This window comes from Leuciscus leuciscus (genome assembly GCF_965113295.1).
Source record: "Leuciscus leuciscus genome assembly, chromosome: 21".
Taxonomy (NCBI): Eukaryota; Metazoa; Chordata; class Actinopteri; order Cypriniformes; family Leuciscidae; genus Leuciscus; species Leuciscus leuciscus.
The window spans coordinates 32,600,734-32,744,912 of record NC_138745.1 but is presented as its reverse complement, the minus strand read 5'-3'; the positions used below and the strand labels follow the sequence as shown (position 1 = coordinate 32,744,912).

Below are 144,179 nucleotides of genomic sequence, written 5' to 3'. Positions count from 1 at the left end.
AATCTTCCAATGTGTGAAAATAAGGAATAAAAATGTCCATGGAACATTGGGAAAACCTTTGTTGTAACCAACTGCAAAAAATATTCCATGTGAAATGTCATGTCAGTGTTTAATAGTGTCAGTGTCATAAGAGACGTATGAAAGTATTGACAGGGAGGAAATGTAATATGCACCGTTCAGTGCAGTGATAAAGCCATGATAAATCTACATCATCTACATAATTCTCATAATTCTACATCAGCTAATATTGAATCAGTGATATAAGACTAGGTAATTATTTCTAGTTAAGCCAATATATAGTAATTTACCTTTTCATTGAGTTTTTATTGTCTTTAACAGAAACCCATTTGTCACTCTTGATACTCTGATTTATTCAAATAACCTGATTTATATCAGCATAAAGCATTTTTTTTATTTTTTTATTCAAGCAATAAAAATGTGGTTTATTGTTAAAAAAGTGATTTTAATCAAATGTACCTGCTAATGTTAATACACTGTTGCAACCTGTGAGTCTCATTGTTTCATTGTTCTGAATGAATCATGTTTTTGAACAAATCGTTTGAGTGAATAATTCAATGACTTTTGGACATGTGGTTTGGAAAACCAGGTTTGGTGAACCAGGTTAAAAATTTATTATGTTAGATTTCTATCTGGTATCTGCAGGGGCCTGACATATCACCTGGCCTTTTGTCCCCTACCGACCAAACTCCCAGTTTGTGACATAACACACTACAGCTGGAGAGTGTGAGCAGCATATTAATCAAGAAACTCAAACTAGCAGCCCATCCATCACAGCATGACAAAATAACACAGGAGTGAGAGAACACAGGATCACAGTGAGACACAATCAGATGCTCTGCAGCACACATATATATATATATATATATATATATATATATATATATATATATATATATATAACAGCTTTCCATTTATTCTTCTTAATCATTTTAACTAACAATGTCTGTTAACAATAATCAATTTTACATTGACATGTTTTTAGGTGGTTGTCCAATTAAAAAGAACTGTAGTGCTTAACCATAGCTATTTATAAACAAATTATTAAAATGTGATATTTAAGGAAATAAAGCTTATTATCACAGTCAGGGTTTTAGGGACGCGTTAAAATCTACTTGCCTTTCGAATTGGCCTGTAAATAACGATTATTTTAATCCACAGTCACAAACATACAGCAGGGTAGGCGTTTGCTTATTATTTGTTATACAATTACTGTCCAAAACAACGAACAAGTCGAGCATAACCTGCAGATCATGCTGGTGATCTAGATGCCCACTAGATGCATGTCAGATTTAAAAAGCACTTTACTGGAGACAGCAGAAACGGAGCTGACTGTTGCTAAAGAAATGGAAATAGCATCTAGAAGAAATCTGTTATTAATTCATGGCTACATATCCGTTTTCCTCCATTGTTTATCCTCTTATTTTTCATGTGTTTTGCTTTTGTGTAATCCAGAGAAAAGTTATTGCATTGATGACAGGCTGATGCGATAACATGGCTTTGGATAGTCATCATGCTGGACCAGGGCCAGCAAATTGTAATACAATTGATATTCAACCAACACAGCTGGGATATGCAGTCGAAGCTCTGCTGATGTGATACTTCTCCCTGACAAATAATAATAATAAAATTACTAAATAATCAGCTTACAAGATATTTATTTATTTACTTACTTACGTACTTACTTACATGCATGCAGAGGCAAATCAGTCTTTTTTTTTGTATGCCGTATAGGCAAAAATGAGTGTTTTGTGTAATGTTTGTAATATACTAGTGCTTTAGAGGCATTTTATTTTATTAAAAATAAAGTTCTGCTGACCATTTGGCATCCCTGATAAGCTGCATATGCTCCTTTTAATATCCAGGACTGTGGTATGTGGCAGAGAATTTCCCTAAAAATAAATGTCCTCTACAGTGGACAAAAAATTAATTGCTGTTCCCAAGTGAATCAATAAAAGTTCAGTCGAGATTGAATCGATATGTATTTATGATTTTAATATAAGGAGCTTCAGTGGAAAGCAGTGACTCAGACTGTTTACCAACAGCTCATGAACAGTCTACTTTTCTCCACCTTAGAGAGATCTGACTGAGGATGTTGGTAATAAACAGTGCCAGCTTGTGCGATGTAAATTCATATTCAAGTGATTCTGTTCATTTGGATATACGAAAGTTTCTGTAGGAGCGCATGCGTCTGAGATGGTATTCGAATAACCAGTCCACTGGTTTTATGAACCTCATTACACAACGCTGCATAGGTCCCATTGCATAGAAATATGTCAATTTGAAAATGTGCAAATCTGTGCCAGTGTAAATGCTTTCAATGGGATTTCATCCTTTGCTATCAGTTTCATCTTCTACACTCTGAGCTAATAATAGCGTCTTCACTTCAAGGTAATAATAGTGTTTTCCGAGGTGCTGTCCATGGATTTATTGACAAAGGGACACAAGCTGGTTCAATATTTCTGCTCTTGTGTGCTGAGCATCATGGGAAATAAGCTGCACAAACCAATGACTTCAATACTGCAGATCTTTTTCTGTGGAGCATTGTTTTGAGCATCGGCTCTGCCATTTGTTGCATGTAACTGTTTGAAGTTTATTTATATATTGTATATGTGGGAGCAACAAAGTGCTGAGTTGTGGGTTTACATAAATCAAATTGTAGGCAATATTTAGAATCTTCCCATAAATCATTTCCCACTATAATAACTGCCCAGAGATAGAGATAAAAGTAATTAGTAGTCTAAAACAGTGAGCCTCAAGTTTTTTAAACCTAATGTCCACTTGTTAGCCACAAGGGGAGAGAGCAACAGCTGAGACAAGCACTGAAAAAAATGTTCAAGGCCAAACAGATTGCCCGCAGATCGATAATTACATCTTGTACAAACAATGAGCCCAGTAATCTGAGAAGCCGAGCTGCATCAATAACAAAGAGGAGAAATTAAAAAGCAGAGAGACTGTTGAGTCACTGCCGCCCCGGTAGATAGGGAACATTCAAAACCAGTAAACAAAACACACTGTGTGACATTTCAGAACATTGCGTGTAAACCGCTTTGGAAAGTTCACTTTGGATGCCCAAAGAGTGCAGGAGCAAAATACCTCTGAGTAAAAACATGTAACTGCAGGACAACAGTTCACATGCTGGACATTGGCAGCTCAAATACGATAAATATAAACATCATGTTGCTGCTTTTGAATGAAGCTACCACTTTAACAAACATTTACATCACAGTAAATTCTTTATTTTGTTAGAACTTATATGAAATAATCAACGTCAGTGTAGTTTTGCTCTACAGTAGTTTAGCAAAGTTGGCATAATGTCCATTACTACAGGAAATCATTTTAAAATTAATTTAAAAATACATTAGTTTAGTAGAGAATTAGTTTAAAGCCACACTAAGTAGAAATTGTGTTTTTGTCAAACAGCGCTGTGGAATACTTGCACTGTCGTAAATATATTATATTATAACGTTTTTACATGATTGCAGCTAAATCACAAGTAAATAGTCTATAGTCTAGGCCTACTGTATAATTTAATTTGTGTTGTTTTTATTGGAATGTAAACATTACAAAATGCCAGATAACATCAATTAAGTTAAATGTACGTCGCATTATTTCATAACATTGGCCGTTATGTCATTAGACATGATTATTGCAATTTATCATAATAGTTTGCAAATTGTGCTCGTTTACACTATTTACAACCTCTACGTTAGGCTTATTTATGATAATTATGTGAGATATTGAAAGCTGTTCTCATGATAATCGCAGGAATCAACGTCAACAGCGTCGTCTGATATCCCTCAGGACTACGTGATAAATACACCTCACAGTCACAACACCTGAGTTCAGCTGGCAAAGTAATTCGTGAGGCATAGCTATCTGATTTATCAAAACGATTCCATTTACACCTGGTCACATAAATGTATTTTCGCGAAACGGATTTAAATTCGATCTTCAATTCTCGCGCTATATGCAGATTTAATGGAGTGCACGTCACCGAAAGCAACAGATATGAGCTGCATTTTATAGATCATCAGCTAAAATTTCTAAATCAAAGGCCGCAATAAGAGAGAGCAGTAACAGCCCTGGTAAGATCATTTCGTTTCTTTACTTTCAATTATGAAGATTGTGTGTTAAGCTTCTGCGACTTACTTTCACTTTGATTTGCGATAGTTTGCACATTGGCTTGATGCAGTTGCTCATCTGCGGTGATGCGTGTTCCAGCGCGTCGTCATATCTGGATATAACATATAGCCTGTACAACGCTCTCACACGTTTTTTTTGTTGTTTTTTTTAGCATTTTTGGGAGGAGTACAATTTACATATGTGGTTTCAAAAACCATATGCATTTACACTTGTCCAGTTTCGTCTGGAATGCGTCTCAGATCTCCTCCTGAAGTGGTTTGAGGGATCGGATTCAAATCCGTCTCAAATGCGTTTCGGAGGGCATTTAAACCTGGACTTCACGATCGGATAGCTATCCGATCTGAGAAAATGCATGAAGTGGCCAGGTGTAAACAACCCCCATGACAAAAACATACGCACGAAAGCCGAAAACAAACGCTGGTTGGCCTCTCACGTCCAAATTTGACGAAGTGGTGGGGGAAGTGACGTATGCCATAAAGCAGTCGAATTTTGTAGTTCTTTTTGTGCTCTGGTTACTACCCGAACCCCGAAGTTACATAGTGCCAGTAAAAGCGATACAAACCCTGTCAGGCTATGGCAGACGTGTCATTCAACCTATTGTAAGTTGATGTACCATCACAAGGATCTTGGAAATATATTATGAAGGTTGAAAAGTTACATAGTGTTGCTTTAACATTAGATTAAAAGTATATAAAATGCACACTATTAAAATTTAGCCACAAGACTCAGGAACTCTGAGCAATGCACACTGGTGGCATTACTGAATTAATTTGTTTTTGAATGAAACATTTGAGTGAATGATTCAATGACTTGTTTTGTTTCCTGAATAAATCATCGTTTTTGAACAAATCAGTTTAATAAATTATTTAATGAAACACTCTCTTGTTGCTACCTGTTGGTGTAACTATTTAAATTGCAAAAAGAGTCACTAAAACTACACCACTGAATTATAGAGAGCTGCAGTGACGATGCATTTTTATTGGACAATCGGAAACTTAGCATCACCCTGGTTCCTTCGACAAAAACCCAATTGGATTTTTCCATTGGCTTTTGGATTATTGGTGAAAATACGCTCTGTGACTAATAAAAATCTATGATTCTAACACATTTTATTCATCCTGATAATCTTCACAAATAACTTGTGAATTTTTGAAGTATAAATACAGCCATGACAACCTCTTTTGTCTCATATATAGCTACTTCTTAGCAACCGCCTTTTCAAGGCAAGTAAAAGCTTTAAACAATCACAAGTAGGGTTTACTGATGTCTTTTATGTCATAGAATAAAACGTGAAAATATCTTGAGCTTGTGTTCACCACAGACCTTATTTCAGCCATTTAACCAAAACCCATTCAAAAAATGGGTCGATGGAACCAGAAGTGCTAAAATGCTGACTCGTTTCTGGGTTTTGGCCTACATAATCTCTGCAGTATTGGGAGTGTTTCAAATACTGTTTTCTTTCAGACTTTTCATAGCTTTTTAAGTCAATTGCATAAAAACTTAGATCAGTCTAATTTCAGAATGAAAAGTAAGATAATTATCCCTTGGATAACTGATAGACACATGATGCATCCAAAATCGCATACTGTATGGACTTGTATATAGTCATAACAGCATGGGCCCTATTTTAACGATCTGAAATGCAAGTAACTTTGTGGGCGGATCTCGGAACTCTTGCGCCCGACGCAAATCTAAAATGGGTTGTTCTGAAGTAGCTACATTACTCATAGGTGTGGTTTGGGCATAACGTGAAATAAACCAATCAGAGCATCATCTCACATTCCCTTTAAGAGCAGGCGTGCTTGTTCCATGGCGGATTGCTATTATAACGGCAGATTTGCCAGGAGTATCTGGAGCGGTTCACAGCCGAGGAGACCGATGTTCTCATCAGGGCCGTAAAAGACAGAGAAGTGACATTGTATGAGGATGGGAGAAACCCACCCAAATAAGCTTCGGTTAAACAGGCGTATAATAATTTTGGTAAATGTGTAAGCTAGATTTATGCCTATTTTTTTTACATCTTCATGGACACCACAATGATTTCCCTCATGTGGAATATTTTTCCTTGTAATAATGTATGGTTAGCAAAAATGTCAACTGCTGCGTCTGTGTGTAGATGAGAGAAGCAAAGTGTATGTGCACACGCTACATTATGGCAGAGCATTGCGCCCTTAAAATAGCATCTGAACGCGCCACTGAAAACTTTAGACTAGGTTTTTCCTGGTCTGTGGCGGAATTGTTTTCTGGGACTGCAAAATAGCACCAGGGAACATTTTGCGCCAGAACATGCCTCCTCTTTTCGCTGAACCGCCCCCGGGAGCGCAAGTTCATTCCCTAATATACCAACGTGCGTTAGTCGAGGGAAAAGTCCGCTGTGCGTCGGGTGCAAAATAGGAATGATACATGCGTCGGTGTACAAAGTAATTTGCGCTGGGTGCAAGATAGGTCCCAATGTCTGTTTTGATGCAACGGCATTTTTTCTATGTAGTAATCCATACTTCAAATAAGCATGGTCAGCTGCAGCATTCCCTTCTAAATATATGTTAGACTTCTTCACTGTGGTGCAAGAAATGTTATCATGTTTTTTGCACAGTAACAGTTACATCTTTGGCTGATGTTCCCTGGTTTGTCTTGCAGCCAATGTCACCACAACAACCTGAAAAACAGTACGATCTGTTAAAGTGAGATGAGTTTATTACAACCTGAATGAAGATATTCTGCTGGAGGGCTTGTGTCTTTTGGCTTATTTATCTGGGCATCTGCACAGATCAGATTAGTTTAAATAACATTTGCCACAGGCGGTATGAGAGTGCAAATATGCTAATGCAACAGCAAGAGCAAATTGTCCTTCTAAGCAAACCAGAGATGGAATTACAATTCGACTTGACAGATTGGATTGGAGGACCATAACATGCACTATGGTTTCATCGGTTATTGAACCTTTAGCGATGAGATGTAATCCACACTGAAATTTCAATTAAATATTTGATTCAGACCAATTGTCTACAGCGTGACTGCCACAGAGAAAACATTAACTAACTGTTCATAACATTTTCAAAGACATGCAAGTAAACAGAGCAATTCCCTTCATCGCTAATATGCACAGGACAAAAATCTAAAGTGTTGGCTCTCTCTTCACCACACACACACACACACACACACACACACACACACACACACACACACACACACACACACACACACACATATATACAGTATACAGTCTGTATCTGTTTTTAAAAATACATTTTTGCTGCTTGATCAAATTTCTTTGTTAAAATGTGCTGAAGCAACTTAATTATTTAACTTTTGTCAAAAATGAATATGATTATGTTAAATCAACTTAAATTTGTAAAATGAAAGTTAACAATCATTTTGTGTTGGGACTGCATTAATCAGTTTTATTTTCCAGCTAATTTGTCAGTGGATCTGTAGTTCAAGTGAATTGACGTGAAAGCTAACTATGGTAACCCACACTCAGAATTTGTCCTCTACGTTTAAAGGGATAGTTCACTTTGAAATTAGTTTTTGGTATGTTTTAGCTTACCTCAAGGGCATCCAAGATGTAAGTGTCTTTTTTTCCACAGTAGTTTAAATTTTGATATTTTTAGGTCAAACCGTTCTTGTCTGTCAGTCATATAATGCAGGTCTATGGTCACTGTCTCAAAACACAAGCACAGAGTCCAAATTAAAACAATTCCCCGTCGTCCAAATTAAACAAATCCCCATCGTAAGTACACATTGATGGCCTAAGACACGAAACGAGCGGTTTGTGTGAGAAAACGAACAGTATTTATATCGTTTTTACCTCTTATACACAGCCATGTCCAAGTGATCTGATCTGACGTGTACGCAGACTGGTGCATAGATATATACACTAGATGTCGCCTTAAAGACATTCGTTCCAATGAACTGCTGTAGACAAGGCGACATCTAGTGTGTATATATCTATGCACCAGTCTGCGTACACGTCAGATCAGATCACTTGGACATGGCTGTGTATAAGAGGTAAAAACGATATAAATACTGTTCGTTTTCTCACACAAACCGCTCGTTTCGTGTCTTAGGCCATCAATGTGTACTTACGATGGGGAATTGTTTAATTTGGACGACGGGGAATTGTTTTAATTTGAACTCTGTGCATGCTCTTTGAAGTGGTGAACATAGACCTGCATTATATGATTGACAGACAAGAACGGTTTGACCTAAAAATATCAAAATTGAAACTACTGCGGAAAAAAAGACACCTATATCTTGGATGCCCTTGAGGTAAACATACCAAAAATTTATTTCAAAGTGAACTATCCCTTTAACCAATCCAAGGTAGTGCATACACATTAGGAGCAGTGAGTAGTGAACACAAACACACTGCAAACCGTGGACATGCACACACGGAGCAGTGGGCAACCATTCACTGTTGCACTCGGTTCCCAGCATGCTTTGCATGGGACTGCATTGGAGAGTACATTTTGAAATTAACTGTGTTTTTCAGTCAATAAGCAAAAACTGTTCTAATTTCCAATACTGAGACCAGTCTCTTCTTACTTGCTCATCCTAAACGTTGTATATATTAATAAACAAAATTGTCTGTAGCATACTAACATGCATCGCATACTAACATCTGCCTGTGCTCAAGGACAATGAAAGACGTTTCCATTAGCACAGATCCGAGGGAAGGGTCAGTACGCAGATGGCTAAGAGCTCGATTAGAGATTCCCAGCTGGATCACATGCTTAAATTTCTCTTGAATCTAGAGAAACGAAGAAAATATATGATTCATTGAATCCATCAGCCCAGTAGTGATAAATTAATATCCATATTGAATAGGTTGATATAACAATGCACTTTATGTTATTGTTATCATGTAATCTCAACAATTACTTTAATAATGACTAAATTAAAATGAAGACACAAGTCCTACAAGATCTGCCCGCATGACAAAAAAGATTGATCATGTTGTTACCTAGATATTATTTCTAAAATCATAAGAAAGGTTACTGTAAAGTTTATTTTATTAAAAACCTGCTTCTTTTAGTGCTTTTTATGGAACACACAACTGCTGAGTTTTACAGAGTTGACCTTTTATTAAGCGAACACCTGAGGGTTTGTATAGTGTGTGTTAAAGGTTTATTATCAGTGTGTGTGTGTGTTCCGTCTCATTTTCTTACTGTGCACTTTAGTGCTAAACTTTTAAAATATAAATGTGGTACACCAAGAAAATGCATGATGTCTTTTCATCACACAGAACTATCACTTAAAATAGTGCACACGTTTTTTTTTTTTTTTTTTTTTTTTTTTTTTAATGGCGCTTTTAGAGCTCGAAAGTTATATTGACTTTCTTTTTTGTGTTCTGCAGAAGAAAGCAAGACATACACAGAGTTGGACCATCACAAGGGTGAGTCAATTTTCCTGTAGCTCAAACAGTAGAGCGTTGGCGCTTGCAATGCCAAGGTCTGGCTGTGTATATTCCCAGAGAAAGCAAAAACTGATAAGAATGTAAATGTATACCTTGAAATGCAATTTAAGTGGCTTTGGATAAAAGCGTCTGCCAAATACATAAATGTAAATGTAAATTATGACACATTTTGTGGGTGAACTATTCTTTAAAAAGCTCTTGCCAAAGCAATAAAACCACTGTGAGTATTTAGCCAAGACGTCATGTTCAACTGGGTGTATAGTGGTGAAGTAAACATCATGAAAATGTACAGTATGATGTTTGTTAAAAATGAATTATTTATATAGTGCAACATATATACAAATTGCTGAGAAACATATTTCTTCAAAGTCCCCAAAGCAAGTCAGCATTCTGCTCTGTTTCTTTATCTCTTTTTATCCCTTTTCCTTTGGCTGAAGGTCATCTCGCATTGCACCTGCATTGCTTGTTTGGTTCTTTACTGTGACAGGGAACATCTGTGAGGCTCAGACCGTCCCTTTAGAAGCTTGTGGGTTGTCTTTGCTAACTGCATGCCTGTGGCAATCAAGTAGCAAATAGTTGATTTTGTTGCTGCTGAAGGTTTGTGCTGCAGGCAATTTGTAATTAAAGTGAAAAGCTCAGAATGAATCATCCTGATCTGAAGCCGAGACTGACACGAAGCAGGAAAAACACGCCACGTCGTCTCCAAACATCTTATCAGCATGCTCCGTCTCTCTGTTCACACACTGAACGCATCAAAGGGAATGTGTGTATTATCATATTGGCTTGTGTGGGTGAGAGTAATTATGTTCTACTGGACAGAATGGTGCTTTGTACATCTAGCAGCTGTGGTCGTACAAAACCTGATTTGAAAGATGCCCGCATTGTTTGTTCTCAAAATCTGGAGTCAGAAATGTTTGCCTCCCAGAGTTGCTTAGAGCTAAAGTGTGTCTGCGGCACTAGTAAAAGAGTTACAAAATAATGAGTGTTTTCAAAAAGTTTTCCCAAACTCTTTGCCATTGTTTAGCCAAACAGATCTCACCCCAATGCCAATGTAGTCATGATTTTGACTCAACTAATAGCTTATTTATAGTTCACAATAGGACTTTTCATCCGTGAAATAGTTAACACTGGGTCATTCTTAACCCCGGGTAAACGGAATCCTGGGTTATCTTGCTTCATGTTTCACACTGCTCATAATTTACATGGGGTTAACAATTAATATTAAGTATTCATGCACTGACGTTTCACAGTGTACATTCCTAAACCCCGGGTTAATGTGCTTATTTGCATATTTGCGGTGTCACTGATTGGACGAATACAGCATGCGACCTGTTTACATGAAGGCTCTAGCATTGTGTCCTCATATTATGGCAACTGTAATATCATTTTTTTACAGAATGTAGTTTTCAGACTATAAATGTAAGAATGAAACGGTCTCTTCTTCACTAATTTTTCCCCTCAAACACTGAAACATAGCATTTACACTGCACATTGTGTCTAACACCGCATTGTTTCAGTCTGTATGCATTTTGCAAATCAACGCGGGGTTAACGGCGCAAAATTAGTGCCAACCCTGCTAACCCCGGGTAAAATGCGGTGCCGACCCCGCTTCTAAATTACAACATTCCTTTATCCGGGTTTAAAAGCGTTTAGCACGACGATAACCCAGTGTACGCTCATTGTGAAAAGCCATTTTGCATATTAAACCGGTATAAAAGAAAGTTTTTAACATAAAAAACACACTTCAGCTTTAAAACATGTAGAATGAAACCACTTAAAGCTTCAAACATCAAAGTGCTAATAGCTGGACAAACGAACTTCACAGAATATTGTGAGAAGGAAGCGAATTGCTTCATCTCTGATTACATTTCCAATTGTTCCCAATGTAAGCGGTCTCCTCACAAACAAGCCGTCCACACTACAAACGAACAAACTTCACAAGTGTCTCTTTTTGATCTTCTCTGATTAAAAATGAGTGCCAAATTAAAACTCTTTTGTCCCGAACACTATAGTAAACATTGCCACTCATGCAGCAAAAAACAATAAAGGTTGAGTATGTTGGTAATGTTCTCTTTTATTTTTATTGTTTCAATGTGGAATTGCATTCTGCACAGATTTTTGATATGTTTGCACCTTTACCTCATTTACATAAATCCTTTGGATGCTAAAATAAATGGGCACAATTAAATATTGTTGAATTCCCCTCTTTGTAAAAAGTAGAGCACATTTAGCAGGAATTCAACATCAGTAACCTCAGGAAATATCATTCAGTGAGTCTCTCTGTGCAGGTCTCACCATTTCGGTTATCTGTCATCCCGCCCTGTTTATCATGAAAAGAGTGATTTGGGCAAGCCAGTGTAACACCGGTGCCAACGATCTGCTTTTTCTTGAGCAGGTAATTAGGAAGTGCTATTTAGTTCTCTTCTCCTAGTAATCAGTCTAGCTGGGCTGACTGCCATTAGTCCAAACCTGGTCCTGCTCTACAGTTAAAGATGAGAAAACAGCAACATTAATCGCCTAGACTGAAGCATCATGCATCGTCCAGGGGACATACCTGGAGACTGAGGAGAAAAATGAACCTTGTTTGGGAGTTTTACACTCAAAACTTTGCATTGTGAACTTTCTGAAACATCTTACTAGCAGTATTTTAGTGTTCAGGTATTTAACAATATTTGTTCTGTTTTGGAAAAAAGCTTTTTTAGAACCACAGGATGGATGCATTACATTGTATTAAGATTTATAACGCGTAAATAAGTGTATCAGATCTTCCACAAGAATATTAAGCAGCACAACTTTTTTTCAACATTGATAATAATAAGAAATCAGCATATTATAATGGTTTTTGAAGGATCATGTGCCACTGAAGAGTAATGATGCTGAAAATTCAGCTTTGCATCACAGGAATAAATTACTTTTTACAGTATATTAAAATAGAAAACAGGTATTTTAGATTGCAATAATATCTAACAATATTACTGTTTTTAGTATATTTTTAGAAAAGAGACCTCTTTCAAAAACATTTAAAATCTATATATAAAAACGTAAAGAATTCAGCGTGTTTGCAATCTCAATTCAAATTTAGGAATTCAAAAGGCATTCTGAATTCAACCCTGCTTCATTTCAGTGGTGTAAATATCACTGTCTTTTTATTGTCATTTTAGAATCACACTTTAAAGTCCTTCAAACTTTACAGCTTTGTCATAATAACCTCCTGTCCCCAAAGTGCAAGCTCTATTCTTGCAGTGACCTTTTTGCTTTAAGACACGGAGCAAGTGATGGAACATTTCCCATAATGCCCCCACAGCTGCTGAACTGGACTTGGCAAGATCTGTTACAATTGAAAGTGGCCGGTGAACCCAAGAGCACAGAGCTGAACAAGGTTACGACACTGAGAAGACAGGCAAAGATTTTATTATCTTTTGTCAACCTCAGAGGTGTTATTTAAGCAATATCACATGAGCAAGAGTGCTGTTTGTTTACTGCAGTGATTCAGCCATAAGCACAACATCGCTGGTAAACAGTTCAGTCAACAATACGTTAACATTGAGTAAATTACGTTTCAGACAAAATTTGTCCAGTTCACGTTTTTTTCCCCCGCCAACTAAATGGTTCTAAAGAAGCCAAAGCCTAGCGCTTTGTGTGTCCATAAGCAACATAAAAAAGAAAAAAATATATTAAAAAAAATGTTCCCTTCCTACTCAAAGCATCCCTGAATGAATCAGTGTTTTTGAACGAATTGGATGAGCGAATGATTCAATGACTCAAGACAGCAATTTGTATTGTTCCTGAATGCATCAGTATGTTTTTGAACAAATCGGTTGAATGAATGGCTCACTCATTAAGACAGTCACTTGTCTCCATCTACTGGTGTAACTATGTAACTTGCAGTCAATGGAAAAATCCCTACCACCAATGCACAGTAGTGATGAGAAGTCTGCGAACCGGTTCTTTCAGATGGTTTGTTTCAATGAACCGGTTCAAAAAGCCAATTCGTCGGTTCCTTTATGCCATCAAGTAGACCGACATTTTGTCCGAAACTAGCAAAAACACAATACAACTACAAATTTAGTAAAATGTTCTTGTACTGTTGGACTGTATATCAAGACTCAGTCAATCAAACTGAATCAACTGGCTTCAAGTTACAGTATGTGCAAATTTGATGTTTATTTAATGTTTAATGTAACACACTTATACTGAGATGCCTGGTCAGCGTGGCCTGTGCTTTAGGGGGCCCTCACGGAAACACGGACCGTGGAAAATATTCCCCTCTGCTGGTGTTTTATGATAATTTTTGTTCTTTTTGGGAGGTTGACAGATGTGGTCGTTGAATTGAAAAGAGCTGTATATGGGTTTGGAACATCATAAGGGTGATAATTAATAATGACAGAAATATTCCTCTAAACACCATTTGAGTTTCTTGATCTGGTGGATGAGGTATTTTTTTCTGCCATGTTTGAAATGACAGGACAAAAGCAGTGATGACAGAAGGCCCTCAAGGCATCAGGTTGATATCTTATTATATATTTTGAATGTTTCTGTCAAGTTTCTGTCTGATAAATAGCTGTTATTCTGATTCAATGCCATACTGCTTAGTATAATACCTTATCTGAGGTCATTTTATCAACATTATGATGTGTTTCTAGTTACTATACCCTGCAATCAACGTCATATATTTAAAAATGAAGCTCTGATGAGGATCTTTTTCTAATTTTACCCCTGAACAAATACAGTTTTGCATGCATGCATGACCTTCTGGTATCTTGTGTAGTTGGACAAAATAACATTTTATCTTCCAGGCTGTCTACAGTAGCTGTAGATTTGAATGAATCAATACTAATGATGAAATCCCTTGGTGGTGCCAATATAATTTTTTTTCCAATGGTGAATAATCACGTGTCATCTATAAGTGATTTGAAAGATGAGATGAGAACATAATGACACCGAGCATAAGCGGTTATAAGGTTATTTTTCTTTCATGCATGTAAATCAAGTAGTCATGTTGGTTGTTAGACATTGATTCGGCCATTAGTAGATTCAAAACATCAATTCACCCGGATAGAACATGCGGCAGTGTGAGAAAACAAGGCAAGAAAGCAATAAGGAGGCATTGCATATGCAGAATGTGAGGAAATTTTATTCACTGTGTTCAGGGTTGGTCATAAATATTTGGCTGAAGGACTGTGCTGTTACTGCGGATGTAAACATGCTCTCTTTTTAGAGCTATATTATGGTAAACATGATTTTTCTTGCCCTTTTAAAATGTGCTTTATAAATAAGAAATGTAAATAAGCTTGGGCTGTCAATCGAATACATTTTTTAATTAATTTAAATATCTTACCAATGGAAGCTTGTTTCTGCCATGGGATAAAAACGTATGTGAGAAATAAACTCAGAATTGCAAGATATAAACTCACAATTCTGACTTTTTTTCTTGTTATTGCAAGTTTATATCTCGATCTAGATACAAACTCACAATTGTGAGTTATAAAGTTAAAATTGTGAGATAAAATGTCACAATTACCCTTTTTTTTTATTTTTATTTTTTTTATTCCGTGATGGAAACAAACTTCCATAGTTACTTACCTTGACAAGTACTAAATGTTGACTTTAGGTAAGAAAATTCTACAAAAGTGCAGTTCATGTTCTGATAATTGCATATAACTGAAAGTTACTAAATTTATGGTTAGCTGCAGCATTTATGTATTCAGTGTTGTGTCTAAATATGTAGCAATCCCATGATTCTCTTTGGTCAGCTAATCTCTTTAGTGTGTATTAGTCAGAGCCTTTTAATAATTAGTAATGCTCCCTTATAAGACGTGTCCTCTCTGCTCGAGGCTGAGATGTTGGTGCTGTGAGTTTGATGCCAGGAAACTATCTGTCTGTCAGAAGTGCCTCAGCATGGAGAAATGACACAAACTCATTGAAGAATGAAATGAGGAGACCTGTCAAGTGTCAAACCTGTTTGATGTTGTACATTTCCCATCCAGAGTAGGAGAATCACAACATGGGGTGCAAGAAACATCAAGGGTAAAAGAAGAGAAACATGGAGTAGACCAAGGATCGTGGCGGTCAGATCTCATGAAAGCATTGAATAAATATTTCACCCAAAAGTGAACATTTTCTCACCCCCATGTCAATCCAAAGCCATATGAAATTATTATTATTTTATTTTTATTTATTTTTTTAAACAAAAGGATTTTTTTAATGCACTGATAATTTCATTAAGCTGCAATTACAATTAATAGTGACCAGAGCTTTTAAACTCCAAAAAGCACAAATAAGCAAAAACTAAGTCTTCTGAAGTCATTTGATTGCTTTGTGTCAGGAGAAAGATGAGTGAAGTCGTTATTCATTAAAAATTCAACCTAGCTCTTCTTGGTGCAATCATTAAATAGCAATGCCCAATATGTGAAATGAATCATTCTTATCAGTTAGTTCGTTTTAAATGAACCAGTTCATTCACAAAAAAATTGACTCATGTGGATATTGTGATCTCGTCATATTGTTAACAGCTCACTGGAAGAGAAGACTTTTGTTCCTCATATATATCTATCATATGGTTTTAGAAGAGATAATATAGCACACAAGTCTTGTGGATGACCTTTTTTTTTTTTTTTATGATGCTTTCACATCCTTTCTAAAGCTTGGAAGTTTCCGACACCATTCATTGTAATTATATATATAGAGAGAGAGAGAGAGAGAAAACTGTCTTTTAAAATCTGATCTTTTCTGTTTGGAAAGACATGCAGGTGAGTGAACAATGACAGTATTTTCATTTTTCTCTGAACTATTCCTTTTAATGTTGTATATTTTCACCTAAAAAAAAAAAAAAAAAGATTTCCATCTCACTAAGGTTTGACAGTCTGGGTTGTGTGACAAAAAAAAGCTCTTGGCACGTATTGTGTGAGACATCATTTCTTGGTCGTAGCATGTTTTCTTCCCTCAATGATGTATGTATCCTAGATCATTGCAGGCTGATTTAAATTCCCAGCTTCCTTCCTCTTTGGATTCATTTCCATATTTCTCCTGCAGGGCCCCATATTGAAATCTGCCAAGCATTCTCTGAAGCAGTCTAGCTGAAAAAGGCTTAATTATTTTCTGCACCATTCTGTCCAGAACCTTGCAGCCAGCATCCAGCAGTCATATTTTCAACCATCTCCTAGTTTTTCATCAGCTGTTTCATATGTGTTCAAAAAATTGCACCTGATTAGAAATGTATAAAGCATGGATGAAACATCCTCAGCTTCATAGTATGAAAGCTCATATTTAATAGCAGAATTTGCTTTTGGTATACTGTAGCTTGTGAAATGAAAGAGAGAACAGTAAATGGAAGTTATTGTATATGCTGCATTCACAGGTTTTAGTAAAAATGTTTGCTTAGTAGAGACCCTTTCCAAAAAATATGAATATCATGGAAAAGTTTTTTTATTTCCATAATTCCATTCAAAACGTTAAACTTCCATAGATTATAGATTCAGGGCCCACAACTTAAACGATTTCAAGTATTTAGTTGTTTATTTGTACATAATTTGGGCTTCCAGCTCATAAAACCCACGAAAACAGGATTTCAAAAAATTAGAATATTGCATGAAATCACACAGCAATTACACAGTGATACCATGGTCATTGAACCAGGTTTTGGTTCTTTTGGCAGTGTGGGCAGGTGCAAATCCTGCTGGAAAATGAAGTCAGCATCTCCATAAAGCTTGTCTGCTGAAGGAAGCATGAAGTGCTCTGGAAATGTCCTGGTAGACGGCTGCGTTGAGTGGACAGCACAGTGGACCAACACCAGCCGATGACATGGCTCCCCAAACCAACACAGACTGTGGAAACTTCACACTGGACTTCAAGCATCTTGGATTGTGTGCCTCTCCATTCTTCCTCCAGACTCTGGGACCTTGGTTTCCAAATGAGATGCAAAATTTACTCTCATCAGAAAAGAGGACTTTGGTCCACTTCAGAGCACTTCATGCTTCCTTCATTTTCCAGCAGGATTTGCACCTGCCCACACTGCCAAAATAACCAAAACCTGGTTCAATGACCATGGTATTACTGTGAAATTACTGTGTGATTTCAAGTAATATTCAAATTTTTTTGAAATCCTGTTTTCGTGGGTTTTAAGAGCTGGAAGCCCAAATTATGTACAAATAAACAACTAAATACTTGAAATCGTTTAAGTTGTGGGCCCTGAATCTATAATCTATGGAAGTTTAACGTTTTGAATGGAATTATGGAAATAAATGAACTTTTCCATGATATTCTAATTTTTTGGAAAGGGTCTGTATATTGTTTAGTATGATTTCCAACACAATTTTTGGTTTTAGTCTTTACAAATAATAATTAAAAACACTTATTGGTGTCATTTCTATCACTATTGGATGGCTTTCATTCTGTCACACTGGTTTTATGAAAAGGTTATGTATCTGCTGATGACTGCTATATGAATATGTGTTGGCCTTTGGCTGTGAGCTTCCAAAAGCTCTACAATAAATGCAACTGAATTTGTCTCTTCTGACTGACCATGCTTTCCCTTAACTTCAAACAATAAGCAATGCATTTGACCCCCTTTGTTTCTGCGCTGGTAATTATTATTGAATCTCTCTGCCACAAAGGAAATGCATTTTATGCTTCTGACATGAATTGCTACAACATGGCAATTTTGCTGAGATGAAAAACATTCCGCTGGTTCCTCAAACTATCAATCTTAGAATGTCAAATCTAAACAAGATGAATGCAGGTCTGTTTAGTTCTCTAAACTTTGTGAGTGAGTTAAATGAAGTCAGCAAGATTGCTTGCCAATGAGATGTGTGAATGTTATTCACTTTGAATGCTTTCAGTTTTCATTTTAAAACAATAGTCGTTAGCAACAGCAATGTATTTCAGCCAGCAATGAAATTATGCCACTATTATTTTTCCTTGTATGGAAAAGAGCTTCATGAAGATTTCCACACAAATAATGACAGGAACTTCATTTTTGGGTGAACTGCTCCTTAAATGCTGAGTTGGTGATTACAGAACTATAGCTGCTAGTGCCAGTCGTTTAGTCAGCAGCGGGCAGCATTAGCAACATAAACAGGGCATACTAGTGCTCATTATACTCTTAATTGACTTTTTTCTAATGCTTTTTCTCAGTAATAAATCTGACTCACTGCTTTCACTAATGTGGCAGTGAAGGGAAAGAGGTGCAGACAGACACGCGGCTAAATTAAACCGAGTTACCCGATTATAAAGTTGCTTTACATTTTAAATGGGCATTCAATAGATCTGTTTATTTTACTGCTTGTTATTTTGTTTTAAAGTCCTACGGTTGCAAATATCACTTTATATTTCATGAATACTGGTTGGATTCAACTTATAAAGTTCTTACAATTTAACATTAGAAAAATTACAAATATCTTTAAAGCATCTGCTTGTGAAGTTGAAGGACTTCAGGTGCCATGTTGCTTAAGAAGAGTGGCCACTTATAAGTATGAATTTTGATGCAATAGTTATGTGTCATCTGATTGAGTCCCAGGTGCCTCGTTCAATATTCACAATCCCAGCCCCTTGCCATGATCAAAGAGCACTATAAATAATAACCTGCAGCAATTGGATATATATATGCTTTTCCAATTTTCTCAGTTTACCTTCTGGTGGAACTCGCACAAGTCAATGTTGGACAAGTCATGGTTGAAGTGAATATTTGATAGAGTGTCACAGAGGAAGCTTCCACACAAATGCAGAATGCTTGTGAAGTTCTGTTTGAAGAACCTGTTTGCATAAGGAGATGCTGTACCCCTGTAAGTGTTAATGAATAGTACTGATGCATGGAAAATGTTCTGACTGTATGAATGGCTTAGTTGAATATTAAGCAGCACAACTGTTTTCGACATTGAAAATAATCAGAAATGTTTCTTGAGCAGCAAATCAGCATATTAGAATGATTTCTGAAGGATCGTGTGAGACTGAAGACTATAATGGTTATAATGCTAAAAATTCAGCTTTGATCGCAGGAATAGATTACATTTTAAAATATATTAAAATATTTTATTATATTTTAAATTGGAATAATTTTTCACAATAATACTGTTTTTAATGTGTTTTCGATCAAATAAATGCATCCTTGGTGTGCATAACATATAAAAAAATCGTACCGACCCCAAACTTTAGAATGCGTATATGTTCTGATAATACAAATTGCAATGAAATAAAAAATGCAATGGAAAATTTTATTAAAAAAGAAAGTATTTTCAATAGTTGTTTCAGATTTTATGGACTAATTCAATTCAAGTGTGTACTACAAATGTGCTTTTTTGGAACATAGACATTTAGCATATTCTAGTAAATATTGCTGATAAATATAAAATAAATATATGAAGCAAGCTCTTTGTTGGTCCGTAATGAGCCCCTTGAGAAAGCAGCGTATGGTCAGCCTCGTCCTTGTGTGAATCACCTGTAAATGATAGATTAAAATAGCGTATGGAATAAACATTTTACACGCATTCCCTATAGACGGAAGATTACTTTTCCTCTCCGCCTGAAAAAGTGCCAAGACTTGATTAATTAGTCATTGAAAGTGGCACATCTTCTGCTAGAGAGCGCGAAACCCCAGCCAAATGAGGCACTGACAAATGGGAGAGGTGACACCAAGCTCTAATTGAGGATTTGGTGAATATTTCAGGAGTCAGGGAGCCATTTGCCACCCTGCCAGATTGGCCATTACGGACCAGAGCTAAGAGACCAAGAGAAGCCAGAGACATGTTTACCTCACACAGGCTTTCAGAAAGGGAAGAGCAAGGATTACCTTTTACAGGCAGCAACAAGGTTCTGTTTTTGAATCAAACTCGTGTTCTTCGGTTAGTTACCAGACGGCATGCGTTCAGACGGCTTAAAGGAGTGGAACCTTTATTTAACCCCACTCATTTCTCAAAACTCAGCATGTGATTTGCTGTTGCATCAACACAAATTGCTGCAGACAAATATTTGAGTGCCTTGCAGGGAAATAACAGTACAATTTTCTCCACAGAAAGCACATGTGGGATTTTAGATGAGAAATGAATTTAGTCATGATTCATAAACCTCACACAAAACAATTGATCAAAAGAAATGCTGTCTGTATGAAAGTGTAAGTCTGGAATGCTTTCAAGTATTCACTTATTCTGTATTTAAAATGTGCATCCGTTTGAGAAACGAACAGTTTTGGCATAAAAATCTGATTGGATGAGCTTTTCACTCTATTTAGATTTTAACTCAGGCTCAAGTGGCTTGTTGATTTAATAACATATGATTATGATTCTTTTATTTCTAAATTCTGATTGAATGAGCTACACTCAATGCCACTGTGAAATGTTGGTAATTATGTGTTAAAGAGGACCTATTATTTTTACATTTTCAGCTTTCTTTAATGTGATGTGTTGGTGTTTGAGCATGAAAAACGTCTGCAAAGTTACAAAGTAAGCACTGTTTCTGAACTCCCTGAAATACCTCAGTTGAGTTTTTTTCCGGGAACAAACATGTCACAATATTCCTCATTTAAATAATTCCACCCAAAGAAGCATATGCAAAATGAAGGGCATAAAGCCTGGTTGAGTTGCGGTTATGGTAAGGGGCGTGACATTTCTGAAACACGCTTGAAGTGGTTGACCAATCACAACACACTGGCTCAGCCGACCAATCAGAGCACATTGCACTTTTCAGAAGGAGGGGCTTCATAGAGACAGAAACTAAACAGAGCGTTACCAGAGAATGTCTAATATGGCGAGAAGTTTCACTCTCACTACACTTCCGGCTTCTGAACTGGTTGCAGTTCCACTCTGATTCCATATGAGGGCGCTCACAGGACAAGTGCAGAATGAATGGAGGTCAATGGCGGTATACCCCTCAAAATCCACTTTTCTCAGGATATAATTTTTTGTCTAGTAATTTGAATGTTGTATTCGAAAGGAGATGCAAATAAATTACACATTGCTGGGTGTTAGATTTTTTAGAGTCACTTATTTGATTTAAAAAAGTCTTTCAAAATGTCAATGACGTCAGAATGCTGACGTCATTAGCAGAATGCTAGCGTGTTATGGGCAACAACAACTCAACCTGTAAGAAATCAAAACGACATAAGTACTCGTTCATTCAACTTTCGACCTAAAACCCATGTTGAACTTGCAAAATCTACAATCACATCTGAGATTTCTCAACGGCAATCGGGTGAAAGAGACAAATTTAGCCGTCTAGCCCCATTGACTCCCATTCATTTTGCACTCATGGCGAGCGCCCCCAGTGGAACTCTGGTGGTACTACAACCAAAATTCGGTACAATAGGGCTTAATAGGGAGTGGACAGGCTCTCCGTAGACGGGCTCTGGCGTTACTGACAGACTGGGAAGAGAGGTGCTGCAACAATGTCAAATATGTGAAAAATAATGTGATTTTTGAACATTCAAGCATAAAACCATGCATAAAAAAACCCCAAAACAAAATCAAGACTTTGTAAAAGGGCATAGTATGGCCTCTTTAATGTGCCAATGAAATATTTTATTGGTGGAAGAATAGTTTATTCAGAATATTACATACTTTTTTGTATCATATTGCTGTTGCCACATTTCTTATAAAAGCGATAAGCTGTGTAGAAAAACACAATAAAACGGTGGTGAAAAGTTTGATTTAATTTGTTTTTTAAAACATAACTTAGTTTCAAAAACATAAAGTATTTTTTATGATTTCCAGGTATACAGTCAATTAAAACATTCCAGAATGTGGTCTTAGACATTTGGATCACACTGTATATGTTGTTTTGTTCTGACCACCACATACTGTATGTAACCAGGCATTTATGTTTAAGTGGCACATTGCTTGTCCAGGATTCGTTCTCACTCAATTTCCAGTGATTTTCCTGCTGTCTAACAGCTTCCTGAATGTCCATTTGTCGACAAAGAGGGGTTGCTGTCCATTGATCCATTGTGTATCTCTCTGTCCATTGTGTATCATTTATGTATCCAGGGTGATTGCTGCTTGGAAATGTTTTTCAGTGAATTGGGATGCTTGATGGACCATTACAGAGTGTAGATAAACGTCACAGACAGTAGACAGCAAAAATGATGCTTGATTCGCCCATGGACTGGAATACGGGTCCATTAAGGTGAGCAGCAATAGAAAAAAAAAGAAGAAAAAAAAGAGAAAAACAAATGGTTATATCAATGGTCTGTCAGCTTACATTCTATGTGTGCTTTACAAAGAAAACGGCACAATGCATTCACTTGAGCTCAAATACACACACACACACACACACACACACACACACACACACACACACACACACACACACACACACACACACACACACACACACACACACACACACACACACACACACACACACACACAAACACAAACACACACACACACACACACACACACTGGGCCAGAACATAAACGGTTATAAATGCCTAAGTTTGCTGAACTCTGAGTAAAAAATAATGCTTCTAAACTGAAAGGTTCAATCAATGTGCCAAATTTCAGACAGTACTATTCACTCTGTATGATATATGTTCTACCATAGACACAGACTGGGTTTCCCAAGCAGAAAAAAAATAAAAAATCAGTTTAAAACAACTGGGGCTATGCAACTTCAGTGTTCAGCTCTAATGACAGAAATGTATCAGACATAAGAGGAGTATGAGATCAGAAGCATATTCGCTGATCACTCCACTTCTTTGTTAAACTATTAAAAATAGATTAAATGGCGTTTCATTAGTGGGTGTATTTCACCATTTATGTTACAACTATAAAATGGTCTGGGACAGATTGTCTTCCTTGCTTGCTCTGCATATGCAAATAGACGGCAACTGGCAAAAGCTGCACACAGACGCGAAACGGCAAAAGCGCAGTCTGTTAAATGACCAATGCACTGTCAGCTAGAATAATACCAGCAGTCAGCCCCACAAAGCGTCTTCATTTTAAGGGACATTAAGTTGCAGGTCTTTAATTTATCACTGTGTAACGAGGCTCATGAAGGCCGTGGGGTTTGGCTCCTCTTCTAGACTCTTGTAAATATTCAGATATATACTGTATGAATTCAACATATTAATCAGTGATGGAAATTATTTAAACTGAAAATGTCAAAATGATTAGAATAGTTAGACAACGTCCAGTTAAACTCGCCAACAAAACTGAGTGAAATGCATTTGCCCATATGAATGCACAGCATGAATGCATATGAACATCATTAATGAATGAGGGATGCACAGCCTCAAGTTATTTTAACACCAATTATATATTTTTGTTATACTAAAACCGAAATGGTTAAAATACATATGTATTTTATGATGCTTGATTTTTTTTCTGGATACGAACACCTCATACATTTTGCCTGTATCATCACATTTTGTGTTTCATGGAAAAGACCAAATAAAATGGAGTTGGAACGATATGGGAGTGAGTAAATGATAACAAATTCATCATCACACTGGTGATGTCAACCACTCCTAAACCATTATTATCTGTGAAAACTGGGTCATTTTTTCACTGTTAACATTAAAAGTGTAGTGCATATTCCTCTGTGCCCTATTTGTAAGATATAGTCAGAGTCATCTTTAGTAGCCAATCGACATTGCAGTTTGTTCAATACTGGCTGTATTCACTCTGATATTGATTAAACTACTGAATGTCCTCTAATTAGCATTGAGCAAACTGGAATCAGCCCTTGTATGAAGCAGCAGCTTGCTAAAGATTTATCAGAGTTTGGAAACACAGAATGAGCAGTTTGGATAGTTTGATTTGATGTTGAAATATTTATAGAACATGATGAATTGACTTCTTTGAGATCAAGAAATTCATTTGTGTTTGCACAAATCTGATTTGGTTTGCAGATCTGTATGGAAGCTTGTTTTTGCAACTGAATAAATGAAGTCAGAATTGCATGATATACACTCGCATTTCTGAGAAGTAAAGTCAGAATTGCGTGATATAAACTCCCATTTTTGAGAAATAAAGACAAAATTGTGTGATATAAACTCAGAAGTTGTTCTGAGCTTTAAGAATGTCTGTTTATTTTTTGATTATAGATAGATAGATAGATGGCATGGCAGAACATCTAGAGACTACAAGGCTGTATTTGCACTTTAGAATTCATGGATTCATGTTGCCACAGGGCTAAAGTTTTTGTGTCAGGGATTGGTATAAATGCGAGAGATATCAGACTTCAGATGCTTCATAAAAATGGCCACAGGTGCAGATGTATTTGCCCACAATCAAGCAGACACTTCTAGATGTAGAAGCAAATGTTTGACTTGGGAGGAATAACACTCTGAAATCCACTGTTTTTGCCCAGCAGCTTTTCATATATCACTCTGGTAGTTTTTACTTCTATAACTCTACTAACTATAAGTAACTTTGCAACTACATGTCAGTTGAATGTCTGTTGGGGAGCATCAAAATAAAGTGTTAACACATATTAGGCAGACAGTCTACTAATACTCTAATGAGAGTTGGTTGACATGTAGTTGCAAAGTTACTTATGTCGAATAGTAGAATGTCGAAAGTGGACCATCAAAATAAAGTGTTTTTATTTGGGATGTCACATAAAAAATGGTGGTTGGAAATGTGCAGAAATACGAAAATTTGCATTAAAAACGTATGCACTCAACTGAAGCAAGTAATTTTTTTATCTGATAGGAAGACATGCGCATAAAATACATTAACCGAATACAAATCCCTCAATGTGCAACAAAAACGTGACTTTGCCTCAACAGTAGATGTGATTTGCAGCTTTATTCGCAAATGTTTTATGTGATATTTCAAATTTTGCGCATACTTGTAGCAAGTTCCATTAGCAACTTTGGATGGAACTTTTGTGGCACCAAAGCTGGGTTAGTTTTAATTTAGGAGTTGTTCTTTTTTTAATCTCATTCTTATATTCATAATTATATCCAGCAACAATCTTATGATTTGAAGATGTTTATTTGTAGTGCTCATTGCTGAAAGCATCATTATTATTGATCTAAAAGCTTTTCACCACCACTCTTCCCTATTACTAACATAGTTGCACATGTGCAAAAGAAAATTTATGATATCTCAAATCGGCTTTTTGAAGAGGAAGTGTTCTGTTTTCTTTCTAAGCAATTAGGATTTACTTTAAACCAGGTGAAAAATATAAATGGCATAGATTTTTCTGCTATTGTGTCTTTTCCAATAAAATATAATAGTGGCAAATTGTAAAATAACGTCTGCATTTCCAGAATGCTTGCCTTTTGTTAGTCTTGATGTCTGCATTTTGATCAATATTGATTGTGATGCATTACCACAACAGTGCTGCACCTGCGCTCGCTCAAGCCGGCATGCTCTCATTTTAACCTCTTTTTCTCTGTCCTTTCCTCCCTTTCTGTACCTCTTGAGACAGGTTTGATTCTAAAGATCTCATTTTTCTCAATTATCAAGAGATATATACTTGCGTCAGCACTCCAGACCGGTCACAGATGATGCCATGTAAAAAAAACTCACCACTGACTCTGTTTCCTCCACTGAGCCAGATGTTTGATTTTTTCAAAACTGTGCGAGTTAGACCTCTGTAGGTGCTGGATGTTACAATTGCATATAGAATTGTTTAGTTACTGTTAGTTTGACCTCAATTTTTTTTTTTTTATAATAATTGTGTATATATATATATATATTCACAGTTAGTAAGACATTTTGTGCCACAAATTTCACCTTTCCCACCTTCTTTCTGATCCTTAGAATTAAATCTGCAATTTGTCTTCTGCTATACTCTCTTTGCATGTGAAATTAGATAGCCTATTTGCAAGCTCTAGGTTTGCTGTTTAATGTTATATAAAGTATTTTTCTGTTCCATCCTACATCGACGGCCTCTTTGTTCATATGTTGAAATGTATTGATTGAGTGAGCCATTTTTACTTTAAGTCTGTTTCACTGGGGAAAAGGTTATAGTTTTGAATGTTACAGTAGGCCTATATCTTCATGATACAATGATCTCTTTTAACTCAAAAGATCAAGGGAGCTTTGATTCCTCATGATATGAGTTTTAAGCTGTTTAATGATTTGTGTTGAACATTTAGTGACTTCAAGGGTCCGTAATATTCACTTTTTGAAAATTAAATTATATTTCTCCCTCTTTCTGAACTTTTTTGCTTTACCTGTAAGACTTCAATACACAAATGACCTCTGTTGTTATTTGCTAACCTCTTTGCATTTAGCTTTTGCAGCGAATAGCCTACTGAACTGATCTGTAAATGTTAAAGTGCTTATGATTGTGATATAAAAATGTCACTTTCAGAAAAATCTGATTTTTCAGCAGTTGTTTCCATCAATGTTTTAAATTTTTGAAAGTAATTTGTAGTAAACCAAATGCTTTTGATTCAAAAGAGCATTCAAAAAAGGGAAATTATGTTTTGCATGATGTCCTCATTAGGGTTAGATCATAAATGAGATACTCAATATTAAGTCTAAATAAAATATTATGCAGAATCAGCTTCCGTTTAAAGTCTTTAGCTCTTCCAAATTAATGAAAATTGTCATGATTTACTCACACACGTTGTTCCAAATTCTGTATGGTGATGCTCCCAACCCATAGAGTACAAACTTAATGCAAGTCTTTTCAGTACAACTATCAAGATCTAAAAAAAACGTACTATCAACGTCTATATGTGTGATGAATAGACTGAAATGTCGTTAACACTTGCCTTTTTTTTTTTTTGAAGTTATAAATAAAACAGATTATTGGAGTACATTTTACAAGAAAATACTATTTCAATCTCTTGTACTACTGTTACTTCACTGCCAACAAATGGGGAAAAAAAGTATGACAATTTTTATCAGTAGGCCTAATTGTGAAATTTACTTGCAATTTCTGAGAAGAGTAGTTAAGAGTAGTTGATGTTGTAAGTTGTTATTCACTGGTAATCGTGCCCTTCATCAGAACTGTTAACCAATTAACTGGATCACTGAGTCACTCAAAAAGTGAATCAGTCTGATTTGTGAATTAATCATTCCTTTCTATTGATTAATTTCAGTTGAACCATTTGTTCATTGGCTTGGTGATTTTTCAAATATTACCTTTCATGCAGTGTGTAATATAGCTGTTTGTGAATCTAAAAGGTCTGCAAAGTTTTAAAGATTAAAGTGCACAACAAATAGTAACATTTCTTACACAGAACAACCTCCTAGACAACAACCAGTCTGGTTTCAAAAGTGGCCACTCAACTGAAGCTGCCCTGCTCTCGGTTATTGAAGCTCTGAGACTGGCAAGAGCAGCTTCCAAATCCTCAGTTCTCATCTTGCTGGATCTGTCTGCTGTGTTTGGCACAGTTAACCACCAGATCCTCCTTTCAATCTCCAATGGTTCAAGTCTTACCTCTCAGGTAGGTCCTTCAGGTTGTCGTGGAGTGGTGAAGTGCAAGACGCAAAATCTAGTTACTGGGGTGTCTCAGGGCTCAGTGCTTGGACCACTTCTCTTTTCCATCTAAATGTCATCGGATCTGTCATTCTGAAACATGGGTTTTCCTATCACTGCTATGCTGATGACACACAACTCTACCTCTCATTCCAACCAGAGGATCCGACAGTAGCTACTTGCATCTCGGCAGACCTGACATACATTTCTTGCTGGATGAAGAACAACCACCACCTTCAACTAAACCTTGCGAAGACAGAACTGCTTGTGGTCTTGGACAACCCAACACTTCACCACAACTTCTCCATTCAGCTAGGTTCTTCAACCATGACTCCATCCAGGACAGCCAGGAACCGTGGAGTTGTGATTGATGATCAGTTAAACTTCACAGACCACATTGCTAGTACTGCCCTGTCCTGCTAGCCTGGTTGACACCAGACCCTTGTGAGGGGAAGGTTCATTCACAGCCCATTTCCAATGGGGCGTCACCAACGGACGTCGCTCAAATGCGTCTGGGCGCATTTGAATAGACCTAAAACAAATCGGAGCGATTGTCATTGTGTAAAGCCCGCCTCAACGTTTGTGATCGGTGCCTCAATTTGGAAAAATTGGAAATGGGCTTGAATGGACTCTTGGCCAGACGGACTTACAGAGCAAATCTCAAATTTGCCAGGAGTTCGTCAGGGGTTTCCCAGGCTACGGTCCTACAGATTTGCCTTAAACAACATTAAGAGAATCAGGCCTCTCGTTCAAGCTCTTGTTCTATCCAGACTGGACTATTGTAATGCTCTCTTGGCAGGCCTTCCAGCATGCATTGTCAGACCTCTGCAACTGATCCAGAATGCTGCAGCAAGAGCTGTCTTTAAAAAGCTGAAGAGAGCGCATGTCACACCCCTCCTAAAAAAAATCCATAAAATTGCACTGGTTGTCAATCAGTCGCTGCTCGCATCAAATTCAAGGCACTGATGTTTGCCTACAGAACAACCACTGGCTCTGCACTCCTATACCTAAACTCTCTACTTCAGATCTACAGTATGTGCCCTCCAGAAGCTTGCGTTCTGCAAGTGAACAGTGTCTTTTGGTGCCATCCCAAAGAGGCACAAAATCACTTTCACAGACCTTTACCTTGACTGTTCCAAGCTGGTGGAATGACCTGCCCATCTCAACCAGAATCTTTAGGCATTTTCAATAAACTGCTAGAGACGCATTAATATTAACACTTACTATTATATATATATCTTAAAAAAAAAAAAAAAAACTTGCTACATGTACTGTGCTGGACTAACTGGGACAGGTCACGGCACTTGCATATTGTTGCCCTACTGTTGGTTTGATTTGCTTCTATTGCTCTACTCATTTGTTAGTCTCTTTGGGTAAAAGTGTCTGCTAACGCTGCTGATTAAATGTAAAATGTTAAATAAAGTTATTGTTTCCTAAAATAAAGAATCGATTCCAGTCTCGCTGCCCGTCTTCCAGTCTTCATTTACTGCCCGCTAACAACGTCTACTTTTTCCCGCCCTCAAACACTGTAGTTTTAGCCGAGACTGGAAGAGTTTGGTTTTGTGCTGTTTTCAGCATTCCAAATCCACTTTGCATGCAATTCAAAAGTATGAGGACTCGCTCTGGAATTGATACGGTAAAACCGATGTCATCGTAACTGTTCGTATCACTGTGAATCAAGAGCTGCTGAAGCTTCCGGAGCTGAAATTCATATTTGGTAATGGGCGTTTCGTTTCCCGACTCTCGCTGTAAGCGGTAAACCAATCACATCAGACTGTGCCATCTGACCAATCAGAGCTGAGTAAGCTCTCGGAAAGGAGGCGTTAAGAGAGACTGAATCTTAGAAAGAACCGTTTCAGACTCTGTCAATTAAGTAATGTACAGTGTATATTATGAGAAAATTAAAGTGATATTTGACCTTTGATGCATGTAAATATTTTGTAGGAGACCTACAAAACAAAATTATGAACCTTTAAAATAGCATAGGGGCACTTTAAGTTAACAGCACACTGAAGGTGAACCATGATTGAAATAATTTTTCAGTCTTTTCTTGGAACATAGAGTGAAAAACTTGTCTCAACCATCTGCAACCATTCCCTTCCAGTCAGGTCAGGTACTATATAGTGATCTCTCCCCCTCACCCTGAGCTTTCCTCCCTGATCCTGCACCACAGTCACCTGCGGTTTCAATAATGGATAGGAGTAGACGCACGCTTGGAATGAAGCCAGAGACTATGGATGTCCCGTGGAGCCATAATGGAGTTTACTCCCCCATAAAACAGTTTGCCAGCGCACTGTCTGCCGTCCCTGTGCTTATTTATAGTTGTGTTTCATTGAGTTGACATTGATGGAGAAGGGCTGTTGACTTTTCCTCACCAGTGAGTCGGTTCAATCAGCCTGTGTGAGGCACAGAGGGAATGCAGCACTACTGACGGCCTGAACACACTCCGGCTCCGTCACCCAGTAAACGAGCGCTGGGCCTCAATGCCAGTTGCCAAATTCTCCATCATTCCCGATGTGTGGACGGCTCCACTGCTGTACGTGCTGTGAGAGGAGATAAGTCAGAGGGCAAATACATTTATATGGTGGAAGAATATGCAAGGGGAATTTTCTCATGGAGTTGGCACTTTTTAATTTAACACAATTTAAGAGAGGATATAATTTTCTGATGTATCAAGTATTGATGATTGGTAATATTTTAACAGGACTAAATATTTTTGAAAGAAATGAAGCCTACATTAAAGGCCCTTTTTAGTTTTGACACTGTGACATTTATTCCTGTGATGCAAAGCTATAAATGTTCAGCATCATCACTCCAGTCTTCAGTGTCACATGATCCTTCAGAAACCATTCTTATATGCTAGTGTTAATTAGACTAATTTAGGAGAGACAACTCTGCTAAAGGTGTTAAAATAGCTGTGGCTTATTGTTATTTCTGCAGGGAGTGAAAATTGTGTTTTTCTGCTGTAGAAGTGCTATACTAAGTGTTGTGCTTTAATAGGTATCGTGATATTTGCTGTTGTATTATAGGACAACTGGAAAAGATAATTGAATCTATTTGTTTCAATTCCCACTGTCAGTGTTTTCGAAAATGATATCGCTTCTACAAAGTGTAAATCATTGTGGTTTTCTTCCAGGTTATTAATCCCAATCCCAAAATGTAATTTCTTAAGAATCAACAAAAAGCTCTTTTTCATAGTGACCACAGCTGTGAAGCTGCATTATATATCACACAAGTAGTCTTCTGAAGTCACGCAGGTTTGACAGAATTTTCATTTGTGAGTGAAATATCCCTATCACTGTTTTTCAAACATACATAGGTGCCCACTCTATTTCATTGTTAAAAAGTCATGACTTGTCCCATGCTGGCGATTGTTGTATTATCTTGAGAGCTGCAGACGTCATTGGTCCCTTCACTATAGAACGTGGTTCCCTTGACCCCATTGATCCAAGATCCAGGCTGAATAAGGACTGAGTACATCTGAAAGATACTTCTCCAGCATCAGTGCATGGCTGTGTGAAAAGGGTTTCAAATAATCATTGGGCTATGGGTAAAAAAACAAAACAGATTTATTTCCAGCCTTAGTATCACATTCATTAAATATTCAGGGTTTTCTTGTCTCAATTGTCTCTGGTGTTGAAATAATGAGGGTGCTTGTGATGAAATACAGTTTAGGTTGTGTTTGTAGGCAATGCAGCTGAAAACAGGCCACAACATTAAACCAAAGAGCTTCAGTGATGCCCAAAGAACATGTCGAAAATGTCAATCCAAACAACATGATCTAATCATCACCCAAAGTTTATATACAAAAGATTTATTATCTAAAGCTGGGTGCACACTGTACAATTTACAACTGTTGCTTGTCAGACTGTAAGAACATGATCCTGGTAAGTAACTCTTCCAGAGTTTTACATCATCAATCCGTGACACATTCATTGACTATGAGCTGCATTTATGTGTGGGTTAGAAATGGTGGCTAGCAAACACAAAGCATTCATTTAATCATTGTTTCTCTTGAAAAGAAAACTGGAAAAAATGAAGATGTGTGTGTGTGTGGAGCGAGTGGTGCTTTGTTGTTGTCTCACAAATTGTGTCATCAGATTCTGCGCTCCTATTGGTTCTTTATTTGACAGTTGTCGTAAAAGTCACACTGCAAGACTGCACCTCAAAACTTCTGACATTGCCAGAATTCATTTGGAGGTAAAATTAGATTGCAACGGTCATTGATCGACTGTCGGCGTTTAACTTTAAGGTTTTACAACATTTGTCCGACAACCAAATCATGGCCAAAATCTCAGTATGCACCCCCGGATTTATTTTTAAACATGATGCATGAGAAATATTAATTGTTTGGACAATTGTGTCTTGCTGACAAATGTACACAGTAACAAGTGAAAATTTTCCATCAACATTTAATTAGTCACACTGAATTCTAACATCTAGGAATACAAAATGAAACTGGACATTTATTCAGTTGACATTTCTTCTGGCATGTCGAAGTTAATTAGGAAAGTGGACATTTCTGTGGCCAAGAAGATTGGATGTGACCTTTTTCTAGAGGTCATGTGTATTGTATTCAGAAATGTTTAATTGGAATTTGCCTTTTATTTAACTTTCCACAATATGTCATTTATTTCAATATCAACAAAAACAATTATCAATAAAATCAAATGTTTGGAGACTGAAAGCTCTAACTGAAGTATTACAGTAAAAAAAAAAGTAGAAAATTTAAATTTATAATGAAATGTCATCATAATATCATACTGTACATATTCATGTCCCAGCAATAAGGATGACATTGGAAAGTTTTGCAAAGGTTTCCCTTTTTTTTTTATTTATTCATTTTATTTTTCATTTTATTTTTGTCATCATTTCTTAAATCCAAAGATTATGTACATACTGTATGTTTTAATGTCTTGAAAACCAGCATTTGAATTCCTGGGATGTTTTGAACATTGTTGTTCATCCTGCTGATTTCAATGTCAACAAGGTAATGCTAGCTGGCTAAAAGAAATTATTTGTTGAAATTGCAAGAATGACGTTGCAAAAGTCTAAATGTGCTGAAAATTATATCCAAATATGTAGTATTTGTAAGAATTAATGGCATGTATATTGAGTATTTATACATTATAATCTTAATCTTATTTTGCAAGTAAAACGATGTTTTTTGTTTTGTTTTTTGTTTTTCTGAAACAAAGATCAATGCATTAAAATAGCTGGTAACATTGGCGTTGTCAACAGAAAATAAAATTAAAAAAATCCATATTGTTAAGCCCTGAATATGGTTTTTAGTGTGTATAAAAGCTGACAGAAAATGTAAAATTGCATTTCAACCAGAATAAATAAAATAATTTATTTAATCATACTTGCAAATAGCTACATGAATTGAATGCAGCCTAAACATCTACAGTCCTTTCAATGAAATCTCTCTCTGTAATCAGAATCCACTTGCTCTGACTTGAGATTTACAACGCTTCACAGAGCTGTACATTAATTTTCTGTAAAAAGCATCACTTTTCATTTTACGATACCAACGCAAATTTAATTACAACAAACTCTTAGACAACATTTGAAAAATTCTATCGACACACAACACCACTTACTGTTTCTCACAGATGCTGTCTGAATCTGGTCTTACGGTACGTTTACACGACAACGATGTACTAAAAACGGAAACGTTTTTTCCAAAGTCGTCAAAACGATCCCCGTTCAAACGGATCTGCGAAACCGACTAAAAACACTGTATTATTCATCCCAGGCCAGTAGTTGGCGATGTCACTTTGTAAAGAAACACTACACACCTAGACTGAACACATAATACGCATGCGGATGACGTCACCGGTTTCACAAATGTACGTTTTTGTAGTTTACACAGAGACGACAACCGTATTGTTTTCAAAATCTTGCACTTTGACCAAAACACCATTGTCGTATAAACGAACAGCCAAAATGTATAAACATTTTTCCGTTTTTAGCTGAAAACGGTGTCGTGTAAACGTTCCCTTACTCTAATAACACTTCTACGGTCACTTTCCAGACAGTGCCAAAGTAAATCAACATCTATTTACAATTTTTATAAAAATCATTTTCCACCTGTGCACACAGGTCAATGGCTTTATGCTTCTATTGAGTCAGACTCTGTATTCATGTTCAGTGTTGTGATTTAGGAACCTTGTTTTACTCAAACCGGAGATTAAGAGCTTCAATATGAAACACATTCACATATACAGAGTTAATCCCCTAACCGCTGCCCAGACCCAGCTGGTTTTGTATTTGTTCCTTTGTTTGAAAGTCAGTCATTGAAAAGCAAACAGCAACACTGCCCTTGGCATTTGGTCAGACATATGGGCAGATGGTATCACCGTCTACGCTGTGATAAACAGTCACAGGAAATCAGTTCACAGTAGTGTGGAGACTTCACGTCCCTGTCCGCAAGCACTCATCTCATCTTCCTCAGACGCATTCGGTTCTCCTTGTCCCGCTTCTTCAATGTGCTGATGAACTGGGTGAAAAACAGTTCCTGGTCTTTCCTCTTCAGAACCTGTTTGAATCGAGGATCCTTTCCGTACTTGTCCAAAAACTCTTTAAACGTTGACCTACAAAAGAGAACATCAAAATGAGATCCTTGACAGTCATCAAATGTTTTATGTCATCAGTTTGATTGTCCTCAATTGAGATTGTGGTGGTTTTCATGGCTAGACTTTGAAAGACGTCTCATAGAGGAGATTGTAGAGTCGTGAGTCTGGAAAAGAGCTGAAAACACATGAACCTGCACAGAGCAAATACAGCAATAATGCACAATTTTACAAGGAAATCACTCATTTTGGTGCATTTGCTGTCTGAAATCTTTCATTAAATAATTTGCTAAGGATACAGTGGTTGCCAGTGAATTCTGGGTGGTTATTAGAGAATTTTTCGAAGCACATGTTCTGGATAATAACTAGATGTTTTGTTGCCTTGTGAGAACTTGCAATGAAAGCATGCTGAGGTAATGTTTAACACAAACATAGATCTATATCATATTTATACACAGCAGTTGATTATTTAAGATGATCTTTTCTTTTAAAAAAACTCATTGTTTTGCTTCAAGGACAGGAACTGTGAATGTGTTAATATTAGTGTATGGATTCACATCTGTTCCATTCCATTCATTATAAATGAATCAGGTGAAGAATAGAGTAAATGCGGAAACCAGTCTCCATTTAATCTGCAAAAAGGGAAACTTCAAGCCGAGAGCTAATCCCTGCGGCATGTTTGAATTCAGTTCTGTAAGAGACCTTTAACAAGAAACAAGGTTATAATCAAATACACGACCATCAGTAATTTAACACTTTTGCTGAATGAATAATCGGCTCTAGAGATATTTTTTTCTTAGTGCAAAAGCAGTCACACTTATTTCATCTTATATACTGTATAAGTTCACCTGGTTGTGATTTTTGACTCCTCCAGCAGTTTTCTGTATTCTTCTTTTGCTTGCTGGAGTTTGCATTTTTTCTCTTTGTGCTCCTCTTTCATTCTTGCTTTGACAAACTGATCATAAATCTGTGGGCAAAAAAAAAAAAAAAAAAATTTTTTTTTTAAATGTGAAGATAAATGTAATGTTTATTTATACTACAGGGCTGCTGAATGCATGATTCTGATTGGTTGACGAACGTTCTAAGGCGTGCAATTATTTTCAGGGAAACGCACGGCTAAAGTAGTTCCAGGCAGGTTTTGACCACATTACAGGTTCATATCACTTCGCCACCTGATTTCAGTTATTTCAAAGTTTCTTACAGCCTACAACAGCAAAAGAACCAAAACCCACAACGACACTGACCAAGCAAATAAATATAGTAAACAATAGGATAAAAATGACTAATTATTTCCATGTTTTTTTGCCACAAAATTACATTTTATTATGTATGGAAAGCACATACTCTTTTTCTCCCACTTAAATGCACACACATATAGTATGGACACACACTCGCACAGAAATGTGTCATTAGTGCTGTTTTGATGATTTTATCAGCAAAATAGTCTAGCAACTTAAAAGCTACATGACATTTCTCACTAGCGAGCTAATAACGGCGCTGTTTTTGAAGCAGATAAACTTACAGTCACAGACTCAGGTAATTCACACACACTTAATCTCTCTCTCTCTCTCTCTCTCTCTCTCTCTCTCTCTCTCTCTAATAACTGCAATAATAACAGCATTAGTCTGCTATCAATTGCTCAAGCCTCTGTTACTAGCTCTAAAATGACGTTTTGGAATTAGCAACGGAGGCATTGGATGAGATGAGTAAGAAATTAGTCCCACACACAAAAGCGTTTTTAAGGAGAAAAATACCTGACAAATGTCTTGACATCTGACCAATGTCTTGAGGTGTGGTAACCATAGTTTAAGCATAATAATTGACTCTGGCTCATTGAATTACTAGAAAATATTGCACACATCCGCTTCATGTTGTGGCCGCATTACAACCTTGGGTGTGCATTATTTTCTAATTATTCCTTACATAATATATAGTGCAAATAATTTTCAATATTATCCTCAATGATGTGATACAGTTTATACAGTTAATGCAAAACTTACCACCAACTACTAGTACTTTTAAAACTACCATGGTGGTACTGTACGCCTGTGGAAGTGTAGAGGTAATGAAGTTGTATTAATGTTTGAAGTTGATTGAGGCTGATGTGAAAGCTTCATGTCAAACCTGTTTACGTTCCTCTGGACTCAGCAACAGGTACCGTGGATCAAATACAATTTTGTGCAGTTCTTTCTCCCAGGTGGAGAATGCAGACACCTGTTCAAGACACACAGGATGATTGACGCTCACACAGAACAAACGCATGTCAATCACCCACTTCATTACACACTGCTCCATCTGTAAGATTATAATGGCCCACTGAATTTTCACTTTTGGGTGAACTATTGTATTAACCTTTATGTCCTTTATTCCCTATGTCTGAAGTTTCATTATTGTCCCAGAATCACTGAATTTCTCACCCCTCTTTCCAGAAGCATGTCTCTGAAATGGCCGATCCGGAGCTCCAGCGGTAATGATCCATTTTTTCCTTCATCGCACTCATCAGGATGGTCCAGTCTTTAAAGCGATGGAGACAAAATACAACAGCTTTAATGTTGTTAATATCTCAGGAGGTAATGTCCAATAGACTGCATTGATTCTGCCCAAACTATTATGATATGCACACTATGTCGATTAAAATAAAAGTGTTTACCAAAGACTAACAAATATCAGAGTAAATATTGTGTAAATTAAATATCCATGTCATTTCAGCAGTTCTCACTCTGCCTTTTTTGCTATCACTAAATTGAATCATACGCTGAAAAAACAACACTTTGTTGCCGTAAATGAAATATTCAACGTAAACAAAATCTCTCAGAATCTCTCAGTTCTTCTTGAAATGTAAAGTGTAGGCTTGTGTTCTTGTCTCTACGCAGACATTTGGACATACATCAAACACCCAACTGTTCGATTTAAATCATCACCAAGAGAGACAGATTGTGAAATTTGCATCAAGCTGTGAGTGCAGATGTTGCCCACCACAAATCAAAGACTTCCTGTTGAGCTGCGATTATTAAGGTGAGTGACATACAGCACATCTGACACTATATCCTCCCGATCAGTTAAAGCAGACTCAGGATACATCTGTTGTCATATTTTACATGGCTCGACCCGACTTACTTGTAGCGCTTGTTCTTTGAACTACGTTCCTCTTCATCCTCGTCATCATCTTCATCAGCAGAATTTGAGCCGTCGTCTATTGATGGAACAAATCAAGCTTTAGATTAATATATCCTGCAAAGTATATAGTTTTATTTATATAGTAAAATATATAGTTGTATTTATGCACACAACACCATTTGTTTGAGGTTCTGTATTGATATACCTGGATCATGCCAGGTTGTTCATCTGAAAAGTACAATGATAACTAATTTACTCGAAAAGATTAAGGTCATCAATAAATAAACTCCATGAAACAGCAATAAAACTAAATCAATAAAGATGAAACGCCTTCCGTGAAATGAAGCCAACCATATAATAACTTTCAGACAAGATCCAGACTAATTCAATATTTGCAGAGCCGCTTCATTGGATTACTGCTTTTAGGTAATCCGCGAGAACATCACTTCTGCAGTTTGGTGTGTGTATTAAACTTTAGCTTGAGCATCATTATCACACTGTTAGGATTAAACTTCATCCCTTGTCAAGTTCATCCCTTTTACAGTGCTCCTGTATCAGTCATGAGTTACACTTCACTGATTCAGCAACTTAATCTGAACTCAAGTGACTCTTACCTTGAAGCTACAAGGACTTGCCAACATGATCTCATTAGTATTTGCGAGTACTGTACGCTACCATTCAAACATTTTTAAGATTAAAGATTAAAACCACTTCAGCAAGTATGTATAACATTGTAAAGATAATGTTACAAAATTAATATTTCAAATAATGCTGTTCTTTTGAACTTTCTATTCATCCTGAAATTGAACCTGAAATCACACCTTCAAAATATTAAGCAGCGCAACTTTTTTCAACTTTGATGATAAATGAATTTTGTCTTGAGCAGCAAATCAGCATATTAGAATGATTTCTGAAGGATCACGTGACTGGAGTAATGATGCTGAAATTCACAGGAATAAATTAAATTGTATCATAATAGAAAACAGTTATTTTAAATTGTAATAATATTTCACATTTATATGTTTTCAAGCCTTGGTAAGCATAAAAATCTTATTTCAAGAACATTACAAAAAAATATGACTAACCCCAAACTTCTGAACACTTGCATTTACTTAAATTTGGATACACACTGAAACACAATATCAACATACTGAAAGCATCTAAAATGTCAACACTTTTACCTTATTACAGGTTCATGGAAATACAGGTTGAGATGAGATGGATTTACTGAATCTTCCATAACTAAAGATGATGATGTTCTCATCATATATTTCATACTTGCTACCATTTTGATAATTCAATTCAGTTATATAAAGAGTTCCAATGATTTATCTTTGTTTGTGCCATTTGGATTTCAATTACAAATAAATTTGCCATTAAATAGGTCAGAAAACACATTGCCTGCATACTAATTCGTACACTATCTATCCTGAATTGTATCTAAAATTGGATATAATGTGTCCCAAATCATGGTATGTTTAAAAGAGAATGTTAAATATGTCTGAATAGTCTACTATTTCTGGCCAGAATCATTTAGTCTCACCTTTCTTGCGTTTATGTGGTGGGTCCTCGATGATTCGATTGAGGTCTCCACGGTCTTTCAGATCCACTGGTTTCTCCCATACTGACAAATGCATGGTGGGATTGAAGAAGAACACCCTGTCATCGCCTGTCCACACCACACACCTAGAGAAAAGAGAGATGCTGTTATGCTTTTTTTTATTCACACACACACACACACACACACACACACACACACACACACACACACACACACACACACACACACACACACACACACACACACACACACACACACACACACACACACACACACAGAAACACAACCCAACAGCCTGTTAGTGGTATTCTCACAAAGTGACTAAGAAATCCTGATGGAGAAAAAACACCCCCATCAAGACCAAAGTGACCCAGAGAGAGAGAGAGGATTCAGGGTCACACATGACAGCTAAGAACCACTAAAACCAGATGGCCTGAATTATTATAACTTTTTTTCACAATCATCCTTAAGCTGTTTCACAAGATATTTTTAAATGGATAAAATCCACAATATGTCCAGAATCAAATATCTACAAGCCTATTATAGGTTTTAGATTCCGGTCATAAATCCAAAAGTGACCAATTTTTCAGGCGTTCCGCACTAGATATTCATACCTTACAGTGATAATTTTAGACCCATTTCAGGCCTCATTCAGGGTAAGTCGGATAAAGAATTCATGGATTCTGCAGTAGTCTGTGAGGTAATTTGATACAACCTCATGCCAACCATGACAAACCAATCCTGACATTTCATTTTGCTACCCAATCGCATCAGGGAGATCGGCAGTGCCTTCCTGTACCGTAAAACTGACCAAATGATATAAAAAAAAATCTTTGAAACAGCGAATCCGCTCTGCTCATATGCAGTTAATCATAGTGCAAACATATGGTTGGTGCTAGTCGCATGCTTCATTTGTTGCTGGGATTCTTGAATTTTTAAATCATGTCCATGCAGCCTCCATATAAAACAATAACTACAAAATTTAGAGCCCTATTTTATTCTACACAAAGGACCATTTTATTGCTCAGAAGTTGTTGTGTGTAATATTTTCCACATTCTTTTCTGTCTCAGCTCACTATGCAGAACTACTATAATCTATTTCTAACTCAGTTCTTCCAAACACTGTGACTGTGCCACTATCCAACTTTATTGGAGCAATTTACCATCTCAAAGTTTATCCTAAAATGAAAGAGACAATTGACATACATTGATTAATCTTCATTTGATTCTTAAGGCCTGTTAACACCAAGGACGATAACTATAATGATTACAATAAAGATATAGTTAAAATCAATCTAAATAAAAAATAATTGCAGACACCAAAACTATAACGATAACGCCACAAAGAAACATTATCGTTGGAATCACTTTCAGAAATTTTTTTTTTTCCTCAGCCAATAAACGATAAAAACACTGACATCCAATCAGAATCTTAAAGAGCATTTAAACTCCAGCCCCCCTTTTAATAAACAGCATGTTATCATGCATTGGTCTGGACGCTAGTATAGTTATGGTTATGGTTATAGTTATTGTTCTTGGTGTGAACAGGCCTTTAAAATCCCAATATTGATCATTTAGTCATACCAGGGTTTCCTGCATCAGTTATCAGTGGTGACGGACCCTGCTGCTGAATTTACAGTCCCAAGGCAAAAGACCTCATATAAAAAGGCAATGTACCTCGAAATAATGGGAAATAATGTTTTTATTTGTCCTCATGTGCTGCGCAGAACAACAACAAACAGCAAGAACAGTCTGATTCACGAACAAATGATTCTTATGAACTGGTACCTCTGAGTTCAAAACAGGCTGCGTCCGAAATCGCATACTCTCTTGAGTAGGTACTTACTATGCGACCCCTAAAAAATTATTTTCAACATAGTATGAATGTCTGTAGTAGTAATGTAATCCGGACACACATTCGCCATGTTGTCATTATCATGTGATCTCACTTGATCTTTCCTTTTTGTCTAGACTCTAAAATGGGTTTTTATGCACCAACGGAATCTAATCCCGCATCTATATCTGGATAATCACACAACAGCTCCAATTCTGCAAAGCTGGTGTCATCAACCACATGGTAAAAGCAAAGATTTACCAGTTCAAGCCAGTTTGTGTGTGTCAACAAAAGCTGAATGCCATAAGCCATGATGCCTGCCGGGTTTCAAAAATGTCTGTGAGTGTGTGTGTGTGTATGTTTGTGTGTTTGTTTGCAGGGAAGGAAAGCCCACACTGCTTTGGCAGAGAGAAATGGATGCCTTGCATAACACATTGTCCTCATGCAGGTTTTCGATTGGATGTCACAGCATCTGTTGGAAGTTTGCCATGTGCACTGCTGTATTTTATCCAAGCATGTATTACTGTCATCAAACAGTTATACAGCAGCATGCATCATTTAAATGGTGCTAAAGCTGCTGACATTTATGACAGAATGAGAGGAGATAAAACAAACATCTTTATATCACTATATAAGAACAAAGTGGCTATTAAAGCATTTCAAAACACAGGAGAAAAACACTGCAATTTCAATTGTGGCATTTTAAAGTGTAGGTTGACACTGAGACATTTGTGTGAGAACAATCGATTGGTCATTATCTTGCATGCGGATAGTCATTTGTTATCAATAAAGATGCATCAGATTAATGGTGAGCTGTACAATCATATCTGTGCAGACAAAACGGGTAGTTACCATGGTGATCCAGGTATAGGCGTGGTTGCAACTGGCCGCTTGTCTTTGGGCAAGATATCCTCGTCCATACTGACTTTAAAAGGCTCATCCTGGACACAAACACACACACACACACACACACACACACACACACACACACACACACACACACACACACACACACACATACACCGAAAGGAAAGGTACACCATAAAAGACATTAAAGAGCATGTGATGTTGTCTGAGTGACCGAAATGGCCATGTGAGTCTTGTTATGAGGAATGCTTAAATGTATGTGTGTGTGTGTGTGTGTGTGTGTGTGTGTGTGTGTGTGTGTGTGTGTGTGTGTGTGTGTGTGTGTGTGTGTGTGTGTGTGTGTGTGTGTGTGTGTGTGTGTGTGTGTGTGTGTGTGTGTGTGTGTGTGTGTGTGTGTGTGTGTGTGTGTGTGTGTGTGTGTGTTTTGTCTGACATTAGCTAAAAATGAATTCTGTTTTATTCATATAATTAATATATTTTAATACAAGTTTTTAGCTGTGATTTATGGCATCATGGAGGAATGCAAGAGTAATCAAATTCATCTCAAATTAAAAAGTAACTACATTTATTTAAGAAATCAATGCTTATTGTACAATAAAGTAACCACCATTTTGCAAGCATATGTGCAATCCCAGAATGCATCGTGTAGAGCTCAATGAAAATATGATTTGAACAAAGCGTGAGTAATGTCAATGAATATACTTTATTCAATACCGAAAATTATCCATACAAATATACTGAAGAGCTGAACCGCAACGAAAAAAAAAAAAAAAATATATATATATATCTTTTTTTTTTTTTTTTTTTTATCTAGCATTTCGAGATTAAAGTCGAAATATTTATATTCGACTTTAATATCGAAATATTTCGACTTTAATATCGAAATATTTCGACTTTAATCTCGAAATGCTAGAATTATCCTTTTTATGTTGCGGTTCAGGGCTTCTGTACAAATAGTTCCAATAATAATAAAAATATATATATATTACTCATTATTTATGTGACTAATGTATTGTTATGCTTATTAGAGTATAAAAACATCGCTGTATATTTTCAAAGTCACTTATGAAATCAAGCATCTAATTTTAGTTCATTTGCAACAACATTTTGGAACAGAGCAGGTGTTTTTTTTTGTTTTGTTTTTTTTCTACTCTGTAATCAAGCAGGCGAAGTGAACCTCAATTATCTCATCCCAAACATGGGTTACAAGGCTAATAATAAAATATAGTGTTGATTATCAACCTGATAAATGGTCTAGATGTGTTCAGCCTTGAACACACACTCGGAAAGCAACCAATTACCCAGTCCCTGCATGACCGAATGCTGCAGATTACCGATTCTCCACATACTGTCAGACTGGCGGTCTTGCACACTCTTTACGGTCAAATGAATTACCGTTCTGGGGGAATTTCACTAATTAATCTGGCTGAGAAGATTTCAAAAGCCGTCACCTATGGGGACACTGTGTTACGGCGCACTTCAACAAAAGCGATTATTAACTCAATCTTAATTGGACTCCAAATCTGATTCTGCCCGCAGTGTGACCTTTTCCACAAATCAGTTCGATATTCTTTCTCCCTCTAAGACAATTCAAAACTATTTTCATGAGGATCATGGTCTGGCAACAAATGAACTGAATGACAATGGCAATTATGTGGATGTTGCCTTTAATATCATTTTAAGACTAGCTAATGAGAGAAAGACAGATTACGAACCTCAGCTTTAGCCTCTGGGTTTGGACCGCGGCGGAGAACTAAGGCGTCTGTGCAGGATGGCTTCTTTAATTCCAGTATCTTATCTGAAGACAGAGATAAATGCTCAGTATCCCCCTGTGGCCCATTTTCAATCCGCATTGTTTCTTCAAACAATCTGCACCCCATCAACAGTAAATATAGTTCAAATAAAAAGAGTAAAAGACAGGTCCCTCTAAATGGATGTCAGATATTCTAATTAAACACTCAAATACTCACTTCATCTACTAATCAAATAAATTCATCAATGAAATCCCATTATGAAACACTGCAAATCAGTTTGTATGAGAGCTATGTTTCATTGTGCCTTTAAGATTAGCAATCATCAAAAGGAGTGCCTTCATTTGCACATATGAATATATCTGTTTAATTATAGCTATGTTCATATGTGTGAATGACAGGATTTTTCTCTGCTTGATTGCTATTCCTCATGCAATTCCACCACAGTTAAAAGGTTGTGTTTTGTATTTTTATAATTCAATATTAATCATTCAATTATGAAAATTAAAGATTATTGATTAGTGAGATTTGGCTATACTTGTGAGGGTCAAATGTCCTCACTTGTAGTCAAATATTATGACAACAGACTAAAAAAGATTATAAATCAGCCAAAACATTTTTATATTTAAATCTAGTGTTTTGCACATGTTTCTCTGATGGGTAGGTTTAGAAGTAGGGGTTGGGCCTTAGAAAATATAATTAAAATCAATGGAAGTCTATGTAATTGCCTCACCAATATAGTAAAACAAACATACATGTGTGTGTTACAGTGGTACAGTAATATTTTTTATTATTACTACAGTTTTTACTGTATTTTTGATCAAATGCAACCTATAAGCATAAAACACAAATTTACTGACCCCAAACTTTTGAATGGTAGTGTATATACAGTATACAGAAAGTGTAATACATTGAGTCCAAACAATTAAATGCTGTTTGCTCAAAATGAATATTGACAGAACATTCAGAAAATCAATAATGTATAAAAAAAAAATCACAAGCAACATCAAAAAGCAAAAGACATTGCAACATTCTGAAGAGCAATTGACAAGCATAAATCTTGTTACAAAAATCAAATAACAGCTGGCAGACAAATCAATAAGAAAACTACACACTGAGACTGTCAGTAATGGTAGAAACCATTATACAATACAAAGCCAGTCACTTTAGATAGTTTGAACACACTTAAACTCAATCTGCCCCAAAAATAATTTGCACTTTATCTCCATGGAAAAGTATGAAATTAGATGTGGCAAGCATAAGGTGGAGTGGAAATCAAATGCGCTGCTTGATCTTTTGTCCTGCATGAAATTCAACTCAAGCGGGCTGCATACTGAAGCAGCTCAGGATAAAACAACAAAGAAACATCAGGGAGAAATAGATCCCGCTCAGAGGTGTGAATGGGGATTGCTAAAGGTTGTCTCGATTTTAAAGTTACTTAAAAGGCATGCAAACAATTCATTCTGATGGTATATCAGCAGATAATACAACTGGTTGTACAATTAAAAATATATATTTTTGTTCAATGTTCATAATTTTGGGTCGGTAAGAAGTTTTAAATATTTTTGTAATGTTAATATTTTAAAGAATGCTCATCAAGGTTGCACTTATTTAATCACAGTGATATTGTGAAATATTTTTTTCAATTTAAAATAATGTTTTCCATTTTAATATATTGTAAACTGTAATTTATTCCTGTGATCAAATCTGAATTTTCAGCATCATTACTCCAGTCTTCAGTGTGTCACATGATCATTCAGAAATCATTATAATATGCTGATTTTCTGCTCAAGAAACATTTCTGATTATTATCTATGTTGAAAACAGTTGTGCTGCTCAATATTTTTTGATCAATTGAATGTATCCTTGCTTTTCTTTCAAAAAACACTCTTTTACTTTTGAGCAATGAGCAGTAGTGTATGTATACAGTTAAATGAGGCATAAGGGGGGCAGATAGTAATGGATTTCTTACAAAACATCTAGCACTGACAAATTCAGATTAAACTTGGATGAAACGGTTCTGGCCCCATAGCAACTCTTTGTATTTCAACAAGCAACTGCTTTGCAATAAAGCTGAATAAAGATTCAGTTTGATTTATATCAGTCATCATCGTTACGCTGGAAGCGTTGACGAGAAACCTCTCATCCACGCCTACACAAACCATTCATCTGTTTCTGTTAGCGCAGACACTTCCGTGGCAAGCTTCCACTCTGAGGTCTTACGACAGACAGAAGACAGTATAGAAGAATAACTGTGTGGCGACTAGTTGAATCACAAGCTGTTTATGCTGTTGTCTAAAACATGCAACGCATAAAGCAGAACTGCACAGACTCACAGTGTAGAAGGAAAGAAGTTGATGGTTGAACATTGCTGGATATATCAAATATGATCTGTTTTGTTCACAGAGTTCAGAGTCAGATCTGTCTTGTTTCAAATACAACAGCCTTTTTTCCACCGCTGGGCCGAACGGTTCTAAGAACAGTAAGGTACGGTTCCAGTTATATTTCCACTTGAGCTTGATTCGGCACAGAAGGATTAGACAAACTTGATTCGGCCTGGAATTCTCAGCACGGTTAGCCAACACTTAATTTGAATTTGTTTCATTTTAATATTGCATAAATTATATTTGACTTAAATGCTTGTATTTAAATATTTTATATTCTACCAATGATAAAACTGTGCCATATGTTGAGTTTTGTGAAGGAAGGCCATTGGTTGGGAGCCTTTGAGCTGTGTTTATGATCACTATAATATAGTGGTACATATACATAACAGTGACTGTAAAATATATGTTACTGTAGGAATGGGAATGGCATATTTTTGGTTTGGTTTCACTTTATTTTGATGGTCAACACATTCTGTTGACAATGAGTAATGTTGCACCTAAATGTCTACTAACTCTCATTAGAGTGTTAGTCAAGTATTAGTAGACTGTTAGGTTAGGGTTTGAATAAGTTGACATGTAGTTGCAAAGTTATTTATAGTCAGTAGAATGTCTGTTGAAGGAGGATCACAATAAAGAGTTAGCAGATACTGTATTAAGCAGACAGTCTACTAAAACTCTAATGAGAGTTAGTTGACATGTAGTTTCAAAGTTACTTATAGGCCACATCCACACGAAGCCAGAGCTTTCCCTATCCGATATTTTTTTTCCCCGTTCAAAAACAAAATTCCGTAAACACGGCGTCATCTCAAGAAATATCTGCGTACACACGAAACCACTGAAACCGACTCAAAACGATGTAGTATACATGCCAGACCAGTATGTGGCGCTGTAATTCTGCCACAGACATACACTAAAAACGGAGAAGAAGACTTAAAGCATGCGCATAAACCTTGCGCTCTGTATACTATGGCTGTATACAACAATAATATTTGGCACAGTAGCTTCTTTTTTTCTTTTTTTCTTTTCTTTTTTCTTTTTTAATCAAGAACTTTGTTGAACAATATGAAAAACCATAAATGTAGTTGCTGTGACTTAACGGTGTCTGACTAGTTGACACTTGGTGTGATGACATCATCGTTTCACAAAATGTACGGATTGGCCGTACACACGAAAACGCAAGGGTGGCGTTTTCAGATTTATCCACCTTGGGACCCGGTTTAAAAAAATAGCGGTTTCAGTGTCCGAAAACGCCGGATCCGTGTGGACGAAACGCCAATACGATAAAAAATTTATACGTATACAGCGAAACGCGTCTCCGTGTGGACGGGCCCATAGTCAACAGAATGTTCAAAAGGGACCATCGAAATGAAGTGTTATTTGTTATTGATATTTGGGATATGGTCATTGGGCTATTTTTGATTGGCCATTGAGCTAGTTTTGTTATGCAGACTTGGCAACCCTGGTTGGTATACACAATGGAAATGCAATTGTGAGAATGCTACTTAAGATTGTATTATATATCATGTGTGTAATCTCACTTGTCGCTCTTTGCCCCTTCCAGTTTCCAGTGAGTAGGGTCACTCCAGGAGCAGAGAGTGATGTTAATGCGGTGATCTGAGAGGGAAGGACGGGTCCCAGCAAGCTCTCCCAGCTTCTACGTGTTCCTGTATGCCACAAAGAAAACATGGAAGTAGATTTTACTATGCATGAACCACAGAGACATACCGAGAGAGAGAAAGACAGATAATTACAGATAAAACAGATTGGTCAGCCATAAATTCAATCCAACTAAAAACCAACTTAAAGTCACGTTTTTCAAAATAATAACAAAGGCGTAGCATGATGACTGCGAGAGTGAGTGTGGAATCATGGGAGTTGCCACTTGACAAAATAGTGTTGTCTCTGAGGCATGTTACAAACATGTTACTCGCAGTAAATCAAGAAAATTTGAGATTCAAACAATAAGACTATAATAATGATTACGTTTTCTGTCAATAAAGTTATCCGAACAGGTATTCAGCTGTCTAATAAAACACATTATGGGCCCTATCTTGCACCCAGCGCAAGTGACTTTGTACACCGACGCATGTATCATTCCTATTTTGCACCCGCGCAAAGCAGACTTTTCCCTCCACAGAAGCACGTCGGTAAGTTAGGAAATACACTTGCGCTCCCGGGGCGGTTCAGCGCAAAAAGGAGGCGTGTTCCAGCACAAACGTTCCTTCATTCTATTTTGCAGGTTTAGAAAACAATTGCGCCACTAACCAGGAAAATTTTTTTTAAGTCAGTGGCTCGTTGCGCATGTTAATCAAATGCTATTTTAAGGGCGCATGCTTGGCCATAATCAATGTAGCGTGTGCACAACGCGCACTTTGATTCTCTCATCTACACAGAAGCAGCAGTTTTCATTTTTGCAAATCATACATTATTACGATAGATAGATAGATAGATAGATAGATAGATAGATAGATAGATAGATAGATAGATAGATAGATAGATAGATAGATAATAGATAATAGATAGATAGATAGATAGATAGATAGATAGATAATTTATTATAAAAGCATACATCTAACTTACACATTTACCCAAATTATCATACGCCTGTTTAACCGAAGTTAATTTGGGTGGGTTTCTCCATTTCAATGTAACTTCTCTCTTTTACGGCCGTGACGAGAGCGTAGCTCTCCTTGGCTGTGAACCGCTCCTGGCGTGCGTCTGGCAAATCCGCCGTTACAATAGCAATCCGCTATGGAAAAAGCGCGTCTGCTCTTAAAGGGAATGTGAGATGACGCTCTGATTGGTTTATTTCACGTTACGCCCAAACCACACCTATGAATAATGAAGCTACTTCAGACCAACCCATTTTAGATTTGCGCCCGCCGGGAAAATAGCAACAGCGCCCAAGACCCGCCCACAAAGTTACTTGCGCTTTGCGCTTGACACTTGCGTTTCAGATCGTTAAAATAGGGCCCAATATATTAAAGTGTCTTTGGTGTTTCCATGGTTTCTACGGAAGTAAAGGGTAGCGTGGATATGACGTCACTGACAGGCGACGCAATGACACGTTACACTGTTTAAAATAGCTGATTTCTCTGGATTTAAATATTGTTAAAACATTTGGGATTATGTAAGTACACAAGTTAACAAAATATATAACATCGTTCCAGTGGGTTTGTTGTATATTGTAATCCAAATATCTTACATATTGTGCCTTTAAGGTGGTTCTAATTGGTTTTCAACTGGTCCAGCTAAAAGAGTGTCGATTACCAGTTGGTGGCGCTGGTTTCTGTCATCTTGGTAAAAAAAAAAAAAAAATGAATGGTGTAAAAACCAACTTGACCAGCTTAAGCTGAAATAAGCTGTTTATACAGAAGGGATTGCATTAAACCATGTTATTTCCTATTAAATATGGCCAACTGTGAAAAGTAATACTATTAGAGAGATGATGCCAAGGACACTGCAAAATACACAAACATTATGCAGTACAATTCAGTCTGGCTATCCGGTTTCCACCAGCCAATAAGGCTATGGAATCAATTCCCAAATCTCAAACCTGTCATAAACAAACCTACAGGAGGAACAATCAACATTGCCTTCATCATTGGGAATCAAAGGAGTGTTTAATTTTACACGCTAACTTATTACATTCATCAAAGCTTCAATCAAAAGTTCCGCTGACTGGTTAAACACTGAAAATGTTGGAAAAGCCTCGAGGCTCTTTCTCATCAACCGGGCCATATTTAACCTTTAATTTTCTAGCGTCTGTCCGAATTGTGCTCAACAGACTCTGCTTCTTCATAAAGGTTAATTACATTTGGCTTCAGCTCTGGGCTGGGCATTGCTGAAATCCAGAGGGGTTGACAGATTGTCAGGTTGAATATGTGCCATTTCCAAGAGCACAAAAAGCAGATGCATTTTTAAAGCATTTGTGATGTTCTGCTTCACAAAAAAAGGTTGAAGTTATCAAGCTTTCGGGATTGTAAATGATGTTGCCCTTTCTCTTTCCGTAGTTGCCCTTTTACGCCACAACTTAAAAACGAACCCGTTAAATAATGTCAATTGAAAGAAATTATACTAAAAATAAATAAAAATGGATGTGAATATCAAAATGTGCATGGATTCGAATTCGAACCGGAAATAGTAGACATCCGTGTATCTTTGGAATATTAATTTCAACATACTACGATTTGAGACACACTTATTCTAATTTCAAATACTGTTTGGGACGGATGTGGACGCAGCATTCATAGTTGGGTCCTGTCAGTTACTTTTTTGAAAAGATAGTGGGAGTTATGGGAGTTAAATGAAGAGGGAGATGATGAGATCTGCTCATTAAAACATTTAATGGTGCATGAACGCATGATTTGCATCTGTTCCCTGAAACAATATGGCGGTTCTTGCCACTGCTTTCAGATCCAGGAGAGATCTGAAACTCACACACACAAATGCTGGATTGATAACCTTGGGCAGCTTTAGATCATTACTACACTTCATGATGTCTGGCTCGTCTCTAGCTTACCGGGCATTAGCTTTCATTTATTTCACTCAAAGTTGCATATGTCGCGCTGTTTCGGTACTCTTGAGGACGTGTCTCACACATATCTCATCAATCTTGAATTAGCTGCTTGTCTTACGTATATAAAGATGAGATCGTTTAATGAGAACTGGCACGCAGGCCACAGTTAAAAGATGTCTTCCAGCTTAGTCATTAAATAATTAAAAGCGCATGATCAAAAACCTGAAAACTGATTAAAGCTACCAAAATCAACAGCGAGAGCGTAGCGTTCACTGCCTCTGCCGTAGTACTGCTTTTCCACTGCTAAAATATGACACGAGTTTGAGTAGACAATCTCAATTTTGAGTTAACTGTCCCTTTAAACACTTTTTTTTTTTTGTCCTTTCACATTGAGGATAAAAAAGGACGAATTTGCTCATTGAGATATTGAGGCGTCCTGTATTCCGAGCGAAACAGGGTCGATTGGTTGATATTTTTCTTGGGAAGGTTAAGATACTTTGATGCGTTTGGATGTCAGAACTGATGGGATAGAGGGTGACAAGAGGACATCATTTGTAATCTGTTGTTATGAAGGCATCAGACAAAGCAAGTGAAAGCTTTCAGAATGACCTGTATATGAAAAATGTTTGCTAAGGGTGAGAGACAGAGACCTTTACAGTCGACATGATGTGTGGTGAATGTTAAGGTTAAAATGCAAGGTCTAAATCTGTGCGTTCTGCTACACTCTTAAAAATAAAGGTTATTTGGCGTGGTTCTATGAAGAACCTTTAACATCAATCATAGAATATTTTCATTCCACAAAAAGGTTCTTTATAGCGGAAAAAAGTTTCTTTAAAATATTTAAATGCTCTTCACTCTAAAATAATAATGCTTCCTTTAAGAACTGCTCAATGAAATGTTTTTGGGAACCTCTTTTGGATTTTTTTTTTTTTAAGTGCCTATGTGTTTTTTATTTGGTTTGAAGTTGTACCCTAATGTTTTCAGGCTAATCTAAGGCTTTGTTCCAAAAAAACAAGTGAGCTGTCTTGCTGTCTACAGCCTATTGTATATAGGCAGCATCCAAAAAGAAATGAAACCTCACACGGGTAAGTTACCAATTGTAAGCGTTCTACATAACTGTGCATGGGAGAAACAGCATTACATGACCTAATACATTTGTAAACATTTGTGCTGCAGGAATGCTGTCTAAAACCTGGAAGCGAGTTGTCATTTTTTTGCACTTCCCGTTCCATCGTCCAGAAGTCAATTGGTTTTTGAATGGGATTAAAGGTCCTTTTACGTTTAATTCAAGGACACGAAATACATCAGTAAACCCCACGTGTGATTTTTCTATGCTTTTATGTGTCTTGAAAAAGGTGGTTGCTAACAAGTGGCTAAATGAGACTAGGCTGTAGGGGACATCAAACGTCATCACGGCTACCAGGTAGACTCATCTACTCGCTTTATATTTGCATTCTTGAAAAAATGTCTTACTCAAACTTTCCAACTTTTAGTTTTTATAAAGATTTAAAGAGTTGTCATGATGGTAAAGTTTAAGTCATGCAACTGTGGTTTAGTTTGGTTATAGCCTAACTTCAGCGTTTTCTTGAAATTGTATTTAGTCTTTAGAATTCATAAATGTGTGCATTTGAAGACTATTATAAGAACTTTTTTTCTTTTTTTTTTTTTTTTATAATCCAGAAAGCATAAGCAAAAATCGAAGGTGATGCTAACTTGGTTGTCGTATAAAAATACATCATCACTGCAGCACTCTATGCATTATAGGAGAGACTTCTCTGCAAAGAATTTATAATGCTGTCTAAGTACTGTATACAGTGTGCTAAAAATAAGTCTTTTAGAAGGCAACATTAGGCAAAAAATTTTACTGAGTCCAAACATTTTCTCCTTTCTACTATCCATAGTTTTTTTAACCGCACAAAAACAAGTCTTATGCAACTGTCTGAGGATGTCTTTCTACAAAAGGAATAGAAAAAGTACAGGTAGTCATCCATACTGTGAGTGACTGCCAAAGCAATGTGTGAAAAGCATTTGGCATATCGCAGCGAGGATCTGTAACGTCACTAACTTTCAAGCATGCCGACCTGAGATATGCACATATCCATTTCCAAATATTAGCATAGTGTAGGTCCGAACAGACCACATCTTTTATCAGATACATTTGTCATAAGAGGTGAACTCCAATGCACCCATTGTGTATCCCACTAATTTGTATCAATTTACAATTCCTGTCATGCTCATGCGACCGAGAGAATAATAAATGTTTATTTATTTGGGAAGCAGAATGGCCTCTTCATAATGAATGAGAATGTATTGCTACTATTGACAACTGGACCTTGAAGCCCCTTACTTGATCGCACTGCCCACCAAGACGATTCACTGGCCTCACCATCAGACACGCTTCTATAACTTCTGATTATATTCACTCAGCCGGGTAGCTGGTCAATTTTTATGGACCATTTATCACATCGCCAGCCCTTTTAAACAAGATCACCACCATGAAGGTGCTATCTAATCATATTCAAAGTGGATGAGCGAATTTGGCTCGATAGTTATTAGGGAAAAAACATGCATCACATTACCGTAAGTCAAGATAGTTGATCATCATGTTATGAAATTTAGTATAAAAAAAATCGAATCACATTTATAGCAATTCATTCACACATTAACCATAAATGTTACTTTTAGATTCCAGGCAGTAAAAATTTGATATCTTTTGTTTGTTTTGTTTGCCGTATCTGACTCAATCTGTTTAATTGTACTGAGCAAAAACACAATTCTACGTGTCAACTAACTCTCAGTAGAGTACTGGTAGACTGTCTGCTTAATATCTACTAACATTTTATTTTGATGCTCCCCACAACAAACAGGTTTATTCCCGAACCCTAACACCTAACCCTAACCTAACAGTCTAATTCATAATACCGTCTATTAATACTCTAATAAAAGTAAGTTGACACGTAGTTGCAAAGTTACTTATAGTAGAATGACCATCGACATAAAGTGTAACCTTTAAGATGACTGTTGGCAAAGCTGAATTTTCAGCAACATTACTCCATTTTTCAGTGTCACATGATCCTTCAGAAATCATTCTATATATAAAAGACGTTTCAAGTGACTTGAGTTTAAAGTTGTCTGGTCCCAAAACACCTTTTGGGGCATTTGAACATCCAGCTCTGAAATCATTGTAGCTCAGGTTTTAATAACTATTGATGTGCTCACCATATAAATCACCTTTCTGCCTCCCGCTTTGTCAAACTCTAGGGAACAATAATGATGCTTTTATTTACGTATAATGCGCAATAATATCACATGCTGTGAGATAATTAAACCTACGGCTTCAAAACTCATGCTTCATAATCCATTTTTGTGAGTCACGTTATTTACGACAGACTGAGTGTCTCCGAGCACTGGATGCCTCTCCCTTCCATTTCAAACCTCGCTCTGCCAAAACATCTCGTATCAAAGAAACAAAGGAATAAAATGTGACCTAGTTGAGTCCCACGGCACATCAAACGCAAATCAGAATCAATGAGCGAAGACGTGCGGCACATCTGCCAAGAATTGCGAGCATTTTAACTCCGGAGACTCCTGTTGGCCTTAAGACGCAACAGAACCGAAGGCTTCATTCTTTTTTTGGGAGGCATCAAGAACTCCGTCTTGTGAGCTAAACCGAGTGGCCTTAGGGCAAGAGTGTTTTGGGAGAGACGAGTTGAATGTTAAAAGCTGTGCTTAAACTCTTTCTTTAATTAATTCTGGGAATAATTATGAAAAGCCCAGTGTGGGTTGGAGTTTAGAGCCTGGGAGATTTAGGTTATCTGGGTGTAGGCCCACTAAAAACAAAATTAATTTTATATTTTACATCATCAGCCTACGATCCTTTGATTGGATAATGGGTTTTACTTTTAACTATTATTGCATTCATTATTGTAGCCAAAACTAATCCCAGTTATAATATCCATGAAATTGATATACGCTATCAGATACAGCTTCTGAAGGCTTCTAAGATTTCTCTAGTTCAACTTTCTGAAGTTGTAGAGATGCAACCAATGCAGTCAATCTTTTATTGGACCCAAATTTCTAGTTTGCCTTGGCAGCCAAAGTGAGGCTCTTACCTCTTTTAGGCTGTCATGCGACAACGGTCCTCTTCAAAACTTTGAAGATGAATTCTTGTTTGTAATATTGCGCTGTCATATAAAAATGACAACACAATTTCACAAGCTCTCATCATTGCAGCACTTCGGCATTGCCCTGCATTCGATATCTCTCCCTGTAATTTTCTCATCAAGTGGCACTTTAATCAGTCTTATTTCTATATTTGGGAAAACTGATTGAAATACTGTTTTATGTAATCACAAAATTGCACATAAACACATGAAACGCACATTTACACACACTAGCAAGCGTTGTCGACCTATGCTTTCAGATACTGATCTACCATTCTCAGTTTTTGAAGGATGTCACGCCTCAGCAGTGCATTGTGGGAGGCCAATCAGACCTGTCGCGCCAAGGTTGCCACCCCTGGCCTTACTAATCTCCCCAAACAGATCCGTCTAAAGATCGGGTAAACAAAAGGCCTCAGATGCGTGACATTAATTTGGGAATTACTCTGATCAGCAGGACCACAAAAACCCAAGGAAACAGGGAAAGTGAGGGACTCAAAATGCAGGCAGTTTGAATGCCTATGTTTGAATTCCATTTTTTGGGGAATAATTGTTCCATTGAGCCTCCTTTTTGGGACCTTAACGGGATAGGGATGAAAACTCTGTCATCATTTGTTCACCCTCATACCGATCCAAACCTGCATGACTTTCTTTATTTTGTGGAACGTAAAAGAAGATAATAAAAATGAAAATAAATAAATAAATATATATATATATATATAGATATATAGTCCATATAATAAAAGTCAGCAGGGTCAGTTCAGTTTTAGCTGAACTATCCCTCTAACCATGGCATCATCAATGCATTGGTTCAAATAGATGGATGACACCTGGGTTGAGATCAAACAAAGGAGTACAAACGCAGAACGCATCAACTAAATGGACATATACATTTTGCGCATTTGGGAAGATGTGCAAGAGAACAAATTGGCCTTTTTGGACTCAGCAGTTTAAATAAAAGAGGGCAGCATATAGGAAATCAAAGTCTACAAGAAAAACAAATCAATACCTACTGTTTGATTCTGATAACCCACTTGAACAAACTTTAAGGGTCAATAGAAGACTTCACTTCTGTAAATAATGGGCAAACCAGCTCAGCCTTTTGAAACAAGAAAGCTCAATTCTTCAAAAGACAAATTAAAACTCTGAGCATTGGTTAAAAGAACTCTAGTAAGTGCATCGAAATAACAGTAAGAACAGGGGAACAACAAATGTTATCTCAGTTTTGGTTCAAGTTCCAGAATTTTATACTCAACCAAATGCTATACGCATTCACTCTCAAACAGGTGAGCTAATATAATAAATGCAGTTCAATGGAACAAAGGATGTGCAGATTATATATAAAAACAACCATTTTGTAAGAACACTATCCAACATATAGATGACAATGACAAAGAATATTAAGGTATATGTTGACAACTATTCGATTAGTAAAAACAAGTAGTTGTGAACCCAAATTGGTTTGTTATTAACCCAGTGTTTTTACTGTAACTGTAACTTGTTTTAAGTGTAGCAAGCAGATTCAAGTATGGTATAAAGGTGACTCACGGAACAAGAATTACTGTAAAAACACTTTCTTTGAATAAGTGAAGCTGCCACTTGAAATGAGTTATTCACTGCATTCAGGGTGTTAATAACTAAAATTAAACCAAAGGAGATGCTGCTCCTCTTAATACATTCACTGATGGCATATATTTGCAATTTTACTTGATTACCTTATTTATTAAAACGAGGTGAAACATTTATTCCAGCATGGGAATTGAACCCGGGCTGCTCTGCATAGAAAGTATTTCTAACTCTGGCCCTGCTACACACTGCATAAATCTAATAGTGCATAAGAACTTTTCTTAAAATTGAAATGAAGTATTCAGTTTTTTTTATTGTTTTTTTTACTTGCACTATATTGAAACGCTTCATGTACTACATTTTACAGAAGTAGACTTACAATGACGCGGTGCGCTGAGGAAACCAGAAGCTCGGACACAATTCAAACACAGAGGCCCACAACTCCCACAACGATCCCCCTAGTCTTTGTGACTCTAAAGAGGTTTAACTTCTGGGAAATCCTGGAACAATTAATGTTTAGCCAGACATCTGAGTTGAGGCAATCCCTGATTGTTTCCTAAATTGTTGTATCGAAAGAGGCAAAGAAGTACAAGCGAAACAAGTCAAGCATGTCAACGCTTAAGCAAGTGTTCTCACTTGGTAGGCTTTCACCACCACTCCTTTTTACATAAATTAAAATATTTCACTATCACAGCACACTTTGTTTTGATAAAAGCACTATGTGGTATATATAAATAAGGCAGCAAAGACTTTCATGCAAGGTCCTTTCTGTGGTGTAGCTGTTTGCTTGCTCTTCATTGTGTGCCCTGTTTGTCTTACTAATGAATTTGGATTTAATTTGAGATCTAGATAACAGGACATGGATGTACTCCTGTCCCTTGGAAGTGCTGGGTCAATAGAGATTACAAGAGGGAAGTAAGTCAATTATACTAAATGGCATTTTCCAAATGTGAATAACATCTCCTGTTTAAAAGGTCATATAGGATCTTTAGACAAGTGTTCAGTCTTACTCATGGACATCTACATTTCTGCTGTTATGGGTTATAGAATTACACGCACCACTAAAAGTCAGAAAAAAAATTAACTAAGCTGTGTCTGAAAATGTTTATTGCCTGCAAAGGCAACATTAAGTAGAAAGGTATAAAGGGCATGTCCGAATTCAATTCAATGCTAAATACAAATAAATGCAACCAATCATATACAGGTACATAGGTTAACTCTTTACCCGCCATTGACTGAAATTTACGGCTTTCCATGTTTTCACTGTTATACGGTATGGGGCGCTATTACACATCTTCTGAAAGAGTACTGAATCTCCTGATCAAAACACAGGCGAAGAAAAAGCAGAAACAAGCAGATGCATATGTAAAATAACAAGATCATCAGCATTAAACAGCATATAAATCAAAACTGCCTAATGTTACTGAATGAAATGTCGACCCAGGACGAGCTATAGGACTGTGAAGCTTTGGGGGTGTTGATGAATCTACTCAATCTATGTTTTGATCATCGTTCTGAATCCGATCTGGATGTAGACTAAAAAAAAAAAAAAAGAATGCATTAAGCTAGAACAAAATATTTCTGGAAGGCCATGGAAATTTTGTGAAAATGATCAAAAATGCTGGCGGTAACTGGCAACTTAAGAAAAAAAGAAAAAGAAAAAAAAAGCTGGCAGGGAAAGAGTTAAGACTTTTAAAGGGGAGCGGAAAATACTTTCCATCTGTTGATGTTTTAAAGATTTGTGTCCAATGGTGCAAAATTCATCTGTCAATTGTTTAAAACTAGACAAATCACTCATTGCATCCTTATTCAACAAAGAAAAACAGTGAATTCTTGACTTACAATATGTAATATAAATAAATAAAAAATCCAATGTTCAATTTTAAAAACATCGATTTAAGGACAAACTCGTTTGAGAAACAATGTTCAATTGACAAGATGTTAAGGTGCTTGAGAAGCTTTATGACATTTTCAAGCTGCCCAAAAATGATGCCTGTTAAGTTACTGACTTTCTGGTCAGTGAGGCAGCAAAGGTTTTAGTGTTGAACAGCATTGCTAAAAGGATCCATCAGCCAGGCCAGCATAAACCATCCTGAAACTGTGTGAAATTCATGTCAGTCTAACTGGCCTTTTTAGCAGGAACTGTCACTTTAAACACATTTTTCTTTGTTGGGTTTCTGCACTCAACTGGATGCTCAAAGATTCAAAAGTACTTTTCTGAAAATTTCACAAGTGTTATTCATTTAGCGACGGACACAGAGATTAAATGAACACCTACCGAGTGGGTCCTGATACTGGTGCCTGGAACGCTGGCCTTGATTCTAAACACATATTCCACTTAAATGAAGTGGGAACAAAGACTGAGCGAGAGAGAGAGAGAGATCCTGAAGAGTGTCTGAAGTACTGTTCTCAGAGGTGAGTAGAAAATTAAATCAAAGAGACTGTGATCAGGACACTTTCATGATGTAACACTCTGTAACGTTGACATGTTGAGAAAACAAACATCCTCCATTTATGTGTACAAGTGTTGTAGTGCCAGCAGGCGAGATGCTGGCAATACTGACGTACTCTTTCAGATCATAACAAACGCATACTTCTAATAGAGTGCCACTGCCAGGTCATCATAGCAAACTCAAAAACTGTTGTACTTTCTATACAAATAGGACGTTGGGGTGGCTCATGCTTTAAAATAGCCAATAGTCTTAAGTTTCTGTGTAATATGATTTGCTAATTGTTAACCCTTGAGAAAAAGTGTGCTTAATTGTATTGAATGTGCACTTGAAGTGTACTTCTAATCTTAACAGTACGTAACAAAACTATACCTACAGATAACAATATTATTCTAATAAAAGACAACGTACACTTTCATGACCGTTTATAACACATTTAAAAAGTACACTTTGTTATACTGTCAAATTAAGTTATCCGTTGTTCTTTATAATCTTTTGTCATGCTTTAAACAAGCACTTATTCTGATGTGTTGACTAACTTACTAAAGTACATATTTTCAACTATACTACTCAATATTACTAAATTTAAATGCACTAAATTGCAAAATTATAAATTATACAAATTCATGACATACAAGTTTTGATAGAAATTACATTAGAATATATTTAAGTTTACCATAAATACTTGTCGGTACATTCAGCAGTACACTTTAACCATATTTCAAAGACAATAGAAACATTTTATGAAATTACATAAAAGATTGACTTAAGTGGGTCAAAAGTTCAGCTATTGCATTTCATATAAATTTAAACTATAATGCATATTAACATGCAATTAAGTATCTGAAAACATTACATTCAGCTGCACTCAAGTATATTATTTTAAAGTATATAATTTCTGTAATAAAATGTACTTCTTTTTCACAAGGGAATGCTAGTCAGATAAAAGTGATATTATGTTCTCGGTTTCAAATTTCTCAAGTTTGTTCTCAAATTTAGATATGCCCACAACAGCAAGATGAGTCATCAATATTTTCCTCTGCATTTTTATAGTATATTATCTTCTACTATATCTGCCATTTTGCCCACTTTTACCAGCACACATATCTGGTCATTTATATAGGCTTACTTTAAAATAATACATTGCAATACAAATAATGCAAACTGATTAGACAAATATTGAATTCACTGGGTCTTTGAGACTGTGATATGCAAAGCACAATGTGCTGTTTTATAATACTTAAGTATTTAATGCTTGCAGTGGCACAATATTCCCTCTGATAAAGTGATATTTCTTTACAAGCTTAAATTAAGGCTTTTTCAGCGGAGTACTGTAGGTCTTGCATTATTTGTAGGCAGATGCTGTACCTTTATAATCAATAGTCTTCATTCTCCAGCCCTTGAGCACACTGCACTGCACAAACTTCCTGAAAAGCAACTTTTAAGCTCTAGGTGTTCGCTTAATCGAAAGATTCTCAGCGACACATCCTTGGCTGGGCAATAATGCTCAGTATGTTAGACGTGAATGTAAATCGATCTAGATGAAACGGGGTTGATAAAAACGAGGCATTAAAAATTCATTTCTTAAACACAATTAGAACCGAGATGCTCATTTGACATGAAACTGGAGAGAGAATTCAAAGAATTCAAAACATGCCATGTTTGACAGATTTTTCAATTTCTTCCATACTAAATATTTGCACATTTCACACCAAACTCACTGAAATGATACCAGTGCATTTGATCCATCCAGATCCTGTTGTCTTTTGTTTGCGAGCACAATCCGTCCCATATAGCCTCTTGGACTCATCTTCTTTCTCTCCATCTGCCAGGACTGTGAGATCCATAAATCTGCCAACGCTCGTTCTGAATGATATGTTCATTAATTTCCTCCACTAGGCAGTTTAATGGAGGAACATGGACATGGGTCCTGAAACTTTTATTTTGAAGAAAAATAACCATTTAAACTGAACTCCCACCGAGAAGAAATTCTAAATTTAAAGATTTTAGTCATTAAAAAATGATTGACCCCAAGAAACAAACAAACAATAATTATTTCAATTAATTAACTGAAATGGCTGGTGTAGTATAATTTAACAACAACAACTTAATTATTATAAATAGATCAATTTACATAATGGCAAATCCTATGCATTTAGCAGATGCTTTTTATCCAAAGTGGCTTACAAAAGAGGTTTCCAATAAAACATTTTTATTGGAGGAATATTTCCCCAAAAATTCAGACATTTACTCTTCCAAACTCTCCAAAAGAAGAACTTCATGCAGCTTTTTCCCATACAAGATTTCACAGAGACCTTAGCTAATAAGCTCCTTAAAAGACACCATAAAAGCAGCATGAAAGTACTTCATATGATACATGCACTATATTCGAAGTCTTAATAGATTTGTGTAAGGAAAAGGCACAATTTATGTCGGTTATTGACTGAAAATCTTCCCCCGTTACAGCTCTCAATTCTCATTCTGAACATGCATGTCACGTTTGGTTATCAGGTAAAGCCTTTGTGATGTGTATAGACATCGCAGTGACCGTTAGCAAATATATTTAGCTTGACACATTAATACCTCTTTGAGTCTACCTGACACACATGCTGATTTGGAGTTGATTTACCGCCAGCCTCTTTCAACCAGTGACCAGGTGAAAGCCTCAGACTGAAGTCTTGATTTCTCTAAAGGCCTAATTGACATCTCTGAAGGCCTAATTACTTTGCATCAGCCTTAGCGTTCAACCTGCTTGACACTAACATGCTTGACACTATACGTAACATGCTTGACACTAACTCATGAACTCACACAGACACATCAAGAAGTGTAAGTGCATTTTATCCATATATTTTATCCACTGTGTTCCACTCCACAGCAGCTGAAAGAAAATAATAATACAGAACCCGGTCCTTAATAACACTTTAAATGAACAGTGGTTGGTCACTTTACATGTCAACAGACGGCCTCTTCCTGTGGGTGTTTCTTGGCTGAAATAAGATGCAATGTGGCAAGAGTACTAGTTCTTTCAGAGTCAGGATGAGGGAAGCCTAAAAATACAGCCTCTAATGTGGGAGTGTGATGTTTGCGGTGACAGGTGCTATTTAGACACTGGCTGTGATATAGAATCATTTACATAAATGTCAAGCACACTGTACACATAGTCATTTTCTCCCAAATATCGTGGGTGTATTTTGACTCTCTGAGTTTGAAGCAATTATACACAACGCCTGTGAGAACTTTACTTCCACCTCTTCCATGTTTACTATTTCAGACTTTTCAAAGTGGCAAAACTGTTTCAGAACAGTCAATACAACTATTTCCATTGCAGTTGTGTGAAATATGTCTTTTTCGAATTGCCTGAAAAACCACCTCATGCGAGAGTAAAAACTTTTTTTGCGATATATGGGAGCTTCCATTGGGCGTATTTTCAATTCGCAATTTTAATTTGTGCAATTTGGTATATGGGAGCTTCCACTGGGCGTATTTTCAATTCACAATTTCAATTTGCGCAATTTGAAAGGTAATGGAAACGTGGCAAATTTTTGGGCTTGACTTGCTTTAGCTGTAAAGATGGTATACTATGAAATAAAATATACAGTAAAATCTTTACATAAAGTTCTGTTTGGGTTAGTTAAGATTTAAAAAAAAATGTAAATGCTCACCAAGGCTACATTCATTTGATCAAAAATACATAAAAACAGTTATACTGGGGAATATTATTACTGCTTTCTATTTTAATATTTTTCAAATGTAATTCATTTCTGTGATGTCAAAGCTGAATTTTTAGCGTCATTACTCCAGTCTTCAGTGTCACATGATTGTTTAGAAATCTTTCTAATATTTGCTGCTCAAGAAAATTTATTATTATTATCCATGTTGAAAATTATTAATTTATTTCACAAAAAAATTGTAATGTCCCTAAACTTTTGAACAGATGTCATGTAAATGGCCCTATTCCATTGACTGTTTCTAAAGGTTACATCATCAATTCATTCAACCAACTAGGTTGAAAATGAATAATTCAGGATTGAAACAAGTGGTTGTTTTTATGAGTGATTCAATTAATCATTTACTCAACCGATTTGTTCAAAAGCACGGATTCATCCATTCATAAACACCACTGTTGTGTGTGCAACTGTACATTCAGCTTTTGCCAGTTTGTTGGGAACTATTTTTGTTGGCAGAGCAAAATAGAAAAAGTAAATGTAAATAAAATGTGTATAAAAACAAAACACTCACAAGATGGAATACAATGCATAAAGAACCCACAGAACCTACAGCATGATTGTGAGTATGATACTGATCATCAGGTCATCGTGGAATCAAAATTGACCATTCATACTTTTTTATGGAATATTGCAGTATCTATTTAAAATGATTTATCTGTGCACATTTGCACGTGCCTTCGCAATCTTCAATCAAAATGACTCCCCTTCCCCCACCCCCACCCCCACCCACAGTGAAATCTCTCCTCTGATGACGTGTTTACTGGCGCAAGGGGGCGGGACAACCTGTCAATCACATGAGATCGACCAATAGCAAACCACAACCATCCAACCAATTCCCCATGAACAATATCAAGTCCCGCCCTACATTTTCTCTAGTTCAAGAAGTCATCAGTTCAATCAGATATACGTCACAAAAGGGAAGAAAAGACTATAGCAACTTCCATTTAATGCCGACTTTAAATATATGGGGCTATTGGTCATTAAAATGGGCTATTAAAACACACTTGCACAACCACTTTTTTTGTGACAACTGTAAACTAAACTGGATTTAATTTTTTTATTTGTTTTAAAGAATTATGTTTTAGAATCCCTTTATGGGGAATAATCTTCACACATTTTTAACCAGAGATGCTTCTAATGTGAAGTACATAAGTAGTGGAGAGAGGAAGAAAAGAGAGAAGATGAGCAGCTTGAGAAGAGAGAGTGTGATAATTTACAGTACAGTGAGAGATCAACAGTGAGAGACTGCTTGTAAAATGAGGTCTAATAATATGTATGAAGAGTCAGGATGGAGAGAGGTCAAGATACAGTGAGAGAGAGTTTGTGTAGCACTGAGGTAAATGTGGGAGTGTGCAAGAGCTACAAGAGAAACAGACTTCATGGGGAGAGTATGTGCAACTTTGAGCCAGGATTCATTAAAAATGAAGCAAGAACTTTCTGCTGCGGGTCTCTGTGGAAACGAAGAGATAGCAGTGGAATCAAGGGTATGAGAGAAGTAAGACAATGGCTCTGATCCAAAACCTACTCAGCTGTTTACCTAGGAAGTGTTTTAAGGCATGTTTTGGCCATATTTCAAGACAGCATCACATGTCCAGAATGCAAAGACACAAACATACTGTGCGTATATATATATATATATATATATATATATATATATATATATATATATATATATATATATATATATATATATATATATATATATATATATGAACAGGGCTTGACATTAACAGCCAATCCGCCAAATGTGGGTGGATTTCAGTCAGCGTGTAATGCAGTCACACCTTTTATATAAAATATATACATTTTTTAATTGTGGTCTTTTAAAAAGACATCTGGAATAATAAACTAAGTGTAATGAAGTGTTGTCAGAAATAAAGATTTTTTGACATCTATACTGAAATATCTGAAACGCTTCCAATACTCATTTTCCGCAGATGTTGCGCTTTCTCGCTGTCATCTCATCATCCGACAGCTAGTGGACACAAACAAACCCGCCTCACTCGCTCCTTTCATTTGTTTGTGTTACAGGGCTTGAATTTCAGCACGTATTGACATCATTTTACTTCTTCTCATTACTCATTTTGAGCTCACACCCAAAGTGTGCGCACATAAAGCCACCTCTCAGTACAAGTACAGTACAAGTTCTTTTAGCTGCTTATTGTGCTTAAATAGTCATTGACAGATATTTTTTTAAGTGAATGTAAACAGTTGAGGAAGAAAACGCATGTGTAACAGTATAATGGATCTGTGCGTCAGGTCTTAAAGTGACAGCAGCCTAATAAACTGCTGCCAAATGTTTTGATAATATCAAAATATATATATATATATATATATATATATATATATATATATATATATATATCCTCCTGGGACCCAGGAATAGACTTTTGTCCACTGTAGTAGACATTCTTTTTTAGTGAATTTCTCTGACATCATACATGTCACATGTCACAACCTGGGTGTCCTGTAAAGAGCACATTCAGGGCTTTTCAGAGACACCAAATGTTTGGAGGTTTCACCATGAAAACAACTTCTCCTTGGTCTTTAAATATGTCCATAATATATTATAATTATAATTTAAATCGGACTACTTTTCAAATTGTATTTCATAAACCAACATCTCGGGGAAATGTTATGGGGTTTCAAATAAAAAAATGACTTTCTGTTACAGAACAGGGCGTTGATTTCATCCATGTTGTAGAGGACACAAGGACTTAAATCGTGTTTATCAGGCATTTTGTGAGACACAACAAGTGAATATGGAAATAAATGATACATCAATATTTTATACATCGATATTATTATTAAAATGTTGCTAATTATTACTCCAATTATTACACTTCTTTTTTCATTAAATGTTGCTCCAAGAACACATTAATGTGCAAATTAGATACAGTTTATAGATACATTGCATTGAATGGGAATATTCATTTACGGCCATTTTACCCACATATTGCATAAAGTAAAAGGGTGTATCAATTCATTCCGTTATATATTTCATAACATAGTTGAGAATCATCTTTATACAAATTTTGTTTAAAAAAAATCCTGAAACCCCAAAATGTATTGGTGATTGAAAAAAAAAATCCCATTGTTTTGCCTATACCGGTACATATAATTTCATGTCATTTTATTTTTTTTAAAACATAGTCCTGGTGTCCACTACAGAGGACATATCATAACATATGAATAAAATATTATTTTTCAAAAATGTTTTTTTACCATTTGTTTCTTATGCTCTAAACAATGTGATGACATGAAAAAAAACTAGTTCAAACAACTTTTTTTTTCTGGGTCTCGGGAGGATATGGCAGTTTTCCCCATGGTATAGAAATCTAAATTGTGGCCAGTCAAAATGCTGAGTTGCTAGTAACTTTAGAAAACCACTAGCCACTGTGGCCGGTGAGCAAAAAAAGTTTATGGCAAGCTCTGTAAATGAACTAACCCTTTAACTACTTAAAATTTTGTTTATCTTGCATATGCAACCTGACAACCTGACAGCTCATGAGAAAAGTTGTTTCACAACCCTATTTCCAGAGCATCCCGTTGATTAAATGTTTTCATTTTGGCCCATTCTGGCCTAACAAACCTTATTTAATCATTCCAGCTTCATTTAATTACCAAAGTAACTGCCTCAGGTGTGTTCATTCGGGGTGGAAACAAAATTGCTTTGTCAGGGGCGTTAGGCTTATAGGCATTAGGGTTTCTCGGCTCACGTTTACTAGTGGCTCCCTTCTGGAAAGCAACACAGGTCAAGCTTTGAGGGTGTATGTTTACTGGAGTTAGTTAGAGTATCATATTAATGCTTGAAATAGGAAGCTTTTGTCGTTCTCATGCTGGGAAGCAGCCATTGTTATAGATGATGGAGAAGAGGCAGAGCAGATGCATATGCATTTCCATTTGAAAAGAGCCCTGAGAAGGTCTGAATTAAAATACGACACTAGTGTCAAATAGTTGCGGTGATTCAGGACATTATGCAGCGACATTTCATTAATCTCCTCTCATTTGTCTTCTTAAGAGAGCTGCTGTATCAAGACGATTTTAGCATGTCTCTGTTTCATATATTCGAGAGCTCAGCTGTGAGACAGTCCTGTCTTTTGTCCTACGCTGAAAAGTCTGTGCAAGGTCAAAGCTCTGAAATTTACCTCTAAAAACAAGGAAAGGACTTTGGCAGGCTTTGCAATTCAATGTCACGTTGCTTTCGCTTCGGAGCAAATTTTATTCTCCTTCACAATAACAAATTATTCAAATCTGTCCTCTTTCAACCTCCTGCTATCCCCGTCTCTCGATTCCTTTCTCTTTCTCTTATAGGATTTCATGTGATGCTGGCATCGGTCTTGATTAGAAAACAGATCAGCTTCTAGCAAGTGTCAGCCTGTCGAATGGCTTTTCACTCAGAAAGGATCCTTATCCAGTCCAGAAATGCAATAAATCTCAAATCAGAGAAAAAAAGAAAAGAAAAAACACATGCCTGCGGTTCTCATCTAGACTTCTGTGAGTGTGGGAGTGTCTGTTAAGCACAGTCATACCTAATCTAGATCTGAAGGGGAAGAGAAGGAACTGAAATGGGGACATATGACTTCCTCGCTCTTAATTACCTGTCATTTACAGGCAGGCTGACAGGCAGTCGTGTAGTTTGACTGGGGATATTTTTAGTTCTTTAGCAGTAAGCTGCAAACACCCTGCGATTATAACATGCTGGGATTATTGGGGTCCACATGAAATTTAAATCGACCACATTTCCTGTATGTTCTTAATGAATTCTAAACAAAAACTGAAAAAAAATAAAAAATAATCTAGAATACAAGGTAACATCAATATTTTCAATTCTGCCTTGATGGTACTTGGCAAACAGATGCTGATAAACAAATTGTATTTATACACTTAAATATTCTTCCTTTATGTTGATTTAATATGAATTTGAGGATTAAATGTGACCCTGGATGACAAAACCAGTCACCAGTCGCACGGGTATATTTGTGGCTATAGCCAACAATACATATGGGTCAAAATTATCGATTTTTCTTTTATGCCAAAAATCATATTAAGTAAAGGTCATGTTCCATGAAGATATTTTGTACATTTCCTACCGTAAATATGTAAAACATTTATTTTTGTCAGTGAATGCAGCACAATCGTGAACATAAATGGACAACTTTAAAGGCGATTTTCTCAATGTTTCCTTCTTTTTTTGTCTTTTTTTTTTTGCACCCTCAGATTCCAGATTTTCTAATAGTTGTATCTCGGCCAAATATTGTCATATCCTAACAAACCGTATACATCAATGGAAAGCTTATTTATTAGCTTTCAGGTGATGTATAAATCTCAATTTCAAAAAATTTACCCATATGACTGGTTTTGTGGTCCAGGGTCACAAATATGGAAAATTTTTGCAATTTAATTAGTTAATTTATACTGTTATTAAGACTGTTTGCATTCAATTGATCAAAAATGAAACTAAAGACATTTATATTGATACCATTTTTTTTTCCTGATATATGTATCACAAGTTCAAAAATATTAAGCAGCAAAACTGTTTTTAACACTGATAAAAATAAGAAATGTTTCTTAAGCAGCAAATCAGCATATTGGAATGATCATGTGACACTGAAAACTGCAAATTCAGCTTTGCATCACAGGAGTTTATTACATTTTACAATATATTACAATAGAAATGAGTTATTTTTAAATTGTGATCATATTTTAGTAGTTCGACTGCATTTTTGATTAATTAATTGCAGCCTTGGTGAGCAGAAAATACTTTTTACCCAAAACATATAATACAAGTTAAGTGCTGTTTCACTATAAATACAGGATTAAAGTTCAAATATTTCTTGTTAACTTCAATTATTGTGCTCAAAAAAGACAGATGGCATAGTGAAGCATGATAGCGCATCCTCACTTTCATTCGTACATTCCAAAGCTCTGCACACTGCTTAATAAAATGCATCCATTACACACTGTCCTTCATTGCCTCCTGCTTTTCTTACATCTAGTGATCCTTTAGTGTTATTTACTCAAAGCTTTGTCGAGAATGCTAAGACACAGAATAAGTTCTGCTCTCTAGGAAATGATACTCCATTGTATGAAAATAATGACATGAAAAATGAGCCGGAGATGCCTGAACTCTCTGCAATGAAACTTAGTATATACTGTCTGTATGGATGGAGTGCAATCTGTGCACAGAGCCCCTATAGTGCCAGCTAATTTCCCCAAACTCAGACCTCAGCTAGTAATCAGTTTCCCACTTTAACAAACAATTGCTTGAAAAAGATGTTTGGTTCAGCGCAATTAAAATTTAAAAGAGCACATAAGGTTTGTTCCCACATGTGGCGACGGATTTGCTATTAAAGGCCTGCATTTCTGTCTACTGCACCACAAAAAAAAAAAAAAAAAAGGTACAATATGTTCAATTATTTACCAGAGGTCTCCAGAAGAATGCTATAACATTGCAGGAACAAGGCCATTTTGGTGAGAAACTCACTTGATGGAAGACTACAACATTTGAACAATCTACGTATCTTATAAACAGAATGAGGATTGATGTGGCAAACACAAACACAATGCTTTTCTTAAAGGAACAGTTCACCCAAACACAATGAAATATGCATTTTGACTAGGGTGACCACCCGTCCCGCTTTGTTGTACCGCACAGCATTTTCACTCCTTGTCTCCCGCACGTCGCATATTGAGAAAATGTCCCGCATTTTCATCAGTCATAAGAAAATGTGCATGCGTTCTTTTGTCTTTTTAAGAAAGCATTTTATTTATTCTTTTGGCAGCGTAGTTTTTCGTACAAATACAACAGCCGTTTTTTTTAAGTAAACAAGGTCACTAGGTAGAAGGCTGTTGTAGCGTCTGGACCAATCGGACACACACAATTCATTTATTTAATGAATAATCCAGCAAACTCACTGTGAAACTTTCACCAAAACTTAACATCCCAAATGAGGCTAACACACTGGCAGGACGGTGTCTTGTTACAGGAAACACAAAGAGTTTTACGACCCAAAAGAATGTGGCCGCATGTGCAGGAGAGAGACAATGGGAAGACAGTAACAATCTTCCATGCAGACTTCACTGCATTAATCAAAGACGAACTGAGCTAGAAATGAACGTGCATCCCAGAAACTGTGTGAATGAGTGTGATGTTTTGTGTCCTATTATGTATACACCATGGTATGTATTTTATTATACAACCAACGGTCAATGTAACTTTACCTGTTTCATGTCTCCTATCTAATTAATCCTCCTTTGATGACTCACGCTTTGATGTACATCACCTTCTCTTAGAATGCAGCGTGGATTTGTTATATCTATCTGAGTATTAATTAACAGAAAAGAGGTAAGGCAGATTTGAGATAGCGTCATAAATCTTCACCACAGAGGAAACTCCCGCCAGACAGTCCACCCTGCGCACAGCTTCCCTGTCAAACAAATATATTTATTGAAGAATAGTATATCTAAATATCAGGTCAGGAGTTCTGAAGCGCTCCCTCAAAACATACATGACATTGGCTTTTATTGAATTTTTACTCAATTATTTTGGTAAGTTTAATTCAAACAATCAAGTAAGATTTTCAGAGATTTTATTAGGTTAATAAAGTTAAATATTTCTGTAATATTTACTAAGCCACAGAATATTTTTTAGAGTGTAGTAGGTTTAAAATAAACTCCATCTAAATGTGGATTTTGAAGGTTTAATTTGATGATGATGATACAGTCCTCCCTCAAATGTGAAACTAAGTCCATGTCAGGACCATCAAACACGCCCCTCTGCTTGATGCAGTTATTTAGGTTATTCTAAATATATACTTGAAACTAGCATAGAAAATGTTTTCAAAACATGCACATTGTGGAATGGTTTCCTTTGCTGCTCTATAAACCTAGTGAATACTAAGGAGACCATGGTTTCTGTGTGAACTGATTATTTTGTAGACATCTTTTGAAAATGAAACAATTGCGTGAGTTTGAGGAAGATAAAATGTATTAACTTTTTAAATAATTTGTTTTAAAAGGAAGTCAGAGTTGCGTTAATATAATTATATACTTAAAAAAAAAAAAAAAAAAAAACGTAATTATGAGAAGTGCCCTTTATTTCACTTGAGCCCTTGCCCCTCAAAATGTCTGTGCACGTCCCTGCATGCAAGTATACTCTGATGAGGTGCTCTGAAGATAAGCTTATGGTTCTTTCCAATGTTAAATAGATCTTTTCCATAGTTCTATTTCCTGTTTCCGGTTCCACATCACTCACCCCTTTACCTATGCATGTATGTATGGATGTATGAATGTATTTATTTTTGTTTAGTGTTATTTATGTTTGTGATTTAGTTAATAAAACTTGTGCACAATTATGAATTTGATTTCTGATCCTCTGTTTGCATACAACGTCCCTTTTACGATTTTGATTTTGTTACAGTATGCTCTAATTTCTGTGCATGCTAAGGAATAATTATTTTTCAGTGACGATGAAAGATACACTTTTCTTAGAATAAATGAATAATCAAAGAGTTCATTGGAACTGATTAATTGATTGTAATATTAATTAGCTTACCTCAAAGTTAATCTAATTAACTGACCCAAATATTAATAATTAATCATAATTATGGATTATTATTAATATTTCCCCTTTGAGCTAATGTCTTTACACTGTCAATCAAAATGTGGGCCGGTGATTCGTTCTATGTGTTCCCTATCAGAAAACAAATGGATCATTCGGTCAAAAAAATTTTTATTTAACAGAATTTATCAACTTGTTGCCTGCTGTGGTTGTTCTAATTCTCATCCTTTCTAAAAAATATGAAAGTTTTTGGTTTAATATAAGACTGTATTAGCCTGGGAAAACCCAGACAACTTCCGGCAAATTTAGATTTGCTCTGCAAGTAGTCTGGCAAAGAGCTCATTCAAGCCCATTTCTAATCCCTCGAAATCGCGGCACCAATCAGAAACGTTGAGGCGGGCTTTACACGATGACGATCGCTCTGATTGGTTTTACGTATATCCAATTGCACCCAGAGGCATTTGAGCGACATCCGTTGGTGAAGCGCAGCAACTTTTAAATGCATTATTATATTAAAATTGCAAACACATGAGGACAGTCTCCATGAAAGACCCACTGGCAGATGAACGTGCTACTACATTTCTCTCTGAAACGGTAGGAAATTAAATTAGATTTAATAGAGGATTTTAACTGTGACAAGATGATTGACAGGGCAGTTTACGTGACAGGACGCACGCGACAGATCCGTCCGATAAAGATGACGAAGTAGTATGTCCCAAAGCTTGCCTACTTTTTTACTACACATTCAGAAATAAATACCTTTTCTTCACAAAAAGAGTACATACTTTTATGGCATAGTGTAACTTAGGCGAATTGGGACGCAGCATATGGCTTCACACGATGACGATCGCTCTGATTGGTTTTAGGTCTATCCAATTGCGCCCAGAGGCATTTGAGCGACATCCGTTGGTGACGCCCCTTTGGAAATGAGTTATTAATGAAGCTTTGCCAGACCATAACTCAGTTACTACTGAGAATGGTCTGGTTTTAACCAGGCTAAGACTGTATATGAGACTTTCAATGATCTGATTTCATGTTGTTTTATATTTTATTTGTTCATTGTTTATTTTGTTGGATTTTAGTTGGACTTGGTCAGAACTGTTTCAAAAATAGTGATCTGCATGATGCCTGCTGCCTTTGGGAATTTAAATGACATGTAAAATAAAGACATGTTATGTTACATTGCGATGCAATGGTGTTTTCTGGAAGGGACTAAAGAACAAATATTTTTTATCAGCTGAAAGGCAGAATACAAATGTTTTTTATTAAGTTAGATAGACATTATATAACAGTTTCAGGTTATGTTTTGGTGTTGGTAACATGTCCCACATTGTCCCACACAAACTTATAATCGTCCCACATTTTGGTTTGTTTGATGGTGGTCACCCTAATTTTGACATTATTTCAAGTTATTCAAGCATCATTGAAATTGCTTTTAGTTTTTGGTGATTTTGGCAGTACTGTCTATAATCGGATTAATTAAATAAATGATTTAAACACACATCCTTGTATTACAGTAATCAGAATTGTCATAAAAATATCACAATGCCCAATAATATTAATAATTGTGAAAATATGCTTTATTTTCTTTAAGCAAAATACGATTTCTTTTTTAATTATTTGTTATATATTATCGTATTTATTTGAACTGTCCCTATTTGTTTATATTGCTGTTTTGTTTTTATTATTTTGGAGTAAAATATGACCTGAATTTTTTTTGTTTTTAAAGGAATATTTTCCAAAATGTAATATGTTAGCTAGAAAAAAACTAATGTTTTTGGTTACATGATTTATACATAATGGTTTGAGGAAATCATGACAGGTACTTTTTAGGTGAGCTATCACTTTAAGAAGAGCTCAATCACACTGCATCTGTCTCTGAGGCTGTACTGTACTGTACTCTTACAAGAGATCTCTCTCTTCATCTTACATAATGCAGAAACATTTGATGAAAAATGTTATTAAGGTTGAAAATTGAAAATTATACTGTGAACAGCAGTGTTAGTATATACTGTACGCTGTAAAATCTTTGAAAATAGCATTTCAAAAATAACATGTGAAATATACTATGCAATGTACCATACTACTATTTGATACGCTTAGACGGGTAGATTGTAATTGGGTAGGTAGATTGTAGTAACACGAATTTATATATATTCTCAGCCTCAGAGACAGATGCAGTGTGATTGAGCTCTTCTTAAAGTGTGTGTATATATATATATATATGTATATATATATATATATATATATATATATATATATATATATATATATATATATATACACACACACACACATTGCATCGTGGCATAGAGTATAAAAAAGTGTACTCTGGTTGTATATTTTGGCAAAGAAATGGTACATTCTACATTTCTAAGTATGCCATTCCCAAAACATTCCATGTCTTTACAACATAACACTAAACATCTTGTGATAATCTTATGCATCCTGCAAAAGTCTCATTCTGCAGCAACTTTCAGCATTTTGTACTGGTTTCTTTAACCGAACACATCTGCTGTGCCACATGAGTCGCCTAAGCTTTCATTTCATGGCACAGTTCCAGTTTTCATGGCACTAACCCCCCCTAAAATCCTGAGCGTTTTGTCTGAATTATAGCATCTGTGCTAAATCAACACAGCACCGGCAGTGGTTCAAAAGGAAGATTCTGCAATATTAAACTGTGGCCCTATTATATGCAACAGTAGCTCAGTCCAGCCTGACCTTAAACCAACCATTATATTATTCAAACTGCATCATGACCCGATGGCTGGCTCTCGTGACATAGTTATCCATCTGTGTTTGGGCTAACGGAGACCCAGGTTTGATTGGGAAATTCAGGACACTGCTCATGTGTCAGAGGGAATGATCTCGCCCTGGGAAAAATGGATGAAACGAGCTGGTGGGTTTAGCTAAAGGCCGTACAGAGGTTTGAGACCACTGTGAGGCACAGTTTATGAAGTAGTGCACTGTAATGTAACTGTAGTTCTTTTGCAGACAATGTCCCTAAGTTAATCTGTATATAAAAGCTTGTCAACCCAATCACCATCATATGTTGTGGTCCGGTAGACACCAGGCTTCTAAATGTTATGGCTATTCTACTACTTTAGTACTTCCCAGACTAAACCAGCTTAAATGAACTGGTAAATTCATACTGGTCTAAGCTGGAATTTGATGGTGAAGATTTTCACCATCAACTATATAGACATACTGTGAGCTACAACATTAAAGAAACAGTTCACAAAAAGAAAAGTTTTGGGAAGATTTTCAATAAATGATGACCCACATTTTGGTATGTTCCTCATACAAAGCTATTGAATAACTTCAGAAGACTTGGAATAGAGAGCATGAGTCATCAGGCTACTTTTATGAAGCTTTTATGGAGTTGGTCCTTTTTGGAGCTTGACAGTTGTGGCCGCTGTGAAGAGCTGTGTCGAGATTCTTTCTTCCACACAAAAAAAAAATAACAGCATACGGGGTTGGAATGAAATAAGGGTGAATAAATAATAACAGATTTTGAACTGTTCCTCTTACCTAGTGGTGCATCAATCATGAATAAATTATACACAAAAAAGCAATTAAGGCAACAATACATATATATACATACATATATTATATATATATAATATGTATATGCAAAAAGTGCCCTAACCAAACATGAATCAGTCATTGGGGCCTATTTTAACGATCTGAAACGCAAGTATCAAACGCGAAACGCAAGTAACTTTGTGGGCGGGTCTTGGGCGCTGTTGCTATTATACCAGCGGGATAAATGACTCTTGCGCCCGACGCAAATCTAAAATGGGTTGGTCTGAAGTAGCTTCATTACTCATAGGTGTGGTTTGGGCGTAACGGGAAATAAACCAATCAGAGCGACATCTCACATTCCCTTTAAGGGCATACTTGTTCCATGGCGGTTTGCTATTATAACGGCAGATTTGCCAGGAGTATCTGGAGCGGTTCACAGCCGAGGAGACCGATGTTCACATGACCGATGTGACCGATGTGTGGCCGTAAAACACAGAGTGACATTGGGGATGGGAGAAACCCACCCAAATTAGCTTCGGTTAAACAGGCGTATAATAATTTGGGTAAATGTGTAAGCTAGATTTATGCCTATTTTTTCACATCTTCATGGACACAACAATGATTTCCCTCGTGTGTTAATATTTTTCCTTGTAATAATGTATGGGGGTGTGCGCGGGTGCAAAATAGGAATGATACATGCGTCGCTGTACAAAGTCACTTGCGCTGGGTGCAAGATAGGGCCCATAGAATCCCCAAGGTATTTAAGACAGCACAGAAATATTGTAGCAATGAGTCGCATACTAACCTCAGCTCCTTTCAAAGCAAAAGGTCAGTTGAGGTTGTTTCCCACAACATGAACGCATATTTGCAGATGACCTTTTCATAATGCACCTGGGAGAGTGTTTCTGTACAGTGACCCAACACGCTCTTTTCGTGTGTCATGCACGACTTATCAGTGGAAAAGCTCTTTGTTTAGCTGTAATTCTCCTCATGTCTCTCTATCTTTCCTTCTTCCATTCACACTTAACTGTGGAAAAACCTAGCTCTTCCCGGCACAGGTCTAAAAACAGAGAATAGCAGAGCTGTCATTCACCCGGCCAACTAAAGATGCACTCACAGTGAGCAGATACAAATCAGGACATCATGTCTGATACCTGAGTGCTGGGATCGGCGTGGGTTCAGAAGCAGATATACATAGTGCTGTTTGTCACAGCCCACAAACGCCTATCGCTTCAGAACGACGTCTGCTCTGGCTCTGCACATACAGACCTTTGTAGGTGATGCAAAACACACAAAGAAATGTAATACAGCTGTTTCTGTGTGCTCAATATCTGTGTATGAGGGTTGCAGGACTTCACCAGCACTTCGGAGACTTACAATAGGCCTGCCAGAAATACTGTGATAAATTTGGCATCAGAACAGAATTCAGGGGAAGCACTATCTCAGCACTTTGTATTTGACTGCCCTGTGAATTAAACATCAGAGGGATATTGGCGTGTCACCGCTGGCTGCTCCATTCACAAGAGTGACTTGAAATTGCTTCTAAAATCAGACTGAATAAAAACGGCAAACTGACTCTTGAGACGAAACTACATATGAATGAGTGTTGCTATACACAGAGAAACTGCAGGAACCTGAAAAAAAAAAAAGAGTATAAAAGGATTTGATGGACAGTTCAGTTACATATTGTATTAAAGTGAGTTTCTGGCCTATAACTAATGCATATTGTACCATATTAATGTTTTAATGGGCCAGTTCATTTCTTTTTTAAGAAATACTTGTATGAAGAGATTGACAATTGAAGAGATCTCATTCTTGATTTTACTTTCCTATGTGCCATGACATGTTTATATCTAAAAAACAATATTACTGACACCAAAGTTTTGAATGGTGTATAAATTGCATATTTGCATGCTCCTGATGACACGTATTTCATTGCTGTTTGTCTCCAAATTGTCTTATTCTCATTCTTCAGTGCATCTAAGACTGACTAAGCGCTGTTCTGTGAGTGTAAAGTTTCGGTGTATAAGACAAATATTTCATAAGCACAAAGAAAATGGCGCCTTCTCCTCCATTACATGCAGAGGTAAACAGCTGTACTCTAGTACTCACGATGGTACTCATGTTAAAGACACAAAAGTACCGCGGTTCGTTCCAAATAATACAATATCTAAAGAGACCAGCGGGTCAGACTACCATGCTGTAAGCAATTTCTGCCACTTTACTAACTTCCACCAGCTTGATAACGGACGTGTCAGATGTCAGCAGCTCCAATGCTCAAAATCATTCAACAGGCAGAGAGAGTTTCTGAATTAAAAAGTGTGGGCTTCTCCCTTCACTCACTTCATTTTGCAGTCTAGTGCTGTCACAGAGACAGGTCTGATTTCTAGCGACACCTATTTTAGTGATATCTGTCAGCTATAAGGACATTTAATGTGTAGAATTGCAAAAAAGTCTCTTACAAGCAGAGGTAAGAATGACCTGGAACGACACTCTGCTATAACTTGAATGCAGAATTGTTCAGTCGTTCAGCTGATGGGCATCAGAATCACCAATGAATTTCAAAAATCCCAATACAACCCTCGCTAAAAGCAGGTTTAACTAGTCGAGTTTGGTTCAGGGTTCACTAGTACTAAATTGCATGGAATTTCAACTAAGCATCGCCACACCAAGGGTCCTGTCTATCATAATCAGAGCACCCAAGCTACTTATCAAGTACACTCAAACAAATATTAAAATATAATAATGATGACATATTACATAATTAAAATTAATATAATTAGTCTGCCTTCAGCTCCCCAGTTAATTGCACAGAACTTGTGTGAGGGTTGAAGCTAATGATGTGAGGAAAAACCAGTCTAATTTAAATGACAGTAATCTGATTACAGATGAGTTTTTTTTTTTCAACTATTGACACACTGGTTGCATGAGATTTCATATTCTCCGTCAGCACACAGTGAAAAGAGACTCCTGGTGAGAACCCAAGCCTCCAAAGCCACACATGTCAGTTCATTCTAGAGTAGGGCAGTCATTTAATACATTATTCAACACTTCAGCATCCTTGATCACAGTAGTGCTTTATGGTGCTTTATTTGAATAAAATGATACACCGCTGCACAAACCTAGACTTCGACACATTATGTAAAGATAAAGGTCCATTCCTGCATATAACACCTGCTATTAACTCCACCTCTACCGTGCTTGCTTGCTTTTATTCATGATCCTGCCTTTAGAATGTATATGAGCACAGATGATAGCCTGGTATAAACACATATACATGAGAATCCAAAAAGTCAAGACACGCTGCGGCTGTTTTGCAATGTTTCCGAGGTCTCATTCGTGATTTTACTTTCAAACGGGCCGTGAAGTGGTGTGTTCAAGACTCTCCTTGAAGCGGACTTGAGTATATTCCGCTGAGGAACCGGAGTGAAAAGCTAAACAGAGGGCAGAGATTAGGACATCACCCACAGAGATTAGACCCTCATCTACTTTGACAACCAATCAGAAGCACAGCTTGAAGATTCAAGAGGTTTTCCCCCACCTTTTGATGATAAAAAATTTGAAAGGGAATTTTAATGTGGAGGCTTACAAAGGGACAGATACAGAGGAAAGGAGTGACCCTCTTCAAAAGTCTTAAGAAGAGTTCAGAACTCTTTCAGCGGACCAGGAGGCACTGCTAATAGCTTTCTTTTCTCCATCCAAACGATAAGATACTGGTGGAGTTCACTTATTTTAGAAATTGTGAGGGCATCTATCCAGATAAGATATGACCTCACATTAAAAAAGGGAGACAGTATAGGAATGGAGAAGCGATAAGAGTTTTATTCGGCGACTCAGAGAAGCTGGGAACTTGACAGGCTAAATTGATTTGGGTGTTGGTGAGTAAATCTGAGTGCTATGGGAAACTGGTTTGCAGTAAATCTGTAAAGTCTCCAACTGTTCAGCATAACAATGTGAGAATCAATGTCTCAGTGATCTACAGGAGGGCTTTCTCGAATTGTCAATAGCATATTCCTTCAGAGAAAATGGTAATTATCGGCTCTGTCTGAAGTTCAGAAAATAAATTCATCCACCATGATGACCAGCTATTTAGAAGATACAAACATCTAAAGTTTGACTAAAATGTTATACCATGGAATGAGTAATTGTATGACAATATACATATTTTGCTGGAAATTAGATTCCGAAAATGGCTTTTTTTATTTTTCATAATCCAATAAAGTAAAACTTCACAAATGGAAGATATTTCATCGCATTTGATTATTTTATCTAAAGGATAAGATCCATAATAATGGCATCAGTGTAATAAGACATTCAAAACGGCTAAATAGACTATCGCATTAAAGTACTGATAGTTATACTGACTAGTCTTTATGCCCTGGAATAAGAACACTTCCATTTATGAGATCCTGCTTGGCAAGCCGTATAGAGCTACTGATTGAGATTTCATAAATCAAAGGCTCCGTGGCATAAATCTGCTCTTACTTGTGAAAAGAGTCTGCGAACACATCAGACACAGGCTTTTAATAGAAGGCAAACCAGGGCTTGGATAATTACCAGTGCACCATTTCTAGACATGTCTGTTAAAAAAAAAAGAACATCCTGAATTCATGTAGAGGATTCAATACTTTATCTGTCTGTGTTCATTCTTTTCAAGTGAATCACATTACCAGCAAAATTAGCGATGCGATCCTGTCTCCAATCATTAATAAAACACAGCAAACTAAGTGTTGAAACGAGAGCGCTGTGGCGAGTTCAGCCAACACTGACACAAATGTGCAGTTGTTCAGAAACAAATTACAGGTAATGTTGCTGTGCGTAAGTGTGATGCCAAAACATGGAAATTAATACAGAGTGACAAATCTTTTATTCACAGTGTGATGCTGAATGGCACAAATTATTTTATTAATTAATATAGTTATTATAAAAAAATAAAAATAAAAATAAAGTTTTGTTTATGTATATATATATAAATATATATTGTACATATAGGCCAAAAGTTTGGAACATTACTATTTTTTATGTTTTTGAAAGAAGTTTCTTCTGTTCATCAAGCCTGCATTTATTTGATCAAAAATACAGATTTTTTTTATTTTTATATTGTGATATATTATTACAATTTAAAATAATTGGTTTTCAATTTATTATACTTTAAATTATCATTTATTTCTGTGATGCAAAGCTGAATTTTCAGGATCATTACTCCAGTCTATCACATGATCCTTTAGAAATCATTCTAATATGATGATTCATTATCAAAGTTGGAAACAGTTCTGCTGCTTAATATTTTTTCATAACCTGTGATACTTTTTTAGGATACTTTGATGAATAAAAAGTTTTTAAAAAAAGAAAAAAAAAGAAGAAGAAGCAAATGTTTTAAAAATAGAAATCTTTTGTAACAACAATATCCACTACTGGTCAGTAATTTGAGGTCAGTAATTTTTTTACTTTCTTTTTTTTTAAATAAATCAATACTTTTATTCAGCAAGGATGTGTTAAATTGATAAAAAGTGATAGTAAAGAAGATTTATATTATTAGAAAATATTAATTTTTTTTTAATAAATGCAGTTCTTTTTAACCTTTTATTCATCAAATATCTTAGGCAGCAGAACTGTGTCCAACACTCATAATAAATCAGAATATTAGAATGATTTCTAAAGGATCATGTGATAGACAGGATGTCACATGTGACACTGAAGACTGGAGTAATGATCCTGAAAATTCAGCTTTGCATCACAGAAATAAATGATAATTTAAAGTATAATGAATTGAAAACCAATTATTTTAAATTGTAATAATATATCACAATAATACTTTTTTTTTTTCTGTATTTTTGATCAAATAAATACAGGCTTGATGAGCAGAAGAAACTTCTTTCAAAAACATTAAAAATAGTAATGTGTCCAAACTTTTGGCCTATATAGTCTTGTTAGTTTTTTTTTTACAACATCTTACTTATACACATTCTTATTTACCCTGTCTGCTATTGGTGAAACAACCACTCCAAATTCACACCATTGGTTGGAATCAACCTATGGATGTATTTTGTAGTCTACATGAAACTAGAACAGCAGAGAGTATTTTATCATTGAAGGAATTTTAAGGTATAATGACAACTTTGATAGATTTGATAAATCAGGGCTCCACGCAGGGAGTTTCCAGGGGGCAAACTGCTCATCTAAATATGGTACAGAATTCATAGCGAGCGTCCTTAGAGTCATTAGTGAATCTCTCTTAGTCCAGTCAGAGTGCATAATATTAATGAAAGCTGTGCTAGAGACCTCTCCACTTTAATCATCCTCATCTCTCTCGCTCTTTATCGCTCTCCGGTGACCTTTTCAATCAATTAAAGCTTTAAGGCTGACCTGATCAGTGTGAACAAGTGTAGTACAAGCTGTCCATGAGTCCATGGAGGTGGAAGAGCTGAGAGCCGAAAGCCAGTGCAATCACTGTCTGAGCGGAAACTGGACAAAATCTACAAGTATGAGGTTTGCGTGATCTCAATTGCTCGCCAAGGATGCATTTATTCAATCAAAAATAAAGAAAAACAGTAATATTGTGAAATATTATTACAGTTTAAAGTAACTGTTTTCTATTTAATATATTTTTTAAAAGTCTAACTTATTCCTTAGACCAAAATTTAATTTTCCTTCAGTCTTCAGTGTCACATGATCCTTCAGAAATCATTCTATGCTGATTCGCTGCTCAATACACATTTCTTATTATTATCAATGTGGATTCTTTGATGAATAGAAAGTTCAAAGGAGCAGCATTATTTTAAATAGAAATATTTTATAACATTATAAATGTCTTTACTGTCCCTTATGACAATTCAATTGAAAAGTATCAACGTCTTTATCAGTGTTAAAGGTGCGTTGTGTAATATTTAGGAGGATCAGTTCACAGAAATGCAATATCATATACATAACTATGTTTTCAGTGGTGTATAAATACCTTATTTAATGAACCGTTATGTTTTATTACCTTAGAATGAGCCATCTCTATCTACATACACCGCAGGTCTCTTACATTGAAATGCGCTGACATGTTTCTACAGTGGCCCTAAATGGACAAACTTGTTTCGTCACTATGTTGTTCTTCGTGCAAAAAAACTAGCTAAAGTCAGCGCATACTCAATACTAAAGTCTGTGTCAACACACGCAATAACATATTGTTTTACTGAATAATTAAGTAAACCTAATTTCTTAATTTATCTTTGTAAAGAAACCTCATTGCTTAACTGGCTACTCTCTGCTGTCTCAGACGACGACATATTTTCCTGTCAGCCACCGTAACTTCTGTTGGTTGCAATTCACAACCTCACCACTAGAGGCCGCTAAAAATTACACAGTGCACCTTTAAATATTTAGGAGGGTCCATTTAATTGATTAGCTGAGAAAGCCAAAAGATAGCAAAAAAATATAAATCCATGTTAGCCTTTAAAGAGGCAAGAAAAAAGAAGTAGGCACTGGTTAAAACATCTACTAATATAATAAAATATCTTGCTTGTTAAAAATATTAAGGTCAACACGCATTTGCTGTAGTTATGGCATCTATTCAGTTTGACTCCTGGACCGGCCCACTACAGTTCTGAGATAAGTTCATAATTAGGAAAATTAGCAGGACTTCTCAAGAGAGAGTCACAGAGAGAGAGAGCTAAATTTGAAGATTTATCAGTGAAGGTGTTTATCAGAATTCTCAGAAAACTCCAAATGAATCTCCAAAGTGTTATCTCTATGCCCAAGCAGTGAAGACACTTCTTATGTAAATCATGACCTACTAATACTGCTGTTATCAGACACAATGTACTTTGCATAATTGCCCCCTCATTCAGCAGCCCGGCTTGTATAAATTTTGACCTTTGGCTTTTGGTGGGTCACACCTTGTATAAGTCATGAAAACTCCATGAGTGGCATTTGTATAACAGGAACTCAAAAACTTCATCCACATACTATATCAGAAGTCAGAGACAGAATTACACTTCCAATCAAAAGTTTGGTCAGTATGATTTTTGAAGAAAAAAAAAATCGTTAAAAAAATCTTACTGACTCTTATATTGATTTCATATGTATTGTTTTCTATAAACATTTGTCTCAATTTTGTACATTTTCATATTTGATATTTCCAGTTTTGTTTCTTTTCATATTTATCGCTGCAGAACAATAAAATTGTGCACCTCCACCGAGTTTACAAGTGTACTGAGCATGTCGATTTCCAAGTAAAGAGCAGAAAAACACATCTTTAGGTGTGAGCCAAAAAAACAACTTCTCCCACATCAGTAAAAGGCATCTATAGACACCATAAGCCTTGGGAATTTGGCAGACAACACATTAGTTCAACTTACTCTGCAACATCTCCACATAAATAGATAAACACCTTTGACACATACACAGAAAATCAGTTACTCAACTTCATGTTGATACTGTAATCTGAAACTTTTCGAATTCTGGTCATACAATACTCTACCTCTATCATTTAATTGCAGGAAAAAATTTGGTTTATCAACAATGGAGTCACATTCAGGGCATCAGTTGAAAGCTTAATCTCTCAGAACAGATGTGTAGGACTCCTGTAATTCAGGCATTTGAAGAGAGCTCAAAGCCGCCTCCATTGGCATTAAAGGACTCCCCCCCGCAGCACTGGCACTAACAGAGAGCGTGATAAATAAGTGACTAAACTCAACTCATGCACATTGATATAATGGCAACATCTGCTTTCAAAAAACATGCATCCATTGCAACTGCCATCAGCATCCACAGACTCCTCGCTGGCTCTATTTAGCTCTACGTAGGAAGCATCATATGCATGCTTCCATCATGAAGGTTGATCCAAATGGTAGGCAGCATAATTTTCTAAAATACCTTCTGTTTGGCTTAATTCAAAGGTAGTATCGCATGAAAAGCATGCACTGTGTAGCGCTTTCAATCTAAGATGGGAGGAAAAATGCATTTTAGTTGGCAGACAAAGAAAGAGAAATGATTTGATGTACTTATAATTTATTCAATACCAAAATGTATTCAGCTCAATCAAATTAAAAAGGACTATTTTACCTCATTTTTGAATGTGCTTTGTAATTTTATGTGTTATATAGTTAGTTTAGAAACATGTTAACACCAAACTCTGTTGAAATATTTTTCTATAACACTTTCTACAAAACAAAATGGTGTTAAAGCAGCTTCACTGACACACATAATTAGACATACATAAATAGACAGGTGGAGCTGGGGGAGGTGGAGGATTTAAGAGGAACTCTGAGGCCCTGTCCACACGGAGACGCGTTTCGCTGTATACGTATACATTTTTTATCGTATTGGTGTTTCGTCCACACGGATCCGGCGTTTTCGGAGACTGAAACTGCTATTTTTTTAAACCGGGTCCCAAGGTGGATAAATCTGAAAACGCCGCCCTTGCGTTTTCGTGTGTACGGCCAATCCGTATATTTTGCGAAACGATGATGTCATCACACCAAGTGTCAACTAGTCAGACACCGTTAAGTCACAGCAACTACATTTATGTTTTTTCATATTGTTCAACAAAGTTCTTGATTAAAAAAGAAAAAAAGAAGCTACTGTGCCTAATATTATTGTTGTATACAGCGCGCAAGGTTTATGCGCGAGCTCCAAGTCTTCTTCTCCGTTTTTAGTGTATGTCTGAGGCAGAATTACAGCGCCACATACTGGTCTGGCATGTATACTACATCGTTTTGAGTCGGTTTCAGTGGTTTCGTGTGTACGCAGATATTTCTTGAGACGCCGCCGTGTTTACGGATTTTTTTTTTTGAACGAAAAAAATAAATAATCGGATAGGGAAAGCTCTGGCTTCGTGTGGATGTGGCCTGAGACTAGCTTACAGCAAACAATGAACCAGACTATTTAAATGTTGAGCAAGCAATCTCATTGGCTGCAGGATCAGCAGAGGCCAATCAGCTTCAGTGTCATGCATTAATAATGTGATTTCTTGTAGATTGCATGTAAAGGACATATCAGCCTGTGCCCTACAGAGGTTCATGACTGAACTAGATATTTTTGTGTTGCAAAACTTGCTGCCTATGAAAAAAATCTGTCCCTTATGAAGTTCCATTTTAGTTAAGATGCTGACTTAAAAGTCAGGTGTATGTAGGCAGCAAGATGTTTCACAACAGCCATTGCAAGAAAAGAGTACCACCTGTGTCCATAGCGTCTAATAAAGTGCTCTTAACACAAACATCTGCAATACATTTTATTTTACAGTACATGCACTTACGTGTACTTACAGTGTACTTACCTAAGAAAGTACTGGGTTATATAAGTGTTACGAATGGTGGTGCTATGAAAAATGCATGATGAGGAATAACTTTGGGATGAAGACTTTACTGAACAAACACATTGGAACTGGGAGAAACTCTGGAGAAACACACAAACAAACATCAACAAGAACCGACAAACACTTAGGGAGAACACAGGGTATACATGTGGCAAACAAAGAGAACAAATGAGATAATTAACGACACACAGCTGAACCAAATGAACTAATGAAGACGGTGATGATGGAAACAAGGAGTGGCGGGAAACTGAACAAAATGAACACAAAAGGAAACAAACAGACGTGTAACAATATGGTTTGGTATAGGGACAGTTTCAGGGTTAGTCCCTAGTTATTAACCAGTTATTGCAATTACTATAATAAGTGCAGAGCATGTACATGGGGAACAGGACTGTAAAATGGAAGTGCTACCGCTTAAATATGGATTCAAAATGAATGAGACAAAAATTTAACATTAAAAATGCATAACATAAAAATGTATATTTGATATATATTTTTACATGTATAGCCAGTTTTAGACATCCAAGAACATCAACATTTTAAATATTTAATCACTCACACAAAAATATATAAAAACATATAAATATTGAAATGTTAATTAAAACAGGATAATTTATCCTGGGCACGTGTTGTGTTGAGATGTGGTAAGGTGCAATCTGTGATGAGCCTAATCTATATAGAAAGGAGTGATAAAAACTCACTGCATTGGTATTTCCAACGCTATCTCACGACCAATTCGTACGAATTCGTACGAATGATAAAAAGATGGCTAATTTGCACGAATTCGTACGACCTCACTCGTACGAATTTGTACGATTTGTCTAAACCCACGTGATGGGTAGGTTTAGGGGCGGGGTCAGGGGTAGGTCATTCGTATGAATTCATACGAATTGGCCAATTCGTAAAATATGTACGATTTTGCAAAAATCGTACTAATTCGTACGAGTGAGGTCGTATGAATTCGTACGAATTAGCCACTTTGTAAAATTTGTACGTTTTCCCGTGAGATCGGGTTGGTATTTCCAGTTATTTAGCTGCTTGTTAAACTGGATTGTGGGTTAATTAATTAGACTGTCTTACATAAGTTACAATCCTTAAACACAGCATCCAGAGAGAGCCGTACACCTCAATTATCTTCCCTTACACAAACTGTACGACAATAATTCCTAACTTAAGAATTAGATTGCAATCAGAAAGAATTACAACGCCAATTACAATTCGAATGCAGTGGGCTGATGCCCTGTGGACCAGACATGAAGAGTGATACAGATCCCACGGAATCAGACAAACATACACATACATTGTTAGAGAATTCATCCCTCACACCCACATACAAGACTGGAGGTGAAAAATACATACATTTGCTCATAAAATATATAGATCTGCACTCAGAATCATGTACACCCTCTTATTGACACGCATGCATGGGTTTTTACCTCAGGCAATCCACAAGCAAGAGGGACTGAACAAGTTCACTGAACAACAGATGAAGGAAACAGTTAATCAATAGGCATGAAGAGAGAGAAAAAGAAAAAAAGAAAGACCGGAAAATAAAAAGGATACGCTCTGTCTGTTTCCCTAAATAAACGTCCGTACTTCTCTCAGTTCAGTCAGTTTGCACTGACCCTTGAATTAAACCTGTCCACTTCAGCAAAGTGAAACTCTTACTTTCTGAAGAATAATGGGAACGCCATGGAAAGAACAACACCTAAACAAGCTCAGCAAGTAGATGAGTGCTCAAGCAGCAACATTTCTTGTAATTGCTTGGGAAAGTCCAAACCCAACAAACATAAAATCCTCAAATTTCCTCTCAAATCGAATAAGTCTGCATGAAAGCACTGCACACAAACACACTAACTTTATTTTTTTTATTTTTTTATTTTTTTTTACCAGAATGCACTTTAAAACCTTTCCTTTCATGCGTGCTAAGTTTAAAGTGAATGAATAAAACAACATGCAGACTATTTCTGACAACCCAGGACTAAAAAACTGTGACATTTGCATAACCAAAGGCATTTGCAATTACAATTCACCAATTAGGACATCAGAAGCTTTGTGAGAAAGCAGGCCCTCATTATGAACCCAAGAATCTTACCAAGTGGGTTAGACAAAACAACACAAAGCAGGTTGGTATCAATCTGAGCCAGAAGAAAAAAGCTGAAGCACTGATGAGGAGAGAGTGTTGCTGGTATAGTTTGGTAAAGACAGTTTAGTGCAAACCAAACAGCACTAAATAATTGGTGTGCACTAAATAATAGTACATTAATCAACTAAAATAAACCAACAGTCAAGCTTCGAACAAAAAGTTGCTCATAATTTAATCATTTTTAAGTGATTCTTTCTTCATTAACTCAGCTGATTCATTCAAACACACTCATTCAGAAGTGAAATAAGTAACTGTCCTTAAAAGTGATATTGAATCATTCACTCATCAGATTCGGTCAACAACACTGATTATTTTAGGAACTAAACAACTGACTATCTTTATGAATGAGTCACTGAATCATTAAGTCAACCGATTCGTTTAAACACAGTGATTCATTCAGTGATGAAACAAACAACTATAAGTTATTCACTCATCCGATCCATTAAAATACTTATAAGTGAGTCATTGGATCATTCACTCATTCATTCAGGTTGACTCTTTCTGTGTACCAATATACATACTTATCCTATACCCTAAAAGTATGTACTATTTTTGTGAAGAAAAAGTACATACTTTTGACTGTGTAGCAGAAAATTAGGCAAGTTTTGGGGACATACTACTACGCCTTTAACAGACCGCAGACCAGCGATTCATTAAACCACTCACTCATCCTTCAACTACACAGATTCATTCAGTAATGCCACTTCTGCTTGGGGAAGCTCAATAGTTCATTCCGCTGTAGCTTTGTTTGGAAATGCACAGTTACTCAATAGTAATGGCTGTTTTATAAAAGCTATATCACGATCATGCATTCTTGAATGATTCACAAACCCTTGTGACAGTTATATCACGCCATGTTAACTGAAAAAAACGTCACTATTTTGGAAACAGCGAAGCTGCTGTCACTGCAAAATGTAATTAAGTGAATGAATCACTACTTTTAGTAAGTTACTCCCTAAAACTGCAGATAGGATCACTAATAAAAGCTTTTTCTGTTGTACTCCTACCTGTATGAGGTGTCATCAGAAACGGAAGCTTGATCGGTGAGAGCGAGAGCAGGTGGAGAGGGTGAGCGGAAGAGACAGATGCTCCCTGTGTCACGTCAGAATCCATCGCCATCATGGCTGCTGCTGCCAGAGCGATGCGTTTAGAACTTCCTCTTCGCTTAATGGCCACGGGACAACCTGAAAAGACAAATAAAGATTGATAAATAGTTGACTTTGGATATAACACTGTATTTAGTTTTTTGCTGGCCATTCTTTTGCTGGTCAATCTAACAAAATGTGCTCATAAATGTTTATTTTAATGGTTGCACTTGAACTGGGATGAGAAAATTGTCCCAGTAAATCACCATGAAATCAAAATTACAATATTCGTTCGAGTTTTCGAAGTGTTTGTTGGAGTTTCACTTGGATAGGACACAAAAGACGATTGCAACTTCCGTTTCATGCCGACTTTAAATGCATGATGTTTTAGAGATGTTATGTATTATGTGGCTTTAATCATTTTAATCTGCCTTCATATAATTTCATATAAACAACATAGTAGTCAACATGAAAACACACATGGAAAAAATTATTACATATTATTATAAGAAAGTAAATGGGTACATTTTTGACTTCATAATCTGAAGTGTTTGCATATATAAAATAAGAATGTCAGTAAACAGTCATATAAATACAGATTCTTGTAATTCCATCATATGCATCAGAGGAGGTTTGAACATGCAATGTGTGTCGTGTGCAGGACTGTTCTGGGGTTTAACTGGCAGCCAAATGTTTCATGGGCTTTGCATTTGAGTTTCAGCAAAGTGTTGAAAACCTTATCAAATCTGAACACAATCCCAAACCCTCACACACACAAATATCTACTATATGCGAGTCAGTGAACGAGCCAAACTCTGTAACTGCACATTAGAGACATTAGAAGAAATGTGGTTTGTAACTGAATTATGTGGAGTTATGACCACCATGCAAGCAAAGTCAACTTCATCCACATTACATTTATGCATTTGGCAAATGCTTTTTGCTGCAAATGAAAAACAAAAATGTAATGTGGATAAAGTTACAAGCAATCCATAGCCGTTATATATCAGTATGTGTGCTTGTTGGGAATCAAAACCATTACCATGGTGTTACTTGCTGTAAAGAGAGCTGTACCAACACCATATATCGTAGTTTACATAGCATTTAAAAAAAAAAAAAAATGCAAGCCAGTTTTTAAATTTTTTTTAAGAACTACACTGTAAAAAAAGTACACTTTTTTTAAAAAGGAAATCAAAATTATTGGAGATTACTGAAGTACGTTTTACAAGTAAATACCATTTCAGTCTTTCTACTTCAAAATGTCACATTCATTTCAATGTGATACTTGCCGTTTGTAATTACTTGAGAAATTTACGTTTTAAAGAGTGAAAACTGTTTCTACGTATTTTATTCACTGTATGGATTTTTAAAGATCTAAAACTGATTCTATGCGTAAGCCAGAAGAGCTATTGAATGTAAACATGAACAACAGCAGTGACTCCCATAAAGCTCCAGAATAGACTCCAGCCATGCCATCTAATGACTTGTGTATTTGTATACGTTTGAATATTTTGCCATAACCAACAAATATATTGTATTTTACATTATAATCAATGAATAAAAGTTACATTTTGTGACATTTTGAAGTAGAAAGACTGAAATAGTATATTTTTTTACGGTGTACAAACCTTGCTGTTTTTCATGATTTTTACTATATTTTTGGCTCATGAAGGTTTCAATGTGATTTGCTTTGGGTCATGGTTTAGAATTCTTTCTTTTTTGGGGTGTTTTTGCCTTTATTATGATAGGACAGTAAGCAGACAGGAAGCGAAGCGGGAGAGAGAGGTGGGGACGGGATCTGGAAAGCTCCACGAGCCGGGGCTCGAACTCGGGTCGCCCGGAGCGCAACAGCGTTATAAGTCATGGTTTAGAATTCTTTATTGCAGATCTTTTTTAAACATCTAGCCGAAGTGGATGGTAGTTGTGCTCTACACTGTACCTAACTTCACTGTGTTGTCAAAACCGTGATGAAGATCCCTTATTAGTCACCTGGGTGAGCTAACACACACATGCTCATCTCATCTCCACCGTTTCTAGCGCCTGTCTCCCCTGAGCGAGGGAAATGCTATTTAACGAAACCTTGAAGAGATCTTTGGAGTGAGCAGGCGGGGTGTTTCTTCCATGCTGAGCAGCTGAAACACTTTATCTAATGGTACAGAGTGGGCGGATCAGAGCCAACCAGAGCAGTTAGCATGCACATGTAGCGCACTGGAAATCAGGCCACCGGGGAATATATCATATGGAACCGCTCCAGCACATCCACTCTCCCATACAGCGAGAACGCTTTAGAGGGTGGTTGTGGAGGGAGGAATACTCTGTCATCTGACAGCTGAAGCAAAGGGTATGGAGACTGTGGATTAAACTCTACTAACCTTTTAGCTTGATAGTAATGATAAATGTGGATCTAACTGCTTCACTTTAATACCTAGCCGCTGGAGATGAAGTGACAGGTGCACAGATCACATAAACAATGCATCGTTCATCAGGAAGCGCTCTCCGCGGACATGACGTGAAATAGAAACCTTGAATTATACATCCACTGAGGGCTTCTCTTGAGAGCCAGCCCAGCATGCCATGTGACTTTAGCAGAGGTAAATCCTCAAAAGTAACACTGCTCGGAAAATAGCACTCATGATATATAAAAAAACATCTTTCTTCATTTCGTGGCTGGGTGCTGCCTTTTGACAGGTTTAACGAAGAAGGAGAAACACTATAAATATACGGTGGCCAAAGGCTGCAGGAATGAGGGCATTTTCCCAGTCTCAAGGGGAGCTATTATTGCTGTGCTCCTAAGAAGTGTCCTCAAACCTGTCTGAAACAAGTCCTTACGATTTATGCTTTCACAAGTTACGTTTGAACCACAGTCAGTGTTTGTTTTGACATCTCAGCCATTTACCCTATGATAGTATACAGTATATATGAGTGATTCTTCGAGCTTTACAGTAATGAACTCTCCCAGAAATGTTTCTTTTTGTTACAGTTTATGGATCGAAGTTGCATTAAATCTAAAATTATTTTATTTTTACATATTTATTTGATCATTTCTGAACTATGAGCATGTATTTTTAGATTGAATGTTTCCCTTGTCCCAGATACTTCAAGAGAGGTAATATACTATAATATTTAAATCATAATATTCTATATGAACATAGCAAGAAGTGCATAAAAAAAATAAATAAAAAAAAGACAAAATGACATAAAATAACTAAAACTTAAACAAATTAAAATGAAAAATAAAAGCTAATTCAAAATAAGTGTGTGTGTGTGTGTGTGTGTGTGTGTGTGTGTGTGTGTGTGTGTGTGTGTGTGTGTGTGTGTGTGTGTGTGTGTGTGTGTGTGTGTGTGTGTGTGTGTGTGTGTGTTGACGTCTAAGTGTGACATGTTTCGAGCAATCTCTCCCATCTCTCTCAGGGGGTCTTGTTTCAGAGAAATTGAGCAGAAAGATTCAGGCCAAGACAAGGGTAAATGTAGCGGGAGCCTTCAGCGCTCAGGAGCTGTCCGTCCTGCAGCGGTGCTGAAATGGTGAGTGATTGCACTTATGAAACTTTCGGCCACTTATGTGTGCTCCAGACTACACTGCCATCATCTTGATCCACAAAGAGGCTCTGTGTCAGAGTCTGTCTCTTTCACTATGCTGTCCTCCCACTGTTACCTTAGTTACCTGGTTAACAAACTACTTTATACCGTCCCTGAAAACAACTTATTCTGTTGAATTATGCCATCAGTCTCTGGATTGAAGGTAACTGCCTAAAGAAGAGGCTTTTATCGTAATTTATGAAGTTGGAGAGTTGAGTTGAGAAAGAAGTTTGGCGGAAGCACAACAATTTTAGTAAACATGGTTTTGAAGTCATCATGACTTTCTTAACGGAATAGTTCAACCAAACATTAAAATCTCTTTACATTTGCTCCTTTACTCATGGGTTTCTCAAAAGCACTATAAAAGTGGCAAATTCTTTTTGCTTTGGAATATTTCAAAACTTGCCCCTATGCTTTTTAAATACACGGAAAAAGAACAACAAAACCTTTTCAACCAGGGTTTCAAAATACATAAGGGTGCTTTTAGAAAAATATTTTTTGCCTTTAAATCTAAATCTAATTTAATAATGTTCTCTGCCTCTGAAATGACTTTAAATCAGCATGTTGCAAAAAAAATCTATTTATCTGACATTTACTGTACCATTGACTACAGTTCTAATAACAGTAATACTAGGAATTGTAATAATAACCATCATTTAACTATTCATAAGTTACTAAAGCACTGTTTACATGGAGCTCTGACCGTGTGTTTTAACCTTTCCATCGACAGAAATGGCACATGGATGAATTTACCTAAACCTTGCATAGTTACTGATAATCACACTAACGTGAATTAAGAACAACACATAATAAATAAATCAGCGTAAATATTAGTTTATCAGTGCATAACAAAAGGCATGAGAACTTTCCAACCCTCAAGAAGTGCTCAATTTTATATTTACATTTTTTTATATTTACATTTGCATTTTTATTTGCTCATGTATACTGTATCTATAGCACAAATTCTGTGATTTTTGGCACTTTAAAGGTTGCTTTTTGGACCTTTAAAATTTAAATCCAGGTAGGTTATTAATATGCCAGGTATGCATTGCTGGTATATGAACAGGGGCCAATATGTATTGATTTGAAATTGTGTTGGCTGGCTGATTTTCCTTAATGGAGGGCAAAAGTATTGCAGCGTGCTCTGCATACACATTTTCAATCAATGAAAGTTATTGCATGTATTGTATGAATAACATGCATGTAAAAAGTAACTTATCAGATGTAAATATCAAACCAAATGACACTGTTATGATAAATATGGACCCAGCTAACAGGGAACTCCAAATGTTCTTCTAGTAACATTAATAGAACGTTCGTTCAAAGTTATCTGGTCTTTAATCATTTTCTCAAAATGCTGGCACAAAATCTTTATTTATACATCGTTCATGGAGCATTTTTTCATAACTAAATGGGAATGTTAGCAAAATGTTCTTACGATATATTTTTGTTAGCTGTATAGTGTCAAAAGACCAGGCTGGATATTTCTAAGGGGCAAAATCGTTGATCCTGTTGATCCTGGAACAACATTCCTGCCCGAAAACATAGTCCTAACCCTATCCCTACTCCTAAACCTAATCTTACCCTAATTTATCAAAGGGAATTGATACGTGAATAACATTGATGTAGAAGCACATATTTGTAAGCCTAAACTTGACATAAACTGTAAACAAGTCCCTCAAATCTTATTGATTGATTGATTGGAATGTTGTAAAAAAAAAAAAAAAATATATATATATATATATTGATACAGGAACATGTTGCACTTGATGAATTCAGGTTCTGCAACAAGTGTGCAATCAAAAGTCAAACTCAAACGATCAAATATATATCAACAATTGTCCCATCTGGGTCTGCTTTTACTTCCAAGTCATTTTAAGGGAAACATCTGCCGATATACTTCAAGTAAACATTAAGAGCTCCATTATTTCTCTTGAGCTATTAAAAGAGAAATCTACGACCAATACAATCATGTGGGTTTGGCTGATGTGCAGTATAATCTACTTAAATATGGATTGCTTGAGACACCGCTCAACACATTGTGCCCTTCAAAATGACCTAAAAACTCTTTTATAGACATTAACTCCCCCTGAAAGTCATTGTTTAATTCACACCCTGGAATATGGAGTTTCACTGTGTATAATTAGTATTCACACGTAGTCTGCAGTAAAAGTGTGTCAGACAAATCAATGTTTCTTATTTCAAATGTGTCTCGAATTCTGTTTGGACTAGATGGAGTCAAATGCGAAGGAGCGTGTGACTGTTGCACTGCAGTGGATTGTTCTAGCAAGTTTATTTCTGTTTCTTTCCCATTTTAATGTTCTAGCATCAATTGTGTGTTATTGATTTCAGCCTTTATCTCTAATGAGATCAAACTGTTTCTCAAAATGTTTGGTCTTGGTTATGAATCTCATGGTGGCACAAAATAAAAGCATGAAAAGTTCCACGTGAAGGTGTTTAAAGCCTCATTAAAGTTCCCAAGAGAGCTTCGGCATGATCCATTCAAGGTGGGCCAAAACGCTTCAGTGCGCACTTCTAAATCGCCTGCTCAACTTTTAAACTCTATTTTCCAGAAGCTGCGTATTTCTTGACAAGGCAACCAGAGTGACTTTTCACGTTCCATTAGGTCCTGTCAATAAGACCAGGCTAAAATTCATGAAGATGAAAAATGAGATTTTGGAGTGGGTCTGTGAAGCAGAGGAATGGTGGGTTAAAGTAAAAATGACTTTTTGGCCTAGAAACCACAGTGTAGAACCTGAAAATGCACACAACAGAATGAGCCCTTCTCAGGAAAGCCCTCAGGAAGCATTGCAATGCTTCCACCTATTAGATGATAAATGAACGACCCTGAGCGAGCTAAAATAAAGCCTGAACTAGTTTGGCTGTCTAAAACACGGAGGCATTTTTTCTACTCCAACTTTACATTCATTAATTGCTATAAAACTAACGTAACATTTCAATTGATTGGATTGATTAGTTTTGATAAAATACTGGAACCAAATCATTTTCATGTATTTGAATGTTTCCTGCACCATTATTCAGCAGTGCTGTGGCGATAGATAGATAGATAGATAGATAGATAGATAGATAGATAGATAGATAGATAGATAGATAGATAGATAGATAGACAGACAGACAGACAGACAGACAGACAGACAGACAGACAGACAGACAGACAGACAGACAGCTAGATAGACAGACAGATAGACAGACAGACAGACAGACAGATAGATAGACAGACAGACAGACAGACAGACAGACAGACAGCTAGATAGATAGACAGATAGACAGACAGACAGACAGACAGACAGATAGACAGATAGATAGATAGATAGATAGATAGATAGATAGATAGATAGATAGATAGATAGATAGATAGATAGATAGATAGATAGATAGACAGATAGACAGACAGACAGACAGACAGCTAGATAGACAGACAGACAGACAGACAGATAGATAGATAGATAGATAGATAGATAGATAGATAGATAGATAGATAGATAGATAGATAGATAGATAGATAGATAGATAGATAGATAGATAGATAGATAGATAGATAGATAGATAGATAGATAGATAGATAGATAGATAGATAGATAGATAGACTTGGATATTTAAGTCATTTCAACTTAAATTACTTAAAAAACTGACTTTAAAAAATGAGTTGAATCTTGAATAACTTATAAAAAAGCAATGTACAGTGATAACACATGTTGTCATAACTTATTGATCATATAATTTTTTACAGTAAAAATTTAAATTTCTCAATCATTTACTGTTGACTTCATATATGTATGCTCATTTATTCAATTCCATTGTTTTCACTAAATTCTGACTATTTTAACTCGTTCTTCGTTTTTACCTTTCCCTCAACACAGAGGCTAAACTATCCCTCAGAGACAGCACACTGTTATATTCCATAAACCATACAACTGTAATTATTGATTTTCACGCTGATGCAAATCAAAACGGACAAACACATGACAAATAAATCGACATCAAATATTGGTTTATCGGTACATGACTGAGCTGCAGTGGTGTTATGGATCGATACGAAGCTTACCTCAGAACAGGGATGGGAACCTTCAAAAGGAGTGTAATGGCCCTGAGGGATAAACTGCACTGAAGATGGAAACATACGTCTGAGTTATTACCCCTTCTATTTTGTTCTGAACATATTTCTTATTTCCTTTGGTTAGATGTAAACACTGTAGAGCACAGATTATTAATGATGGACCTGGAATGCTTGGCTGGCGGCAGATTCTGTGCTGGGTAGATGAAGAATGCCCGAATACCAGGAAATTATTTGCTTCAGATATTGATTTGCTCTGTTTTCATTATGCCACGATTGTATGTACGTGTTTACAGGCTTGCGCCTTCAACAATCATTTTCTGAACATACCCCTCTTATCAGCGCATTTTTCTTTGGTCTTGCTTTATGGAAAAAAATTATAATTAAGTCATTTGAAATGCTAAATCTGTAGAACATCATTTGACTAATATCTGTTTCCCTCCAGTGACGCGTGTGCATGCAAATTGTATTTATACACTTTAATCTCTTAAGCCTGTAACATACTCTAAGTAAGTGTATGCAGATGTTTCCAGCCACCCAAGATCGATTTTGTGCATCATTTTAAAATGTTAGACTGTAAGTTCATAACAAAACATAAGTGAACGTATCATTGGAACTGTTGACACAAGAGTACATTGTTTTCTTCTAAATTTATACATATATACACTTGGCAGATGCTTTTAATTTAACTTACATTGAATTGGGAATTGAACCCATGACCTTGGCATTGCTAGGACTATGCTGTACAGTTTGAGCTACTGGAATGTATAATTTACTACATCCAATTGTCTCTTTCAAATACATTTTCAGTCGAAAAATCTGCCCATTTTTCTCTTTCAGGTGAATTTTAAGGTGATAAATTTACCAATTGTCCATTTCATGTGAATTTTCAGTTTAAACGTTTGCCCATTGTCTCTTACAGGTAAAAAAAATCTGCCAATTGTCTCTTTCAGGTAAATTTTCAGTTGAAAAATCTGCCAATTGTCTCTTACTAGTGAATGTTTCAGGTGAAAATATTCCAATAATTGTCTCTTTCAGCAGAAAAACTATTTTAGTTTTCATGTTTATAGCTGAATAATAATACCAGAATATACAGTTCTGCTTGTGGATATCTATCTCGACTTGCAAAAAAATCCTACAATATCTTTGCGAGATTTGATGCCACTAACCTTTAAAACTTTGGTATATCCAGTGATTAGCTCTTCAGAAACGCTCATGTCAGCCTAGTACCAGACAGCAAATTGGAACTTCGATTTTTGGATCGTAGCTGCCAGTTTTGTGTGCAACGTGCATAAGAAAGCCAGTTAAAGAACTGTGTGTGTGACAACTGAGACTAATACTGTGTTCCAGGCTTATTAAAATCGAGAAAGTTGAGGAAAACATCATAGTATGACAGATATCAGCACTATGAGAGAAAAAAACAAACTTTTTTTTAAACATAAGGCAAATGCTGTGCGCGCCGCACCAATTTATCACGAGAATTTCTAGAAGCCCTAATAAAGTACGCTGTTACCTGAGGGAAAAGCTCTTACACTGATGCTGACCTCTGTGGATGTGTTTGCAGACGTCAAGAACTTCCTTTTCCCTGCGGTAAGGAAGTGTAACTGCGAAGACACAAATTGGACTTCCTCACAGTGTTCGATTGTGAGAGCGCCACACACCCTCTGGCACCAATTATTGCCTCGGCTCACGCTCATCAACGGCTCAAGCCCGTGAGGAGGACTTTGTAAGAACAACTCTCAATACCACTCCAGAACTGATTCCCGGACACAGACATCTACCTTCTGAAGTTCAATTCTTCCCCAAAGCTTTGTTGTGCTGAGGGTGAATAACTATCACTTTGTAACTGACGCAGAGGTGTGTTCAATGGTTTGATCCATTCACCTTTATGTCGAGCTAAGCTCATCAAAGGTGAAGACAAAGATCAAGTAGATTTTGTAATTCTCCAGATCAAAGATCAACTTTCTAATTCTCAGGCAACTTGCCTGTGGCCTAGAGAAACAGACAGGCAACAGACGGGGTGAATGCTTATTTTATGCCCCAAAAGAGTTATAAAAGGAAAGTTTTGCATGTTTAAAGAACAGTTTTGAGGTGCCAACATCATTTGATGATCCTTTCAAACTCCACGATGGCCTATTCCTGAATGTAAAATTATAGTTTGAGGGCTTCCAGAGAACTTTCCGTTCCATAAAATATTCAAGTCGTTTCCTCATGACCTTCACAACAGCATGCAAGAACGTAATATTAACCATAAATCTAACTTTAAATATATACACCAATTTTTAACCCAATAATAAGATGCTCAGGAGCACAAAAACATCAGTCACAACCAACGGATTTGCATACATGCATGAGAAACAAGCAATTTTCTCTCATCTCAATGTTTTTTTCAGTCACAGAAACAGACTGCTGGTGTTTTTTGGGTTATGGGGTGTAGAGATATGATTTTTGGGTTATGAAGCGTACAGAGGCAACCACGAACCATAGAAGTATTTGACAGATGGCAGCAGACTCCACTTCCACACCCACATCTGTTATTTCCATCTTAATATGTGTCACCTCGATTCCACAAAAACCCTCAATGGGTTAGGAAAAGCACACACTACAAGACCGAAGCTTGACAACCTGCTCACGTGTAGAGATTCATAATTTCTTGTCTGCCATGTTATTGCCGATATGGTGCATACTTAAAGCAACAGTTCAGGCGAAATTAAAAATCTTGCTTTTTGTTCCAAACCTCTACACTGCTATTTTTCACTATATATACGTGTTATATATGATATATCGGAGATACTCAAACTGGGTTACTGCTTTCGCCTAGAGAAAGTCTGAACTTCAGACAGAGATTATTCAGGGTGGTATATCTCAAACAACTGTCATCAGCTATAGAAAGAAACTTTTTCAAACCTCATTGCTAGCCGAAACCTACTAGAATATGTTGTTCAGAATGTATTGCGAATGTAAGAATGACTCACCCCCTTCTACACAACACATACTGTACTGTCAGGATAAATGCTCCCATGGCCTATGTTTGCCTTTGAACTAGAAATAGAACAATCTACAAAATAAGGGATATGGACATAGTTGGGTGGACTGAACACATACATAGTAGTTCTGTTCCCTAAAATGAGCTCCCTACCTACAGCAATATAAGGCTTTAAAGTCACGCTCAAAGCACTAATGTAAAATTGATGCACAATATTTATATATATATTTTTTGTCAGTAATTATATTAGTTTGCCAGTAAAGACATTTCCAGAGCTTTTCAAGTGACACTTTCATGGGTGAGTTTTTCAAATTAATGGCTTTTAAAATTAGTGTTGTTTATGTTTCTATATATATACAGTATATATATATATATATATATATATATATACAGTACTGTGCAATAGTCTTAGGCATGTTACAGTTTTTCTCAGTCGCTTTGGTGCATTTCTCACATCACTATTTACATTTGCACAACAGTTAGTTCAACCTCCACAACATTTAGTCATTTGTGCACATCATAGTAGCAGTTTCTCATTCCTTCCAACAAATTGCAAATGCTTTTGGACATGCATCAATTGCTTTCATACAACTCTCTGCTGTTTTATACAGTTTTTCTCAGTCGCTTTGGTGCATTTCTCACATCACTATTTACATTTGCACAACAGTTAATGCAGTTCTCAAAACAATTAGTACAAACTGCAAAACATAGTTGATAACCTGCAAAAGCGTGTCACTTGCTCAAAATGGATAGCTCATTCCTCAAAAGCAAGTATTCATATCAATGAAAGTGTCAGTGTCATCAAGATGAAAAGTCCTTACACCATTGTTTATGAACAAGATAGTCAAATGGCTTTGTCATGTTTTCATTATGACAGTTTACTCTGTAAATGTTTTCCAGTGCAAAAAAGTCAGATCTTGGTGACACTACCTGAAAATGCTCAAGACAGCACTATATACTATTTGCACAGCCATTTGAAAATTACAGTAAAGTTACACATTACTGTATTTAGTGAGGTAACTGAGTACAAGACACTGAATATGTATGTTTCACATTTTTACTGCATATGCTCTATGCAATTCTAATTTGTTCACAGCATTGTGCAAAAGAAAAAATACACCCTTATTTACAATAAACATAAACTCCCTTTGGATAGAGCTGTGCACAACTGGAAACAATGTTGCAGTACATATTGGAACTGAACATACAACATACATAGTACTGTAATCATTCATGCACATCCAGATGTTCCTGTAGATAGATAGATAGATAGATAGATAGATAGATAGATAGATAGATAGATAGATAGATAGATAGATAGATAGATAGATAGATAGATAGATAGATAGATAGATAGATAGATAGATAGATAGATAGATAGATAGATAGATAGATAGATAGATAGATTATATTAACATAGATTATATTCTCAAGATGAACTGAAGGATACCAGGGGAAAATATTGAAGAGTTTTACATTTACAATATGTTCAGAATGTCTATTAGCTTTATTAACAAGTTTCAAACCTTCCCTCTATTCTAAAGCACACTTGAAGTGTTAAAGATGTAAAAGCGTAGAAGCAAAGGTCAAATTTTACAAGTTAAGATTCTGTGCTGCTAAGATATTCCATTCACTTTCACTCATTATAGACTTTGCGGCCTGAAAGACAGAAAACCCTCAACAGGAGTGAACTTTTCATCTCTCAAGGACTAATCTTTGAACGGCACATGAGTGTATCTGCAATCTAATTCATCACTGCCTACCTGAAAGCATCTGCAGCTAAAGACTTATGATCAGGGGAGAGCACAGGTGTAACACACTGAGTCTCTGCTGGAGGACAAGAGTGTTTGGAATTAAATGCAGAGCTATGTGATACACTGCTCAGCTCTATCTGAGTCCCTGGTCTGTTTTCAATTGAACTTGTTCACTGTGGGTAAATTTAACTTAGGAGAATATTTTAAGGGGTCACTTCATGTGTTTTGATCGATTGGATTAGGTGTGCACATTTCACACTTGGCCCACTGTAAACCAGAATTAGCTGGCAAAAAAAAAAAAAAAAAATTGGTAATCAGTTACATAAAACATTTTAAGTTTATGTAAGCAGAACTGGCAGATTTTTATTTTGTACTAAGGCATTTTATTTGTTCTCATCTTTAAAGAAGTTAATTCATACATTAAACTTAAAAATTGTCATGTCATTTTAACTATTAGTAGTGTAACCTTAGCTATTGTTTAAACTAGCAAATTCAATAATTGCTAACTTGATATTTGGTAACACAATGCTTTAATAGCATTAGCATAGCATAGTAATTTCTAAATACAGCTAGCACATTTAACATATACCTGTATTCAAACCAGGTTCATGCTCTACTCGTCACCATGATGGTAACCCTCAAAAAAAAAATAATAAAAAAAAACATAACAGAAACTCTTTTAAATTAGCATAACATTAAACTACTAAATCTCCCAGTTAAAATTCATTTTGCACAAAAATCATTATATAACTCTCAATTTTAGCATTTACTCTCCCTTTTCGAAAGTCAAGGCAAAGCATGATGGGAAATAGAAATCCCAGTCCAGTTTCATTTAAACTTAAGTTTGTCTAAATTAAAAGAAACAAGTTCAACTCAAAACAGTGAAACAATTCTGCTTTGTGAACTCAAAAGAAAATTCTAAATACTCATAAAAGTTCATTTGATTGAACTAATTTGTTTAATTTAAGTTTGCCCTACTCTAACTAATTAATTATTTTGAGCATAAGGGTTTACATAAATAGATCTGATACTATTCCCACACTACTGATCACTCATGTTTAATCCCGAAGCTTTCAGACTTCTATACTGTATGCCAATGTAAACTTTGCAAGGAGCAAAGTATGTGGTGTAAACGTATTGTAAGTAAACAATCTTGTTTTACAACCACTTTGGTTTTCTACGTGTCTTTAATGCATCTTGCGCTCTTAAAAATAAAAGTCTCTCTCTCTCTCTCTCTCTCTCTCTCTCTCTCTCTCTCTCTCTCTCTCTCTCTCTCTCACACACACACACACACACACACACACACACAGCAACTTAAATTTTAAAAAACATTGTTAAAAATCCTAAATGAACTTCAAGTTGCTGTCCTCAAGTAAGCTCACTGTCAATCCATCACTTTAGCTCTTTATTTCCATCTTGTTTTTCTTGCCCTTTTTAAAATAAATGTATTAAATCGTGTGTATGTGTATTTTTTTATTTTTTTTGCCAAACTCTGCTATACAAAAAAGTGCACTCTGAAAATTTGTTTCATAAAAATACTTATTTATAATGCATAATACAGTTTTTCTGAATTGCTAAAACACTAAACCTCATTCTCTGAACCAAATTCTCAATAGTCTAAATCAATTTGTCGAATAAATCACTCTTTCTATAAAACATTAAACAAGTTCAGGTATTAAGACAGACTGTTTGAAAATCTCATGCACTCTTTTTTCAAAACTCACATTCTCACTCACTAAAACACATTTTGCACTGTGATGCACTTATGTTTCAAAATGCTAAACACAGTTGTCATCGTTTACACACAACTACTCTAAATTGTTCACACTTATTTCTAATGATGTGACCAAACCAACTGCACATAATACAAGTCAGTTCAGAGTCCCAAAATGTACTCAAAATGTTGCACTGAATGTTGATACCAACAATGGATGGAAACAATATAAGAGGAAGAGAAGGAAAAGTATGTGTACAAGGAGGAAGAGGACGAGGAAGAGCAAGGTGTGGAGAATGTTGTCAAGGCTGGATCTGCTTTAGGGTTTTTCCTAATCTGGGAAAACCCAGACAACTTCCGGCAAATTTAGATTTGCTCTGCAAGTAAGTCTGGCAAAGAGCTCATTCAAGGCTATTTCCATGCCGTGGAAATCGCGGCACCAATCAGAAACGTTGAGGCGGGCTTTACACGATGACGATCGCTCTGATTGGTTTTAGGTCTAGCCTATCCAATTGTGCCCAGAGGCATTTGAGCGACGTCTACTCCGTTGGTGAAGCGCAGCAACTTTTAAATGCAGCATTATTATATTCAAATTGCAAACACATGAGGACAGTCTCCATGAAAGACCCACTGGAAGATGAATGTGCTACTACATTTCTCTCCGAAACGGTAGGAAATTAAATTAGATTTAATAGAGGATTTTAACTGTGACAAGATGATTGACAGGGCAGTTTACGTGACAGGATGCACGCGACAGATCCGTCCGATAAAGATGATGAAGTAGTATGTCCAAAAGTTGCCTACTTTTTTGCTACACATTCAAAAGTAAATACATTTTCTTCACAAAAAGAGTACATACTTTTATGGCGTAGTGTAACATTGGCGAATTGGGACGCAGCTTATGGCTTTACACGATGACGATCGCTCTGATTGGTTTTTGGAGTTTTAGGTCTATCCAATTGCGCCGAGAGGCATTTGAGCGACGTCCGTTGGTGACGCCCCTTTGGAAATGATTTGTCTATGGAGCTTTGCCAGACCATAACTCAGTTACTACTGAGAATGGTCTGGTTTTAACCAGGCTAGGTTTTTCCCTTTGCCTGCAGAGATTCACATTATCTGTGATTTGGAGAAACTCCTCCGGCTGGACCAACATGAAAACATGATGCTGAAGATCTAAAATCTCTCTCACTGACCTTGATTTTGCAGTTGCACAACTCTTCTGAGTGGACTTCATTGTAACATGCTTTTCAATTAGAGTTTTTTTACTGTAACCTTTTTGGCTTTTGCAGTTGGGTCACTGTATTTTCACATTATGCAAGAGGTGAATATACAGACATTTGATAGGCCTACTATTCAATATTCAGTACAATACAACAGTTGCAGTGGATACATACAATTTATTCACCTACTACTGTAAGTTGTCATTACTATACTTTTTTACGTAAGTGCAAAATTTGTTTACTTTGTTACAATACTTTTTTGCATGCTTTGAATTCTGTGTTCTCCATTTTTTGATGTAGTGTCTAATGAATGATCTGTAGAGTTTATAATTTTGACTCGCTGTGTTTATTTTGAGCACAGATAAAATGGTTTTGAGGCAATTGTTTGATTTTTGCCAGAAGAGAAGGAGGTTCTGTGAATGTGGTTTGAAAATGTGGTTTTGTGTTTAAGGTTTTGAGAAAGTGAGTGATGGTTTCAACAAGAAATGTGTTTTAGCAATTCAGAAAAACTGTAACAGCCAATGAGGGATTAATATAGGTCTTCTATACTCCTTTATTGATAAACACCAGTTTAAACACATGCATTAACTTTTTAAAAGGTTCAGAGTTCAAAATATATTGCAAAACAGTAATCACCCAAAGATGCGTAGTATACAAATTGTCGTATATATTTGTCAAGATACCAGAATCAAATGGCATAATTCGTTTTCTACTGCATACTCATTATGGGTCTTCATTACACACTCTTAAGCAGTCTTCACTGCATGCTCTAGTTGATTAAACCACACCATGATTGAAAATGAGCTGAAATTTGAAGTAATTTCAGTTTCATTTCATAAGCACAAATCAACCCGCCTCTCTTCCCACACATAAACACAAAAACAGAGTGACAGCCTCTCTTCGGTTTTCACTCCGTAAAATCTCAGTTGACAATCCTCCAATATTGTTACATCAAGTTAAATAAGAAGATTAACATTACAAAGGAAAAACTGTTTAAAAAGAAACTAGAAGCGGAAAGTGAAATAGCCTAGGGAGCAAATAGAAAACAGAATGCTTTATTTAAAAAAAAAATCCCTCTGATGAATTTTAGCCAAAGTGCGAGCCAGAATCACAAAGGTAGGAAAATGGGTGCAACCTCCTACCTGACACACGCCTAGGTGTCAAAAGAAGAGTGTGGATATTCCTGGAGGCTGCAGCTGGCCTACATATGCTCAACGCTGTTTGATTCGTCCTCATCAGTGGTTTTTCCTGACGCTGGAAAATTCCCATTTCCTCTGGACTGATCCAGGTGGTTTCAAGAGCCAAAGTGTTGTTGTTTAGATAAAACTGCAAATGAGAAATCAGAAATCCTGTGCAGTTACAGAATAACAAAAAAAACTGAAAGTTTCACAAAGAACAGTTGTTTATGCCCACAAGCGGATATGAGGATTTGTGCTTTATAGATGGATGGATGGATGGATGGATGGATGGATGGATGGACGGATGGACGGATGGACGGATGGACGGATGGACGGATTGACGGATGGATGGACGGACGGACGGACGGACGGACGGACGGACGGACGGACGGACGGACGGATGGATGGATGGATGGATGGATGGATAGATTGACGGATGGACGGATGGACGGATGGACGGATGGATCGATGGATCGATGGATCGATGGATCGATGGATCGATGGATCGACGGACGGACAGATGTTCATTCCCCAAAACCAAATATGATCAATTACTGTGAATGCATCCTTTACCTTGTGGTCAGGCACACGTTTCTCCACCCAGCCCTTGCCATAGTGTGGAGGCAGGACAGTCCGGTATACGTGAGGAAACACTGGAAGTAGATCCACACTTGCAGAAGGCTGGTAACCCAACACATGAGCCCTGGATGGCATCTCCCACTGGGATAGACAGAAGAGAAGTACAAATTACCCCTGACATCTTTCAGATCCATCTCATTGAAAAGATCATAACTGAATCATAAAAGACCTAACTGGGATTCTCTAAAAGCTGTCAAGAAATAATTTTGGTTGCAGGGACTTTGGACTTTTGGTTGCAAGAAATTTATGGAAAAGTTATGGTATTCTGTGAAAAAAAATCTTTTTGGCATGACACCTGCTGTTCTTCACCAATTTCACCAACTAAAACAGAATAAATTATAAAAATCCTAAGTGTCAACACAAGACATCAATGTTTTTCCTCATAAAGCTGATGACAGCGACTTTTCTGGACCAGTGAAGGTTTAATTACTACAGTTTAAAATGAAGACCTCAAACACGGCCAAATCAATGTCTTCTCAATCAATAACTCCAGAGGAACTATCCACTTTATTTTTCAATGCCGAAGTTTTCTTTGAATGTGCCGATTCTCTGACTTCCGATTCATTAGCCACTATAGGGAAATAACGAGAAGAACAACAAAGTGCAGTAAACAGTAAAATCATTTGCGCTACAGACCAGTGTTTATAATTGCAACAATACATTAAAATAATGTGGTAAGAAATAGTTTGCAATATCAAGCAGCAAAATGTATTAATTTTGTAAGCTAAAAATAACTGGAAGCGGATTATGCCGGAAGCCAAACACATTCAAATTACAAATGGCCACATCCACACTTATGTGAAAAAATATGGTGCAAACCACTACACCTCTTGTTAGTGGATCTTAGAAGAAAATGTTCTATACAGAACCTTAAAGGGCTCTGCCAGGCATCTCATGAACCTTTTCGGGGTTCCCATCATGGGACTATTTTATGGATTTAGTTTTAGTCACTTTTAATTTAATATATATATTTTCAATTAAGCAGCTCACAAAAGGACTTATAATTAGAAAGATTTAAATAACTTGTCAAACATGAAAGCATTATGCAATCATTTAAGACATTTATTCTTATACAGAACCTTTTTGGCATAAAGGGTTCTTTAAAATTGAGTCAAGAACCCTAGGGTTCTGTATAGTTTTCTAAAGAACAAAAAGTTGTGAAACTTTTTTTGAGGAAAGAAATTGACCTTTTATTTTAAAGAATGTCAAAATGTGATGATTTGATCTTGAAGTATTCAAGATTATCCTCAGTTATAAGAATAAAGGTTCTTTGTTGGCATTACTGGTTCCAGGAAGAACCATTTAAAAAAATTGTAACATTTTGATATCATATTGACTTCAAATGATTGTTGTGTGCTGAGGTTGGAAACAAAACGACAGCATCCAACAATGAACACTCACAGCGATGCCATAAAGGTTCTTTATCGGCATCGATGGTTCCATAAAGAACCTTTTGTGGAATGGAAATGTCCCATCTTTAAGAGTGTAGCATCGCTGTGAGTGTTAATTTTAAATGCTGTTGTTTTGGCTGAACTGGCCTTCAACCTCAGTATAAGCACACAACAATCATTTGAAGTCAATATGAAATCTAAACTGGTCTTTTTAACACCCGTTTCTGATTATTTGTCAAAACCACCTTTCATAGATATTTCATGATCCAATAAACTCTAAGAATACAAAAAGAAGGTTGTTTGTGGACATCATTTAATGTTGAATTCTCTGCAGATTATGCTGCATCTGTATCTTCTGCATTCAGGATAACGTCCCATTCTATTATGCTCGGCTATGCGTCAATGCCTTTCTGCAGTAGCAGTCAATCAAAGACTTCTGAAGGCTGTCTGCAACTCAGAGTCTCTGTTTAAATAATATACTCTTGGCTCCCACTGTCTCTCTCTCTCTCTCTCTTTCTCTCTGGTTTCAGTACAGTGCTACTGAGGCAATGTTTGCCGCCTCCTCTGAACAGCCCTTTAATAATGAGAAAGCACAAAGTTCTTAACGCCGGGGATGTGAAGTAGTGGTGACCATGCCTCTGCCCGGCACACAGATTAAATGTCAAGCCGAGTTTGAGTCGTGAGGGGGATGCAGCTGCGGATGTGAGGGTCATCCTGAACACAGCGCCTCTAGTGGTAATACAGAGGAACTGAAGGGAGATGATGCACAGAATTTTGATTTCCAGCTTTAACAGTTCACCAAAAAGGGATGCTGATAAAACGTTATCAACATCGAATCGTATCCTGCACATCTCAATCCTTCCTGCCCATATTATTAGACATATTCAAGCAGCTGCGAGTTGACTATAACCGTTCAACAAATCTGTTTCAAGATTTAATCAAGACCATTATTGGTCTTATAATATAATTAACTAAGACAGACACTCGCTTGTAATAATGCAATAAATAAATAATAATAAAATAACACATAATTATGCATGTGCATAATGTATTTGCCTTTTCTTTTTGTACTAATCATTTAAAACTCAATTAAATCTCTGATTTACAATATTTTTTTTTTTACATTTACTGCAGAGTCACTCAGCATATAGCTGAAGATTTCAATACGCAAATGACCGTAAGATCAATGTCTAATCTGTTTTGACACAGAAAAAGGAAATAGATTCAATAGGCAATATTATTCCACCACATTCACACTATAATTTGTGGTGATGACCTCTGACCTTTGGCCAAAAGGAGAACCATTAAAATAAAAAAAAATAATAAAAAAAATATATATATATTTTAGTATTTTAGATTTTAGTCTGTTTCCTTTTGAGATCATCTAAATGCTAGTCTTCTCCTACAAGTTCACAAAACATCATGTAATATTTAAAAATATTTATGATTCATCTTTTTCACAGTACTGTAATAATTCTCCCTAGAATAAGAATGTTCCTCTCCCTAACATCACAAAAGCAAGAAGTAAATAATGATTCACTGGTGTGATCCAAACTAAAGGATTCTAAGCATGACCCCTTTACATTTTGCCCCAGCTTCCTGTTTCAATAGGAAATATGTCAATGCAGAAAATAAAATGGCACACAGAGTACTTAATGGATCAAGGTGATGTCTTAATGCCTTTTATAAAAGATCATGCAATATTTGCTCTATTGCAATTTCAATAACACATTCATACATTATACACAAATTATTCACTCATACAAATAATCAACAGGGTGATAGGTGATAAGTCCAACAGCCAATCTAAATATTACATTCAAATACAATTTCCAGAATGAATTTCATTACTTTTCAGTACATTTGCAGCAGAACATGACTTAATGGCATAATCATCTTATCATTGGGGCAATTATAAAGCCTTTACTGACATTATAAAACTAAAGTTAACTGTCCTAAAAAAAATGTTGCATGAGCAACACAAATTTCATATTAAAAAGATGCCACTAAGAGAAGCCACTTGATTTGACAAACTAAACCCAAATGTTTCATTCCATACATTCCATATGATAGAAGGCATATGCCTATAGTGGGTCTTGGAAAAGTAACAAATGTCTCCCAAAACCTGGGGGACTAAACATAGAGTTTTCTATGGTTGCTCTACATCTACTGCTATCTGTAATATCATAGTTATTATTGCTCTTTGGTATTCCAAATCTCCCTAAAATGTGTAAGAAGGAACCCTCAGATGAACCAACTCAGCTGAATCAGGTCCTTGTCTATAATAATACTACTGGATAATAAACAAATGCATTTAATCATTCATTAATTAGCCGTTTTAAACTCTGTAAAATGTTCAGTAGATTAAGTGGAGCTTTGTTATTTGCATGTAAAACCTTGTTACCTGAACACTGGGCAGACTGAACTGACTGATGGTCGCGGGTTCCGCGGCGGGAGCGCGCATCACAGGCACAAACGGATCGCAGGACATCTGCCATCCCGAGACTGCCTGAATCACCGGAGGAGGGCGAGAGGAGATGAGCACCGGAGGAGCAGAACCCACCCTACACAGTCTGGAGGTGTTCGGGACCATCCAGAGCCATGGAGGAGCTTCCGCGCTCACGTGCCACAGCTGAGGCTGAGCTTTAACGCGCTGGACCGGGATCATTCCTGCTGCATCCTACAACTCGGAAGAAGGATGGAGACTAAGGAAGCTGTCAGTGCAGTGGACACTGAAAAAACAAAACAAAAAAACAGATAGATATCACACATTTATCAGCACCCCAGCGTCTCTGATGAACAAAAATAGCAAGATGACAACGATAATGTTTCGTCATATGGGAGCACTGTCCAAAGGTCTCTCAAAGTTATATCTCTATTTCACCACACATTCCATTATTATGCATGCTTATTTTATTTTATTTTTATATGCATGGCCGAAACGCAAAAATCCCCTTAAGTAGCCTATGTGTTATGTTTCATTTGACAATCTGCTGTAAACATAAAAAATATAATTTAGTTCAGGTAGGCTAATAAGAGAATCCGAATCTAAAAAAAAAAAAAATCCCACTGAAACATAATAAACAGGCTCCCCTCCCAAATTCTGCAGCACATGCATCCGCATGCACAGGTGGATGCAAGACATTATCAAGACTGCTTTTCTGTGTTTAACTTAAATGGAAAAGTTATTCCGGCTCTTTCGCTAAAATAAACCAATAAACCAAAGGAACAAAACTAGCCTATGTTTTACTATACTGCACTGTCCAAAAGTCCCCTGAAAGTTGATGCACATTTTAGCACAAATTACAAAAACAATAATAGGCTAATTACATGCGTAAATTATTTGAACTGCATAACCAGAACTCCAATATCACCACAGGACTTCTGTTATATATTTCACCATAGATAATCATATAGCCTATCTCGATAAGTTACGCTCATAAAAAAATCCGAATCTGATTTTTAAAGAAATAATAATAATTAAAAAGGTAATTAAATAGGCTCCCCTCCCAAAATTCTGCAGCACATGCATGCATTGACTTAAACAGGTGGATGCAAGACATTTATCAAGAAAGCTTTTCCGTGAAACTTTAACGGAAAAGTTATTGTAGCGTTTTTTTAACCAAACATGCATGCGAACTCACCTATGTGGTGTTTCAAAAACAGCTTAGTTCAACATAATTTATGTGTCTGTTAGTGTTTCGCTGAAAATAAATAAATAATGCAAACTATAAAGAGATAAATGAAAAATGGAACTGTAGCTGCAGACGAAGGTTTCTGAAGTATCCAGTAAGAAATGTGTCCAAAGTGTCCAAAGCGCCGTGTGTGCGTTCACGCGCCTTGGATCGCACTCTCCATGTGCACGATCACAGCGGCGGGTTGTTCATTTCGCTCTCAAGAGCTCCGTGGGAATCTCGTGGAAATCTGTTCACTGTCGAGCCGATGATTCTCCAGCCTCCCGCAGTGGTGCCTCTTAAAGAATCTCAAAACCATTCCTCATCACGATATAATCCTCTATTTCTTACGCATGCTTGTAGAACTTGTGTATGTTATGTAGAAATTCCTCGTTGATGAAGAGATGCGACTGTGCTTCTGCTCAGCTGAAAGTCCTGACAGTCCAGACCGGGTGCGTTTGCGTTCTGAGCGGATCTGATGGCGCCGTGCGCAGAACAGCACAGTGCGTCAGGACGCACAAACACGCACACCTCGCCCTCAGATGATCTGGGATGATTAGAATATTGTGACAACTGTTTTAATCTATTAACGGTGACATGCTTTACCTTGTTTAAAACCAATTTAATCCTCATGTTCTGTTTGGGGACCCCAGGGGCTTTTAAAGACCTGATTAGAATGCATAATAGTCAGATATCTGAAAAGTCCATAAAGCTTCAATCAGTTATAAAAGATTAAATAAATAATCTGACAGTTTTTGATTGGGACAGGCAACACATTAAAATAATTCAAAGGGAAAATATCAATATATATGAATGACTAAAATTATTTAAATATAGTATAATTATTAATATTTGAATAATTTGAAAAAAAAAAAAACAGAATAATTTGAAAATAAAAAAAACCAGCTAAAATAACGATGTAAACGTCTGAAATATTGGTTATGTTAATCTATTGTCACTCTTAGTTTCTGTTCATAAAAAGGATGAAAAAAGCACATTTGTCATCATTAAAGAAGAAGTACCAGAGGAAAAATAGTCTACATGGGGAGCCTTCCAATATTGCCTTGGTCAATGGGGGGCCTTGGAGTCAAAGAGCTTTTCTTTTCTTTTTTTTTTCTCATCAATCAATCCTCCGTGGTGACTCTGAGGCACAAGTCATCATATTTTTCTTACATCGCCAGGGGGTATGTTTCAGCAGCCATATAGAGGGAAATCGAGGTTATCCAAAGTTTTTCTTTTTCTTTTCTTTTGCTTACAACTGGGCGTCTCATCAGGAGTGGATCAACTCTAACTCTTGTGAATGTCACAAAATGCTGTGTGTGAACACAAATGATATAATAAGTGGATTTGACACCCCAGCCTGAGCTTATACAGTTCGGAAGAGCCCTGGAAGTGTGAAATGGAGTAATGGCTCAGGGCTGGTGACTGAAAGGTTACAGATTCGATTACCACAAAGTATAATCCATGAAACATAACCCCATGCACCTAACCCCAGGTTGGATTATCCTGTAAGCAAAAACAGTAAGCAAGCATATGTATTATATGCGTATTATAAATGAATATCCACTGTAAATTTCTCTTATGGTCTGTGATTCACAGATGATACTTCAGTACTTGCTAAAGAGGTTTCTTTCTCTTCAACTCAGAATATCTGCATTAAAGTTTCAGTTAAAAGTACACTCTCTTTCAAAAGTTTAAAGTTTTTTTATGTTTTTGAAAAGTCTGCTCACTAAAGCTGCATTTATTTGACCAAAACTACAGTAATAGTTTAACATTGTGAAATAGAATTACAATTTAAAATAACTTTTCTATTTGAATATACAGTATTTTCAAATGTAATTTATGCCTGTGATGGTAAAGCTGAATTTTCAGCATCATCACTCCATTCAGTGTCACATGATCCTTCAGAAATCATTCTATGATGATTTGATGCTCAAGAAACATTTCTGATTATTATCAATGTTGAAAACTGTTATGCGGGTTAATATTTTTGTGATAACTGTGATACAACCGTGACTTTTTTCAGGAATCTTTAATTCAAATGAACAGTGTTTATTTTAAATGATTATTTTTGTAACATTATAAATGTCTTTACTGTCACTTTGGTCAATTTAATGCATCAGTGCTGAATAAAACTAATAAATTCTTTAAAATAAATAATAATTTTCAAAAATCTCAACATAGTGTATATGTAGTAGTAGACAAATACTGTAGTGTGAACTTTTGATCGTTTCATAAATCCCTCAATGCAACATCTGTGTCCTCTGCCAAAAGCCCAGTTCTTCATTTGGCTTTTATAACTATAATTTATGGTGTTGGTAAGCATTCCAAATCAATTTATAACTAGGGTAGGTTCATAAGTTCTGGGAGTGAGAGAGAACTGAACAATTTGACTTGAAATTGAGCAAACCCCTAGGCCATGACTTCTTAATTTTCTCCAACAAAAATCTTGAGCTGTGTGGTCTCACACCCCAGGCTCTCGCACAGTTTCATGTACTTTTAAAAATTGGTCTGTGCTCATAATTAGTGACTGTTGCCCCTTTCATTCACCCTCCTAGATTGGTTGGAGAGAAAGGCTGGATACCCACGGCTGTTCCTGGCACAGAATATGGCCCTGTCAGTGCTGTGGCGATAGAGATTATTTGACTGGGCTTGTTCAGGTGATATTCCAGATATTCCAGTTTTGGGGTCTGCCGTAGGAGTTGCCATTTCTCTGAAGGGAATATATCTGGATGCAGAAATGAAATTTTCCAACCATTTCTGATTTCATTTCAGTGTGTCTAATGCCTGAGGCCGGTCTTACTTTAGATGCATAGAGCATGAGGAAAGCATGTCAGAATATATTCAGCATTACAAGTATATTCAGAAAACATGGTGCCACAATCATCACCTTGGTTTCCTGAGCAACAGCAAAGGCTGATAGTGCTGTTTGGCACAATGGACGTTAATTTATATTTTAATAGTATTAAAAAGAGATGATCCATTGTGAATGGTGTCTTACCCGGAGGAACTGGCTTGGCATGGGCCCACAGTACTATTGAAACATATTGCCTTGACATCGAAAGGCTTTGGTCTATTTGTTTCAGAGAAAACATGAATGTTAAACGCCCCTCACAGCTGGACGCATGATTAAGCTAAGACAGAGCACATGGTGAGGTTAATTACAGGGTCAAGCTGGTGTATATATGGACACAATTACTACCGTTGTATGATTAAAGATTCTTTGAAGCACAGTGGAACTCATTTATATTGATGTGTTTAGTGCACAAATTAACAAAATGACACAATTTTGCGGTAACACTTCATTTGAATGTGCCCTTGTTACACGTTATAGAGATAACTTTAAATTAGGCACAACTAATCCTACCCTAACCCTAAAGTATGTAGTTAATTACTATTACTCAGTACTTACATTTATAATTACACTGTAACATGGACACATTAAAGGGTTAGTTCACCCAAAAATGAAAATTACTCACCCTCATGTTGTTCCAACCTCGTAGGACCTTCGTTCATCTTCGGAACACAAATTTAGATATTTTTAATTAAATCTGAGAGCTGGATCACTTCTCCATAGGCTTCTAAGACATTATAACTTGCTGGCCCAGAAAATGTATTAAAGACATCGTTAATATAGTCCAAGTGACTACAGTGGCTCAATCTTAAGTTTATAAAGCGACGAGAATACTTTTTGTGCGCCAAAAAAAAGCAAAAATAACGACTTTATTCCACTATTCATTTCCTTCTCTCTGGGCCTCGAGTGAATTCATGTAGTGTAACAGCGCGTCTGTGTTGCACGTCACCACGTAGGCTCACTATTGGCCGACGCTGGTCATGTGTGTGATGCGTGTGACGTACAACACAGAAGCGCTGCGCAGTTCTACTACGTGAATTCACTCACTAACCCTTTAAACGCATACCCACATCCTCATTAATTTTAAAGTTAGACATCAACCTGCTTAGTATTCCTCAATCAATTCATTATAAACAATATAACAAGGGAAAATAAAAATAAAAGAATGCCTGTTTTCATATTAATTTTTGTAATTTTTGTTACAGTGTAAAGATATGTTTTCTGCACAACAATAATTTAATCTTTGATGACTGAATAAGTGCAATTCACCTTTATTCCACAAGGTGGAAATGTCTGATACCCAACGATAAGTGTTTCACTCAAAGTTACCGCAGGCAGAAAACAAAAGAATAGGAAGTATCATCAGCTAAATTTAAAATGGTTCAGGGATTTACTGCAAATAAAAATACTGAACACAATCAAATGTTGGTGTTACTGTCATTTGATGGTGGATCTGGTGAAGAAGATAAAGACCTGAATATGTAATAATGATTGGCAAAACATTCATGCATTTAAGGGTTAAAATAAAGTTGAACCACTTTTGCTACTGATTACAAAATATGTCAAATAAAAAGCTGAAGTGTAGATTTCTGGACCATCACCAACTAGAACTGGAAAAAATGTCTGTTTTCAAACAGGTTTCCCAACACTTTTTTCATCTCTCTTTAGTCAAAAAAAAAAAAAAAAAAAGTGTTTTGGCTGAAATGCTATTGGAGTTAAACAGAATTTTCAATGAGAAAAAAAAGTGGCCTGTTATATACCAGAATGTGGAAGAGAAGGGGTTAAAAGTAAAAGAGCTTCATGCCATTAGCTGAAAGGAAAATTGTTACATTTATTCGTCCACAATAAGACTGTGAAAGTGCATTATGGGTCAGTTTTTTTTAGGTTTTCTGTCAAGAATTTGAAAGTCAACTGAGTGCAAGTCTATTTTGTGATACAACAGAGGATTAAAGCTTCAAGTTATAAAAGCTTAAATAAATAAATAAAGATTCAATAAGAGCAACACATTAAAATAACTTGGAAGGAAAATAAATGTTATATTTTAGAAAAAAATAGCATAGCATTGGTGTCTCATTAAAACGCGATAACAGAACATGAGGTTTAAATAGCTGTCAGTAGTTAGGCTACTAATTATTTAAATGATCTAAAGCAGAGGGGCTCCTTGGGGGGCGCAAGATGACTATAACTTATTCAAAGTATAAAAATAATTTAAAATGCTAAAACAAAATGCTAATATTTAATTAAATCACAATTAATTATTTTAATCTATTAACATTCAAAAAAGTTTGCCAACTAGCAGCTAAATAACAAGTAAAATGTGTATAATGTGTTTTTGTGTCAGTCATTTCATAATAGCCTCAGGATAGCACTGAATCTGGTCATTTACATGTGTGAGGTCTAAACTAGTCAGAGGTTTTCCCTGTGTTCTGCTTGCTTGTTTTAATGTCAGATTCTGGGACAGGAATATTCCCACCGCTTGTGCTGTATTACAAGAGTGCTTGTTCATACCACAGCTGCCGCAGGCATTGGAAAATTGATGTACCGCTTCTCCTGTTCAGGAAAGTGTTGATTGTACAGGCAGGATCCTGTGACTTCTGGGATGAAAACAATGATTGGAGGGAAGTTGTGTGTAGCAGTTAAAAGAATAGTTTATATAGTTGCTCTTTCTTTACATTCTTCTGTTGAACACAAAGTTGCAAATTCACTGCAAATGTCCCTGTAGGACTAATATGTTCAAGTTGCTACATTCAGCAAAATGAAATTTAACAAAATTAATACCTATATTCAGCAAGGATGCATTAAATTGATAGGTTGGATCAAAATCTTCAGTAAAGACATTTATAATGTTTCAAAATATTTCTGTTTTAAATAAATGCTGTTCTTTTGAACTTTATATTCATTAAAGAAAATTGCCCCAATTATGTTTTTTTCTCTCGAATATTCCCTTTCATATATAATATATATATATATATATATATATATATATATATATATATATACATATATTATTTATTATTTTTATTTTTATTTATTTTTTTTGTATTTTTTTTTGTATGCATGTCATGTGCAGTCATTTCTTGTTTCTCTGTAATTTAATAATTAATAATTGTGTACATTTGTTCTTTTTTGCACCCCGCGGCTGCCATAGAACTACGCTGTCATTCGTTTAATGACGCAGACTACAAGCAAACTGCATCGCCACGCCAAATAAAAGAAAATAAAAGAAAACGGGCGGAGCGCTCATTTTCAAAACTGAAGCTAATAAAAAATTATTTGCGGGGCACCATGTGGCAGAACAGAACTTTCCATTGAGAATGCACGAAGCCATGAATTAAACACCAAGGACATCGTGGATGAATTTGCCGAAAGAAAGGCCCGGAGAATGCAACTAAAACGAGTGAGTAGTTTTTACAATTTGGTCCGCAGTGCCAAGATCGTTTGTGTTTGCATGCAGTAGTTTATTATTGACATGTGCTGAGCCTTGGTTATGTTTTTTTTATTATTTGTTTATATATATAATATATATATATATACGCTACAGTGAACATCTCTCTTCCATGTACTTGGAGCGTGGGGTTTTAGGGAGGCTTGTAAAAAAATTGTTGCATATGGGCCAGGGGCTAACTTCTATGCCTTATTGCTATACCTTGCACTGCATTAACAAGTCGTTTTTAACTCGAATCTCACTGCCTGAACGTCACTTGAAAAGAAATTTGCATAATGCCAGCCTATGTACATTGTCTCCGCCCGCAAACATTTTTACTGACGCCCGCTTCTCAAATCTCGGAGTTGAAAATGGTACCCTAACTGGAATCGCAAAACGCTTGCTCTTGAAATGGGTCAGTACTCAGTTTATTTGGACCAACTTGCTCCTCATAATCACAACCTGTAAGTATGAATAATTATTGATGTAACGTTATATATTTTCTGCTGGGTGTTCAAAATACATAGTTTTGGGTTTTATATTTCGGCTAACGGGCTAACTCACGTTATTGCTCGCGTTATACTTGCTGAATTAGTTGCTGCAAATCAGCTGTGGCCCACTAATACCTAAAACTGTGTTAATGTAGATTGTCTGTAGTTCTTACTACTTTTAGTAAAGAAAAAGGATGGAGCAAATTTGTTTTGCAAACTTTTATGTTACATAAGTCATTCAGTGCTCGGCTAATGTATGCACCGTTATTGATACAGTTAATAGTTCCTGCATGTTCAACACAATATTTTGAGAAACAGTGAGAAACATCCTGCTTAGGTCATCCTTGCGATGGAGGTTCGGGTTGGTAAATTATTTATTCCAATGTTTCAACATTGGACTTGCGCTCGGATTGATATCGTAAAATCGACCCCATTGTTACTGTCTTTGCAGTGTGTACAACAACTGAGCTTTACACCATGTCCTAACCAGACGCAATGTGATAAGATTCCAGCGACAAATAATTTGTCTGTCCCCACTAGATGCGACACGACTGCGAGATGCATCAAAATCAATCAAAACGCACAGCCAATCAGAACAGCGTGTGGGCGGAGTCTCGTGGCACCAGAGAGTAATCTTGACGGCACTCCCAAGAAAATGGATAAGTAGCTACATAATCAAATTCACAAATAATACACCTTTTAAACATTATTAAAAAGTCTACTGAGTTACTAAAACAATCTTTGTCAAAGAATACACTTGTATGTTCACAGTTTGAACGTTCTTGTTTCCATTTGTTTAATTTCAAGATCTGAGGTGAATTATCCATTGCTGCTTTTACAGCTACAAAGCTGTGAGCACTAAATGATATTCAAAGTCACATTACACACTTTTAACATTAATTAAAGCACATAAACAGTACCTGAGATTATCACTGCCACACTTTGTGTTTGTTGTTTCAGCGTGATGTTGCAGAAAAATAGAAACCGTTTCTAAAATAGAATCGTTGAGTGTTGCGGCTGTTTAGGTTTATTAGGCTGGTTAATAAACTCTGATTAACATGGAAAATAAACCTTTTACCGCGTAGGACATGGTGTTAGGACGCCTCCTGAGCTGAAGTTCAGTTATGGTAACGTATGTGTAGCTTCTGACAGCGGTAGACCAATCACAACAGACTGGGCATCCGGCCAATCAGAGCAGAGTAGCTCGTGGAAAGGAGGGATTAGATAGACTGATTCATCCATCGAGTCGTTTGAGAATTATTGAAATATTATGAGAAAATGAAAGTGTTTTTTGACCTTTGATGCATGTAAACCTGTTGTATGAGACCTCAAAATCTAAATCTGGAGACTTTAAAATAGCAAAATAGGGGCACTTTAAGCAGCACAGTTGTTTTCAACATTGATCTTTTAAATGTTTTAAATTGTAATCATGTCAATATAAAACAATATAATGTTTTATATTGTAATAATATTTTACAACATTACTGTTTTTGCTGTATTTTTGACCAGAACTATCTGAAATAACCAGCTTGGACAAGTATAGAAATTAATGCTGGTCTACGCTGGTCTTTTCAGTGGGGAATACACAAAACACATATGCACATCATTACCCTTCTGACTTTAATAATTACACTGAATCAGTTTCCTCACTTTCATCACTGCATGGGCTAAAATTCCCCTTTTGTGTCCCACTCCTAATGGATGCATTTATCAAACCTGTCTTTCCGCATGACAAAGGTGTCACCTAGACTTCAGAGTCAAGGACCACTCAGAGATCGACTGCGGTCCTGAACACAATAGGTAATGTAGTAATGGGCCGGTGTACGGGCAAAGCCACCTACCTTCCCCAAACAGAGTCGCGCAGCAATTTGTTCAAAATGGCAAGGGATATGGAAAAAGCACTAAAACAGTTATCTGCACAAAACACATTTCCTCCAAACTGTCCTTTTTTTGTTGTTTTTGTTTAATTGCCTGAAAACGATGTTTACCTTACAAAAACAAGGACACTGGTACAGGCATGCATGTAGGAATTGTCATGAGCATTAGCAAAACTCTGAGATGTGATCAAATAAAATGTTTTCTTACAAGGTTGACATGTTTAAAATAGTCACAAACCTGACACGCATTAGACTGTTGCCCTTAAACAAGCTTTATTCAAGGAAGAAATGGAGATAAATGAAGTACCATTGACGTGCTGTGAAACGCACACACAAACATTTTGGATTGGTGTTTAGCTGTGGTGTTTTAAGGTGTCGGACACGAGCGGAGGGACGATTCCCTGGAGGAATCACATCCTGTCTGCATGTCACACCAAACTGCTGTTCAACCACCTGTAATTTGCACATAGAAAAAAAAAAAAAAACTGTCTAGAGAAAATCAAGGTTTGTTTCTAAAGAAAATCAGGTCTAAAGAAAATCATCTTTTTGAAGATACTGTTTGATGGATTAAGGGTCAAACTCAATTTAAATTTATTGCATTTCAATGCAATGACCTTACTTTTTTCATATAGAAAAATTATTTAAGACTAATTTTTGCCATCGTCCTTTCAGAAGAAGTCTCTTACAGTATGTTCACCAAGGCTTGCAGTTATTCGTGTCATAGAATGGAAGAGAGGTTCGCGGTAGTTTCCCGGCAAAAATGTCCCTAGTCCTTTCAGAGACAGCCTATAGAGTCGGGAGTGTCTCGTTTTTTTAAGTTTCGTTACAAGCTGTTCAAACATAGGAAATAAAAAAGCTATTAATAAATCAAAATGCTTACATGTAGCCCCTTTAAGTGAACTATTCATTTAAAGCTGAATATATACAATCCATGTTGCATGGTGTGACAATGGCATTGCCTACTATTTGAAAATCATGAGTTACCCATTTCTCACAGTAGTTAATTGTCTTGTACAATATAAATTCAAGACGGACTGCAAATTATATCTTTTTTATTTTATTTTTTTGGACAGTTGTCTCACATACCCATCAGGTTTGATAACTAAATCAAAAGAATTGTTCCTTTCAGTGCTCCATCTCTAAACTCTATCTCACACGCGGTGGAGTCAAGGGCTACTCCATCATGAAGCCAGCTTGGTCTATTTCACTTACAATTACCCATGATACTCTGTGGACCCTGGCACATCTGTGATAGTGGTCATATGGGAGGTCTGTTACTGGAATTGGCAGAGTAGATTCAGACCCCAAGAGTCTCATAAAGCCTCAGATCAAATCAACTTCTACCTTTCGCTCAGGTTCTGTCACACTTCATCTAAAGAAGCAGGCGTCTGCTTAACTTACCATAGAGCGTCTACTAATGCTCCATTTAGACCCCAAAAAAGACCCGAAAGCAAAACTATGGGTTTGCCGTTATAATAAATGACCTAGATTTCCTTTCTGATCTTCACCATAATCAAAAGACACTTTGATGCTTCATTGCTGATGCTGCCAGGGCTATGAAATTAAAGATATATATATATTCTGCATTGTAAAATGCGTTCAGTGGCCTGAAGTATTTGAACACTTTAGTCACATTTAAATGTCTGAATATCAAAGCATTAGATAACAAAATATCAAAGCAAGTATCCTCTGCAACAAATGATGCAAAAGCTATTCTCAGAACATTGTTGTATATTGTAACAAGATTCAGTTTTGTCTATAGAAAGGATGTCTAAAGTAATGTAGGCCCCTGCAATTTAAGTTGCTGTCTAAAAGTGTGTATGTATACATCTGTGTAAAGCTCTCCGTTAGCATTACCTTTTCTTCTCAATAGCAGTTGCTCAATTGGCAGATGCAGCTGAAAGGGCACAACTTGTCAAGTTTTGTTTTGTACAGGTCAAAAGTTTGGAAACATTACTATTTTTAATGTTTTTGAAAGAAGTTTCTTCTGCTCATCAAGCCTGCATTTATTTGATCAAAAATACAGAAAAAAAATGTAATATTGTGATATATTATTACAATTTAAAACAATTGGTTTTCAATTTATTATACTTTAAATTATCATTTATTTATGTGATGCAAAGCTGAATTTTCAGGATCATTACTCCAGTCTATCACATGATCCTTTAGAAATCATTCTAATATGATGATTCATTATCAAAGTTGGAAACAGTTCTGCTGCTTAATATTTTTTCATTACCTGTGATACTTTTTTAGGATACTTTGATGAATAAAAATTAAAAAAATTAATATAGAAATAAAAAAAAGAAGCAAATGTTTTAAAAATAGAAATCTTTTGTAACAACAATATACACTACTGGTCAGTAATTTTTTTCTTTCTTTTTTTTGAAATAAATCAATACTTTTATTCAGCAAGGATGTGTTAAATTGATAAAAAGTGGTAGTAAAGAAGATTTATATTATTAGAATTTTTTTTTAATAAATGCAGTTCTTTTTAACCTTTTATTCATTTTATATATTAGGCAGCAGAACTGTTTCTAACACCCATAATAAATCAGAATATTAGCATGATTTCTAAAGGATCATGTGATAGACTGGATGTCACATGTGACACTGAAGACTGGAGTGTAATGATCCTGAAAATTCAGCTTTGCATCACAGGAATAAATTATGTTTTAAAGTATATTCAAATAGAAAACTATTATTTTAAGTTGTAATAATATTTCACAATATTACTGTTTTTTTTTCTGTATTTTTGATCAAATAAACGCAGCCTTGATAAGCATTAGAGACTTCTTTCAAAAATATAAAAAAAGCGTAATGTTTCCAAACTTTTGACCTGTACTGTATATATTGCTTTTCATGTCATCAAAGGAGAAAGTTATTTTGCCTGAATAATTATGTAGTTCCAGCATCTACCAGCAGAGGCAAGCACAATGTAACATGCTGATTCTTGAGCCCCTGGTCTACATCTATAAGCTTAGACTTGCTCTCAGTCATGTAGCAGACCTTTCTTTTGTCTATGTAATTGAATGGAATCAGGGCTTGTTATACTACAGAAAATCCATCTGGAACACGACGTCCTGTCTTACATATTTGCAGGGACAAACAAGCAGCTTTGGACACAGTCCCAGATCTAAATAAAGAAAGCTCAGAGGCTGTCAGGTGTAATGCAGACGACACTGGCACACATGGTTACGCCTATATACAGCTTTAATAAGCAGGCTTGTTTAATGAGATAATTGGCTGTGTGCAGCTTTCCGCTCTTCCTTTGGCAGCCACTAGCTTCCCAATAGCCGTCTCTGTTCTAAACGCATAATAATATTCAGCTGATGACTGCCTGCGTCTAATGTCTCATGAGCTCTTGGGCAAGGCAAATTCAATTTCTTTGCCATAAAAATGCTTCTGAAATAATCCAATCCCATTCCGGCTCATCTCTTTGCTGCCTGCTCTTTCAGGCAAACGCTGCTGATGCTGAATACTAAATGATGGGTTTTTTCCCATCCCTCTATCCCTGTGCACCCAGCATCAAGGCGACGGAAGACCCGGTAAGAATGAGCATGTGATGACTCTCCTCAGCTGAACGAAGGAACCAGCGGAGCTCAACTCTGGAGATCGATAATGCTCTCTGGAAGAGCCCATGGCCCACTTTCTGAAGAGACACTGCTTTAATCTTCTAGGAAAACGATAATGTGTTTGTCCTGCCTCTTATATTAGTATTCGGCATTCGAATGATGAATCTGCGCATCGACGAACGGCTTTCCAACTAATTCTGCACATTGCTTTCAATTTCTGTGACATCCTTCATTTATCCCAGAAGCAACTCAAAGTGCTTTATGTTCTAGCTGACAAGAGCAAAACAAATTCTAATAGAAAGGATTTCAAATAAACAGATAAACATGTGGAAAGAAAAATGTTAATGTAAATAAACAAAACTATTACTTTTAAACTAAACTAAAGCTGTCACTGATACAATAGCAAGATAGATTTACTATGAATTTTGACCTACTGCTACCATGACAAGACCATTCATTATGCTTCAAGCTCAGCTCTAATAATGTACACACCTTAAAGAGATAATGAAACTGCTTAGAGAGGGAAAAAAGCAGGAAAGAAACTCCAAAAAGGATTAATGTAAGCTGATGGGGAGCTGGAAGCATGGGTTCTTTATTATTGTATTAAAGCCTGTGTTTGGGAGTGGGACAATCCATATCAATCCATCCGTCTGTCTGTCCCCTGAGGCTCAGCTTTAGGAGTGGACCTTCACGGTGACGTTACCTACAAATCAATGAGTCAGATCAAACAAACTGATACGAAATTGCCAACTCATACAATACTTAGCAATTCTCAGATCGAGTTACGACTTTCATAGGTGAAGAAAGACAAACTTAAGTCCTAAATGTAGCTTGATATTAAAGAATTATTGTATATTAGGGATTATATACAGTCGGTTGGTCATTATTTATGATAAAATAGGTGGACTTTAAATGATTGTACTGTATATTGCATTTTTACTTGTATATTTTCTTAACTTCCACTTCCAAAAAGTCCATTACAATTTACAAAGCAATCAGTCTAGAAAATGAACGTGATATTAATACTTCATCAGAGATGATGAAGTGATTTTCTCAGTGATTTTCTCTGCAACCAATGGTTGAATTTGTTTGAAAGCGTGGGCATTGATGCAGTCTGGTATATAGCATGGCACAGACAATGGTGAAAATTAGAAATGATCTAATCTCTGAATGCTGCGGTTGACCAATCAGCATAAAGTATTTCAGAGACGTGCAATAAAATAAAATAAAAATCAATGCTACATTCACAAGTATGCAAAACAACAGCACTCTTGATAGTGTGATATCGCTTAACTTAAAGTCTTTAGGGGATGCAGTTATTTTCAAAACACTAGTTTGCTGGCAACAGCATTTTTAGACAATATTATTTAAATAATGTATTGCTACTTGCATTTAAGTGCTAACTGTAGGCTATTTCATTGGCCTTGTACATGTACTCAGTGCTCTGCATTGAAATTGAATACAACTGAATATCATTGTAGGCTGTAGGCATCAGAAAACGGAGAGAAATCTTTACCTCTCCTCATAGTGAGAGATAACCATGTCATGTCAGAAGAGTAGCAGGGATTCACTCTTACATTCTAACACAGACTATATTCATTCACATACTGTAATGTACTACAAATATAAAGGCACTGAATGCAGGGCATAATTCACTGGTTTTATTATATTGAGATTCTCAAAGGTTTGAAGAAACCAATATGGGGATATTTTTAGAGATATTCATCCCTATGATGATGAATTATACTGCACTGCATCCAGATACTCCACAGGAGAGCTATAAACCTATACAAAGACGCAATTTGGGTTACACTTTATTTTGATAGTCCACTTTATCCATTCCACTTACTATAAATAACTTTGCAACTACATGTCAACTGTAGTGGATTTTTCCCCTAAACCCGACTATCTAGCGTCAGCAAATCGGCACTTAATATATAAAATCTGTCGCGTCTACTGATCGACACCGAGTGTCTATAAATCGACACTTAATAACCTTTATACTCTTGCTCTTGCGTCTTCAGTCGACAACTGGCCGAGTTTCTAACTAACTTACTTGCTTCCCTAAACTGACCTGCTGCGCAGCAGTAATAATCGACGAACAGACATCAGCAAATGTCCTTTAAATGCTTTAATCACGGCCAGGAGATCTTCCCGAGCAGTTCTCAGGGAATCTCTCCCAAGAAGCAAGGCCGGAGGATCTCAGACAAATTCCCTTGAAAATCCCACCGTAAAACACGGATACAACAGTTTTTATAGAATCGAGAAAACAAATAAGACTAACATGTCACCTTCAATATGATTGGTTCAAAAGCCCCAACCTTTTTCCTCTGTCTGGCACAAGCAAGCTGTTTTAATGATGACTTAATTAGTTAATCACAAGATTCTAACAGACTGTCTAGTTTCATTTCCCAAACTATGTTATTTATTTTTACATACATACACACGCATACACAAAAAGTTTTCCATTGGTTTTGTACAGTACATCCTGTTCAAATAAGGTTAGATGTTTGAAACATGGTTTGTTTAATATACAGTTTAAAATTTCTACGACACAACTTACTCTCAGAGTACTAGTAGACTGTTAGATTAGGGTTAGGGTTAGTAGAATAAGTTGATGTAGTTGCAAAGTTACTAATAGTCAGTTGAATGTCTGTTGGGGAGCATCAAAATAAAGTGTTAACAGATATTAAGCACAGTCTACTAATACTAAGTTGACATTTACTACATTTGCAAAGTTATTTATAGTTAGTAGAATGTCTAAAGTGGACTATCGAAATAAAGTGTTACCTTATTTTGTTATCAATATATAACTTAATGCAAATGTGTGCACTATTGGCTAGTTGGTACATAATGAGACATCACTGGGAATATTTACACTTACTGATCAGTTATGCAGTCATCGAATGACTAGGTCTAAATGCACTCAAGGACAGGATTTTGATCATGCTAAAGGTTGTTTGAGATACAAGATTTGAAATGAAATGTATGATTTTACTGTTTTCAGATTTGAACTATAGACAATTGGAATTATATATACATACAAGGTTTGAAATTAACACCCGCCAAATGCAGGTAAAAAGCAAGTGTTGCGGGTAACGCTGTCAAATCACTAGCCAATTTTGCGTGCTACTTATTATGTTTACTCACTTTTCTGGGGAAGTATGTGTAAGCCAAATCTGCAAAAAAATGTGTGTAAATAAAAACTTGTGAGTCATCATGATATAATAAATACAGCATATATCATATTAAATAAATATGAAATAAAGCCATATCTGGCCTACTTGAACATCCACGTCACTATGCAACAAATAACGGCGCGCTTGTTCATTTGCATTGAAGCAATAGCGAAGATTAAAAAGCATTTGGTTAACAGAAAAGGCATTGTTATTTTCCAACGTCCTACATTTTCTTTTTTCTGTTCTTTGTACTGTATTGATCTGTCCACCTAAAACACCTTTTGGTGAAAAGAATAAGGATGAACGAGGAAAGGAGCAGATGGCTGGATGACAGGATTTTGTTTGATTAAAAAAATAATGTATGAAATCCAAATTGGCTTGTAGAAGTTCTGAATGGCTAGTAACTTAAATTTAGTAGCCAAATTCAATTTGAAAATAGTAAAAGCGTACATTTTATTTGAGTATAAGAGTTGGCAGAGAGCTACTTCATAAAATATATATGCGAACTCATGCACTGGACAATGTGTGTTCTGCAGCAAAATAACAGTTCTGAATAAACTCTTTCTTCTCAAAAGGCCTTGCTGTTTTAGATTAGTCTGAGTATCTGACTCAGTGAATCTCTGAGCAAATAAAGGATCTTTATTTACTTTCAATAGCTGTCATAGCATTGAACCCCTGGAGTGTGTTTGAAAGGCAGTGCGAGACGTGTCACAGACTGATCCTTCAACATCTCTATAATCAGAACAGCTGAGAGCCGTTTATACTTCACTCAGATCAAATAAAACTCAACAGAGCTGAAGGGAGAACAACAATATGCCTCCGCTGTTGCTTTTTTGTTGAAGTCACTGCAGTCTTTTTGTTCTGAAAGTAAATAATTGCCCACCTTATTTTGTTTTCATTGCCACGATCCCTTGGTAGTGCTCTACAGCGTGTCTTGAACACTCTTCGTAAATGTGTAGTTAGTAAATCACAGGCTGCTCTACTTTCCTAGCTCTTTCAAAATATTCCAGGCGGCAAATAATGGTGCATTTAATCTTTCAAGGATGGTTTTATGATTACCTTGGTTTAACTTTGATCATTTATAATGCTTGGCTACTGATGAATCTGATAAACGTTATGAACAAACTAAGTATCTCACTTTAAAGATAAAGTCACCTTGGACAGATAGAATGTACATGTTTCTCAAACGTCTGTGGTAAAATATTGCTAACAGTTGTTAGCAAACTGCTCCTCTTGCCTCGTTAGCTTGTTATGCGCTGTTTTTTCCTTGCATTCAATTAACGTCTCATAGATGCTTCAGATTCTTGACTTCATTTTGAAATGTGACATGGCTCACTTGGATATTTTCACTGCACCGTGCCAATAGCTATGTTTCCATCCACATTTAACTTGTGCACAAAACTGTAAATCTAACTCTTTGAAGAAACAGGTGATCATCGTAGTTAGACACACACATTTAAAAGCAACACTAAGGAACATTTTTTACCTTAAAATAATGTTTCCAAAATCGTATCAGTGGTTCAAGTCGTAACAGGGTGAAAGGCACTTCTGGATTCGCTTTGCAGTCCTATATCTGCTATAACCACACCATGTAAGTTTGCCAAACCGGGTCGCGTTTCTGTAGTTCGAATGAGACATAAGAAAACTACAAATTTGACTTGCTTTATGTCAAGCGTTACAATAGTCATTATTTAGTTTTCCTTCGTTTCTGATGTCGCAATACATCATACTTTCATGAAATCATGCAACATACTCTACTTTGTCAGTGAACATCGTTCATTCCAAAGCTGGTGCTGGATAAACAGCGAGTGTGCGTGCAACAGTAGGCTGCGGGTGGCGAAATTATTTACGACAGCGGTAATGGACAATTCCGCTTCCAACCTGTAGGGCGACCGAAGAGGAAAAGTTCCTTTGTGTTGCTTTAAAAACATGTGACATGATTCAAATCATGTGATGCATAATCCACATAAGGGTAAAGGGTAAACACTGCAAACATAAGGGTAAACACTGCATGAAAATAATGAGTATTTATGTACCCTAAGGTATAGGAAGGAATCCTTCCTCCTTTGTTCATTATCATTCTAAACACACTAGCGAAAGTAAATTAAAATTTTGTTTATTAGTAAAGTGGCAAAATCATGGCGAGTTGTTTTTTAGGTTAGGAAGAAATTCAATCAAGGGCACTTACAGAATTGAAATGAAAAACAGTTGATAATTGGATGGCTCATTTACATATCATTAGCATGCTTTCATTAAGGCATAGTTATCTGAAATTCCTCACAAATTAAAGTTCTTGCCAGTCCCAGATGCGAAGAAAGAAGACAGAAAAAAGCATTAACTGCAGTTCAAAGGCCTCCTCTGAAATGTTTGCGTGCAGCCAAGAAGAATCGGAGGATTTTCTTCTTTAAATAGCTGTTCAGGTGGTGCTGAGCTGAAAGTCTCGCCAGTCTCTCAGATAGCGGGAACATCAGCACCCTTCCCCAGACAGCCGTAGTCAAAGTGACACGTTTGACTGACCGCAGAGGAGTGAAACTCAAAGCTGTGCCCTGTCCAGCGGACACACGGCACACCGACAGCACACGGCTCTGCTTGACAGCGATAACACAGACTTTGATCTAAATCTCCACTGTGTGTTTAAAAGATGCTGCTACAGCTGTTAAAGTCGAAGGAAGCCGGAGAGCGAGGGCAGAAGGGATCAGAAAACTTGCTCCTGAAGTCTTGCCCACTGAACCATTTGTGCCAGTTAAACTGCCCAGGGGTTGGAAAGTTAGGGCATGTGCATTGTCAGAATCAGCCATTTATGATTCAAACGGTATCCGGAGTCCAGGATAGAGCAGACTTCCAGCGCAACCAACTTAGAGGAGGAAGTAAACAATATCCGATTATGTAACTACCTTGAAGTGAAGTAAATACTACTGAAAAAAAACAATGTAATTTACATGAAAAAGTTAGTTCAGGCAAGAATTTAAAAAACTAAGTAAATTCCATATCAGTACTTAATTCAAGCGAGTAGAAATGAAGTAAAAATTACTCAACTTTTCTGATACTGGGGTTCCCATCATGCACTGGACCTTGAATAATTAATGAGGTTCATTTTTCACTGGTTTCCAGCTGTATTTACACTGTTTTATCATTGCTTTTGTTGTCAGGATTAGTAACTTGCCATTTTGTGACATTTCGAGTAAATTTTCTGCTCAAAATGACACATTCAAACACAAAAACGATCCATCAAATGTTACCGTCATTGTGTATTGTCTACCAAGTATTGAGGTCTTTGCATTCCCATGATGCTTAACATCTGACATGATGTAGTATAAATTACTTAGATAATCTAAGTAAAACACTTACTATAAATGACTGGTATATTTCAATATTATTGTTTGAGTGAAATGTAATGCAAAGGAAATTTCAACTAAATCGATAATAATCAACCTTTTATAGCCAAGTTAAAATGACTTATTTTCTTTGTTACTTTCACTTAACTAGGTTAAGTAAAGTTTACTTATTTCCATATTCCAAGTAAATTTAACTTAAAGATTTCTAATTAAAGCTACTGATAAATATGTTTAGGTTTTTACTTGGCAAATCTTTGTAAATTTACTAGCATTTTCTGAGTAAATCCTACTCCAATATTTGTTTCAGTGTGCTTGATGTTTGATATTATTGGGTGAACAAGTATAATGTAAAAAATTACCGCAAAATAGATGCATTGCATTAAGTTGCACTTTTGTCAACTATGCCACTTTGCTGGACATGTCAACATTAATGGCAATGGATGCTATATGAAAACAGCAACTCTCTGTCATGCAACAAACTTTAGGCCCAATTCCAATTCTACCCCTTCACTTTCCCCTACCCCTCGGTTTTGCTCGTTCCCGTGAAGGGGTTGTGTTGTGTCGATTCTCTTTTGGATGGAGGGGGAGGGGGAAGGGCCAGATATCCCTTGAAAACGAAGATTTTTCGGGACCACACTTCAAACGAAGGGGTATGAGAAATGTACCTGCATACACCGGCTACAGAGGCAACATGGCTGCCAATAATCATTTTCTTTATGCTATGAACGCATTGTTTTCTTGTGGTTATATGTGAACCACGATATAAACGAACAGTGCTTACACAGTTTCGTGCTTTTTGCAACATGATCAACCAGTCTTGTATGTTCTTTATCAAACAGGGAACACCTGAGGAAACCCGGAGGCTCATTCGTTTTCGCGCTGACAACGAGCAACGTTTCCTGAAGTCCAAAAATACTTAGGCGCCGAAGATATCGTCATCTCCATTGTTTTCTGCGAACTTCAGAAGAAAAATGCAAAAAAATAGCTGTAACCCACGGAATTGAGATGACTACAGCTGACGACGGCATCTTAGAAGTTTGTGATAAACATTGGCGCATCTCCTGTGACGTAGGCGCTAGCGACGACGTATAATAAACGTGTAACGGTGTAGTAGTGGTGTCCCATTTCTTAGGGGGATATTTTCACCCCTAAGCCTTGCCACTCTGTCTGTTTCAAGGGGCAAGGGTAAGGGGTAGGCAAAGGGTTAGGGGTAGGCGGAGGGGTATAAAATAGAATTGGGATTGGGCCTTAACTTCAAATGTCAGCCTGAAAGCAATAGCGGAGGTTTGTATCAAAAACCTTTTCATTCATTTTACTATTTCATAGCTCTCACAACTGGAAACATCTGCTTTATTTTAAAATCAAACTTCTAGTGCGTGTGATTTAAATGCAGTTTTACATTATCTTTCCCCAAAAAACTGAGGGATGCTCTATACTTTTCAGGTAACTAACTGGTTCACGGTTTAGCTCGTAATGACAGTTGATCAATAGAAAGATGCGCAGTTAAATGGCATTATGCTAAATCAGTCCTCATCAAGAGCTCAGATGAGTGTCAGAGAGCTCGGGATAATATTACAGGTAGAAGCAAACACGAGGACCTGCTGTCACTCCATGATTTTAAGTAAATTTGCATTTGATTGCAGATAGAAAGCAGTCAACCCAAATTGGAATATTTATGTATGCAGGGAATTTGATTTAAAGGGACAGTTCGCTCAAAAATGAAAATAAAAATAAAATCAGTTTCACTGAAATATAAATATTAGATGAAAAACGTCTCAGGTTACGACTGTAACCTATGTTCCCTGAGAACAGGGAACGAGACACTACGTCAGAATGACGCTATGGGGAACGCCTCAGGCGTGACAGGTGTCTGAAATCAAATATCATCTCACAGCAATCATGCTGACCGGCGACAGCCCGTGAATCATTAGCGTGAATGATTAACGTGCAACCTGCAAGTATAAAAGGGGCGCTTTGCAAACATGACAACATCCTATCGTCTGAAGGGACTGTTGCAGGCAGGCCCCGAGGCATGGCAGGAAGACGTAGTGTCTCGTTCCCTGTTCTCAGGGAACATAGGTTACAGTCGTAACCTGAGACGTTCCCTTTCGAAAGGGAACTCTACACTACGTCAGAATGACGCTATGGGGAACGATATACCAACGCCACCATGCTAAGGGGAGTGCCTGCCAAAAGGCAGTGACAACTGTCAGAACCGGCAATTCAAATGAACGCTAGTACCACTCACCCCCAGGTCACACTGAGCTGTCAGTGACAGCACTCCCTACGGTCATAGCCCAAGCTAAATGACACCACAGAAAACCTCCATAAACATAGTTTAGTGAAAGGTCTACCTGGGCCTGCTCAAGGGCCAAGGACCACAACTTCAACTTCTTAGAAGGGGTCCCTTCTAGGGAATGTGGCTAGGGAACCTGAGGAACCCCAGCCAGTCACTATTCAGGGGAACGTGCCGCCTGAAACGCCACCAGGCAGGCCTGACCTGGTGTCACTATATAAGACACTACAGTCTGGCCACTTCCTGTCTGTCCGAAGACAGAGCCTCTGGACACTTGCCTTTAGGGAGGCATCCAACCCGAGGGACTGTGAAGCAGGCGGTGAACCACTCGGACCGGATCTCAGAGACGGGATATCCTGGAGAGTATGACTCAGCATAGTGCTTTACAACCCTTGCCAGCGAGGGGAGTTTCTCTACTCAATCCACGGATCAACTCAGTGTTTGTGTTTCAAAATACTGAGGAGGCCTGTGAGGGCCTAAGGGCTGATCTAACTGGGAGGCCTCAAGAGAGGCCTACGACCGACTGACCAGACTCAGGAGACCACATACTCATACTGACCCTCAGTGAGGGGAGGAGCATTAGATCTACCTGGTAGGCAACCAGGCTGTAGCAGGAAAAAGAGGTTCCAGGAGGGAACCCGTAGCAGAGAATAAAAACTTGAGTCGAGCCAGGGCGCAAGCTCACCTTCGCTAGCTGCCTGATAAGGTCTGCTAAACTGAAAGTAAGCGGCCACTAGCTTACAAAAACCCAGCACCACTGTGAAACTACTCTCAGGGAGACCTGGAGAGGCCTTACTACCTGACAACCACAGTATGTGGGAGCTCACTTTCAGAGAGGCCTGGGGAGGCCTACTACCTGACAACCACAGTATGTGGGAGCTCACCTTCAGAGAGGCCTGGTGAAGCCTACTATCTGATAACCACAAAACGTGAGAGCTCACTTTCAGGGAGGCCTGAAGAGGCCTACTACCTTAAAGACCATGCTAAGTGGAAACGCAAAGTAAGTGGGAGCTAACCCTCCAGGGAGGCCTGGTAAGGCCTACTACATGACAACCACAGTATGTGGGAGCTCGACTTCAGGGAGGCCTAGTGAGGCCTACTACCTGATAACCACAGTGCATGGGAGTTCACTTACAAAGAGGCCTAGAGCGGCCTGCTACATGACAACCACAAAACGTGGGAGCTCAACTTAAGGGAGGCCTAGTGAGGCCTACTACCTGATAACCACAGTGCATGGGAGTTCACTTACAGAGAGGCCTGGAGAGGCCTACTACCTGAAACCACAGTATGTGGGAGCTCACCTTCAGAGAGGCTTGGTGAAGCCTACTATCTGATAACCACAGAACGTGGAAGCTCACTTTCAGAGAGGCCTGGAGAGGCCTACTACCTGACAACCACAGTATGTGGGAGCTCTCCTTCAGAGAGGCCTGGTGAAGCCTACTATCTGATAACCACAGAACGTGGGAGCTCAAGAAAAACCACATTAAGTGGAAACTCAAAGTATGATGGAACTCAACTCCAGGGAAGCCTGGTGAGGCCTACTACCAGAGAACCATGACATGAAGGAGCTTACTTTCAGGGAGGCCTGGAGAGGCCTACTACCTGAAAACCACAGCTGACAGTGGGCCAGACTGGCAGTCCAGTTGACTGTCTATGGGGATTTGCCTTCAGGGAGGCCTTATGAGGCCTACTACCTGATAGTTCAACCTCAGGGCCACTTAGTACCACAGTATGAGGGATTCAGCCCTCAGGGAGGCCTAGTAAAGCCTACTACCTGATCCCCACAAAAAAATGTGGGAGCCCATCTTCAGGGAGGCCTGAAGAGGCCTACTTCCTGAAACGGTCTAATCAGCTGGATGTGTACTGCTGCTGGGGACTCGCCTAACAGGGAGGCCCGGTCGAGCCTACTAGCTGATAGCGAGTCTTTCTGCTACTTTAATGAACACTGCTGGAACCATACTAATAAAAAACTTTCCTAAAGTTTTGACCTAGTGTATGCTCCACAATGTTGTGACCCACCTCCGAGGAGGCCTGTTAAGACCTACTACTCGGTAGTGAGTCTTCTGCCCGAACTACCAGGGCCAACCAACGAAGGTGAGCTGGCCTAGGAGCCCTATCTTAGGGGCTACCCGGTCAAGGAGGCCTGCTGGGGCCTACTACCTAACTGTGCAGCCTTCAAGGCAGAAAAACTGTTACTACAGCGCTTACAGCATCCTGGTACCTAACCACATCGCCAAAGGCAGTGTACTCAGCACAAAGCAAAACCCTCATAGCAGGGGAGTACAACATACGCCACTCTGCCTAGTGGAGGCCCCATTTCAAGGGCCTACCTACTAAATGCATGGGCGTCAGCTCATGGCAATGCCCTGGCTTCAAGGGAGCGGAGTTCAAATACCGGAATGAAATGTAGTTAGAACTGCCTGCTCAACCGGAGCCATCGTGGTGTGAGGTAGATAATACAGAGCTGAGAATGGATTACTCAAAACTACCCCGCGTTTAGTGGGGGAGTAACACCATATGCCCCTGAAATGTTAGACAGGGAGCGGGCCTGCAAGTGGCTCCAAAGGGTAACAGGGATTTGTCCTGTGCCCAGCCTGGGGAAGCGGGGCTTGCTTGCAAGCCAACCAACCTTCACCCCTCGTTCGAGTGGCTCAGCTCAACGGGCTGAGTGGAGCCAGCTCTAGAGGCCTAATCCAAGTAGCTCTGTTCGGCAGGGTCTGGCAAACTATCACATCGCAGAGCGAAAGACAGCCTAACCCTGCCTGAAGGATCATACCTCAACTACCACCCTGCATTACTCTACCACCCCTGAATGCAGTGAAAGGGGCGGGCCTTGGCCAACAACTCCCATTTAAGGGAGGAGGCTGAAATCTAGGGGAGGAAGCCTAACACATAATGAATGTGGCAGCTATACTTAGCAGAACGCCTCCAACATCCCAAACCTAGCCTAGGCCAGCTACAGAGGCGGCCCGGGTTAGGGCCGACCTACAAGCATAGATCTACCTGAGAGCTCGGAGGAGCCACAGCCTACTTGATTGAGAGGCTGTAAAACACTCACCTACTGACACCTTACAGAGCTCAGGGGAGCGAAGTACTCAGGATACCAATGTCACAAACCAATAGGTAAGACATAAGATCTATCTGAAGCGCCAGCGTCAGTCTAAACCTAAAGCAAAAAAGTTCCCTTTTTTTTTTTTTTTTTTTAGGAAGACCAACTACTCTACCCCAGGGTGGCTAACAGCCCTGCGGCTAAAAAGAAATGAGCGGTGGCCCACCACGCATAAAAAATGTTATGACAGGAAGGCCATCACATACTCAAAACGGAAGCCAATTTTCCTTGAGCTTCTCGTTAGATCGTTCCAGCCACCAACTGGGGAGGCTTCAGGGCCCTGAAGTCTCCATACTTTACCTTTTTATTCTAAGAATGACCCCTAGGTCTATACAGGGAACAAGGCTTCTGTAGAGAGATACAAATAAGTGTTAGTTATACACACAAATTCTCCAAAAACCAAAAAAGTTCACCTGCGGCGTGCGGAGTGAAGACTTCACCAGAAAGGTCTCAACGAACCTGGGGTCCACCACTTTTACATGCCTAAAAGAGGCACTCACATCCACCAGTTGCTACGGCGGGCCATCAGAACATAGTTCTCATCATAGGCCCAACCCCAGGACTGGTGTAACGCAAATGCCTGGGAAGTAAAGAAGAGGGAGAGGGCCGGTAGAAAAAGCCCTCCAGGGAGGTCATACCCTTACTTCCGCTGAGCGCTGCTCCGCTTGTGCTGAATGACCTCCCTTAAGTCCCTCTTCTTGCGGGAGGCTCGCCTTCTCTGCGTCCTACTCCTCCCTGGAGGGGGCGCACGAGAGGCAACACTAGACCTCTGGTCCTGTCTATGGTCCTCGGACCAAGACGGACCAGGTCCTCCCGCCTGCCTGGGCCGGGGCCCGGATCTCAGCGGTATACAAGTTTTAAATGCGGCTGAGCGCGCCTTCGCCTCCCTAAACTTTCCAACCACCGCCTCAACGGAGGTGCCGAAAAGTTTAGTGGGCGAAACTGGTGAATCAAGGAGAAGGGCCTTTTCCTTCTCCCCGATATCAGCCAAGTTGAGCCACAGATGCCTCTCCGTGGCCACCATCGCCGCCATCGATCGGCCGATCGCGGCAGCAGTCTGTTTAGTGGCCCGGAGAGACAAATCTGTGGTCCGGCGCAACTCAGCGACCGCCTCAGGGGACAGCCCCGTCCCCTGGTCGAGATCCCGCAGCAGATCAGCTTGGTAGGCTTGGAGCACTGCCATGGTGTGAAGGGCAGCACCAGCCTGACCTGCTGCCATGTACGCTCTGCCATTCAGGCGAGCCGTGACTTTAAGAGGCTTGGATGGCAGAGTCGGAGCTTTTAGTGTCGACGCCCGCCCAGATACGAGATAGTTAGCAAACGTCTCGTCAATGGGCGGCATCGACACATAACCATACTCCCCGATCCCCTCAACATCAGCGAAATTACCCCGCTGATGTCGATGAATACGGGCCGAGTATGGTTTCTCCCATGCCCTCTCGATCTCAGAATGAAGATCCGGAAGGAATGGGAGGCTCCGTTGAGCTGGTGGTCTATGTTCAGGGAGAAATCGATCGTCTAACCGGCCGCGAGCGATCTCTCCCTGAGCGCGCCGCCATGGCAACTGAAGCTTGTCAGTGGCGCGCTCCATAACTTCCACCAACTCAGCGTACATGGGGCAGGATGGCTGACGAGGTTGAGGATCTGATTCATCCTCCTCAGCCATCTCTTGCCCAGCCTGAAGAGCACTCGCTGCAGTATCAGTAGGAGAATCTTCTCCGTCATCCACCTGCAGCTCACTCTCGTCAGCCGATGACTCGTCCGAGAGGTGAACAACCCTCTCGAGACTGTCAGCGAGCTCCATCTGGGAGCCCCATGAAGCGCGTTGCCGCTCTGCCTCGGCACGAGCGGGACCCGATCCGCGAGGACCAGATGCTGAACTCTCTCCCCTCGAGAAGAGAGCCAGACGAGAGCGGAGCGTTCTCATAGGAAAACACTCACAGTTTGCACAGGACGCTCCCTCGAGAGCATCCCGTGCGTGCTCTTCACCCAGACAGTACACGCACATCTCGTGAGTGTCACCCGGCGACAAATATCTTGGGCACGGGTCAACACATTTGACAAATTTCTTAGGACTTGCCTTGGACGTGCGTTTCATTTCCTTGCTGGAGTAGACGTTTTTAATTACAGACAAAAACAGTCCCTGAAGACGAAAAGATGTTGTCATGTTTGCAAAGCGCCCCTTTTATACTTGCAGGTTGCACGTTAATCATTCACGCTAATGATTCACGGGCTGTCGCCGGTCAGCATGATTGCTGTGAGATGATATTTGATTTCAGACACCTGTCACGCCTGAGGCGTTCCCCATAGCGTCATTCTGACGTAGTGTAGAGTTCCCTTTCGAAAGGGAACTTAAAGGGATAGTTCACCCAAAAATTCGGTTATCATTTAATAACCCTCAAGTTGTTCCAACTAGACCCGTCTAGGCCCATAAACTCTCTCTCTGTGTGTGTGTGTGTGTGTGTGTGTGTGTGTTCAGCAGAAGGTTTTGAGCAACTTCAGGGTAAGTAAATGACAGAATTTTTCATTTTTGGGTGAACTATCCCTTTATAATTAATAATCTGAAGTTAAAATATTGCCCTATTAGAATTTAGAAATAGTGCCATAACTGACATCAAAAATAATTCCAAGCACAAAAAAAAAAGGAAAAAAAAAAGTTTAAAACAAACAAAAAAATTTACTAAAATTAAAATGAAAACTGAAAAACAAAAAATGAAGGCTAATGCAAAGATGAATAAATACTATATAAATAATTCTAAAATAACACTGCATTCATGTAATTCTAAACCTGACGTCCTTCAGTGGAAGTATGTAGGCAATTTAACTATATTAAACTGTCCAAGACCATCATGGACAAAGTTTTGAATGCAACATCAAAAAACAAATAGCATTTTCAATAACAAAAAGTCACACATTGAAATGTAAAATTTTGTCTGTTCAAGTTGCACCATCTTCAAATCATTCTCTTTAAAATAAACTCTGTAAATCTCTCTTGTTTTTTCTAATGGAACACCAAAAATAATCAATTTGTTCTTTTCTATGCAGTGAAACTGCACGGTGATCACCAATAGTCACAGTCATAATATGAACCCAGGTCCTCCTACATGCTAAATGAAAAGCGACCAAACATCATTCTTTTTCAATTAGAGCTGGTGGTTTCCAGACCTGTTACTCCAGTGACAGAAACCAGCTGTGATCCAACATAGTAGAGCAGCAGAGCTCAACTTTATGCAAATAGAAAGCAATATGATGTGGCAATTGCCAGCGGGAGTGCAGATAGTGACTTGGCATCTATTCAATTCAATTGCTGTCAGTGGAAACGGAGCTCAACATAAATAATTATTACGTTGTTAAAAAAAGTGGTTTGCCATAGTGGGGATTTTTTATATATATATATTTTTTTCATTGTGTAATCAATCAGCATTGTGATTGACATGACCAATGAAATCTTTCGAATCGGCTGTGAGGCGGAGTTTGCGCTAAACTGGTTTGGGAAATAAAATCACTCAAGTAGGACAGTCACTAGTGCCAAATGACATGGACCAATTAGATTGGTTGAATGGAAATGCGTTTAGTTTGTGTAGCTGCTACTTCACGTTCCTCGTCCTTTGATTGGACAGAAGACCACAGGCAGGTGAAGAAAGAAGAACTCACATTTTGAACTTGTGTCATGTCCTATTACATCTTACAACAGTGAGAGTTTCACCATCCTCCTCACAGCTCTCTCTCTCTCACTTCCAAAAGCTCTTTGTGTTCAACATGTCTCTGGCCAAAAAAACATCAAAATAACCTGCCAACTCAAAATTCATAGCTTCCTCCCACCAGACCGAGCTAAACTCACTCCTGTGAATCATGAATCAGCCTTGTTGATCCTGATCAGAGTCAAGAACTGCTGAAAGCAACAGAGCCTTTCAGCTTTACCTTAACCAGCTGTGATAGTTTGCTTTTTGACCGACCACCTTCCTGTCACATGACTAGTCTATGATCATGCTAAATAAGTTGGGAAAAAAAGCACCATCTAATTTATTTACATCGACAAAGATTCCCAATGCCAAAACCATATTTGTGACAGACACTGAAGCGTAGAATATTAGACATGTTATTGACACCCTCGGTCTCTATTAACGTTTCATTTTTTTTCTGCCCATAAAGAAAGACTTCCCTTGCACTTCCTGTTTCATTTCCCTCTCTTTGAAGTGCACGCCACCTTCAAAGATTGGAATTAACTCCGAGAGCTGATGTTTCGGATGAGACCTACATCAAAAGAAGGTTTCAGATGACTCGTAGCGGTGTTACTGGCAAATCCGTGCGGTCAATTTTGAGGAGAAAGCTTCACATAACAACAGCTGAAAATGCTTATAGACATTGGCTCTTGGCACTTTCCGTGAGCAAAATAATATATCTAAGCAAAATTGGGCCTGACGCTGCAGAACACAGTGTGTGCAGGTTTGGAGGCAATAATAAAGAAGTTTAGGAAGAAAGGCTATATATGACTTCAAAAAGAGAAATGTTAATGTACAAGCAATTATTTTGGGTTAATCTCTAAACATTCACATACAATTTTCTCATAAAATGTCTATATTTACTTGTCACTTATTAGTATAAGAACAATATACATACACTTGATGTAACTTTTCCATCATTAAATTATATTTATAATATAACAGCATTATATTGACCACGCTATAGATATTATCAACCCTTAAAAAATGTATGTAACTGTGCAAAAGTTTGGAAATAATTCTGACAATAAATTGAAATCAAATGTGTCAACACTGACTGATGCAAAAATATCAACAAATAACACCAAATATTTATTATAAATATTGACAAATCTGACATTACATTTTAATAGTAAGGATCTGAAATGAAAATGTCTATTCAATCTATTATTCTTAAATTTAGCAGCCTTTCTTCTGGTGTTGTGAGCTACTGGTCCACTTTATACATTCTACATTTCTACTAACCATAAGTAACTTGTCAACTACTTAAGACTACATGTCAACTTATTCTACTAATCATCTCTCAACACTCAAAGGAGAGTTAGTTGACCTTTATTCACAAATTAATGAAAGTTATTTGACATGTAGTTGCAAAGTTACATATAATTAGTATAATTAGTAGAATAACCAAAGAGTAACCAAATTTGAATAAAAAAATAAGGCTTCAAAATTAGAGACATTTATCTAAAGATCTCGCAAAATATATAAAAAATTTTGGTGACAGAGTAACATAATAAAAACTATAAATCTCACCCTAGCTTTTGTAATGTTCTTGAACTCACAGCAGGTGAAATATGCAAATCAGGCCTTCAGTGAAGGATGACTGTAATATTTCCTGATTTTAAAAATGTTTTCAGAAATATCTGATTGTTTTGACAAAAGTAGGGACACGGCTGTGAAAAGAATTAGTGTGCTGTTCAAAATAATCAAATTAAAATGAAAATATTTCATGCAAGAAGATCTGCAATGAAAAATGAGAGTTCTGTGCTATTGTGTGATTAAACTTGTGATGTAGAAATCAACAAACAATATAATAATCTAATATTGTATTTTACAGCTGAGTGCACCTTGATTGGAGTGATTTGCCTCTGGCATTCTCAATTATTTACCTGTGTAAGAGCGGTGTGAGATGAGTCCAGCGCTCATGTCGCGAAGTAAACAATCTTGCTACCATTATTTTTCTTTAGTTTTCATCAAAAACACCATTTGTTCTGCATCCCGCCATGTTTAATAGTCTAGGCTTTTAACACAAAAAGATTAAAGCAAATTTACATTGCCAGAAGAAAAGAAAAGTGTTGAAGTGTTGGATTAATTTAGGTTTTAAGTTTTGGTTCTGCTTAAATGAAACCCAACTTCATGGCATTTGTGTCTAATGTGATGATTCTCGTGAAAAGCAGACATAAGAAGGACAAGAACATATGCAGAAGGTAAAGATGGTTATGCAAGGATGAAAACAACAATCAGAATGTATTATGCAAATAAATGTATGAAAGACCAATCACAATTCAGTATGCAAATATTACGATGACATCATCAATGCTGGTTTGATTTAAATGCGTTGAACGTTCTATCAAGGCAAATCAATAGGATATAACATTACATTTCTTATGATTATAATCCTTGTGAAAGGCTAAAATTATTTAAATGATGTCTTTACGTTAAGCGGCTGAATTAATTGTGGACGTTCAGAAGAATGTTTGAGGAATAAATCACTGCCTTGTGGCACTATAATTATAGCTTTCTGTTGCCTCACTAATTCCTGGACAAAAATAAATCTTACAAAGCACAAATTAACAGAAGCTGCAGTCCAGTCCATGGATAAACCTTCTCAATGGCTAAAAGAAGGTGCCTGAGGAATAATAATATTACTGATTCTGTTCGGGAGTGGATCTTAAACCTCCTGTGAAATCACATTTGTGGTTAGTCTGTGCCGGGCGAGACCACATCTTTGGTCAGTGCCTGAAGTGCCCACTCCTGTTAACATCCAGAGCGGTTCTTTCAGAGGGACAGACCTTTCCTTCGTCAGCCGGAACCTCAGGAGGTCATTTGCAGTTTAAAAGGACAGAGTCTTCACTCACTAGTCAACTTCTGCTATTTCATGGTTTTAAGATGTGAACTACTGTTTTTCAAAGTACTGTATGTGCAAATATCCCCGGAATGCTTTTATTTTTAGAGACACAAATCCAAAACAGGTCAGAGTCTTTTAAGGATTCGGACATGTGTAATATCTTCAAACATATTGTCAGATATTTCAAAAGCTTATAAATATCCCTGTCAACAGTCCTCATTCAAATTAAAATTCAAAGATTTTTGTCTTTGCATATTGGTCTTTAGCAGGGTTATGGAAAACGTTGAGTGCAATTTCCAAAAATAAAGTAGGCATTTTTATTTGTCAAAAATAAGTCATGTTTATTTGTTGGGACAGTTGATGTACTGTCCAATTACATGTTTTTACTGATCATAAAAGTAGTTATTCCTCAAAAAATGAGCAAATGATTTTTAACATATTCATTTTTTTTTTTTTTTACTGTAATCTATAATGGGTAATTGATTCCCTCTTTTTTTGTGATGCTAGTTCTCCATATACATCAAGGGGCCGTTTACACGACAACATTTTCAACTAAAAACGTTTTGGCTGTTCAATTACACTTTTGGGTGCCTGAAAACTAGTCTGGAAATTCAGACCTAAATCTAAAAGATGAATGGTCTGGCGTAGAGTAATGAAAATCAGCCAGCTCGAGGGGCGGCACCACGCATGCATTTGAAAATCTCACTGCACGCAATTGGATAACACTACGACCAATCACAACAATAAACCCCATACGCTTAGCTACCAGCGGATTAGGTTAGACTCTAACCGTATCCGGTCGGCAATACAGCAAAAACGCCCTTCTTGCAAAGGAACGATTCGAGCGCCGTCTTCTGTTACTCTTTTAGAGAAAAAGGCAAGTCTAAATCTTTCATTGTAGCGACCAAAGCCATTTCAAACAAATGGTGTTTATCCATAGCAATCTTGCAATGTTTACTAATGACTTCGACGTCGCAGAGCTGTCGTCATCTCGCCTCTGGCCCGCCTGTATCAGATAACCCGATGTGATTGGTGCAGCTCAGATCGAGGGGCATATTTAATGAGCATCATTACTCAGCACCAGAGTAACTCGCTGAGCAAATTCAACTTGTGCTCTCGCGAGAACTCTGGATTACCAGGGTACCTGAAAACGCAAACCTTTGAAAACAGTCTCTGTGTAAACAACAAAACCGCGAATCTCTGAAGATGATGACGTCATGCACATTCGTATTACGTGTTAAGTCTATATCTCATCGCCATCTAATGGCCTGGCTGTAGAATACAGCGTGTTTAGTCGCAGGATCTGTGTGAATGGGGATCGTTTGGTAATGGATCGTTGGGATCTGTGTGAATGGTACGTACACGTACGTCTGTACGCGGAAAACTCAAAGGAAAAACATCTCAGTTTTAAGTGTATCGTTGTCTTGTAAACATACTCTAAAAATCAAAGCTAAATCTAAAAATCTAAAAAATAATGTCAGTTTTCACTGAGAATTTGGACTGTCAATTTAACATGTAAAGGAGTGTGATTATTTATAGAGAAAATGTCTTTAAAAAGTGTTCATTAGAACTGTCTCAGTAAATGTTGATATGCACACCAACCTCTTTATGTACACCTTGCTAGTAATGGGTTGGACCCCCTTTTGCCTTCAGAACTGCCTTAATTCTTCATGGCATATTCAACAAGCTGCTGGAAACATTCCTTATAGATTTTGGTATATTGACACATCCATGATACGAATCTCCCGTTCCACCACTAGGTTCCACACCAATATTTGTATCTGTAACAATCTCTTTATTCAGATAAAACCGGAAGTGGGCGGGCTTTAACCAGAAGTTCATACAATTACTTGAGAAGACCGTTATGTCTTTGGTTTTAAATGTCTGTTTTCTCCGTAGTTATTATTGAACAAATAAGACTTGTATAACTCATAAAATATATATATTTTTTTATTATGATTATAAAATTTATTTAAATATCTTCTTACTGTCAGAGCCGATGCTTCGAGATGTAGTTTGGTTGTGCTTCGGTCGACCCGAGTTTGAGTCTCGGCTTGGGAACATTTCTCGATTCCAATAAATAAATAAATAAATAAATATTTAATATCTTACATACACTGTGGTCTTAAAGGGATGGACATGGTCAGCAACAATACTCGGGTACGGTAGGCTGGCAATTAAATGGTGCTCAGTTGGTTCTAGGCCCAAAGTGTGCCAAGAAAATATCCCTCACATCATTACAGTACCAGCTGCCTGAACTACTGATACAAGGCAGGATGGATCCAGGCTTTCATGTTGTTTACACCAAATTCTGACCCTTCCATCTGAATTTCGCAGCAGAAATCGAGACTCATCAGACCTGGCAACGTTTTTACAATCTTCTCTCTTCTGTCTAATTTTGGTGAGCTAGTGCAAAATAATAGCCTCAGTTTCCTGTTCTTAGCTGACAGGAGTGGCACCGGTGTGTCTTCTGCTGCTGAAGCTCATCTGCTTCAAGGTTTGACATGCTGTGTGTTCAGAGATGTTCTTTTGCATGCCTCGGTTGTAACGAGTTACTGTTGCCTTTATATCATCTCAAACCAGTCTGTCCATTCTCCTCTGACCTCTGGCTTCAACAAGGCATCTCCACCCTTTTTCACCTATTTTCTTATTTTCAGGCCATTCTCAGTAAACCATACGGTTGTGTATGAAAATCTCAGTAGATCAGCAGTTTCTGAAATACTCTGAACAGTGTACTTTATGTGACCAATTTAATTAATGAATCACCATATCATGTAATTAATGTAGTTATAAAAAAAACTCAATATATATTAGGAGTGTAACGGTTCACAAAATTCACAGTTCAATACGATACACTGGTGTCACGTTTCGGTACGTTTTCGATACAGCAAAAAGAAAGAAATGCCTGTCATGATTCCTGTCTTGTGTTCTCCTTGTATTGTGTGGACTTTTGTTATTTCCTGTTCTGTGCCAGGTTTGGTAGTCCTTTGTAGTTTTTCTTGCCCCTTTCACACAGCGCGATGATCCCGGCAAATTGCCGGGAAATTGCCACAACGCCTTCTGTGAATAAAAAACACGACCCGGGATTGATGCCGGCATCGATGCCGGCATCGATGCCTGGTTGGGGACCTAGTAACATTGCTGTGTTCAGTCCCGGAACGCGCGCT

At 37.1% G+C, this 144,179-nt stretch overlaps 1 protein-coding gene across 2 annotated transcripts; it reads right to left on the bottom strand.

The window, feature by feature from the left end:
• Nucleotides 1–32,216: 32,216 nt before the first annotated feature.
• On the bottom strand, nt 32,217–110,878 carry tcerg1l (transcription elongation regulator 1 like). 2 transcript variants are annotated; one of them, XM_082151824.1, is made up of 14 exons: nt 110,273–110,878; nt 109,033–109,360; nt 105,172–105,318; nt 104,563–104,746; nt 88,018–88,194; nt 47,586–47,711; nt 43,625–43,707; nt 41,895–41,983; nt 39,191–39,333; nt 37,648–37,723; nt 36,948–37,044; nt 36,655–36,744; nt 35,379–35,497; nt 32,217–34,551 (listed from the first exon to the last, which is right to left on the bottom strand). In XM_082151824.1, exons 2-14 carry the CDS (start codon nt 109,294–109,296, stop codon nt 34,395–34,397), a joined length of 1,752 nt encoding a protein of 583 aa, XP_082007950.1. In that variant the 5' UTR covers nt 109,297–109,360; nt 110,273–110,878; the 3' UTR covers nt 32,217–34,394. The 2 variants fall into 2 exon arrangements, 1 of the variants encoding a protein (XP_082007950.1); XR_014201079.1 differs by lacking the exon at nt 32,217–34,551 and adding an exon at nt 34,558–34,724 and having other exon boundaries at nt 34,985–35,497.
• Between the last annotated feature and the right edge of the window lie 33,301 nt (nt 110,879–144,179).

Excerpts from the sequence above, each read along its gene's own strand:
- tcerg1l (XM_082151824.1), bottom strand. The coding sequence starts at position 109,296 with ATGATCCCGGTCCAGCGCGTTAAAGCTCAGCCTCAGCTGTGGCACGTG. Across the intron at positions 105,319-109,032 it reads TCAGTCTGCCCAGTGTTCAG|TGGGAGATGCCATCCAGGGC; the intron begins GTAACAAGGTTT and ends TGTCTATCCCAG. Across the intron at positions 47,712-88,017 it reads TCTGATGACACCTCATACAG|GAACACGTAGAAGCTGGGAG; the intron begins GTAGGAGTACAA and ends TGTGGCATACAG.